General features: G+C 37.6%; 2 protein-coding genes, 1 long non-coding RNA gene and 1 pseudogene across 3 annotated transcripts; 2 read left to right on the forward strand and 2 right to left on the reverse strand.

Annotated features, from left to right (window-relative positions):
- Window positions 1-8,003: 8,003 nt before the first annotated feature.
- LOC149778318 (uncharacterized) lies at window positions 8,004-16,617 on the forward strand. Its single transcript, XM_089939130.1, has 4 exons — window positions 8,004-8,796; window positions 10,128-10,289; window positions 12,698-12,823; window positions 15,013-16,617. The coding sequence occupies exons 1-4, from the start codon at window positions 8,067-8,069 to the stop codon at window positions 15,186-15,188; spliced, it is 1,194 nt and encodes a 397-aa protein (XP_089795256.1). The 5' UTR covers window positions 8,004-8,066; the 3' UTR covers window positions 15,189-16,617.
- Window positions 16,618-24,356: 7,739 nt separating this feature from the next.
- LOC149778319 (uncharacterized) lies at window positions 24,357-106,029 on the reverse strand. The gene is made up of 15 exons (XM_089939126.1): window positions 105,945-106,029; window positions 96,910-97,585; window positions 91,563-91,801; window positions 90,249-90,396; window positions 88,341-88,427; window positions 79,026-79,193; window positions 73,925-74,047; window positions 73,252-73,405; window positions 67,338-67,413; window positions 59,294-59,408; window positions 49,365-49,445; window positions 42,253-42,366; window positions 35,541-35,771; window positions 32,315-32,415; window positions 24,357-28,539 (listed from the first exon to the last, which is right to left on the reverse strand). The coding sequence occupies exons 1-15, from the start codon at window positions 105,963-105,965 to the stop codon at window positions 28,417-28,419; spliced, it is 2,457 nt and encodes an 818-aa protein (XP_089795252.1). The 5' UTR covers window positions 105,966-106,029; the 3' UTR covers window positions 24,357-28,416.
- LOC149778320 (uncharacterized) lies at window positions 62,291-63,415 on the forward strand (annotated as a pseudogene).
- LOC149778321 (uncharacterized) lies at window positions 63,006-66,917 on the reverse strand. Its single transcript, XR_016415493.1, has 3 exons — window positions 65,951-66,917; window positions 65,406-65,509; window positions 63,006-64,478 (listed from the first exon to the last, which is right to left on the reverse strand). It is a non-coding gene; the product is annotated as an uncharacterized LOC149778321 (long non-coding RNA).
- Window positions 106,030-136,619: the final 30,590 nt, after the last annotated feature.

Here is a 136,619-nt window from a genome sequence, read left to right on the forward strand (position 1 = left end):
GGTGTTTGTACAAAATAAGGCTTCGAGTGGGTGCTTGAATACAGTAAGGTTTCGAGTGGGTGCTTGCACACAGTAAGGCTTCGAGTGGGTGCTTGCACACAGTAATGCTTCGAGTTAGTGCTTGCACACATCTGAGGCGTTAAGTAAGAGGAGCGATCAAGATATATCAGAAGACAATGACGCTTGCGATGGAATTGATGATCCCAAGCCAAGTCCTGAATGTAAGACTTTGGTCTGAACACTCAAATAAGGTCGAGCCTTATGGCTCAGGTCAGAACAATCGCTCTACTATTACTTTAGAAACAATCAGACAAGTATACCGGATTTACCCCTAAATGACGGCAGATTTTTGTTGTTGTAGGGTTTAACGCCATTTTTCAGCACACGATAGACTATACATGGCGGCCAGTATTAACGGTGGAGGAAGAACCAGGGAAAACCCCAGAAAGAACCAACCACCCACGATAAGCTACTGGCAAGCTTTCTCACATACTCACATTACCCGAATCCGAGACTCGAACCCACGCAGACAGAGATGATATGGCAGTGATCCGTAACAAAAAGCGCTTTAGACCACTCGGCCACTCGGGGCCTCCAAATGACGGCAGAGAAGAGGAGGAAGAAAGTAGTAACGACATAATGTAGACTTTGATCAAACTCTCTTTTTTAGCTTTATTATAACCAATATGAACTCAAAAGGGTTTAAAAAAAGAAATATGAGGTAATACTCTGGGACGTTTTTCATTTATAGGTATACAAGTCTGTAGAATCAGTCGGTATAATGCTGAACACACATCGAACACGCATCGATATACACGCAGATTGATATAAGGCTGAACAGTAAATTCATTTTCAATAGATTCATCTAAATGTTCTCTATCTATAGTTTATAGTTTTTTGTGGTCGGCTGGCAACAAGAAGCACGTACCTCCTCTTGTGAGATAAATTATCGTCATTTCCGGTTGGCATTCTCTACATGTGGGAAATCTTAGCTAAGGAGAAGTAACAGCGTTTCATACCTCTAGTTCGACTAATTAAAATTTTATTCATTATTTACACTGGACAATTTTTATATTGTCTTTGTGCGAATATAATTACGTTTAATTATATAAAACAAATCTGCAGGACCAAAGAGAGAGATCACGGACTCTGGGATAAGGAACACCCGAGCATCTCCTAATTCTTGTTCAAACAAAATGTTTCTTTTATAAAATTAAAAAGTGTTTTTCGGCCCGTGCCCCCTTACGGAATGTAGATTCCTAATTATCGACGAGTGCGTATCTCGATATCCTTCTATGTTATATGCTACATAACAAGGTGCTGTGGTTCGTCAGGTGCGTGGCTCCTTTACCAGCTGACGATTAATTAAGTTGTACAATTTGCTTACATTAATGTGACGGGTGGATGCAATAATTTGCATACCACAGGTTAAGAAAATAAGTAACTTGTTTTGCTAGCTGTAAACAGTCGTACATGCCAGAATGGGTGAACACAACTCTGATTCATATGAACGAACGAACCAAAAGTTGTGCCGTTCATCGTTGATCCTGTGTAAAAGATGAATGGCAGAACATTGCAATGTCACGAGTTAGATGTAAAGGATCAGTTTGACGGAGAGAGCAGAACATATGGGTCGGTGAATGAACTGGGAAGATACCATCAATAGGTTCTTAAAGTGGGAGATGATAGTTTCATCAGAGAGTTTATAGAAGAAGAAACATAAAACGTTAAAGAGGCCTTGACGGATAAAAAGATGGAAATGGAGCACCAGAAGAGAAAAAGGCAGTTCAAGCGCCTTAACCAAACTTTGATGATTGTGCAGGAGAAATGCGTCAGCTGGGCGATATATATTGGATGTCTGATGAGGAGGAGTAGAATACAGACTGTGGGAAGGAGGTAAACTAGCCCAGTGTTAGGGTTGTGGTCTCCACTAAACCATCTTGGCTTCGGTAATATGCAGCCTGCGGTGCCAGACATGGGAAGTGCAACCCCTAATGGGTAGATTGTGGCATAAAACTCAACGGCCACCCAGATCTAGAGATACTAATTATTTGCCAAGTAATATATGTTGTTTATATTTCTATGTTTTTGTCTATGTTTGTGATGACAACTAAGTTATAAACTCCTTACCCCACTGTTATAATATAGTATGTCTGTGTTTGTGTGTGGGGTATAGTGTGTAGTCTACATATGTAGTCATGCCGTTGTGTGATAGTACAGTACGTTTATTTTCAGTAATGTCGTCACATGTTAAACCCTTAGGAAAAATTTAACATCGGACTTCCCCTTGTTCCTAAAGTGCCCCATAATGCAAACATATAGGCTATTGTTAGTCCCCGTACATCCCGCAATCTCCCCATATATTTAATACCATATTGTTTTTATGGGCATGAGACCTACCACCTTCATTTCGCAGTAACATTAACTATTGTATGCCCCACCCCTCCAAGCTTTTCCTTTCAAACTTTTTTTAAAAAAATACGCAAGGTATTCAATAGGATTGCGAGTTGCCATACTTCATTATATGGACAATACGTTCCCCTTCAAAAACTGTGACAACACAGCCACTTGTTTCCGTTTTCAAACGGGTAAAGCATGTCAATTTGATTTGAATATATATTTAGCAATTTTGTCTTTGTCCAGTTTGTAGTATATGATAATATCTGGCATTCTCATGGGACTTAATGCCACCATTGGTTTTCTCATATTTCAACAGTAATCAGTGGCTCACGTATATATGTGACCGCTCCGTTGGCCTAGTGGTTAGAGCGTTTCGCGGGTTCAAACCCCGGCCGAGAAATACGAAATATTCGTCAAAATGTTTTTAACAGCTGCCTCGCTTGGTGCTCAGCATTAAGAGGTTAGTGTTAGGACTGGTATGCCTGGTGTCAGGATAATGTGACTGGGATGTCTACATGTCTGCGGAACGATGCAGTGTACTCGACATCGCTATAAACTGCCACCCTGCAGACATCGTAGCGATATGACAGAACATTTCTTAAAGCTACGTTATCAATCTAAATCACACACACACATACACACACATATACATACATGCATACATACATACATACATACATACATGTTGGCTTGCCTTCGCTTGCGAAGATTAGGATGGGGTATGTCCATGTCTATTGCACCCGCGCTGGTGGCTGACGAGCCCTATACGTGACAGGCACGTCCGTCCGCAGAGGCTGCAGGGGAATGTCGAGGTTGTGTTGGGTGCTGACGATGGTTCCCGGTTTTTTCTTCGCCATCGTTTTTCCTCCAAAATGGCCAGTCTGTTTTGTTCAAAAGTGTCAGCGGCCTGGTGTACGTCGCCAGCTTTCACGGTCAGCAGCTTGTGTCTTTATATCTCTTTCGAGGTGCCCCTCTATGACGGTGGCCAGTTGACAGCTCACCATACAGTGCGATCTTTCGCAAGCGATGATCCTCCATCCTGGACACGTGCTCTGCCAAGCGAAGGTGTATCTTCATGAGCGTGGCCTCAACGCTGGTGATCCCTGCTTGTTTGAGGACTTCAGTGTTGGTGACGACGTCACTCCAGTGGGTGTTGAGGATGGTGCGGAGGCAGCGCTGATGGAAGCGTTCAAGGAGGCGGAGGTGGCGGCTGTAGGTGACCCAGGATTCGGCTCCATATAGGATGGTCGTCAGTACGACAGCTGCGTAGACGCTGATCTTTGTATCTCTCTTGAGACTTGCGTTGTGCCAGACTCGTTTATAGAGTCTGCCGAAGCCGCTGTTTGCCTTAGCCTGTCTGTTGTCTATTTCTTTGTCAATCTTGACATCAGAGGATATCACACAGCCCAGGTAGGTGAACTGGTGGACTACGTTCATCTCTGTCTGATCAGTGAAGATGCTTGGTGGTCGATACTCTTCGTTGGGAGCAGGCTGGTGAAGTACCTCAGTTTTCTTTAGGTTGACCTCAAGACCAAAGAGATGGCAAGCTTCTGCAAAGCAGGATTTACGCGCTGTAAGGCAGCTTCCGTGTGGGCAGCAAGGGTGTCGTCGTCTGCGAGAGAAGTTCTCTAATCAGTTTTTCCAAGGTCTTGGTGTGGGCATGAAGTCGCCTTAAGTTGAAGAGGTTGCCATCAGTCTGAAATCGGATATAGATGACATTTTCGTCATCAAGATCTTCTGCTGATTTTTGGAGCATCATGCTGAAGAAGATCGAGAACCGTGTGAGGGCTAAAACGCAACCCTGTTTCATACCATTTGCAATGGGGAAGGTCTGTGACAGGTCGTTATTGTTTCTAACCTGACCAAGCAGGTCTTCATGTAATTGGATGACCATGGTAAGGAATTTTGGAGGACACCCGAGCTTTTCAAGGATTTTTCAAAGTCCAGTTCTGCTCACCGTATCAAATGCCTTCGTCATGTCCACAAATGTGATGTACAGTCCTTTGTTTTGTTCTCGGGCATTTTTCCTAGATTTGTCTCAGGACGAACACCATGTCAGTTGTGCCCCTATTGGCTCTGAAGCGACATTGACTCTCTGGAGCATGTTCTTCTGCGATGGTGGGCACCAGCCGGTTTAGCAACACTCTAGCAAGGATTTTGCCTGCAATGGAGAGCAGAGTTATCCCACGGTAGTTTGAGCAGTCAGACTTTTCCCCCTTGTTTTTGTACAAGGTGATGATGATTGCATCTCGGAAGTCTTGTGGAAGTTTCCCTCGCTCTGAGCAGCAAACGAAGAACTCGTGACGTTTGGTGTGCAACGCTAGGCCTCCTCTCTTCCATATCTCTGGTAGGATACCATCTTTTCCTGCAGCCTTTCCTGTCTTCAGTTGTTCTATGGCTTTTACAATCTCTTGCAGTGTGGGTGCCTCGTCAAGTTCCATCTTAGGTGGCTGTTGTGGGATGCGATCAATAGCTGCCTCCTTGACTGTACGGCTAGTGCTGAAGAGGGTGTGGAAGTGATCTGACCAGCGGTTCAGGGTAGATTCCCTGTCAGTGAATAGCTCTTGGCCATCTGCACTCCGTAGGGGGCTCTGTATTTGGAAGGAAGGACCATACACTGATTTCAGATCTTCATAGATCCCCTTGTAGTCACCAGTGTCAGCGTACAGCTGTGATCTTTCTTTCTGCAAGCTTTGTCCACCATTCATTTTGTATGTCTCGGAGACTGCACTGGAGGGAGCTGCATATAAGGCGGAAGGCTGCTTTCTTCTGTGGACAGGATGGTTGTGCGAGATGGTCTTGGTACGCTGATCTCTTTTTGGCAAGCAGTTTTTGGATTTCTTGGTTGTTTTCGTCAAACCAGTCTTTGTTTGTCTTAGTGGTGAATCCAAGGATTTCTTCTGAGGTTTGCAGAATGGCAGCCTTGATGTGATTCCACATCTCTTCCGGAGGTAGATCTGGCGGACAATTAAATTCTTAAAGCCTAGACTACAGGCTCTCTTGAAAATCTGTCTTGACGTCATCAGACAACAGGTTTTTGATCTGGAGCTTCCTTTTCGGGGTACCCCCTTGTTGTTTGGGCCTGGGCTTGAAGTGGAAGTCGAACTTGCATCGGACAAGACGATGGTCTGTGTGGCACTCTGCACTGGGCATCACTCTGGTATGAAGGACATCTTTTAAGTCCCTCTGACGTACTATGATGTAATCGATTAGGCGCCAGTCTTTTGATCTAGGATGCATCCAGGTAGTTTTCAGGCTGTCTTTCTGCTGACCAGTACAGGGTGTATCCAGCGCCGAGTACTCTCAAACTTCCCTCCTCTGAAAGGCGGACTTCGCTAAGTGCAGAAATGTCAACAGCAAGTCGAGAGAATTCGTGTACGATTAAGGCAGAGCGTCGTTCTGCTCTGTTGCTGTCGGTTGAGTCTAGAATTGTTCTGATGTTCCAACAAGCCAGTTTTAGTCTTTTGTCACGATGTGAATCAGGTGGGGCATGCCTTGTTTTTTTCTGTTAAGTTTCGACCGCGTTGGAAGATGCCCGTTGGCTGCGACAGGCCATTTTGGGGGGGGGAGGGGTAAGGAGACGAGCTTTGGTTAGGCCACCTTTTCTAGGCCCCTCACCATGCGGAGCAAGCAGTGCTGGCCCTAAAGAAGGCTGCTTGGTCACTCAGGCTGCTGCTGGGTGATGGTGTCGTCTCCGAATCAACACCAGACGACCAAAGGCCTGAGTCGCCTGCATGCAGGATTGGGACTGCGGTTTCCAGTGACATCTTTCACCTGTCGTTTTCGCTCCTTTCCCATCGCTGCAGGGCTTGATAGAGTCGAACGTAAACAGTAGACAGTTCCTTCGTGCCTGCGCATGGCCCAGCAAACCTGGACGGTGCCAGCGAGGTCCGCAGGCCGTAGGTTTTATATCGGAGTTTCCCTCTTCTAGGCAGATGGCCAACCATGACTGAAAAGATCTGCCTTCCCTGCTATTTCGAACCATAGCTGGCCGGCAACCGCCGCAATCCACTAATACATATGGTGCACCTTGGAACCGAACAACATACATACATACATATATACATACATACATACATACATACATACATACATACATACATACATACATACATACATACATACATGCATACATACATACATACATAGAGAGCTAATAGAGAAAGGGGGGAGGCAAGCAGCCAAATAAATAATTTTTACGCGTTACCTTGAAGAAATTCTTCGACTTGGTATGAAACCACTTACATTGTTAACATATTTCCAGTTGTCGGTATTTAAATGTAGATTTTCGCTTGGACAAACGAATACTTTCTTTGGTGATATTGTTCTGCTTTACTACAGTACACAACTAGTCCATTATTCAAAATTAATGAAATGTGTAGTCGAGATTGCAAGCCATTTCAATTAGGACAATGAGAAAGAAATTGAGAATTTAGATCGATATCTGCATTTCTAACCACACGGTGGATCTAGTGTAAGGATGTGACTTATTTCTTATTGTAACACAAAAAGGCCGTGTTCAGGTCTATTTGTACATAAAATATTGTTTTGTGTTCATACATAAGTATTATCAGAACTCCGTAGCTCAGATGCCGTTTTAGATTGGAAAGTTAAACAATGGGGCTGTCAATATGTGCAATACTTTCAGTGAGTAGGAAAATACCTGACCGATAAAAACATACATTAGGGTAAGACAGAGACTCTCTCTCTCTCTTTCTCTCTCTCTCTCTCTCTCTCGTTTAGGAAAGAAGTCTTGTTAACTCTTCGCATAATAAGAAGTGTTCCAAAAGAACAATTGTGTAATGCGATGTAGGTGATACGAGAAAAATATACTATGCATTAACAATTTTATGTTTAACAAAACAATATGCAGAATAGCTTAATACATGGATCACATACAGAAATTCAACAATATTATTAAAACACGTCTTTAATTAACAAAAATAAAACAGTACTAATTTTGACACTGTCGAATAGGTACTGTAGTCCAAGTCATATTGATAAAACAAACAGTTACACTGTCTTTCTATATATCTAGCTAAAAGAAAAAGTCAGAAGGAATAACAGTATATATATATATATATATATATATATATATATATATATATATATATATATATATATATACATACATATATATATATGCACTCATACATTCCTGCAAACAGTAGCGTACAAGCCGGGGAGTGGGGGGGGGGAGAGGGAAAGGTCGGTTGACCCCGGGCGCCAGAGGTCCTGGGGCGCCAAAGCCCCTTCGGCCTTCATCGTCGCCACTGACACTATTTACCCTTTGTACACCACTGCCTACACAGTGTGATTTCGCTACAGATAAGTCCGAATCGGCTATTTTGGTGTGTATTTCTAAGTGAAGCTCACATTTTCTTAGCATTATATAGTCAATAATGTATACATACAAACAAACAAACATACAAACATACATACATACATACATTCTTCAATTTTCAGCACATGTGAATAGCAATATCTATCCATCTATCCATCCAACTCTGTATCGATTTATCTATGATACAAGGTAATAACATATGTAACCTCATGTTTTATATTTGCAAGTGGTCTAGGGATTTACTGAACGAGATCTATGCGACTTTGTTAAAAGAAAATTTTCCAACTGAGCCGTTTTCTATCCAAGATGCTGTAATTACAGTATGCAGAGAAATACCCGCCCGTGTCGAGACAGGGAGAAGAAAGCGTTATCGTGGAGTCCTGTTCACTCCTCCTCTCTAAGAGCACAGAGGCAGCTAAAACGCATCAGTTCTTCCCTGGACCTTCTGCAAGATAATCTTCTTTCTGAACATATTAAAATCACACGAGATTTGGAGAAAAACGTGAATAGGGTCAACGACTCCGTTCAATGTGACATAAACGACGTGAAGGCAAGAGTTACTGCATTAGAAAAATGGATAATATTCAAGTGCAGAAAGAGTTATAATGCAACTAATTTCAATAACTTAATTCCTGATAATTTACGACTGGATAGAAAGGTCGGAACTCCATGGTCTGTGCCATCAAACTCAAATCAGTTCCGAAAAGCATCAAGCTTAGATGCGTTGGATGAACACCGGAAAAGTTCGCTGCATTTAGACTGGGATAACATGAATTCTGGTCAAAGTGATGTAAGACAACCAGGATTAAGTAAAAGAGGCAGATTAAAGAAAACTTCGGCGTCTGAAGAAGTGCTGCACTCCAAATGTGATCTGGCATTTTCACATCAATCAGTATCTGAGAACGAGTTGGACGCGCTGCTGAATTTACAATTGTTGTTGGGTGATTTAAACGACGACTGGAAAGCTGAGCTGAAACAATATATGACAAACGGTTGGTACCTTCCTGGGTCAGAGAAAGAGCAAGAGGAAAAATTTAAATCTAGAATCAGCAGTAAGTATATATATATACATCAGATATTTAACATTACATGCGCTTGTTTGTACGGAAATGAACTCTGTCAAGGAATCAAAAGTAATTTGTGTGGGAGGATAGGGTCTGACATGACTAAATGTTTTTGTGTTCAAAACCATTTTTTTTCTTACCAAGTTATTTCGCTTTAAAATGATAGACTCTTCTGCTTACGCAAACCCAAATATGGGTCTATAGCAGATTATAGCGCCTAATTTTGAAGTCGTCTGCATCCACTATTGGATACTTTCCTCAATATTGTTAAGTATCCGCACCGTTCCAACTTACGAAGAGTAATCTCATACCACAGTCCTAAGTTTAAGGCCGTTCCTACCAAATAATATCTATAAAAATACGATAATGAAGCTAAAATATTTTACACGTATATAAATCATTTGTATTTTATCAACTGGCTTTATTTTACAGAACGTTATACGGTAAACCATAAACACAACGTCATACTTTGAATTTGATACTTGGCTGATGCGTGCAATTTGGATTTTCAACGTAGCTTTAAAACAATTTTAGTCGTATCGCTACGATGTCAGCAGTATGACAGTTTTTAGTGATGTCTAGCGCAAGGGCATCATGCAGCATACATATAGCATCATCCCACCCAGTCACCAGGCCGACTTGTCCTAACACTAACTTTTAATGTTGAGCTACAAGCGAGGAAGCTGTTAGTACCATTTTTGTAATAATTTGGTATGACACGGCAGGGGTCCGAACCAGCGACCTCCCGCATCCGAGGTGGACGCTCTGACCACTAGGCCACCGGAGCAGTCTAATGCGGCTGATGCAGTGACTGAATGTTTGTGTGATACTATTAATACACAGATTACATTTCATTTTAAAGCTTTGTCTGTTGAGGAAAGCTCAAGACGTAACGTGTATCAAATTGTCAGCTGGTTTGGTACGCAGACAGGCAGGCAACACAGAGGTTCTTGTTCCCACTTTTTGTACGTTCTACTGCTAATATTTTGTATCGCAAAGTCTCTGGACTTTTGCACATGGAACCTCAAATTGTGCAAGAAGGTAGAAGTTTATGTTCACCTCGTGCAATTCAAATCAAATATGTAATAACAATATAGACTTACATTTTCTGATAACAGGAATAAACGCTCTAACTTTTTTAATGCTTTAAGGATCATTTTTGCGACGAAAAAATTAATATTACTAACATTGAGGAAAAACTTATCTTGAGGCCACGCATAACAATACCGCAAAAATCGCAGCAAAGTCTCTGCATACAAAAATCTGCGAAAAGTGAATGTAACATCTTGCATATGATAATTCGTCAATCACTTTTGCAGAATTTCAAGCATTCCGGCAAGAGGTCTTCCTTGCACACAACTGTTACAGAAGATTTCACAACTGCAAAGAACTCTTTCTAGCGGATGATCTTACAAGGCATGCGCAGGAATGGGCCAACGACCTCGCATGCAAAGGATACCCACTTTACAGCGAATTAACAGGTAATGATAGTACCTGCATATTATTCTTCCATGACTTGGTTAGGATCCTACTAGATGTCTTTCACAAGTAAAATAAAAAAATAAATAAACAAACAAAATATAAGACATATTTTGGTTTTTTAAAAATAAAATAGGTCAGTAATATTTTTTAAAATATATAACACTATCTTATGTTTCTGTTCAAACGTTTTGACTCCTGGACGAAAGTGTGCACATCAGATAAAGTATTATATGTAGACATTAAATTCTGTGTGAAATTGTGAACATCTGGGTGACATAACAAGAGCGTCGTGGAGGAACGCTCTTGCCATGCATGAAATAAGTCAACTTTGATTGTGAAATGGTTCCAGTTAAAGAGTATGTCAATGTGATCATGTATGCACATTTATTCAAGTTAAATTAAATATGACTTACTGATCAAAAACATAATACTAAAATAGTTTAACCAAAATCTGTTTAATCACGACTGTTGAATGCTCTGCACTTTAAATATCATCAAAAAAACTTTTAGACGAAAATTATTGATCGCTATTGAAGTAGACAATAGTAGCAATGTACTAAACTGGGTCAAGAATATATGACGTTGTGCCTATCATAACAAATAGCAAGGGAGTTCAAATTTGTTTTCAACACGCACCGCTTTCATTTTGACATCATAAGCGCAGGACATTCAATCCTGTTTGTACTGAGTCACACCTTTTGTTTGACCTGGTCCAAAAATGTCCAAGTAATTTAATATTGATTCTGCCGCATGTATATCTAGGATCGTGTAAATAATGACCTTCCAAAGGAATATGAATTATGAGGATCCAAATGAAGTGAATAATTACCATTTAAAGGTCTGTGTAATAAAGTTATTATGAACAACACTCTTTGCTGAAATAGTCAGTTCTGAACGCTTACATGACCTTATGATCTGTACTACAGTAAGGACAAAATAGCAAGGAGACTTTAATTTTCTGAAATAATTCAACATACTTAAATTAAAATAGTATCTGTCAGTATGAAAACATAGGAAAGAGAAAATATATGTTTGATTCAATATTTGCTTCACTCAGGATTATTGCAAATCGTTCACCTCAATACCTTTTAATATCACAAAATTAGTCTATGCAGTCATTTACAATATCAACTAGCTAAATGGTTGTTTGTTCTACAATAAACAATATGAATATATTGATTTTATGTTTTAAAAAGTGTTATTGTAAGCACTGCTATATTAGAGGCATTAAAGATGGAGAGTCAATGTACCGTATATACCCGCTTATAAGACGAGACCAACTGCAATATGCACAGATCCAGATAGCATAATGCGCCATCATGACTTGGTCTGTGTAATTTGTTCATAATAATAAGTATAATAAAACAGGACAGACCCTGATCTGCAGACGCATAATGCTACGACATACCAGGATCGTTGTTGTTTGCAGTTTGACTCTACTTAGAAGCGAGTACAGACTGTACATCTGAAATCCTGCTGAAAGTGAACGAACTGGGACCGCTATTTCTTGTTCAAGTAAGCAATCTTATTTTTGTATCATGAATATGGTGAATAATGATTCGATCTGTGAAAAGAGATTGTATATTATATTCATTTAACAGTTCCCTTGTATATGAGATACTGAATGCATAATCGTCCATCTTAAATTCTACAAGGTGTCTTGATTGTTTTCATCTAAAATAGTGGGATCACGAAGAAGTACGTTCAAACGGTTTCACAAAAGAACAATAAGAACTGTTTTAAATTTTACACTTGGCTGTATTATTTACGTCAAAGATTTCCACGTGTATATGTTTGAAGGCAATTGTTTTAACATGACAAAAATTCATTATATTTATACTGAGATGTTCTGCAAGATATGATATGCAAATGAACCCATTGTATGCTGATCTAATCTCAATTACGACTATTCCATTATGGGATGTTGATTCTCCGCTATTAAAAGGTCCGCACATATTCCATGATACACCGGGGTTCTCTCCAAATGTAAATATCAATGACAACAAAACATGGAATCATGCGGAAAAGAGAGAAGAACTCAGCACATGTCCCAAGTACCAAATTGAACTGTTTATGCACGTGTAGACATATAATTCAGCTAGAGCAAATGTGTGTGGTGCGAGACACAGATTATTTCCACGAAACAAAAATGTAATTATATCCTTAGTGGATTCTGGCTTACGTAATGTTTCATGCCAAGTCCTACGTTAAAAACAAACAAAACAAATATTTAAGAAAAATGGCTTATGCGATTTATGTGAGCTTATATTTTGCGTATTCGTATGAATATTAACTGTCAAGTTTAGAAGCTGTCCTAATTACATTTGGTCCAGTATTATTTGTCACAATAAACATGTTTGATAGATCTGCAATATCATCACAACTTGCAATGTCCAAATCATTGTAGACAGGGGAGAGAATGTGGTCACTATTCACATTCCAGACGAGACGAATTTATCCGGGTTTGAAGTCTGCAGTCAGTGGTACGAAGAGGGAAAGCGTTTCAACTTTAGCACTCCAAAATGGCAAAGAGGTGAGATTTTGAAAACGTATATGGTGTCTATTCTCAAACACGAATCCACGTGCCAACAAGGGCACGTTTAGAGTACGGACAATGTGCACACTGGGATGGCAGCAGTGCGAGTCCCCTGCTTAGAGATAATCACCTCAGCCAATCCAGGCTGGTCTGGAAGGGATTTGTAGTCTTTAGCCGCTGGTTGCAAGCCATAGTAACCATTTAATCCACCATGAATGCGGAGAAACATTATTTTAGTACTCAGTGAGATAGACCAGCATACAAAGTTTCATCAGTGTAAGATGACAATAAAGTTCGATTAGGCGATACGTAATAGGGCTAAACATCTGGGGGATGTAAGAAACATCTGGGGGATGTAAGAAAATACATAACTGAAAAAGTCAACAAAATCACTAAAGCATGAAAATAAGGATATACTGGCATTGCAGGTTTTGGTATAACGGTGTTAATCTCCTTGAGATGCCTCAACATGCCATCTTTTATGCAAGTATGTCAAATATGATATAAGATACTGGGGTAGGGACGAACTGCCCGTTGAAATTATAAACTTCATTCGTGCATGAAAATTATATCACTATGCCCTATTTTTTGTATCAATGAGTTCCTCTAACAAAAATTCATTCACGTATCAATGTCCATAAGTGTATGTCTAATTAAGCTCCCAGCTATTACATGAAGAATAAACAGATAGTTAAATATACAAACGTCAATAGAGTGTGAAATCAATATGAACTTGTTTCGATATGTTAGAGCTAGTGTCCTTGAGATATATTCAAACACGGATTTTGAGTGCTTGTGGAATAATTAATAAGATATTGAGGGTGTAATGAACAGGTAGCTCAAAATACAAAAGAAACTCATGACCCAAATGAGATGACCGTTATCTAGTTTTAGTATGGTTCAGTTATTTTTGTCCAGATGCCTCCGGATACCTTTGTAAAATTGTAAGTGAAATGGGTAAAAAAATTTAGGGCTTTCCTGTAACGAATTAAAAGCTGAAAATGCAAATTGTTCAAGCGCGTAAAGTTGGTCATGGTGACAATTTTGGTATGACTAAGTTACCATCCTTGCTATGCATTTACATGCCAATTGTCAAGAATGTAACTGAAATAGCGACCAAGCTACATGGGAGTTAACCAACAGATAGCTGAAAATATAAAGGTCTCTCAAGCCCGACAGTTAGATCCCAGTGACCTAATTATGTTAGGATCGACTTACCCTACTTCCGATGCATTCACATACGAATCTTGCACGATTCTTGCTGAAATAGGGTCCAACATATTGAGAGTATAATGAATGGATCGCTGAAAATTAAAAAGAGAATCACTTCAGAGAGTAAATTAGGCTAAAATAACTTTGTGTATGCTGAGTTTCTTTCTTTAAGATGCATTCATCTGCAACTTTTCTTGAGTATAGGTTATATATGGTACAAAATAATGACGATGTAATGAAGGAAAACACGATTATGAAAGAGTGTAAAAGGAAAATTCCTTTAATAGGTTTTTCTTTCATCTTAACTTAATCAGCTTTTCTTTCGTCGCCAACCCTCTCTAAAAGAATATATTTTCTAACTGCATACAAATAAGTTTAATTTTTCATGTCTTTGTGTATTTAAATTTCTCTGTGTTTCTGAACTTGCTCAATAAAACTGATTGTAAATATTTGTTTACGTCTAATCTCCTCCAGTTAAACCGCTCCGGTGGCCTAATTGATTAGACCGTCCGCCTCGGATGCAGTTAGTCTTGGGTTCGAACCCCGGCCGAGGCATACCAAAGGCTTATTTAAAAAATGGTACTTACAGTTACCTCGCTATGGGCTCAGCATTAAGAGGATGATGTTAGGACTAGTCGGCCTGGTGTCAGGATAATGTGACTGGGTGACATCATGCTACATGTCTGCGGCATGAGGCCTCAGTGCTATATCACTATAAACTGGCACACTGCAGACATAGTAGTGATATGACTGAAAAAATTGTTAAAGAAACGTTAAAAATCCAAATCACACACACACACACAAACACACACACACACACACACACACACACACACGCTCCTTCAGTTACAATATCACAATATATAAGGATTTCAGATTTCTGCATCTTTTCGAAGGTAGATACAGTACATTATTGACTTCGTTTGAATTGACAAATGATATAGTTAAAACTATTAGTGTGTGTTCATTTTCAGGCACCAGAAACTTCACACAAATGATCTGGAAGTCGTCCACCGAAATCGGGATTGGCATTGCAAAGGTCCAAGGTCAAAACCGATACATTCTTGTAGTTCATTATAAACCGCCCGGAAACGGAAATATGCCAGGAGAATTCTCACAGAACATTACACCCCCTTTGCCTCTGAAGTAGATTCTATAATTTGTTGGCAATTACCATATTCACAACCATACGAATGCAACATAAAGAACACACTATGGTTGTACAATATTTCAAAGGAAGCACATTCATGATACTTTGCTGGTACAGCAAGTGTCTCGAGTACAATATGGCTGCACAATAAATCTTGTGAGGCACGTTAAAGTGCCATAATCGGTATGTCGAGAACAACATTGTTATACAGTATCTCCAAGCAAGCGTACAAATATATACTGCCATGCAATCTGAATCATCGCCAGATGAACCCTTACAACATAGTTATACAACATATCCAAGAAGGGCCAGATTTAGACAAGGTGAGGCCCTAATCTATGGGAAGCTGTATAGGCCCTATTTGGTAATTGTTAACAGAATAAGGCGGCATAACAACTGAACTTGACATTGTTTTTTTGTGCTAATTATTACAATCTAAATTATATCATTTGTATAAAATATATTGCATAGATAACACTAATACACAATTATGCAAACAATCCCGGGATACATTATTACTTAAATATGAATTATAATAATACTATTAAAAAAATTAAATCTGAAATTTTGAGAGACCCCTTCAGACTGTGAGGCTCTAAGCTGTAGCTTGTTTAGCTTCTGCCTAAATCCAGCCCTGTCTCCATGGAAGCACATAAATACATACTGCCATACAATTTTAAACTTAACCAGAAGAAACGTTAATCACTGCCACAGTGACTCAGTGTATCGAGGACTCAAAAACTGGTTTCATTTAACAATGTATACATTCATCTGAAATAATTCAGGCGGGCAGATGTGCCACACTTACTGGAATGCTCATCATCGACCACTGTTTTCTCATGCTGACAGCAATAAATTAAATAATTGCCACACATAACAACAACAATGCATAAAGTGGTTTATTTAATTGAAACTGGGACAATTTGCATTAAGTGTGTGTGTGTGTGTGTGTGGGTGTGTGTGTGTGTGTGTGTGTGATACTTTCAGCAGCAGTCTAATAGCTGCTATTTTCACACCGACGACTAGGTCCCAGTCAGCCTGTGATCGCTCATTTGTGTTCTAGCTATATACATAAGTCAAAAGCTACAGCAGTAGGCAGACGAATATCAGTTAATATGACGCTTTTAAAAAAAAAAGTCTGAAAATATCCGGATGGCGGGCTGAGAAAAAGATATATAAAAGATTATTTAAGATTATTATATTAAAGATTATTTAATATATTCAGATATATCTGATAGCGGAGTGGCATCGTTGACATAAAATAAAAGCCCTTCGTACTTGTATACTTTGTGTCAAATTCGTTAAGATGTTTCTCCTATACTTGCATAAAGTCTCTTATAAATTTAGAAACAGAATCTAGTAAAAGTTGTTACAGTGCATTCTGTCAAATATGGTCAAACACTGACGTGCAGTTTGTGTGTGTGTGTGTGTGTGTGTGGTTTGGATTTTTAACGTAGCTTTTAACAATTTTTCAGTCATATCTCTACGATGCCTGCAGTGTGGCAGTTTATAGTGATGTCTAGCAGTGGGGCATCATACAACAGACATGTGGCATGATGTCCCACTCAGTCACATTATCCTGAAACCGGGCCGACCAGTCTTAACACTAACCTCTAAATGCTGTGCGCCAAGCGAGGCAGCTGTTAGTACCATTTTTGTAAGTCTTTGGTATGACTCGGCCGGGGATCGAACCCACGACCTCCCGCATCCGAGGCCGACGCTCTAACCACTAGGACGTGCAGTTTGTGACAAGTCATTTAATTTTTGTAATGCTGAATTAGAGTGGCAGCATTGAGTAGATCAGCTTTACTTGTTGAAATCTAAATAACCTCATCTTTTCCTTTTTCATTTTTGTTACTAAGAAATTTTCTTTTCTGTAAAAATACAACAAAAAAATTATAGTGACCATTATGGGTGGCGGAATGGCATCACACGATAAAAATTAAAAGGGTCTTTGCACAAGAACAAATTCTGTCAAATAACTGGACAGACTTGTTTTATTTACAAGAACTCGTTTATACGCGTTCTATTTTAGTACGAGTCACCATACTGAATATAATATTTGATATCGTCCATAAAACTGAATACAAAACGCCTTCATCCGAAAATGCTTTCAGTTAATTTCGCTAAATTGTGTTGTTGTTGTTGTTGTTATGGGGTTTAACGCCATTTTTCAGCACACGATAGGCTTGCATGGCGGCCAGTATTAATGGTGGAGGAAGAACCCGAGAAGAACCACCGACCCACGAGAAGCTACTGGCAAGCTTTCTCACATACCTACATTAACCGATTCTAACCCACGCAGATAGAGGTGAGATGGCAGTGATCCGTAACGGAAAGCGCTTTAGACCACTCGGCCACTCGGGGCCCTGCCTAAATTGTGTATGCGTTTCATTTTCTTGTTCTTCATTGTTTGTTCACAGGTCATGTAGAGATGTTTAAATAACGGTGGCAACAATTGCATATCTAACCATCTGTAATACGTTCGAAAGGATACTATAGAATATGTTCTGCTAAATGTGCTTAAATTTTGTTGAACGGGTTTTGAGAAATTATCGGTCAAAAGTTTGCGATTTTCAAAAATGGTGACCATATTTGACTACTCGATTTGCATTTTATTTGTAAAGGGCTTTTTTTTGCCGAACTTGAAAAAGATTAAATTGTTTTTCAGAAGCCGAAAATACAAATAAAAAATGCACGACGAAGACAGGGTCATGGAATAAACTTACGAGCAGCCGAACGTAAAATCTAAGTCGCTATAATCAGAAGATATATACTGGTATGGTAATCAGTGTGTGTGTATGTGTGTGTGTGTGTGTGTGTGTATATATATATATATATATATATATATATATATATATATATATATGAATGGCGCATCATGATAAATATAGTGCTGAAATAAAGAATTTCGGGATATACCCCCTTCCACATAAACGTAAACATACACATGTGCCATTTTAAAGATCAAGAGTTTATCAAAGTCACAAAAGTCAAATCCTTAAAAATTGCAATCGAAATGTGTTACATACGCATACACTTTTAGAAAATGTCAAGATTGTCACTGGTGATAGATGATCATTAAGTTTGATAATGGAGTTAACAAATAAAAAAGAAAAGAAAATTGTAACGCAGGGGTCTGGTTGGGGATCTCCCTTCAGGATGTATACATTGGCCAACTGTGATGTGGTTTTACGGCATAACAACAGAAATAGGTTATTTAGTGCCGAGGTATTCGAACCCACAACATTTTGTTCCCGAGTCCGGCACACTAACCACTGAGCCACCACAAATCATACTACCACTATTAAAAATGCGTTTTTCGGGTTCACGTCACAAAACGAAGACAACAAATACCATCTGTACCCGCTTATAAATCAATTCAAACAGCTACCCCCCTCCATAGATCATGATATGCCGTCACATAATGCGCCGGCATATCAGGATATGTGTTGTTTGTTCTAGTGATTCCTCATGATAAAGAACCAGTTTTAATCGTGTGTTATGCAATCGCAGATCTGGGTCTGTGCAGGTTTTAGTTAGACTCGACGTAGAAGCGAGTACACATGGTATATGTTCTCAAACCATTTATTTCACATGTACTTGTTAATACAGTTGTAATTATCTGTGACCGCGGACTCAGCTTTAATACAAGGTGGCCGAGTGGTCTATAGCACTCACCGTTACGGATCACTGCCATCTCACCTCTGTCTGCGTGGATTCAAGTCTCTGGTTCAGCCAATGTGGGTATGTGAGAAATCAATCAATGAAACACATTTTAAATTTAAAATGGGTCCAGACATACATTGAGAATAATACTGTTAATGCCAACAACATGTTGACCAATAAAGTGAGCCAGTTTTAAAAATAAGTCACCTATTATATGCCGAGTGGTCGAGTGGTCTAAAAGCGCTCTCTGTTACAGATCACTACCATCTCATCCCTGTCTGCGCCAGTTTGAGTCCTAGATTCAGCCAATGTGGGTAATGAGAAAGAAAGCTTGCCATTAGCTTCTCGTGGGTCGGTGGTTCTTTCCGGGGTTTTCCCAGGTTCTTCCTCCACCATTAATACTGGCCGCCATGTATAGTCTATCGTGTGCTGAAAAATGGCGTTAAAATCCCACAAAAATAATACATACTGAATGCATATCTTGCTGTATGCATGATTAAAACTTAATATATGGATTGAAAAATATGTCTTTATTGACTTAACACATGAAACCTAAACCATATGAACAAGAAGGTTTAGGAAAAACACTCATCCTCCCATCCTGACCAGGAGAAATCTGGCTCATTTGAGAAAATCCTTACTACTTACTTGTCCTTGCAGAACTGGACCTTGACAATAAATCTTTGTACACTTACTGCCATTTATATGCACAGATGTTTAACATCAGGTAGCAATTTGTATGCATCAATTACTTTTGCCTTCTTGGCAATCTAACACAAGTTGCAAATGAAGTGTCTAATGAAGTGTCTAAGTTGCAAAGGACAGTGTCTTTTCTTTATACACAGGTAAGCTTGATATTAAAATGCACAAACAACTAATACAAATATTATGTTTGGAATGGAGAGATCATGTCTAAAATCCTTTAATACATGGCCCTTTTGATAAATATATAATGAGACAAGGTGTGCATTTAACTAAACAAATTGCAGTTCTGTTGTTGTTGTTGTTGTGGGGTTTAACGCCATTTTTCATCACATGATAGGCTATACATGGCAGCCAGTATTAATGGTGGAGGAAGAACCCGGGAAAACCCCGGAAAGAATCACCAACCACGAGAAGCTAATGCAAGCTCTCACATACCCACATTTTGGCTCAATCTGAGACTCGAACCGGCGCAGTACAGTTCTGTATCTGGCCTTCAACTTCCTAATGATATTCTAGTTTGCAGTTAATTAAGTAATCAAGGCATCATTTTCATATGGCGAAAATTCCCTTTCAGTGAGTTATCACACATCTTACGTCAGACTCACGTGAAGTTAAGAACCAGATAACATGAGAATTGTAGCCAAAGTGGTCAGAGTGCCCGCATCGGATGCTCAGCATTAAGAGGTTAGTGTCTGGACTGGTCGGCCTGGTGTCAGGATAATGTGAATGGGTGAGACAAGATGCTGCACGTCTGTGGCATGATGCTCCAGTGCTAGACATAATTATCAACAGCCACATTGCAGACATTGTTACGATATAATTGTTGTTAAAGCTACATTAAAAATCCAAATAACACACACACACATATACACACTCAGATATATATAAGAACTGTGATTTCTGTCAGTTTTAGAGTGTTATGCTTTACCCATGTCACCACTATTTTTAAGACTGCATCTTTACCGACTCTTTTCAAGCCAAAGTGAAGGAACCTGCAGGTATCCATATAAGTAAGTAATTATTTTTCACAATAATGTTTTTCTAAAGTTACATTTGAAAGAATATTTTTGTTGTATTTTAATTGCCTCGACTGATTTCCACCAACTTTCAAACCATGCACACCATTCTGGCCTATGTAGAAACTCATATTGTCAAGACATCAGCCAATTCATTGAAATTTAATTTGGGTCATGATATAGAAACCAAACTATTCTTTGGCTAGTCAGCAAACGTTCCTGTAATGTGTGACTTTGAGTAGATCTTTAGAAATGAAGGTCTGACTAAATGGATTACTTAGAACGAAAGATGCTGGAAATTGCACCTTAAAGTGTAGGACTATATCTGACAGGGAGAGAGACAATTAACTGTTTTAACTCACTTGCCCCTGAGACAAGCGATTTGAAAATTCATTTCCTGAGTCCTGATGAGAAAATATAATTGCAAATTGAGTGTACCAATGAAGAAATAAGTTACACTTAATCAACATTGGTTGGAAAAGCATCAATTTAAAACAAAAAATGTTCCACATCTTTCATTGGATAGATCAATGCACATGAATTTTTGAAACATGATGAATCCCCAAACCATCATATAAATTATGCCAGTTACATACTGGGTATACATAACTTGCATGATATTGACAATCATGTACCATTTTTTTTATAATCAATAGATAACGTATCAGTATATCTCATAATGCATGTAATATTAACTGCAAAATGTTTCCAATTCTTTTGTTCTCTTTATCTGTTAATAGAAAATTGATATATATAAAAAACTAATAAAATATTTTGATAGAATATTTAAGTAGTTATCTTTGATCAGCATTTTCTACTGAAATAATCCTGTATTGTTTTAGTGCTACATAGAATCTGTAACTATACAAAGGGAGGTAGCCACTCCAATTAAACAGTTTCTTGCAGGCTTAGAATTTAAGTTATGTCCCTTTACTTATTTACTTGTCTTCACGGTCAAGAAAGCAAGAAATAGAAGAGGCCTTGTTCCAAGACACTCAAACTACTGTTAGTAACAGACTGCAGACAACATTCTACTGCATACATGTGACAAAATCAGACAAAAAAAGCAAGAGAATTTGTTCCTATAATATCTATTCACTTCATATTATAATAAAACAACGTTTGAACACAAGTTAGATTCTGATGTCAATGTTAGATTCTGATGTCAATGTTACAATAATAATTAATTAATGTGAATCTGGGTATTGTCAAATAAATGAAAACATACGAGTTGTATATCTCATAGTTCAAAGAATGATTTTTTTAATATATAAATCCACAAGTATTTTTAGTTTTCATCAACAAACTTTCTGCCTCGTGTCCACTGATGACATACATGTAATTCAGTTTTGTTCCCAGTAGTTTTCTGGTCCTGATTTCCCCAAATCAATGGTGTCTTGATAAAGCAATCTTCACTGAAAACTCAGGATGTTTGCTAGTTGCCTTTAAAACTCTGATTTCCATGTATTGTTGAACCTCTTGGATTATATTCTAACCAATGTTTTTATAGCATTCTAAAAAAGTGCATGTTTTGGAATTTTAAAATGATTTGACCAAAACAGATAAGTGTTTCCCTCAAATGATTCTCTTAAAACAGCTTGAAAAACACAAACAATTAAACAAGACAAAAAGAAAGTGCTTAAGCAAGTGTTTCTGCTAAATCATAAATTGTTTGGTCACAACTTTTTAACCCACCTCTGCCAAAAGATTGGCCATGTTTTAATAAAAACAAATTCGCATGGTGGACCACTTTTAGTCCCATTATTACTTATAACATCTAAATAAATATCAATGCTTTTTCCAAATTACAACAATAGGGTAATCAATTAACATCTTGTTTTGTATATGTCAGCCGTTGTATAACAATTCTCAGTACACATCATTGCACCAGTTGTCACACTGGAGGAACAGTTCCAGTCCTCAGAAGACTGGTTCTGACTGGTTTGTGTAATGCATTGATGGAATGCATATAAATACCATTTGTCTATTTTCAAAAGTTAAAAGAAAATCTTTTTATTTTTGAAAGCACTAGATTTAAGCTTTAAAATGTTATGTTCAGTAGCTGGTCTTTAAAAAAGTACTTTTGTCCTACCATAAATATAATCACATGTATACCATATGCTTTGAGGAATGAAATCCATTCAATTCAAAATATATTACATATATCATGATTCAAACTAACAGTGTGATCTATGTGTCTTGAGCAGTTTAAATCATAGCTTACTGTAAAGTAATACATGATTCAACTTTTTTTTTTAGCTTCCACTTATATCATAGAAAGAAACTATACATTGAAATTTTTGCAAACAGAAATTTCCTGTAGAAGCATATCAGATACATCTAATAAGATATGGTCAGTACAAGCTCTTTTGACCAGTATGTAATCAAACTACATTCAGTGTTGCTTCTAGGATTTTCCAAAATAGGGGCCCAACTCCCCAATCAATTTACCAGAGGAGGGCCAATTCTAAATTCAATAAATAAATTTGGTCTTGTAACTTGATAAAACAGGTGACACAGAAAAACATATCTTTAAGTGATTGCAGCATCATTAAAACAGGAAAAAAGCTATTGTATGATTTATTATCTATTAAGCATTTGTTTTTACCTTATAGACCCAGATCCATGTTTTTACAAGTATTTACCAATTGTAAATATGTTTATTTTTATAGTGTTCATGTATGTCATGTATGAGTGTAATAAAGTGTACAGGTAAGAATGACAAGTAAACTAAGACTCTTATGGGCTTCAGCAATATCAATACAAAATGAATGTGCAAAAGAACAAGATTCAGTCAGGCCCACAGTTACCCGGTTGAATTCCTTCTTCATGGTTTATTCCCATACAGCTGCCACATGATCTGCTGAATTTATCTGCCTGTGTATTGTACTAATCCTATTGGAAAATTGCTTGTTTTTCTGTTTCACACACAGTTTACACAGCTCATCCATCTCTGACTTTCCTAACTACAACCACTTCCTAGGCCAGTTTGATGGAAAGTTATGCTAATATTTGCTTTATTACTAGCACTTGCTGGGCCAGGTGTTATGTTGGAATGAACTGATTCTGTTTTAACAAGAGACTCTGTTATGCTGTGTCTTAGTTTAAAATAATGCAGCAAAATTCTTTTTGATATTCAACATGAAAATGTGCATTCCTCCTGACAGAGCACATGCAAAAGCAAATGTAAAAACATTCCCTTTTTCATTTTCACCCAGATAATGAGCTTCTAAGCATGCCCCCCAACCCCTCCCCCCAACAACAATTTGTATCTTTTGATGTCAGGCTTGAAAATAAAGTGAGAATGTGAGAACAGAATTCAGCTCAACATTAGAGACTCTAAAGGTCAAACTTGTCCAAGAAAAAAATATACAGGAATGAAATCTCTTTTTCACCATTCCAATAATACTGTGCATGTGATGGCAAGAAAAACGATAGTTTTATGTACATTTGTCAGTCTATATGAGCATAATATACCTTTGGAGAATGTATAAGTGGTTCAGGTTTGAAAGGATTGCAAAATATATATCTGAAAGGCCCCATCAAGCCACTTACCTTTTTTACCATGGGTGGGGGGAGGTTGTTGTTGAAAAAATTCACTACAATATATGAAAACAGAAATATAAATTTTGTACACATTCTACATTTAAATTCAGAGTTTGCATCAGTGTCAATTGACTATGTAGTACTTTTGGTTTGTTCAATTTGGGCCAACCTATCAAGAACCACAGGATTTCTGTAAACTTCACCCTATAAGCAACAACTGACAAACATCAAACCTGTTTCAGAAGTCAAATTTATTAAGGAATCATTCCTCTGAAGTCTTCCATTTAAGTGGTCCATGCAGCAAATTTTCTTAAGACAAAACAACAAAACAAATGAAACAAAAAGAGATGAGTGGCCAGACAAAGGAACCTGACAGAAACAGATATCTCTGGCTGACTCAAACGTTACAACGAAGAAGCACCCTAATTATTAGTTAGGGCTGAAAAGGTTTTGCTCTGTCTCTAGCCATGGCCAACACAAGGCAATATGGCACACTTTGTGAAACAGGAATTTCTCCTCATCATTAAAATATTTGCTGATTAGAAAGCAAGTAAAAGAAATTGGTGCAAGTTATGACCAAAAGGTTTTTCATATGAAGTAAACACAATTCTTTTTGGTTCATTTGTCCCTATTCTTCTCCGTTTTGGCACCTCTCTGAAAATGGCTCAATGTGCAAACACACTGCTCAAACATAGCATTTTCTGCCTCCAGCTAACAGACCAGATAGAGTATCTAGGATTATCTTTGATTGGCAGAGATATATTATAGTTTGGACATAACAAGTTAAATTCCAAAGCAACAATAATGTATCAATTTATTGGTAAAAGGTAACAAAAAGTTTCTCCAATTTTAAAAAAAATGAAACACTGCACTGAAACATATTAACAATAATTAATATTTATTTAATAATACAAATGAACAATTTAATGTATTTGTCTACACTGCCATTTTAGCATTTTGTATTGCTAATCAAGAAAATAAACAGAAATAAAAATCTGTAATCATTGGCTGTGAGTTTTTAAATCTCTTCAAAAGAGAACTTAAATAAGTGTCAATGCAAATACTGTAATCTCAACACAATTAGATGTTATTAGTAAAGGTGTCTTGTACTCAAACTCTGTGCTATCAATATTAATGATCTGAACAAGTATAGAGACAAAACGTTTACATTTATATTAATCAAATTCAGAAGAAAAAAACCTGATAAGATAAACAATATAATTTTTTTTCTCTCAAAGTTTTAAAAAAATTACTGTACATTTATCTTTCTTTAAGCTTTATAATAAGTTCTGCCTGGACAGCTGGCATAAAGTTTTACTTCCCTTCAAAGAAAAAACATTTCAGAACAATGTAGTAAATATAAATATTACCTGCATGTGAGTCAGATCCAACTGGTAACTGTAACAGCTGAGACTCGGATCTGCTGGCGCATAATACACTGCCATATCTGGGTCTATACTGTTTGTTTTAATGATTAGTCCAAACAAAACTACACAAACCCAAATCTGCCTTCACAATATTTGCTGGGAGATCTAGATTTATGCTGTTTGCAGTTTGAAAAAAAACGTATGTGATTATATATGGTAAACATGCCAAACTGTAAACACTGAAAACCCAGATCTTATTATGGAATGGCATATTGTGATCTGTGCTGTTCACAACTGTTGTGCATTAGATGCAGATACGTATGGTGTAGTACATATACTGAAAGCGAAGTGCCATAAAACATGTGTACCACTGATATTCTTACATGCAATCGTAGTGAGTACTTTTCAAAACAACCAACCAAGCAAGAGGTCCAAGTGGGCCTGATATCGCTCACCTTGTTAGCCAACATATGTCAGCATGGGAATGCAAATTCACACATGGACTGAAAATGTAGAGGGGAAAATTAAAGCTTGTAGCATCTAAATGCAGCATTGTCCATTAATGTTGGCAAAATTTATCTTTTTTCTAGACCATATATGTAGGCTCAGTCATTTATGAAACCAGCATAGTCCTCTGTATCTGTCCCTGCCCTGGGAGCTAGGATCTGATTCAAAACTTAAAAACTATTAAAAGCCCCACCCTTACAGTACATAAACATACTACGAATTATAAGGGGAGATAATCTGTGCAGCAAGCATGGATTACTGGCACTGGCCTTATCCATTGAGGCCACATAGAGGTTTTGGGCTCAGAACCAGAAGGTTGTAAGCTTTGATTTCCAGGATTTGATCATCCTGGATCATCTGAGTTCTTGATGACTTGAAGTTCATTACCACATCTGATTATCCTGGATCATCTGAGATCTTGATGACTTTAAGTTCTATACCACATTTGATCATCCTGAAACATCTGAGATCTTGATGACTTTAAGTTCTATACCACATTTGATCATCCTGGATCATCTGAGATCTTGATGACTTTAAGTTCAATACCACATCTAATCATCCTAGATCAACTGAGATCTTGATGACTTGAAGTTCATTACCACATCTGATCATCTGAGATCTTGGTGACTTTAAGTTCTATACCACATCTGATCATCCTGGATCATCTGAGATCTTGAAGATTTTAAGTTCTATACCACATTAGATCATCCTGGATCATCTGAGATCTTGAAGATTTTAAGTTCTATACCACATTAGATCATCCTGGATCATCTGAAATCTTGATGACTTTAAGTGCAATACCACATTTGATCATCCTGGATCAACTGAGATCTTGATGACTTTTCAGAACTATGATCCATATAGTATTTGCATGTCCAGATATCAGACGCAAGGTCACCTCATGTGCAAGACTATTATTCCCAATCAAATGCATCCAGGGTCTTCATAATATAAGTGTACATACCAAATCTGATCAGAAATGATGCTTCTAGAGTGTCAACAAGAAAGTGTTGATGGACAGAAGACAGGTGATAGATGACACACAATGGATGACAGACAAAGGGACATGCTTTAAGCTCTCTTGGCTTTTGCCCAGACTTAAAAAAAATAAATAAGAATACAAGTTTCCGAAACTGCTGACTTAAGTTTTCAATATTCATCGCTAAGGACATGTTACTTGACATATGCCTTGTGATCTTGACTTGCATTTTGCTTTATTTCAGTTATACCATACTCGTGTCCCACAAATGACAAATAAAAAATTCACCTACTTCAGCCCTAATATCAATCCTGTGTCTATCTAGACAAACTGACAACTGGAATTTACAATTTGATGGCCCAGGAGTTAGCATAAAAAACAAACTCGAGCTGCAAACAACTTTTACATATTTGTGCAATGTACATGTCAAACCAGATAATGTGCCTTTCTGTTACATAATTATCTCAATCACTTTTTCTTTCACTAAGCATGACACATGAAAAGGCAAAAATTATAAGAATGACCACCACAAAAAGAAAAATTGATAAATATGCATGGGAGAAATTTTAATACAATTTTAAAAACTACAAATTCAATCTTAATCATAAGGAAACAAATGTGAACTTCTTCAAGCAAAATACTTCTGAGGAAATTAAATTTTAATACTGTACTGATTCTTTCTACTTGTGCATACAATTTGAATTTGTAATGATTATAATACAAACAAGAAAGGGTGAGAAAACCCTATAAAGTCTTGCAGGTCATTCATCTTTTCATGCTTCCTCAAATTGTCTCATCATTAACTAATCTCAGGACAACAAATATTTTACTTGGAGCAGCCTGATTTGCAGAGTCAGCACAAAATCTAGGATGATTCAAACAATCTGATTTGGTACAAAACAATTCGACCCTGAGTAGTATAATTTTCTGAAAAGTTTTGATTTGAAAAATCAGCACAATCCAATTAGACTCAAGTAGTTTGGCTTGCAGTCAGCATCAGACAATTGGACTTAAAAGTAATCTGATTTGCTGTCAGTACAAAACAACTTGACTCAGGGTGGTTTCATTTGCAGAATCATCACAAACAGACTTGACTCATATAGTTTTGATTTGCAGAATCATCACAAACAGACTTGACTCATACAGTTTTCATTTGCAGAATCATCACAAAAAGACTTGACTCATATAGTTTTCATTTGCAGTATCATCACAAACAGACTTGACTCACATAGTTTTCATTTGCAGAATCATCACAAACAGACTTGACTCATATAGTTTTCATTTGCTTAATCAGCAGCAAACTCAGTTAGTTTGAACTGCAGAGTTAGAAGTTTTAAAAGCCTGCAATATGATGTACTCTACTACCTATTTTTGAGACCCTGATTTTTTATATTATAACAAAACAAAACCTGAGATAAGAGCGATAAAGTTTAAAATTTTCACAAGGAATGGTCAGATTTGGGACAGTTGGAAGTTTTTAGATGCTCCAGTTCTCTTCTTAATCTGCATATTTCTTCCTGGTAGTCAAATTCTGTATCTAGAACCACCAGATGCCTCAACTCCTGTAATGAGAAAATGATTATATCATTATTGGAAATCTGTAATATCATCATGAATCTTCAAAATTAAATATAATTTTAAAATCATACAGAAGATAATTATGGTCATATTTATAATCTGCTTTAAGCTTTTAATATTATTCTAAACCTAAAAAGCACTATATGAGTGTGCAACTGAAGAATGTGGCTTTTTCGTGATTCTGGAAGCATATGTCGAGGTATATAAATGAAATACTGGATTGATCTACAAAATATATTCCCATGTTTTATGCAACAGTCACTGCTGGAACATTTTTATAATTTTACAGAATAATAATATTAATTATAATTACAGTGTGACCCCGCTATAACACGGTAGTTGGGAGCCATAAAACCCAACTGCGTTATATACTGAACCATGTTATATGCAACCAAGTCAGTTAGCTGAAGAAAATGTACTCCCCCAAAAATTGTGGGGGGGGTAATAAATGTGGGTGGTAAAATACGTGCTTTGTCGGCATAGATACCATCTTAAATTGATGCATATTAAATGAGAAATACACCTGTAGTGAAAACAGAGAAGACATAATATAATGGTTTACTTTATTTAGAGAACCATGAATCCTGTTTATATATAAATGTCTAATGTATAGCATGAATAGAGTATCAAAACCATGTACTCACCTGCAAAACTCATCATAATCATTGAATCCACAATACAAGTGATTCCATCGAAAATATGCACACACACAGCTTTAAAATATTCATTAATTTTGTAACAAGTCATATTGGTCTGAATTCAGTGGAAAAACAATGCACAATCAGGTAAAGAATGACGAAGCACATTTACTTTAAAGTACATTCCAAGTTGGTAAAAGTTAGTTTGTGTTTTAAGCCACTGTTGGTAGCGTTCGTAAGCATAAACTTTTTCCCTACAAAAAGGAAATTTAACAGCACAGTTAACGTGTTCCAGTCATGCTGGAAAATGCAAAAATCCATCAGATTCCATCACTTTTATTTAAGTTTGGTACTGACTTCCTTTGAAGAAAAGTTCTTTGCTGTTATTGAAAGATTGTGGTTGGCTTTCTTTGATGAAGGGTGCATGCGCTATTGAAGTCACCACTAAAGGACAGCTTTGGAGAACCAAACAAATGCCCATTTCTTATTGTGGTGGCAACATCAAATAATTGCATTGCATCATTGAGAAAGGTACTTTTCCATTTGCTGAGTATGTTTTCATAACAGTCGGTGCTTCAAAAGTAATCTGTTTCCTTTGAAATTTCAGCAAACTATTTTATCTGGGTGCATTTTTAAAAAGAAATTGGCCGTTGTTTAGACTATTCTATGACTAATTTACCCAATAAGTAAGATGTATTTGTTTTTTGGTTTTTTTTTTTATAACATTTGTGGTAGCAGCATGATGCTGCCTTCCATGCATGCATCTGAAAATTAACAAAGGGTCAATGGACAATAGAGACACAGGTGTTCTGATGACAGGGATTATTACAGAAAATGTGAGTGTTCTGAAGGATTCAATTCTGAGTGAAAAGAAGAGGAATTTTACTTACCATCCACATAGAAATGTCAGTCTTTGTAAATACATTACTTACTAGCAAGCAGCCGAAAATGCGACAAAAGATAGATTATGAGATAATGCCTTGTCCAGTTGATCTCCGTTACCATAAATGTCAACAACAAAAAAGCAGATATTTCACAACATACAGAATTCTTGCAAGATGTCAAGATAAGCGGATTATGATATAACAATGCACTGTTTAGATGGTTTGTCAATATGGACAAAGAATTTGTTCATGTAACAATAGATAAATTTCAGTGCATTTTATATCCAGTTTGCCAACAAATAAAAAAGCCACATGGTATGTTTTGCAGCCAAGTTTGCGACAGTGGCGAAGACCTATGCGATCCCAGAATAAACTTTTATGCATTTTTTCTTCTTCTTACTTTTAAGAAGAAAAAAAAATACTTTTTCACGTACGAGAAAAATACATATAAAATTTCAGGTGCCAAGCCACAATCGTCTTGTATTATTCATACGTGATCTCTTCCCCAAAATGATAAGCAACCTTTTAAGTTTTTTCGTACTTTTCAGGACTTTTTTTTTGTGCATAAGAAAAATACATGTATATGAAATTCTGGGTGCCTCGCTATGACCGCGTTATATCTGAAATCGCGTTATAATGGAGCACACTATAGTGGGGTCACACTGTAACACATAAATTAAATCACAATGAAACACACAACATTTTAGTTCCTTTACAGGTATTTGTCTTCATCTACCCCTTCCACTTCACTATATCAGACACTTAGGCACAGACCAAAATTCTCAAACTGTATTGAACATATATTATGCATTTATATTCCTTCTGTGCTCTGAAGTTTCTTCATCAATAAACCTAAAAGTTACCATATATAAAAAAAAACATTCATGCACATATATGAACATCAAAATACAACTTCTCACATGAAACAAAAGAATATAAGAGAAAATTATAAAGAACTGAATCATTATAAAGAACTGAGTCAGAGATCTTTTGAAAACAATTTAATAAGCTTTTGTTTAAGTTCACAAGCAAAGAATTATATTGAAGTTCAAGCCTGGCTTGCTCCTCCACTGCATATTTAATTATTCATACACCAACATCCAGAACAACAAAAAGTCTCTGCAGCTGCTTTTCTTAATAGAATGTGGATACTAGTCATTAAAATGAATGCATTTAAATTATCCATTTCAGTAGCCCACAATCACTATAGTAAGGCCAGGGCCAGCATATCAAGTTCACAATCACTACCATAAAGTCAGGGCTAGCATGTTAAGCCCATAATTACTGTCATAAGGCCCTGGCCATCATGTCAAGCCCATAATTACAGTCATAAGGCCCTGGTCAGTGTGTCAAGTCCATAATTACTGTCATAAGGCCCTGGCCATCATGCCAAGCCCATAATTGCTGTCATAAGGTCCTGGCCATCATGCCAAGCCCATAATTACTGTCATAAGGCCCTAGCCATCATGCCAAGTCCATAATTACTGTCATAAGGCCCTGGTCAGTGTGTCAAGCCCATAATTACTGTCATAAGGCCCTGGCCATCATGCCAATCCCATAATTAATGTCATAAGGCCCTGGCCATCATGCCAATCCCATAATTACTGTCATAAGGCCCTGGCCATCATGTCAAGCCCATAATTACTGTCATAAGGCCCTGGTCAGTGTGTCAAGCTCACAATCACTGCAATAATACCAGGGCGAGAATGACAAGCCCACAATCACTATAAGAAAGGCAGGGATAACATGTCAAGTCCATAATCAAAAAAGAAGACCAAGCCCATCATGTCAGACCAAAACCAAAGATCAAAAAAAGTCAAGGCCAGTATGTCAAGCCCACAATCAAAATAAAAAGAACATTGTCAGCATGTTGACCTCCAAATCACAAAAAGACAAGAAGGCCAAGGCCAGCATGTCAAGGCTATGATAAAATACTTGAAGGTCTGGTCAGCAAAGAATGCTGGGGACAGCATATTGATCCCCTGATCAAAGCACTGCTTGAACAAACTTTACCACAAATTTAACAAACTAATGAGGATGCCATGGAAATGATGGAAAAGTGACAGCTATATCTTGCTATCCATTAAGTAAAATAGCTAATAAAAATGAATTTCATGACAATTTCCACATTCTACAAGAGGCAATGGTATACCAATTGTCTTTATATTGAGAGACCATTGAATCAGCTTTGCATTGCAAGCAAGACACAAATTTATGAACTGTAACCATGTGTTTACCTGTGGACTGATTGGTGCTGTGTTGGGTCCAAAGCGATAGTAACACTTCTGGTCAGCTGTCACTGTGTACATTACTCCCTTGCTTCCTCGCACAATTATCTCTGGAAAGTTTAATTTGATTAAAGATTTTGCACTTAATCTGTAAATTTCTTTTTCCTGTTAAGTTACCTATACAAATACAAAATAGTATGATTGTAAGATTTTGTATATCTAATCGTGCTGTGTGAGAATCCATTAAGTTAATTTGTTTAGGTACACTACATAAGTGGCATAATCCAATTCGTCTGAAGTTGGGTAAACCATTACATTTTTAATCAATTTTTCAGTTGGGAGTTTGGACACAGACCAATTAATCAATACTCAAAATCTTATTTAATCACAACAATGCAGTGCAAGCTGATGCTTTCAGTACTTATTTACATCCTTTATTGTAGATAACCTTGCCTTTCATTCAATGAATCATCACCTGATGACCAATGTCAGTAAGCTTTACAAGCAAGGTATAGTAGTGTCAGTGAATGGCATCATCTGCAAACGAATGTATTGCACAGTCTCAGAATAAATTTTTTAAAATACAATAACAATTTTAGAAATGTTTAAAGTTAATGAATAAATCTCCTGGAAATGGTTATATAAATGTAAGTATAATAAATCTTGCATAAATATTGTATGACCTGGAAATAAATACAATATGAATGCTGGTTGCAATGTTATATGACCATGAAGTATAATAGGAAAAATGTAATCTAGATTTATAGATTATTGCATTTGTGTGGGAAAATATGAATGAGTTTTTCAGATGGATATACTGCATGAGCTTGGGAGTGCAGTATAATCATCCGACAAAACGCAAAATGAGTCTGAGATAAATAGATTTTGGTATTTTTGTCAGCTCTGCTAAATTGCATGATTATGGACTGGATTTATTTGTCAGTTCTACATAAGTACATCTGATTTCAGCAGCAAGGAAGCAGTGTGTTGACATCTGCAATGTGTTTCTGTTCTGTCATTGAATATTTACAATCAAAATGTGGGGAAAATATGATGTCTTTCAATTGTAATTATCAAAAAGATGCTATGGAATATAATGTTCATTTCATTCTGAATGCAGTAAGGAGGATGTAATTGCACTTGTAATGTAGTAGAAATTACAGTACAATTTTGAAATGTGTAATAAAGCTTTAGAACCCATGACATGGCTCATGTAATTCGGATTTGCAGAACTAAGAAAGTACATTTTGAGGAAATTAGGATGCAAAACTCTAAGTATATTTTTTGCCATTCTTATTAACAGCTAAAGAAGACATGTTTATGCCTTGTCACTTGCATGTTATTTGTAAGGACACAGTAATTTTATGACCTGTCTGGCATTTGTTGCTAGCCTAAATCAAAAACATTGTATCATGAGTGTACATAACTTGTTTACAAAGTAGGTTCCTATTACACTATTGGGAATATATGTCATGCACGTGAATGCAACGTGAAGGCGTGCAATATTGTAAAATATTGCACGATTCTGATAATGTAAAGTTAACGGAGACAAAAATGAGCATATAATAAAAAATGTTATATGACCGTGAAGTAAAACGCAAGTATGACTGCTGGTTGCTGTGTTTCAATAACCTTGAAGTGTAATACAAATATGAATGCTGGTTGCAATGTTTGAATGATCCTGAAGTATTAAATAAATCTGGATGCTGGTTGCAATGTTGTATGACCCTTAAGTATAATACAAATATGAATGCTGGATGAATTGTTGTATGACCCTGAATTATAATACAAATATGAATGCTGGTTGCAATGTTGTATGACCCTTGAGTATAATACAAATACGAATGCTGGTTGAAGTGTTGTATGACCCTTTAGTATATTACAATTATGAATGCTGGTTGCAGTGTTGTATGACCCTCAAGTATATTACAATTATGAATGCTGCTTGCAGTGTTGTATGACCCTGAAGTATAATACAAATATGAATGCTTGATGAATTGTTGTATGACCTTGAAGTATAATACAAATATGAATGCTGGATGAATTGTTGTATGACCTTGAAGTATAATACAAATATGAATGCTGGATGAATTGTTGTATGACCCTGAAGTATAATACAAATATGAATGCTGGATGAATTGTTGTATGACCCTGAAGTATAACACAAATATGAATGCTGGTTGAAGTGTTTTATGACCCTGAAGTTATATACAAATATGAATGCTGGTTGCAGTGTTGCATGACCCTGAAGTATATTACAATTATGAATGCTGGTTGCAGTGTTGTATGACCCTGAAGTATAATACAAATATGAATACTGGTTGCAGTGTTCTATGACCCTGAAGTATTTATTATTATTATGAATGCTGGTTGCAGTGTTGTACGACCCTGAAGTATAATACAAACATAAATGCTGATTTACCTGGAATTATTACACTTCTTTATTTAAAGGGACATATAATCATTCTGTTAAAATTAGTTATTTTTGCAAAATTTATACCTGTAAACTATTGCCAGAGTATGTCCAATTGAATACAGACAGTTATACTAGTAATTTATGAATTTATTCTTTTCTTTGGCAAAATGATTATGAAAGTTCTGATTGTTCCAATTTATTCATTTTTGTCTTTCATAATTTGATGTTTTTTAAAAAAAAATTATTTGCCTCATTGATACAGAGTATTTACTCTCTCTCATCGTAAATACCTTTTCCTCACATACATTTTCTTTTTTTCACAATATTTTATGTCATGATAGATACAATCAATTACGCCTGTGAATTTGATTTGTTAAGTTAATCCATAAAATTTTTTACTCTCTCAGTGTAATCTAATATCTTTTTTTTACCTGGGATTGCATTTGATATCATTAATCAAAAGAGTATTTGATAACACCCATCCATGGAATACTAACTAAACTTACAGTAAGCTCAAGTTGTGAGGAACATATACCAGAATTGAGAACATGGGAAACACAAAAAGAGAAAACTGCTATCTTGCAATAAGCTGTAACTTTAAATTTTCAGGAAAATGACAACAGTTTATGATTCTACATTATAATTATGTAAAGTATTTTGACAAATATAATTCTTATCATATGAAAATGTATAGAATGGGAATATTATTAAATTACTTTTAGCATTTTACAACCTAGTTCAAATCTGAAGCTAACACAAACTGACTGTCTTCAGCAGAAAAAAGTTAGACTACTTAAAGTTCAAAGTTCGGTTACCTACCAATAACATAGTGATCTGGAATACATATCTTCTCTCCATTATTGTTTTTGCTGATCTTATCAACAGGGTAGTACATGACCTCATACTGGTTGTGGAGGAGACGAGGTGAAATTTTGTTTACCATCATCTGATCAACACCAAGTCGAAACTCATCTCGATTAGACCTTGAAAGTTCCACACCAAATACTTCCTGGTCCTTGTCAATTCCAAAAAAGATCGATCCACCCTTGCCTGAAGAAAAAAGAAAGATGATAATGATGATGATGACAAGGTAATGGTAAAATGGATGATGATACTGGTCATAATGATCATGATGATGGTGTTAGTGGTGGCAAAGGTGATCATGGTGATAACTGTTCTTAAGAAGATGATAGTGATGATAATGATGATGGTAATGTTGTTGGTGGCAAAGATGATGAAAATGGTCATGAAGATAATGGTCATGAAGATAATGGTGATGATGAAAAAGGCACTGATGATGATGAAGATGATAATGGTGGTGGTGAGGAAGAAAAAGTTGATTATGATGATGGTGTTGGTGGTGGTAGTGGTAATAATGTTCATCATAATGAGGAAGTGTCATGGCTGTCTATTTTTATCTTTATCTATCATGTCTCCTTCATCTAATCAAAAAACATATAAAAGTTTTAAAAACAAATCAAATATACATGTACCATTTCAAATGTCTCTGACCTACCTAGTGTATAACCATGACTGTCAGCTGATCTACTATAAAGCACACAATCTGAGTGACCATCAAATCTTTGCAAACCATGCATTTGTATTAGTATTGGATGGAAGTCATTATAATAATGGCAATGTCCTGTCATTAAATTGATTGTTCCGTAAATGAAACACTGAATAATTACCACAAACCCTTCCAAATAAATGTAAATATGAGAACTGAATAATTACCACAAACCCTTCCAAATAAATGTAAATATGAGTACTGAATAGTTACCACAAACCCTTCCAAATGAATGTAAATATGAGTACTGAATAATTACCATAAACCCTTCCAAATGAATGTAAATATGAGTACTGAATAATTACCACAAACCCTTCCAAATGAATGTAAATATGAGTACTGAATAATTACCATAAACCCTTCCAAATGAATGTAAATATGAGTACTGAATAATTACCACAAACCCTTCCAAATGAATGTAAATATGAGTACTGAATAATTACCACAAACCCTTCCAAATGAATGTAAATATGAGTACTGAATAATTACCACAAACCCTTCCAAATGAATGTAAATATGAGTACTGAATAATTACCACAAACCCTTCCAAATGAATGTAAATATGAGCACTCAATAATTACCACAAACCCTTCCAAATGAATGTAAATATGAGTACTGAATAATTACCACAAACCCTTCCAAATGAATGTAAATATGAGTACTGAATAATTACCACAAACCCTTCCAAATGAATGTAAATATGAGTACTGAATAATTACCACAAACCCTTCCAAATGAATGTAAATATGAGTACTGAATAATTACCACAAACCCTTCCAAATGAATGTAAATATGAGTACTGAATAATTACCATAAACCCTTCCAAATGAATGTAAATATGAGTACTGAATAATTACCACAAACCCTTCCAAATGAATGTAAATATGAGCACTCAATAATTACCACAAACCCTTCCAAATGAATGTAAATATGAGTACTGAATAATTACCATAAACCCTTCCAAATGAATGTAAATATGAGTACTGAATAATTACCACAAACCCTTCCAAATGAATGTAAATATGAGTACTGAATAATTACCATAAACCCTTCCAAATGAATGTAAATATGAGTACTGAATAATTACCACAAACCCTTCCAAATGAATGTAAATATGAGTACTGAATAATTACCATAAACCCTTCCAAATGAATGTAAATATGAGTACTGAATAATTACCACAAACCTTTCCAAATGAATGTAAATATGAGTACTGAATAATTACCACAAACCCTTCCAAATGAATGTAAATATGAGTACCACATGATCAAAGATAAACTGTAAAGATGTAAAAATTCTCTAAAATATATATCAAATAAAATAAGTAAATATATCAAATCCTTAATAAGATAGGTTTTAAATCTGTTATGTAAAACAGCATTCTATCTAAAATTGCAACATTTTCTCAGGTTACCAGCACATGATAATAATGTTACTTAACTGAGTTCAAATCATATATTTCTATCGATGCAGGCAACAAGAATGTGTTCCACTCTAAGTCAATATGCAAGATATGCACCTAGTCTAAGTCAAGAGTAATGCATGAGTCAGGTATGCATGTCCTATATGACTGGCACATCTTCCATTCCAAATAGTGACTACCGGGCTGCTTCAGCTGCCTTTCATTTTAGTTTGTACCAGTGTGACTTTGTGAGAATGCTATCATTCACTAAAATTGTACGCTTGCAAGAAGAAAATGACAAAGAGTGATATGCTCATTCTAATGGATAGTTCTGAACCTGGATTTCATATCCATCATAAAACTGCCCCAACAGTTGGTACAGTTCTAAGTATTCAGTAAGGTCTTAAAGTAAAAATCACCACAAAGACAACTTTCAGTTGCTGAATTACTATTGATGATAATGATCTTGGTGCAAACTTCCTAACAATAAGCAAAGATTTATCACCTTTCCATTATGATGACTTTAGAGATCAGAAGGGGAACTGGGGAAGATAAGCTTCAATACTTTTTTAAAAACTTTTATGGAGATCATTTGCAGCAAAAATGTGTTGGCATTGGGTAATGCAAGACTGGTCATCTTATCTTCTACATAGGAAATGATAGATAGGGAGCAAGTGAAAAATGATCAGTCCACCTGATGTGAGCACTTGTATTGACTAAGCAAATATGTTTAGGACAAACACCCAAATGATCCATACAGCAATTGTACCTCAACTGACTGAAGAGTTTAGTAACCTCTGAAGCTTTGGGTAGGAACTCTACAAAATTAACTCCTGATAATTTCAATTATGACTCAATTGACCATTTTTTCTGCCATCAACTTGATGGTGAAAATTCAAGATTTCTCCCCAAATTTGATCATCATTTGTAAAAGTAAAGGGTTTTATTAGACAGGAACAAAGTTATTCTTTCTTCTAACGTATTTTTGAATTTTCCAGTAGTGCTGGAACCCTGTGAGTGACCTGGGAATGTAGGCTGTTGTGCTGTTGACATAATTTCAATAAGGTTGAACTCTGCCCTTTAGGATTAAAGAAGCTGGAATATGTTTCTGGCCTCTGACCTATACACAAATGTTGTGATAGTGACAAATCATGTGATGTGTTATGCATATTTAACTTTTATTGTTTGTTAGATGCTTGGTATATTTTATGTAAAATTGTATCTTGTAGCTGACCTTGTCCCAAATCAAGTTTATTGTTTACCTGACAAAATCTTCAAATTTTTTTAAAATTCTGTAAACAACTAATATTGCTAATATTTTCTTCATGAATATGTGTTTAATATTAGGATCATTATCAACAGAAGAAAACATATTTATCTTGGTCTGAGTCAAGGACATTGTGCTTACTTCTATACGATTATAATTTTAGTAACAGATTTTATCTGGTAAACATCTGGAATCTTCTAGAATGAAATTTTCTATTAGGTAATATTTTTTGCAAGAAAATGCTAAACTGTGACCTAGGTCAGGTAGACGAGTATAAAATCATGTTTTGCTGAACAATTATTTATATCTGTGATAACATCTGGACAGTAATCCTTGTTGTCTACAGTATTTTGATTTAGAATCACTCAAATTATTCTTCTCTGGAAATACAAACTGCTTCATTATAATAACAAACAGACTTGGATTTATAGTGCAAATTCAAGTAAGGAAATACTCTAGATTATATAATTGTTATTCAATAAAAGACTGTTGGCGCATCGCCATGACACAGACCATCAAAGGCGCATCAACACCTTCACCATTGCATTTTGGAATACCACTCAAGTTTAATCAGAACTTTATTCACTAGGATTTGTGTTAGTAATTCTCAGATTATTTGGATTTAATTCACAATACCAGAAGTTCTATGCACCCTTTTCCACTTTGTATTCAACACAAATAAATTATCTGTGTAAAAAACTTGTTGTTTTTCACATTTTTCTGATACTTTGTTTAAGACAATAGAGTTGTAACAGATGACTGATACAGGTAAGAATTTAATATGATCTTGGGTTAGTTTCTTGTATGTTAAGCAGATAACCCACTGGAAAGAGGATAACAGAGCATGAGTAAAAATAATGTCTTGTCTGAATAGTAAAACCAGCTGACATCTACCTGTTCTGATCTGTTCAATCTGCTTCAAGTACCATTTCTGTCTGATTTCAAGACAAAATACTGATTTACATGAGCAGGCACCTGTTCTTAGCAATGAAAACATGGGCCATCATAAGAAAAGCTAGACCAATGTAGTAAAACTGCAGCTTTTTTGAGTCAACCAATAAGACATGAATTTTACTGGTTCTGTCTGCAGTAGCTCAAATTATTAGGAAGCAGGTCTTGCATGAATGGTGTGTCCCATAGGCTCTAAACAGTGGTTCAAAATGTACCTTATTTGACCACATCAGAACCCACCATAGATTATATCCAGGCAAGAGGCCTAGGCCTTCACTGGTGAAAAGTGACTAAAAATGAATATGAAACAGCGCCCTAGACTGTCAATGGAGCTAATTTCTTCTGCCTGAAAAGCCAAAAGATGAGGCTAGCTAAATGTGATATGTAGACTTTTAGCAGAGTGGTGTGTTTCATCTCTGACCACTGGGAGAAACTCTCCACTTTCCCTTATAGGTTATTAATTTGGTAAAATTTCTTGCCCAAGCAATTCTGTCCACCAGCTGTCTGAAAAAATGTTTCCTTTTGAGGGCTTGTTGTCTATGCACCAAGAATGCAGATTATGCAACTCTGGGTTTTGAATAAACTTGTATGCGCTGTTTAGTGGTGAGGAAAGAGCAGGTCTTCCCTTGGAATTGCTAATGCTTGATCAAGGACGTAGCAGATCTGATTTTCGCAGCTTGACAAGAGTCATCAGGATTAGTCAGCACATAGATCTTCCCAATATTTTTGCAAGACTTCTGGAACTTTGAGGGAGATTAAGAGGAAAGGCATGTTTACCTAGGTTATTCCAATTTATGGACAGGGCATAAGGTGCCCAAAATTTTAGATTTTGAAATTAGTGTTCCACATCATCACAAGATGGTCTGCAATTAGTCGACCCCAGTGCATAAAGGTCTCACTTATGACCATGCAGTGTCAATAATCTGATTCCATCATTGCAGTGAGTCCAAGAGGAACCTGACCCTGCCTTGGCAGTGGTGGACTTAAATGTGGCTTTTTTTGACAGGACACCACTTGCAAAAATAATCGAATGGGATGACAGAGGTAGGAGGACTTATTTCTCTACTGGTTTCTTAAGTGGCTGACAACAGTCAAAGTGATGGGAAGAAAAAAGGCACCCTTTCCAGATAACATCTCCTGCTGACATCCAAAATAAAAGTAAAAAATACTGCATTCTTGAAATATAGGGTCAAAAGTTGCTACATAAACCATGTTCCCTCAAAAACTTTATATTATTCCAATATATTTTGCCATGATAATATATTCTCACTGTAACATTGGGGATTATGGCAGAGCTGTACCAGTGTAAGAATCCCATGTTGGCAGAGATGGCTTAATTTTCATCTGAATGGGTAATGTTTCCACTGATTGAGATTACCAGTAGAGACATTAGAAGATTAGATACAGATGACAACCTAAAAGTATAGCTTAAGAAAAGTCACAGATGCATGAAATGTAGGTTACAATGATCTGGTCATTTAAATGATAATCTAGTACTCAGTATAATGGATCCATAGACAAAGCCATGTGGCTGTACACTCAAAGTTGTATTGTATGACACACTGACTATACACTAAAGGTAAAAGAAGCCAATGAAGTGAGAAATTACCTACTTTTGGCAATGCAGTTTAAGTGACCTACTTTTGGCATGTCTGTTCACCCCAAGTTAGATCCATGCACTAATTTTCAATAACATATAAGTGTGAGTGCAAGAAAAATTAACCTGAAGTAATGCCAAACTAAACCAGGTAATGATGGCAAGAATGGCAGACAAATAGATGTGATGATCCAGGCAGATGAGGTTAACACTAAATGCCCATTTCACATTTACTGTGGATATTTCACTATAAACTGCAAAACAAAATAAGCAAAAATTGTATTAAAAACTAGCAAAAACAGGTTGAAAAATGCTAATAAATATACAAAAGAGAAAATGAAATTCAGTTCCTGCATAGGGATATCAATAAAACCTTGACAATGAACTCTGACCTGATAGCTACATGTACAGATGCTGCCAGAATCATAGCATACATTGTCTTTAACGTTGTACAGGCAAGACAATAATCAGGATAGTGATGGTCATGCCTTTTTACTTGAATACAGTGATGAATCACTATACTGAAAGTTTGGTCAGTACCCGATTTCACAAACCTGACATGGAAGTGTTTCCATTCTTATTGGACATAGGTAAAAAATAAATTCCCAAAATACAAAAACAAATCTTTTAGTGATTAGAGAAGCTAGAAATTCATTATTAAAATTCTAAACTATTATTCAACAGAAATTATGCATTTCCAAACTTTACACCATAGACAAAAACAAAAAGGTCTTTTATTTAACTTACCATTATTCAGAAATCCACATACATGTTGGGCAACAGATATTGAGGAAACTTGCTTAATGGCTCCATCAGGTCGTAGTTCGTGGGTGGCATCATCTTGGAATTTTACATCAGTCTCTGGAAGGTAAAAAAAATGTATCTTATTTATATGTAAAATGCCATATTTATTCTAATAGAATCCCCCCTCCAATTCTAATAAACACACCCCTCCCCTTTTATCGACAAAAAGGTTGAAACTGTATCTTATCAAGGCTTATAGCTCTATATAGATCCATTATGGTACATCCAAATAATTCAAATGGTACATGAGTAATCCAATGTTTACAAATCAAAATAATTTAATTTAGGAACATTTTCAATCAAACTGTGATATAATGTATTCAACATACCCCCCATCTGGAAATTGTACTGCCCTCATGGAGTCTATTAGAATAACTATTGTACTCATAATGACATAAAGGCAGATCTGATACATATAGATGAAAAAATTGATGACGTGAGGAGAAATGGTAAGAAAGCAAAACAATTTTTTATTTGGTAAAAAACGTTCCAATTTCATGTTATTTCTGAAAGTAAATGAAGTCAAGAATGTATAAAAGCAATTAGTAGGTAATTATTTAAAGATGACAAAAAACTTAAATTAGGTGGTAAAGCAATATATGAAAAGGTAATTAATGGGTAAAGTACATTTATAGATGACAAAGCACTGAACTCAAATTAGGTGGTAATGTATTATGACAGGGATGTGATATGAATAAAATATTATGTGTCCAATAATTACATCTAGGACACATTTGCATAATCTGAATGAAAAGAATGGTTGTATGTATCTATTTATTACTATTCACAAATAATAATATGAAGATTAATTTTTTAAAAACAAAACAATTACAACAATGACCTTTCAAAATGCAAAACATCTTGTTTGTGGGACACTAACTCCAACTGCTGTACATTATAAGATATAAATTTGTTGTAATTGATGTTTGTCTTGATTACTGTGATGATGGAGCTTTTTTAGCCATTTTGTATGCACTATGATCACAGTATAAGGCCATGTGATGAAATATAGCTGTGATGAGAGATTTACCATCATTGATCTACACTGGAAAACACGATCTCTGATCTACATTTGATAACACCATCATACACACGTAGGAATATGATCTTTTTTTATCTTACCCTTATGGTAGATATGTTCATATGCTACAATTATGTCATTTATCTGATGTCACTGCTGTAAAAATTATACCATAGAGAATGTACACACATTATATCACACAGACTGTGCCTATATTATAGCACAGAGATTGTACACATATTATACTATATACTGTACATATATTATACCACAGGGACTACATATATTATACCACATACACTGTACATTTCATACCAGAGGCTGTACACAATATACCACACAGACTATACAATATTATACCACACAGATTTATATACATATTATACCACACAACCTGTACACATATTATACCACACAGATTGTACACATACTATACCACAGATTATATACATTTTATACCACACAAACTGTACACATATTGTACCACACAGATTGTACAAATATTATACCAAACACATTATATACATATTATACCACACAGATTGTATACATATTATACCACACAGATTACACCTCTCCCTCGATAACCCGCACACAATGGGGTCCACAAACATAGACTGCACCATAAGCGAGGGTACAAGTTATCAAGAGATCTCCAAAAACTAAAGAAATCTTCTTACACATCAAGAAAATAGAGAAGGGTGAGTATGGCTCTTTAATAACTGAATCCTCCTTTTACAATCACATTGATAGTAATCATTAATAACGTGCTTTTTCTAATGAAGTTGCTCATTATTCTGCATAAATAACATTTATTTTCAAAATTTCCAACATGTGAAAGATCGTTTTCAACAACCATCACCTGTACATGAAAACATCTGTATATTACGTCGCTGCTTTTTATTTTGTTGATTAATCTGGTCCTGAAGTGGTATTTAATAGTATACTGCCAAGTCGTGAGCCAAATTAGCTGGGAAATAGACTATCTGTTGAGATAGCATCAAACAAGATTCCTTTCTTTCAAAAACTAGTGATATTTATTTCATGATACAATTGCCTGTGTCAAAACTCAATTTTTTTATTGTTCAATTAGTACAATATTGATATTGTGATTTCACTGAAAGTAATAGTGAAACTTCTCATCATCCTTGAGGATATCTCTAAGTGACAGTTCAGGAATTCTCTGAAAATCACTTGCCCACAATGGGTCCGTATCTGTGAAACCAAGATCTATATTTTACGAAGTATTCGTTTTGCTTGGCTGCCTTGCTATCTTTGATAACAGTTATGAAGGAGTCTGTTAATTTAACGTAGTTTGTTACACACAAAAATAACACTTATAACAGTGTTCGATTGATCAACCGAAGTGAGGTCACCCAACATATTACTGGAGCCGCTAGATTTTAAGTATGTAGGATTTGCATGCCTATTAACTTTTTTTAATTTATTCCACCTCCTTTATTTGATTCAAAAGACATAATTAACATGATAATACAAAAGAGGCCAGCTTTTAATTTGGTGAAACAATACAACAAGTCAGTTATCAAAACATAGTCGGCACTTAATTAGGTTCACAGAGAAATGCTTGCAGATATAGCTGTTATGATAGATCGACACATTTTACGTTTAATTACACGTTGCATTTTTGATGATTACACTTAAGTGGAACTAAAAGATAGAATCAATACACAAATTTCATTTAATAAAAATTATTTAATTGGCATTTAAATATTAATGTACTGCCTACACTAGGCGTAAGTGACATTTTCAGTGATTGAAATTTCCTTGAATATCTTTAATTACAGTATACTAAGAATGTTGTTTGGAAAGAAAATGTCACCAATTATATGACAATTTATAAAAAGTTAATGATTTCAAAATGTTGATTACAATATCCTGGTCATATCTACCATTTTTTTACCATAAAACTAGTAATATATCAACGTTTCAGTTACCAATTTTGACTGTGAATTTTTTCATTTTTAAGAAATAGGGATAAATTTTTAGGGGTATTTTCTGGTTTTAAAAAATGGGATCCTCACCTGACCCCATGTTATAAGGAGGTTTGCGAGTTATCAGGGCACGAGTTATCGAGGGAGTAGTGTATATACATATTATAGCACACAGATTGTATACATATAGTACACAGATTGTACACAAAATTATTTGACAACACAGACTATACACATATTATAGCACACAGATTGTATACATATAGTACACAGATTGTACACAAAATTATTTGACAACACAGACTATACACATATTATAGCACACAGACTGTACACATATTATACCACACAGATTATACACCTACTGTCATACTCTGCAATGTTTTTGCCCCCCACAAATAATATGGTGTGCTAGTAAGCTAATCAGTCTCATGTGTATGGACAGAGGATGGAAATCTAATCCATGGGGGGGAAAAATTGTACCTAAGACTCAAAAAGGTTCAAGTCCCTGACATAAATTTTAACCACATGGGTTAGATGTCCCCTAACCTGTACACATAGATGGGGAAGATTCTAGTAATCTAACCCAGGAAGAATAGCAGGATCAATGTCCAGGGTGGGTGGGTGAAGGAGGAGAAAACGTACCATGTTGTTGATCAGAGCATCTGTATGCAATGGACTGTGATAATGTCTGTTACAAACATATACAGACATGAATACATAGTGAAAAAAAACAGTTGGGGAAGATTTGCCGATGAATATTAACTTCAGAATTTCCTCCCATCTTTCTTACCATGTAAATTTCTACCAATAATAAAATGCTTAACAGATACTCATGTGACAGTAATAGTTCACAATGCAACAAGTGATGGAACCTATTGTAAATATCCACTTTAGTTTGCTAATGTGACCTTCTGACCTTCTTTACACCTCCCACCACCAGCCTTAATGGGTTGCATCCAGGATTTGGAATCTTCCTTGTCATCCACATTTTTCATATGACACAGCATAAAACATTTAAAACCAATTTGTATATAATGAGTTCAGATTACAAGCACCATTCCATATTACACCAACCTCTCATACCTCCTTTTCAACCAGCATTCAAGATGCAAAAATTTATTGTCATCTACTCATCCTTGTAACAAAATATGATTAATCTCTCACTCACTAAAATGTAAACAGAGTTATTGGTACAAGGAAATCTGACATACAGACAGATGGACAGATATAACCAATTATACTATCTATTAAGTTGTAGATATAATCATACCTTCTGGTACCAGAAGACTTGTCTATTAACTAGAATCTATTACAGTGTGACCCCGCCACAATGCAACCTGCGATAACATGAATTTGGATATAATGCAGTCGTGGCGTGGCTCCAGAAATTCTGTATATTCATTAGCATATAAAAAATATTTTTTGGTCAAAGTACGTGAAATAGTGTATAAAAAATGTATTATCATTTTGGGGAAGAGATCGCGTATGAATTTGGATATAATACAATCGTGGCATGGTTCGTGAAATTTTAAATACATGTATGTGTATTTTTCTCATATCGGGATCTTTTTTTTAAAGTATGAGAAATAGTGTGTAAAATGTTTATTATCATTTTGGGGAAGAGTTCGCATATGAATTGATATACAATATGATCGTGGCATGGTTCCTGAAATTTTAAATACATGTACATGTATTTTTCTTATACCGGGAAACAATATTTTTTTAAGTACATGTGCAAGAAATAGTGTGTAAAATGTTTATTATCATTTTGGGGAAGAGTTAGCATATGAATTTTAATATGCTACAATCGTGAAATTTAACAATTTCGCCAGGTTTTCTAAGTGTTATGCCAAAATAATCGGAAATGTTACTTATTACTGATCCATGAGTAAAGCCAGTAAGTCATCTTTTGTGATTGTCTTCAATTAATTCTGTATACAATCATTGCTCAAACAATAGCTGACATGTGTTTCTTCTTTAACTGCATACAAAACCAAGCAGAAGACAATGTGGTGGTTGATAAAAGATTCTCACAATTTAATAAACATCAAAAACTTAAAAGCTGCTAAAATGTTTGCTGGGCTTGGCAATGTTATTTGACACAATCAGTTGACCAGTAAATAATGTCTGCTTTATTAGCTGAAAATTGAAAGGGTATGAAACTGTACATGCATTCAGCTTAAATTTTTGTATGAAAGCAACTTGTGACTATGGCAGGCCTAATGCACTTAGTTCTCTGGTTTTACATGGGTATGGTGTTTGTTTATGAACTTGTTATTAATTTCCTGTTTTTCATAAAAATATTTTACCATAATGGAAAAGCAAGTTCACAAACGCAAGTCCTTCTCTGCACTTTGCACAATGATATGTATAGTAGTTTTCACACGTTTCTTTCAATATTCACAAAATCTGAAGTAAAAGTTATCTGCACGCTGAAAGCATGTGTTGATTGTTAATTATTCTTGCTGTAGTCATTCAAACAAATAGGCATACAAGCATTAATTATTGGAAATTTGCAATGGATAAATGTACATGGAAATGCATATGAAATGTTTTTAGCAGTATGAAATTTGTACAGACACTGTTTATAGACCCTGGAACATAATGAACTGTACATGTGTTTCGTCTTTCTTAACCTAATTTTGCTGTTAATTTCCCCCACTGAATTCAGACACATAATGATGTGTGGCAAAATTATTGAATAGTTTAAATATTTATGCAATTTTTGCAATGGAATTACATGTATTAATGATTAATTGCAAGCCCCGACAGCACAATTTCAGATGGCAAGTAAATGGTGTTAATACTCTGTTCATGCTGTATATTAGATACTGAAATTAGATACACAATGATCTGGGACAAAATTATTGAATATTGTAAATCTGTGTGCAATTTTTAAATGGAATTACATGCATTATGGATGAAATGCATGCCAAGACGGCATGATAGTAAATGGTGTTGATACTCTATTCATTATATACAGTAGACATGAATACACATATATGTGCCAATGAGTTGTTCTCTGAAAAAAGTAAAATACTGTAAAATCCCGCATTAATGCAACCCCGATGTTAACTCGATCAAATTTTTTGGACCCCAATTATTGCGTTAAAGCGGGATTCTACTGTAATCTATTATGCTACTGACATTTTGGGCAAACTGTGATAATTAACATCATCTTATGATATTGACATTTTGGGCAAACTGTGATAATTAACATCCTCTTATGATATTGATATTTTGGGCAAACTGTGATAATTAACATCCTCTTATGATATTGACATTTTGGGCAAACTGTGATAATTAACATCCTCTTATGATATTGACATTTTGGGCAAACTGTGATAATTAACATCCTCTTATAATATTGACATTTTGGGCAAACTGTGATAATTAACATCCTCTTATGATATTGACATTTTGGGCAAACTGTTATAATTAACATCCTCTTATGATATTGACATTTTGGGCAAACTGTGATAATTAACATCCTCTTATGATATTGACATTGTGGGCAAACTGTTATAATTAACATCCTCTTATGATATTGACATTTTGGGCAAACTGTTATAATTAACATCCTCTTATGATATTGTCATTTTGGGCAAACTGTTATAATTAACATCCTCTTATGATATTGACATTTTGGGCAAACTGTTATAATTAACATCCTCTTATGATATTGACATTTTGGGCAAACTGTGATAATTAACATCCTCTTATGATATTGACATTTTGGGCAAACTGTTATAATTAACATCCTCTTATGATATTGACATTTTGGGCAAACAGGGACATGTACTAAGGATCTATTATAATGTTGCCATTTTGTGCAACAAGGGCTATTTATTAAGGATCTCTTATGCTGTTGACATTCTGGGTAAACGGAAATGTTTTAAATATCTCTTTTGCTGCTGACAGGTTGGACAAACAATGATATGTATTTAGGGGAATGTTACTCTGTTTAATTCAAATATATACCTGTGCAACAGAGTCGTGCAGCAATCTGGACATTTGTGATAAACTTAACACTGACATTACTAGGGACTCCAACAAAGAAATAATATACATTTACTTACTATGTATAAAGCTAATCTCTGCCTCTCTTGCTTTGTAAAGTTCCCCTGTATCAACGTACACTACCTGCTTCTTAAGATTACCTGTAATTAAAACACCTGAATGCATTAAATGACAACAAAAATGTATGATATGAAAGACACCACTGAGTACAACAGGACTAAGACCAGTCACTACTCTTCTTACTGAGGCAGCTGACATTGCAAGCTTTTGAACCACTTCATGTATCATTTGATAATGTAATACTGAGAAAAGTATTATGAGAAATCACACTAGAATAAAAATCAGAAAAATGAAAATTCAGACAAGCAAAAGCTTACCTACAATATTTGATGTAAACCAATAATATGTCAAGAATATGTTAAGATTTGTTATTCATTCAAAAGTGTACCCTCTTAAAAAAAAAAGGTTTCACTATATGAAAAAGACAAATCTTTATTTCATTTCTCCTGAATGAGGAAGATAGCCAAAACATAATTCACTAAAAAAGGAAATTTTGCTGGTTTTCTTTTAGATCCAATATTTAAAAAATATGAAAATTATATTCCTGAGTGCTTTGAACTTAATCTGGAATTATCTCTCATAAACACCTCTCTTTTGATATCTTGCATATCAGCAGAGTCCAAAAACATAGACTGCAAGTTGCCATGGGAACAGGGGCTTTAGTGGCTGAGTGGTCTAAAGCACTCTCCGTTAAGGATCACTGCCATCTCACCTCTGTCTGCGTGGGTTTGAGTCTCGGATTCAGCCAATGTGGGTATGTGAGAAAGCTTGCCAGTGGCTTCTCGTAGGTTGGTGGTTCTTTCTGGGGTTTTCCCGGGTTCTTCCTCCACCATTAATAACTGGCTGCCATGTAGAGCCTATCATGTGCTGAAAAATGGTGTTAAACCCTACAACAACAACAACAACAACAACCATGGGAACCAGAAGAATCAAGAAGGGGATGTCATCCCCACTGAACATAAAAAACAACAGGCAGGGTGCCAGGTTAATGGAGCTGTTTAATGGCTATTTGTTTTATAATTGCATTGGGAATAATTATCAGTAAAAGATTTTTCAAGTGAAGTTGTTTGCTTGTTCTGTATAAATAAAATTTATTTTCAAGATAACCATACCTCTGAAAAATCATTAACAATATTATTCCAACTTGTCCCAACAAAATTATGTGTATGTGTAAACAGTGTAATACGTCACTGCTTTTTGTTCTTCCCTATTCATACAAAATTGTGATTCCTTTTTTTTTATAGAAAAACTAGGGACACATATTCCATGAAATAACCCTAAATGTCATTTTTTTAATTGTTCCATTAGTAAAATATCAATGCCATTATCTTGTTGCAAGAAATAGTGAAACTTCCTCTCATCCTTGAGGAAATCTCTGAAGGCCAATTCAGGAAATTTAAGTTCACTATAAACTCTGGAACCCACTTCTCCATAATGAACTGTGAAACACAGCCTTTTATTCAACAAGTACTCATTTCATTTGGTAGCTGAGCTATCTTTGATCTCATTTGTGAATGAGCTAATTTAAAGTAGTTTAATTTAGTATTTATTTAGCATAAGAACATGTATAACAGTGTTCAATTGATTAATTGAAATAGACCTGACAACATGTATAAGTGTTCAACTGATTAATTGAAATAGACCTGACAACATGTATAATAGTGTTCAATTGATTAATTGAAATAGACCTGACAACATGTATAACAGTGTTCAACTGGATAATTGAAATAGACCTGACAACATGTATAACAGTGTTCAATTAATTAATTGAAATAGACCTGACATGTATAACAGTGTTCAATTGATTAACTGAAATAGACCTGACAAAATGTAGAACAGTGTTCAACTAATTAATTGAAATAGACCTGACAACATGTATAACAATGTTCAATTAATTGATTGAAATAGACCTGACAACATGTATAACAGTGTTCAATTGATTAACTGAAATAGACCTGACAACATGTATAACAGTGTTCAATTAATTAATTGAAATAGACCTGACATGTATGACAGTGTTCAATTGATTAACTGAAATAGACCTGACAACATGTATAAGTGTTCAATCAATTAATTGAAATAGACCTGACATGTATAACAGTGTTCAACTGATTGAAATAGACCTGACAAAAAGTATAACAGTGTTCAACTGATTAATTGAAATAGACCTGAAAACATGTATAACAGTGTTCAATTGATTAACTGAAATAGATCTGACAACATGTATAACAGTGTTCAATTGAATAATTGAAATAGACCTGACAACATGTATAACAGTGTTCAACTGATTAACTGAGATAGACCTGACAACATGTATAAGTGTTAATTGAAACAGACATAACAACATAAGTGTTCAACTGATTAACTGAAATAGACCTGACAAATGACAGTGACTGCTAGATCTTATGTAGGTGGGTTTGCATGTCTTTTAACTTTTCTTTTATTTCACCCCCTTTATTTGATTTGATGCAAAATATGTAATTAACATGATAATACAAAGCAGGTCTGGTTTTAACTGAGTGTAAAAATAAAACAAATATTTCCACAAGTTGAAGATCTAAACACGGTTGGCACTTAACTAGGTTCTCACAGAAATGCTAGTAGACATAACTGTGACAGTAAACTGAATTTTTTCAAGTTAGAATAAAAAGGGCATACTGCATTTATGATTATAATACAACCTGACAATAAAACCAATTTAAAAATCATATACAGTATATAAAACAACAATTTCACTAGTCAAATCTTATTTAATTAGAACTTACTAAAGTGTTGCCACCAGAAGTCATTAGTGACATTTTCATCAATCAAAATCTGTCAAATATTCTTATTTACAGTATACTGAGAATGCTGTCTGGAAAGAAAATATAACAAAATACACCTGTCCCTCAATTACTTGTGCAAAAATATAGACCACACTATAAGTGTGGTCCAATTTATCAAGGTACCTCAACAACAGTATGAAATGACACCATCCTGCTGGACATCGAGAAAACTGCATGGGAGGACAACTGGTCTGTTTAATGGCTGAATACTCTTTTAAAATTGCATTGGAAATAATTGTCACTAAAGACCTTTCTCTAAGTTATTATTTTTATGTAAAAATGACCTTTATTTCTTTTATGTCCAAGCACTGAGAGGTCATTATTATTTTTGTTCCAACAATCTTCACATGTATGGGAAAACATTGTGTATTACATCACTGCTTTATAATGTTGTTGAGTAGTCTGGATCCCTGATCCTTACTCTCCCTGCTTTGCTCTCAAGTCTTGTGAAATGCAACTCAGAGAGCATTCTAAGCAGGGAACCAGCCTAGTTATTGATTTAAATTCACAATCAAACAAAATTCTTTTGTTTAAAAAATGGAACATTTAGTTCATGAAAGAGGTATCGTTGTCAACAATCAATATTTTGCATTGTTCTATAATAAATTATTGATGCCATGATTTCATTGAAAGCAAGAGTGAAATTTTCCATGAGGAAATCTCTGAGTGCAAATTCAGGAATTACAAAATAACTACAAACTCTGAAACTAGTTTTTCATTAATAAAACGTATTTGTAAAACAGAATTTTATGTATCAAGTATTTGTTTTGCTTGGTTATCTTGCTACCATTGATCACATTTATGAATGAGTATGCTAATGTGAGATAGTTTAATTATATTACATTCTCCACAAAAATTATAACAGTGTTTGACTGATCATTTGAAAGCAAACTTTAAAGTAAACTATGTTTCTCAGAGGATACTTAGTACCCAATCATATTATATTAGGAATATTAGCCTGTTATCTCGTGAATCCAGCCCTACTAAATGACAAAAATCATCTTTATCCTGTCTATTGTTAGATATACAAAGGGCAGTAGCTCTTGCTCATTACCTCCCCTTGATACCACCATGGGTTGCCAGTTTTCAGCTGAGTGAGACATTAACATGGATGCTTGCATGGTGGGCTATTCTTGGAGAAACATAATTTACTTTAAAAATTTGCTTTCTCTTTTGAATATGTTCCCCGATCACATTACATTAGGAAAATAAGTAATGGGAGCAGGGGATGCTGAGCATCCAGCCTCACCTTGGGTATCCTTCTGGAGATAAGTGGCTGGATTCCCCATATGAAAGATAACCCATTCTCTTAATGACCTAAGCAATACAGCTCAAGATCCCTTGATCTGGGGACTCATATATGGCTGAAAAGATGAAATTGTGATTTTCTCATCCATCAAAATTTTCACTGGTGAATCCAGCAAAGCCAATGAGCTGTGCTGATTGGTCTAGTTGGGCCTGGTGGCCATCTGTGCTGCTGCCACTGGCCCTGCCAGATCCAACGTCTGTCTCTCTGATGCTAAATTTCTGAGGTAAAAACTCGAGAAGGTTGACTCTGCATGCCATCCAACAGCTTCTATAATGTCTTGGATTGAATACTGCATTCAGAAGCGAGGCTAGCAGAAATGGCTCTAAACTTGTGAGCTATAATCCTCAGGAGGTGACTCTGATCTTGAAAAATTTCAGAATACGCTGAGCATGTAACCCACTTCATCCATGAAGCAAAGGCTTGAGGGGGGATGCCTTGTTTACAGACCTTGACTGGGAGGAAGTGATATATGCATGTCACAACTTGTCTCTGTGTGTTTCAAGTAATGCCTAAGGGCACAGACATGAGGCTACTCTGACCTGGTGAGATGTCAGAGTACACAAAGCATATGACCCCCATCAGCCAGGAATAAAGAGCATAAAGCGTGATATCCTGTGTTCTGTCTCACAGAGATTGCTTGAAACTTCTGAGCAGTAAGCCACATGAGAAGAGTTGCTGCCCGTGCCATTGCTTGTCTCTGTATCTCAAGTAGTGCTTCAGGGTGCAGACAGGATCTTGTAAGGATGCCTCTCTAGACTTATCTATGGAAAAGAGAGGACGAATGACTCGTCGCTTACCTATGGATGGCAACTGATTCTTGGCAACTAGGCCTGGTTGTGTAAGGATGACTACTGAACGATCTGAATTGAACATAAGATAGTTCAGGTCAACTGAAAGGGCATGTAGCTCACTGACCCTGCATGCGAACGCTAAAACTATCAGAAAGCATGCCTTGCATAATAGGAACTTTAGCGAAACATGAGCAAGAGGTTCAAACTTGCTTGAGTTGAGCCAAGTTAGAACCTGAGACAAATTCCAGTTTGGAAACAACGTTATAGATTCTGGTTGCTAGAGATCAAAATTGTCAAATTAATCTGAGAGATCTTTATCATGCCCAATGCCACATCTGCCATGATGTTGGAATGTGTACATAGTCATGGATCCCTGAAAGCATGAACAGAATCTTGCTTGCATGGCTGCTGTTCTCAACCTGGCTGTGGAAGAAAGAAAACAGGGACACTGGTTGACTACCAACAGATGGTAATCTGTTCTGGGCTATGAAACCTGATGGTATCATGAGAACCACCAAACCCTCAAATCTGAACTGAAAGAGAATTCCAGTGAACAAAAAGGGGTTGTAACTCTCTAATCCTGCAAGCTGAAGCTAAAGCTATCTGTAAACATGGTCTGTATGATAGTGATTTTAGCAATGTGTAGGCTAGACATTCAAAGGGGTTCAAATCTAGCCACGTTAAAAAAAAAAACTCTGATTGGATCTCTTTGGAGACAAGTAAGGGATATTGGTCAAGAAGACCAATATTGTCTAAAAGATCCAACAGGTCTCTATACCACCCAAACATGTTGTCATGCCATAATGTGTCCAATATCATAGGGCAGTAGCCTTTGGTATTGACTGACTGTTTCTCCTCCAAGAACAGAGCTAGAATAAGTTGGTCAGTTGAGGGATAGAGGCATGCAGATGGCCGATATAGATGGTTACTCTCAAGATTCTCTCCGTAAATGAAAGGTCTGAATTGTCTGACCCCTGATAAAAGCTAAGCATTTAGAAGAAGGCAGTCAATTCAGGTTGGCCAGAATCTTCCTGGGTGTATTATTGTTGGGAAAAATATATCGGTGATACAGGGCTTGTGCCCTCAAAGAGGGACTATTGGAGTCATCTTGCTAATTTGACCCTGTAATTGTAGCACTGTAGGAGGGGTGGCAGAGGCCCAAAACCCTGACAGTACATCTCAAGGCCCGAGCTGCCAAGTCTGGAAATGGGGAGACAAAGGTGGGTAGCTGTTGATTCCACCTTGTCGTTAAGTGGTCGATCAACAGATGCCCTTGAAGTGTGTGAATCCAAGTGATGTCCAATTGATGGAGGGGCCATTCCAGGACATGACCCTTCTGGATTGATTCTCAGTGAAGACAATGATGCAGCCAGGAGGTGTCTGAATGGTATGTTACTATGGAGATTGTTGCATCCACATAGAAAATTCTAAATCAGAATATCTTACAAGTGGCCTGGTACCTTACAGTTTCAGGATATAGGTCACCAACACAGTGTTGTCGGATCAAAAGAGGACTGTTTTGCCTCAGGATCAGTCTTTACTGAAATGAAAGGTATTGATGAAGATCAGCAACAGATGGGTCGTCCCACCATGTGTACTGGCGGCAGTATTTTACATTATTTCCACCTGGGTTTATGCAGCAGGATTCCAATGGTCAGTCAGCCTGGATTGCCCCACTGACTTGGGAATGATCAAATTTCAGGTGTGATCATGACTTGTTGATTAAGAGGACATAAAACAGGGTGGCAATGTGCTGAGAAGGCCCACATAACAAGTGTTTGGTTAAATATGACATGAACGAGTCATGGACATGTTTTTCAATCAATTTTGTAAAGTTTTGGTTGTATTGAAATTGGCCGGTAGCTATCAGCTTCAGAACCAGATTTGCGAATAGGAGTTACTTTAGCAGTTTTCCATATTTTGGGGACAATGATGAGGTTGCAATACTTGATTATGAATGTTATGCTATCTAAAATAGCAGAGGCAGATCTGATCATGTCCTGTAGCTTTCTTGGTATCAAGTTCACTGAAACATTTATTTAACAAAGTTTTTTATACTGGTGGGATAGAGAAACAAACCTCCGTAGAGATTTTGCTGCTGCAGAACTTTTACAGTTTATTAAAGTTGTTTTTTACCACTGGTTCTTTTAACTTTGTGGTAATGCTGGTGAGAAAAAGTCATTGAAAACATTTGCAATGTTAGTATCATTAGTGACTATGCTGTCATTTGAATTGCCCACTGAACTTAGACACAAAGACAGAGTGATCACATTCAAGAGGGCTCTCAAAAGTCACTTATTTTGACTGCAAGAACAAACTTAAAGACCTAATAATGTTTCCTACCTTAAATATTCTCAGCATGTTTTTATAATGTTTTCTAATTTCATGGTGTTTGTTTCTGTAACCATATCAATTTATTTTTCTTATTTTATAGGTACTGTCTAATTTTGTAAAGCGCTTAGAGCTTCTAAAGATTAGGCGCTATACAAAGTCCTCATTATTATTATTATTATTATTTTTATTTACCAGAAGTGAATGAATTTTATTCGTCTTTGTGTCTTCCTCCAAGTGAGTTCAATGAAGACTTTCCAAACAAAGTTTGTGTTACTCTTTTTGTTTTCAAGCAAAGCAGTAGTCATGGTGGACTACCATGCTAAATTGAAACTGCACAGAGATCGATAACAAAAATACACTGTGGAAATGACACAAAGGACACATACCAAAGCTGAATCTAGTAAAGGGTTGAAATTACTAGGTTACAAAAACACTGCCATAAATAACAGACCCAAAAATGTGTCGTATCATAAACGTAGGTTCTATTTTAAGCTTAAGCACAATGCAATTGTTAATAGAGAAAGGACAATGTTCATATGCTATAAAGCAAAACAAAGTCACGGTAGGCTACCATGCTCTGATACAACAAACACACCTAAGCAGAAACTAGTAATATATGAAATAAGTAGGTCGCTGAAAAAAAACATTCATAACCACATGTTATAGAAGATGCATAACAGAAACCATGTATCCATAACATAACCAAAACAGGAGTCATAGTTAACTCTGAAGTGACCTGAAGAACATTTATTTGATATATGCTAAAACAACACAAGACACATAAACTTAAGCAGAAAACTAGTAATGTGTTGAAATTACTAGGTCGCTAAAAACAGTATCGTAGCTAACAGATCTGTGAAATGTCATATCAGAAACTTACAGCCATGTTTAAAACTTATACTGCATGCTTGGTTAATAATAATTCTATCAAAACAGCAAGAAGTACAAAAAATTAAGCATAATTATCAAGCAGCACTTCAGAATTTCACTATTAACAGCTCTGTAGTGAAAGGAGTAAGCAAATAAAGTCAAATGTATGCTAACCCTTAATGACCTTGTGTAAGGTCAACGATAGCATGGTGGGATGGTGGTCCTACAAGACAAAGTCCTGACAAGTGACAAATCTCTCAAAATATTGGCAGAAAAATGATCATAGACTCTGCAAAAGATCAAAAGATTAGCACTACAAATGCAAACTGAACACTGAATGGGCCCATAGGAACACAAAAAAGGGCTGGATTATCACAGGCTATCATACTACATACTTTGATCAAGAGCTACTGCCTTTTGTCTATCTAAAAATAGACAGGATAAGGTGATTTTCATCTTTTAGTAGAGCTGGATTTGTGAGGTATCAGGCTAATATTCCATATGTAATGTGATTGGGGAACGTATTTGAAGGAGAAATGAGGTGACCTGACATTAGACCAGGGCTGCTAGCTCTTATGCAGGTTGGATTTGCATGCATTTTAACTTTTCAATTAGTCCAACCCCTTTGTTTGATAAAAAAGATGAAATTAATGTGGTAATATAAGGTCAGTTTTTAATTCAATGTAACAATACAGAAAATACTTAAGTAAATTTGGTATCAAAACACCATCAGCACTTAACTAGGTTCTCAAAGAAATGCTCGCGGACACAGCTGTTATTGTAGATTTACATATTTCATGTTTAAATACAACAGGGCACATTGTATTTGTAATCATTACACTTAAGCTGATCTAAAAAGTATAACTAAACACATTTCATAATTATAAAATACTTATTTAATTGGTATTTATTATCAAAGTAGATGTTGGTAACAATTTCATTAATCAAAATTTCATTGTACATTGTATACTGTTACTTATGGTGTACCTAGAATGCTGTTGTTTGGAAAGAAATTTTAGAAACTACATGGTTTCTTATGAAAAGTTGACAATTTCATAATGTTGCTTCAAATTTCCAGGTCATATAAACCGTTCTTTACACAAAAAAGAAGGATATATCAAAGTTTGTTACCAATTTTAATCATGATTTTCTTCATGTTCAACAAAATGGGGTTAAATTTTGGGTTTGCATGTTATCAAGGCACAAGTTCTCAAGGGAGTGGTGCATATGACTTCTTATTAAAGCTGAGAATTTCATGATGTTGATTCAAATCTCTGGACACTCTATGCCATTTTCAAAGAGAAACGAATTATATATCAAGGTTTTATTTTTTATCACAATTTTCTTCACGTTCAACAAAGATAGGCCAATGTTTTATTTTTATTTCCTGGTTTAAAAAACAAATGTGATCTATGCCTGACCACACATTATAATCTGGTTCGCAATTTGTCTGGGTTCCAATTATCAAGTGAATGGTGTATATAATAATTTTCATTAGAATAAACATCCACTAACTTTATTTGTTTTCAGATTCTGAATAGTTTTTGTCTACAACTGAACCAGTATTTAGAGAGCTGTGACAATTCAGCTGGTAGAGCACCAGTCTCATAATCAAAATGTTACAGGTTTGATACCCATTCAGGCCAGCTCAGTTTGACTGCTTTGATGCATCTTTGGCAAAGCTAATTTCTCTGCATCATATATATATTAGTTGTGTTTAAAGTGTTATAGCAACAAAAAATACCAAAAAAATACAAATTGAAAGAGTATTTCGGTTTGCAACAAAGTAAAACCATTACCCTTCATCTTTTGTGACATAATCATTTCCCCATCTGTGCCATCCCCTAATGTATTCAGTACACACAAGATGCTTCTTGGTATGGCCACTGCTTCTACATCACTTATGCCAGTGTCCTGTACACAACATAAAATGTGAAGAAAGCAGTGTCAAATAATGATGGTTGCTTTCATATAACAATATGATAACAGTATTGTGAGACTAGTCACTGTGACATTACAGTGTGATAATAGTTTTGTTATACTGGTCAGTTGATATAACAACATGATAACATCACTATGAGACTGGTCACTTTGGTATAACAATATGGTAACAGTACTGTGAGACTGGTGAGTGTGATATTATAATATGATAACAATACTGTGAGACTGGTCACTGTGACTGTGTGTGTGTATGTGTGTGTGATTTGGATTTTTAATGTAGCTTTAACAATGTTTTAGTCATATCGCTACAATGTATGCAGTGTGACAGTTTATAGTGATGTCTAGCACTGGGGCATCATGCCACAGACATGTAGCATGATGTCCCACCCACTCACATTATCCTGACACCAGGCCGACCAGTCCTAACACTAACCTCTTAAAGCTGAGCGCCAAGCGAGGCAGCTGTTAGTACCATTTTTGTAAGTCTTTGGTATGACTCGGCCAGGGATCAAGCTCACAACCTACTGCATCCGAGGTGGATGCTCTAACCACTAGGCCACCAGAGCGGTCTGGTCACTGTGATATAACATTGTGATAACAGTATTGTGAAATGGGTAACTGTGGTATTACAGTATGATAATATTGTGAGTCTGTTCACTGTGATATAGTGATGTCTAGTACTGGGGCATCATGCTACAGATATGTATAACATTGTGATAACAGTATTGTGAAATGGGTAACTGTGGTATTATATTATGATAACATTGTGAGTCTGTCCACTGTGATATTATAATATGATAATATTGTGAGTCTGTCCACTGTGACATTATAATATGATAATATTGTGAGTCTGTCCACTGTGATATTATAATATGATAATATTGTGAGTCTGTCCACTGTAATATTATAATATGATAATATTGTGAGACTGGTCAGTGTGATATTATAATGCAATAACAGTATTGTGAGTCATAATACTGATAGTGGCCCAAATGTGCCTGAAACAAGTAACCTAGATTTTGAAGGCTAACATGTCATGAGAAATAATATTTCACTTAGTAATCTGAAAGATAAATTTGTTTAAAAATATCCTTGTACAGATACTCCATAACCCAAGCAAAGCAAAGGTGAAATAGCATAAACTGTCTCAATTATTTTGAGACTGTATGATTCAGACAGTGAACAGTAAGACTGGGATCATTTTTACCAAAATAAAAGTTAAAAGTAAAGCCACATTAGTTCAGCTGATACATTGTTAGACCTGTAATCCATGAGTTACGGGTCAATACCTGCCTATCTACTAAATCTGGTTAATATTTTGTTTTGGAGTGTTATTTTGTACACACTGATATGAGCAGAGCAACCTGGTTCAGAATTTAAGGTATACAAAGTTCAGTGTAAGCATCACATTGTGTATATTCCAGTGTTTTCTTTGTCCAAAAGCAATATGGCAGTGCATGCCAAATCTTATGGGTAAATGACATCATATTCTATTTTTAGCAATAAGGTGAATTCATGACCTCCAATTTGTCCTGCTATTAATGAACAGTAGTATGTAGTGTAATGATAACAAGCTGCTATCACACATCAATCAATTTTCCACTCACTAGTGCATGTGTGTGTGTGTGTGTGTGTGTGTGTGTGTGTGTGTGTGTGTGTGTGTGATTTGGTGTTTTAATGTAGCTTTTAAAAAAATTCAGTCATATCACTATGATGTCTCCAGTGTGACAGTTTATAGTAGTGTCTAGCACTGGGGCAATGGCTCAGACATTGCATGATGTTCAACCCAGTCACATTATCCTGACACCAGGCCAACCAGTCCTAATACTAACCTCTTAATGCTGAGCACCTATCGAGGCAGCTGTTAATACCATTTTACTATATTTTGAATATAATCCCATTTAATCCTAAAAGTTCTATCACAAGTCCAAAAGTATAGAATATTTCAGATGAACTCTAGCGGTGTCCCGAATGAACTCCAATCTTCAGTGTAACTGTACCTATAGCCTGGAATAGTGCTGATGTTCTAACAGTCTTGATGTATCACAACAATATAATCCAAAATGCCTCTAAATGAACTCTGACAATATTTCAAAAATAGTGATGATCTCAATCAATAACTGAAATAAATTAATCCTCTCAAATTTTAACTGAACACAGCTAAAATTGATTTCTCAAAAGATTGACATTAGGATAAATAATAAATTTATGTTTACCTCTCCCTTTGATAAAAACCTAAGTCACAGTATAAGGACCAGGATGAGGGCCAAATGTTCATTTCTAGAATATTCTAAGTTATCAAAATATCAGGTCTATTACTAAAACAGTACTTCAGTAATGAACATGGGATATGGAAGGAATACCAAGAATTCCCAAAGGGAAAACTAATGTCCTGAACTCAAATTCAGATAAACATGTTAAAAAACAAATAATAATAATCATAATATTCAACTACAATGATAGGCAAAAATTAGCTATGTAAAATGTTATTAACAAAAAACAAATATACATAACATATAATGAAGGACAAAAGCCAAGACACAATACAAACTGACCTTACGCCAGAACGTAGATCGTTCTGCCTACCGAACACGTGACTTGACAACCTCTTAACCTCCGACAAACATTCTGTGAAAATGGCAGGTGTGATAACACTAAGAGATATACCAGATGACATTGGTGAGCAATATTTGCCATATGAAACAACACTGAGATAGAGACAGAAAGCGAGAGCATTTAGTAAAGGCTCCTATGTTGATGATGTAAAACTTTTTTGCATCGGGAATGAAGAAATTCAAGTAAAATGCAGGATATTTTGGAGTCAGTGCAAGAGCGAAGAACCACATAAAACTATCATGGCAATCGATACTTCAAAGAAACGAGTGACTGAAGCTCTATGCAGCTGTAAATCAGGGTAAGTATCAGAACCCTTTTGATTGTATATTTTTTATAAGAAGGCTGCTTTTTAAACAGGAGTATCTAATGTACTCTGGTTTTGGTGATAATGTGTCTATATTATAGATCAGCTTATTCAGTGCTATATGCATGTATCTTGTGTACATGTACTCTAGTCTGTACAGACCTGTGTAGTATATAGAGTTGAAGATTTGTTTAGTATTTGGCAAATAAATGTTTCAATTTCACTGATACATATATTAAAATTTATTTTTACTATTGTTGAAGTGGTAAAATTACAAAAGGAGCATACATTAGACAGCAATAGACAATGTATATACAGTTCTTTTTATGTATAAAATGACCTTCATGTATGTGCCCCATTTTTAATCAGTGTACCTTAGATTTCATTATGTCAGTCTAGCAGATTCATTTTTTCTTTCTGTGACGTTTTCAGAATTTCTGGTCAGTGTGCCCATGTTCTTGCACTTTTAATGACCCTCAAAGACTGGATTTTGGAAGGGTTTAAAGATGTACCTGCACAACCATCATGCACAAGTTTGCCTCAGCAATAGGATAAACCGATAGGTGCAAAAATACAAGCTGAGCCAGTCTCAACTATGGTCACTGCCAAACCAGGAAACATAAACAGGAAGCGGAGCCACTTACTGCATTGTTTGAAGACAATAGGTAATAAAACATGTTTTTACATTTGTTGTTTGTTGGTGCATATAAAACTCATATAAGCAACAGAAATGAAAAAGGCTTGTAGATTTTTTATATATTTATTTCTTAATAATTATAAAAGGAGTAATCTTTCCTTCAGTCAAAAACATGACTGTGTCAATGCATTTAAACAATTATTTACAATGCTGAATATACATTTTTTGTGGTTTAATTATAGGAAGATACAACTGCAGGAAACAGACGTATAATTTCTACAAGGTCTAAAGGGTTGTCCACTGTCGTATCTTATGGCTTCTCCTGATCATACAATACAGACAGAACAGGGCCCACAGAATATAGGCAGCCCTCTGGGTTATCATATAAGTTCTTGTTCATTCTGCTTTATATCCATGTGTTAGTCTTGAATGAGTAATGGCATAAAGCCAGTCAAGAAACAGCAACAAAACCAAACCTGGTTCACACATGCAAATAAACACCAGTCTATTGTTGATAATTTTAAACTTGTTTGCCCTTGAGATTGCTCGTTCCACATGGACACAGTGTGTGGCAATTTTCTTAGTCAATGCTACATCTGCTGCTGACATCTGACCTCCAGCTGGTGCAAATGGGGGTATTATTAGTTTTAGCCCAAGTTCTTCAGTTTCATCTTGAATTAAAAAACCTTTATCTACCATCACCTCATCACCTCTTTTCAGTTTTCCACAGTCCAGCAACTGTTGCAATAATGGTAGCAAACCACACTGTGTAGTAATTTCTTTGTCTGAAATTGAGCCAGAAAACAACATAGATATAAACATTAAAGATCCCAACAAGGCCTTTAAGGGTTGTTGCTGACATATAGTCAGAATAACGCTGACTCTAACTTCTCAGGGCACTAGGCCTTTCCACTTTTAGTTCAGTACCATCTAAAATTACAAAGGTTGTTGAAAAGTCCTCCTTGAATTTCAGTGGCATTTGTTGCAACAACACTTCTCTGTCAGGCCAGAAAGGAACTGATCAAAACCTGTAAAACATGTAGCTGATCCATGCTCAGAAAATGGCACCATCATCCAAGTGTCAAACTTGGAACAAATTGGCTAAATGTTTGAAGTCAAAATTCAAGCGTAACTTAATTAGTGTCAGCAGCAGTTCATCTTCCAAAGGCATGTTCTGAATGCTGGTTATAGTCCCTGGGAAGCTAAGAGGTATTTCAAATTTATCTTGCACAAGGAATTTGAAAATGTTCATAAATTGTTCATAAATAAATCCGGTATTTAAAGTTATCTTTCACATGGCTATCCCTCACTGTTGCTACTGTACATTTATTCAATGTTTGCTCCCTAAAACAAGTTTTCTCTTGTTTTTTCTCCATTCTTGTACTGTCACGCCTCAGTTCTTCATTAATAAGTACTTGCTGAGCAAGTTTCTCTGGCAATGCTCTGTTCTCTGCAGCCAAAGCAAGGAGATCCAATGCTGATACACCTGAAAGTAGAAAGTTTACCTATTCAGATATTCTCTAATGTATAAGAAAATTTGTACAACCTAAAGTTTCAATTTGCTTAGTCAATTATGCCAGTTATCCAACTGTCCACTTTCAGATTTCATTAATAAAAGCTGTAGAAGTTCCAGGACAACAGCATACAGACTGCAGAGATCTGGACTTTCCCCAAAAAACAAATATTAAGATAACTTCTTTTGTGTTGGAAAACACTGACAAGTGGTCGGATCTAGCTTTGTCGGATGAAGAAGCCATATCAATAGAAAGGAACACAAGGTACCAGAATGTTTGTGACCAGTGGTACAAGGAGAGAGAAAACAGAATAGCTGCATCCAACTTTGGAAGATTTATGCTAAGAAAAGCATGTATGACAGAAAAATTCTTGAACAGTATTTTTAAGCCAAAGCCATCTAAATCAGCTGCCACAAGTTATGGTATTTCCAGTGAAAAAGTGGCAAAAACTATGTACATGAAGAAGACAAATAATCATGTACATGACTGTGGGTTCATTGTGAACCCATTATTTCCATTCTTGGGTGCACCACAAGATGGAAAAATATGTGATGGTGGGCAGTCTGGAGTTCTGGAAGTGAAGTGTCCGTTTTCTGTAGGGGACTGGACTATTGCTGATGCCTTAGAGTCATATGAGAAGAAGGACACACTATTTCTTGAAAACTACGGAAAAGAAATTGTACTGAAAAGGAATCATTCCCACTGGTTTCAAGTGCAAGGCCAGTTGCTAGTCTCTGGTGCAACTTTTTGTGATTTTGTCACATACACAAGACAGGCCTACACATACAGAGGATTTTGCCAGATATAAAGGTGATGGAGGGTATTTTGGAGAAGTTGTGTTCTGCATTCACTTTTCATGCGTTTAAGAATTTAAACAAAGATAAATAAATAAAATGTACCAAGATTCTAGTTTTCCTGTAAAGTGACATCTTTCTGCAGACTGACATCATTCTCTTGACTTGAATCAGCAACAGCCAGAAGTAGTTCTGCATTTTCTTCTGAACTAAAATAACAATGGCTTTGCTTTCATTGGATTTAAATAGAGTGCTTAAATTCTGATTGAATTCTTTATTGTAATAATATGAATAATGGCAATGATCTTACTTTTAAAAAAAGGTGACACAAAGTCCTGGACTAATCTACCTTGCAGGCCTCTTAAAAAGGAACACAGTTATAATAGTATGCATATAGACAAACCTGTATACACTCAGCAAAATGCATATAGTTCTATTCACTTTATTTCCTTCCTCTCTCCCACCCACTGACACTCCTCCAAACATATAAAGCCAACATATAGTCAACATATATAGTATGCAGTATTGATTACAATTACAATTTTTTCATCCTCACTGAAATGCTTCATGATCTTGAACTCTCTCATTTGAGTGGTTTCTCTTTGATATACTAAGCATCAATTTATTTTACATAATAATGTTCAACTTACACATTTACATTGGATAGAGTTTTCCACCTTTTTCTTGGTGGAGGTCTTGCAGGTGTGTATCGTGTTAGTATTGCATCCGCTGGTATTGGGTCAGGGTATCTATCTGTGGGCTCTCCATCAGGGAAGTGCTGAAAATATGTATGATGTGCTTTATTCGAGTAAATCAGTAAACATATTTATCTTCAAGGAAATTTATTTAAAGAGTATCTACTATACTCCCTGCCAACAGTTAGATGACTAAAAATACCAAGTTGCTGATGTGTCTAAAAGATCGAGACAATGATGCATTATTTATGGGACAAACCAACATTAAAATGTTAATGTTCAAACTTTAAAATGATGCACGATATAGTGCTTGCTCCACACATGATGATATTCTGGGTTTTTTAAAGGTTTTATTTTCAAAAATATTAAATTATATTAAATTATCGAAAGGACATGCTTTTCACATACCTTTGTGCAAACAAACATGTGGTAATTGCCATCAACTGTGCCAACGTTCAGCTGATCATGCGGCCAACCATACGCCTTTATCCACCGCTTGCACTTCATTAAGTTAAGTTTTGGTTTCGGGAAGGGAATAAACTTAACTCCTCCATTTTGACGATCTGGATAACGAGTATCAGAATTGCAAAGCCCCCACTGACACCTCTTCACCAATGTGAATCGAAAAATTGCCGAACCGTTGCAAAATTTGTAAATATATACAATAGCCAGGTCGATATTGACAGAAGCAGCTTGTTGGAGGAAAATGGCAGACGCAAACAGTGCCTGGAGGTGTGTATAATAGCGCCCGCTGATTGGTCAACTGAGCAGAATGATTGACAAGTGGCGATAGGTCAATTAAATATACATAACAGGTAACCATGGAAAAATAACAATACCACAATACAAATTAAATATACATAACATAATCATGGACAAAAGCCAACACAAAATACAAATCAAATATAAGTAACACATAACCATGGACAAAAGACAACAAACAATAAAAATTAAATATACATAACATAATCATGGACAAAAGTGAACATACAATACAAATTAAATATATGTAACAAGAGACACAGATAAAATTATGGAGAGACATAGACAGCAGTGCCAAGACACAGATAAAGCTGTGGAGAGACACTGATAAAACTGTGGAGAGACAATGAAAGATAAAGCTGTGGAGAGACAAATGTAGCTGTGAAGAGACACTATAAAGCTGTTGAGTGACAAAGAAAGATAAAGCTGTGGAAGACACAGAAAGATAAAGCTGTGGAGAGACAGAGACATATAAAGATGAGGAGAGACAGACAAAGATGAGAGACACCAATAAATTTGTGGATAGACAGAGACATAAAAAGCTGCATGCAGAGGTTGAAAGAGATGTTAACTTGATTACCACTCGTAAATGATTAGGATGTATTGATTCTTCCACTTCATTAGACTTTTTTGTGTACTCTGGAGATAATCTGGGACTGTAAATAAAAATATTTATTTTAAAAAATCTTTTTTCTTCATCTGCTCTTTTTTATTAGTTTAGATTTAGAAACTTAAATAACTTTGCATCAAAAATAAGAATCTTTAATGAATACAATGATAAAAAGCTGCAAAATATATCTATATTTTACAATCAGAGCAAACTAGCTACCTCATGTATTACAACTTGTCATACATATGTATAATGTTGATACAAAGAATGAACATGAATTCCAGCCTTTAGATAAACCAGAGGAATGGTTAGCAATTTACTCATGTAAATGTATGACCAAATCCCATGTAAATATACCCCCAACTCCCATGAAAATATACCCCAATTCCAGTGTAAATATACCCCCAACTCCTGTATAAATATACCCCTAATTCCAGTATAAATATACCCCCAACTCCTGTGTAAATATACCCCAATTCCAGTATAAATATACCCCAAACTCCTGTGTAAATATACGCCCAATTCCAGTGTAAATATACCCCCAAACTACCATATGTCCTACCGCTACCCCATGATGGACAGAAGTCAATTGTAAATGACCGTGAATAACCCTTTTGAAAGTATTACATCTAAAATTATTATCTTCTTATGACAATCATTATCTGTATTAAATTTCACAGCAATCCAATAACAAGAGCCCAAGTGGGCCTGATATTGCTCACCTGAGACATCGACATATGTCAGATTGTGAATGCAAATTTATACATGCATTGTTAAGTGGAAAGAAAAGCACTACACAGCCTATTAATGTTAAATTGTAATTTATCATCTTTTCTCAAACACACACACACACACACCATAACAATCTTGGCATAAAAAGTGCATTTCTCCCCTGGAACAATCCCTTTCCCCTGGAAACTAGGCCCCGATTCATAACATAGAAGGTATTCAGTGCACATTCTTAATGTACACATACTTACTTAATATTATTTGGGGAATTAATATGTGCAGTCAGTATGGATTACTGGGTTTGGTCATACTAAAAACTAGTGACAACTGGTGGTGGCAAGGGAAGGTAATGGGTAAGAGTTATTGACAGAAAAAGACAATTTTCTTTTTTAAGTAGGGCTGGATATGCATGACAGCAGGCTAATATTCCTATATAATGTGACTGGGGAATGTATTTAAAGGAGAAACAGGTGTGTTGAAATGTGAGCATATGCATACAAGCCATTCCAATCAATGCAAAAACTGCTGACTGCCCAAACTTTCAGATCCAGGGCTGGTGAGACAAAGGTTTGGAGTTTTGCAAACTTATCACCAACAGATCTAATAGTGGTCAATACCAGCAGGAACATATGCAAGTGAAAACCAAGGGATGAAGCAACCTTTCTGCTTGTTGATTCTCCTGGGTCAACGAGTATGCTGATGCCTATCGTCAGCCTGGAATACGATTACCTTATCCATGGATTGTTGTTGAGAAATTCCCAAAGAAAAACGCAAAGGTCTGGGGACATCATTTCCTTTGTCTTCTGAGATACTTCATCATAGAAGATTCGCTGGACAAAATGATATTGCCCTTTCCATGTAGATTCTTCTGCCACCAGTGAAATGCTTTGGTTTGGCTTTCATCTCTAGGAGACTGATATGCAATAGTCAATCCTGACTGGGCCACTGTCCACCTGGAATGATGTCCACCCAAGCCTGCATCCAAACTGTCAACTTGATGACTGTATCTGCCAGGGACAGCCCAATGCCAAGTTGAGATTCTCCCATTTTCAGAGAAAGGACCTCATGTGCATTGTTAGTTCCAAGGAGCAAAGTCCTGGCATCATTATCATTGTAACGGCCTCAACAAAAAGTGCCCTGGGACAGACATATACTTTCTCAATGAGTAAACCCCATATGTAAATGATTTCTTGTCTGAGAGACAGCTCTTTGTAAGAATTAAAGCTCCCACTGACACCATTGCAATGCCTGTTCATATGGGAGACATTATCTGTTCAGGAAGAACTGTCTGGCTGAAATACAATTCTTACAGGAATCAAAGCTAGGTAAGGAATGATCAACACATGAATACAGTAGCCATATGGGTCCAGTACTGAGTAGAGACCATGTGACTGCGATGCAGAAGCTCATGTTTTTGTGTCAGGTAGAGGTATACTGGACAATGAATACCTGTCAACTGTCCTCTTTGGCACAAGAAAAGGCTGCCTTCAGTAAGCAGATAGCCATACATGATCCCCATCAGATGGCAAAATTCAGTCTTGATGAAACAGTCATTGTTTATTTCTTTACGGCCAGGTTCATAGTACTTACTGGTAACTTGGTTATCAGCTGCCTTGGACTGTCATCAAAACTGGATACAAAAGTACTAACTGGCCATAGAATTGTATGGAACCAATGTGGTACTATACAGTATGTAGCTGAAAACTGAGTGTCTTTTCCCAGTGAGGGTCTGTGCACAAATGTGGAGACAAAATATGTGATATTAAATCATCATAAGCAGACCCCTAAGGCATATCTGATACCTAGACTGGGTTCCGAATTGACCATGTGCATCTGTGTCTCATAGCATGGAATGAAGCTGAGGTCAAATGATCCTTGGTATACACAGCTGGGGTTCTAAGCCACAACCTCCTGCATCCAGGGTGGACCAAGAGAGTGTTCCCTTTGAGAGACCATGGCATGAGAATGCAATGAACCCATATCCTGTATGTTCTGGGACACTAAACTGGGCACCAGGTGAACTGAGTGACCTGTGGCTGATCCATGTGAGTGCCTTATGGTGTGGAGTAGGCAAACTGAACAAAGACCTTCCGTACTTTGGTTAAAAAGGTAAGACTGACAGTGATAGTGACCTGTTATGATAACAGACATATGACTGAGTCCAGTTTTGATCGAAGAATGTCATTTTATCTTGCATGGCATTGTGCCATTATTTGTGTTAAGACTGGTTAAGGGATACTTGATTCACATAATTGGTCCATACTGTTGAGCAAGATAATATTTGTAGTATTTTAATCTTGCTCTCACTCCAATGTTGTCAATAAAGGCCTTCCATCTTGGCTTACAATGTATTATTAACTATGGTAGTGAAATATAGTCACTTGCCAAAGGTCAATAACAAAAGACTTCTGAGTGACAAAGGCTTCAGAATAAAGAGAAGCAACATTCCTTGGATATTGAGCACTATGCTAGGCATCGTTTGTAGTGAGTGCCTTGTGGCACTAAGCAGGTTAGAATTATCCATGAGACTGCCTGTATGATGTGGGTTCAGCAAACTACACAAAAATAGTTATTCTCGTGGCAGACAATGGACGATTGACTGTGGTACTGACCAGTTGTGATCAGAACCAGATGGCAGAGTCCATTCATGTCAGAACAGAACCATCATTTTTGGTATGATGTTGTCCACTTCATTAAGTTATGATGGAATAAAGGATATTTGATACATATAGCCAGTACATACATCTGAAGTGCAATACAATAACTAGGGCAGTTTGTTTTGATCTCAATCCTGCTTAATGGCAGGTGATAAAGTGATTGGATGTTGAGTTGAAGCAGTAAAGGATTGACTGGTTCTGCCAAGAAAGGTTTATTCTGATGCAGTGGTGAGTGAGAATTCAGAGCTGTCACTAAGCATGATAGTTTGGATTGACTCATGGAGTGTGAAGCCTATTGAGAAGCAAGTCATTCATTGCAGTGTCTTCATCACTCATAGTACACTTTTGTGCCTTCCCCTTTAGTACACTGTAGTACTGCAACCAACTGACTTTTGATCCATGATGTTCAAGTCTAACATGTATTCACAGACTGGCAACCAGACCAAGCTACACATGCAGAGTGGTTATCCATCCTGTGTTTCTAATGTTTATAAAGCATACACTTCATCTTGCACATAATTTAAATATGTAAGACAAAATAGAGTAGATAGTATATACACAGGTGTAGCATGGCATGAATTTTGCTTTAGAAACTCAGAGAGTGTAAGTGCAGAGCTACAAACTATGGCAATTTATCTATGGCAACCAATACAGGTACAGCATCACTATTATTACTTATGAAGTGAATGCTAAAATATTACTTCTAATAAAAAATTACATATGGAAAAGCCAATTGACTGCCTACACAGGTAAAATCACTGACACATTACTTATAGTAACCACCAAGTGGACTATATTATATATAGAAAACTTACCTGATTCCATCTGACCATGGTGGAAATTATACATCAGAGCACACACAATACGCACAACGCATTAAAGCGGTGTTACAAACACTTATGACATAGATACTATAATAACAATTTGTGAGTAAATATTATCTGTCAGAAAGGTCAATGATGATCTAAACAAGTAATATCTGTTAAGCATCATATAGAAGCTACAAAGTGGATGCAAGTATATGAAACTTACCTGTATGTATCTGACCTTATCATTTTCCATATCACACACTAGACCTGCGCATATTTAATTACAGCTAAAGAAATGTGAGGGATGCACTAGTGACCCTTGCATGTATATACAAATAGGGCCTAATTAATGTTACAAGTCTATGTTCTTAAAATAAGTCACAGAAAAGAGTGAAGACAACAAGCTTTGTAAAATTTAACAAGTAACTTATTTCCTTAGAATACAAAGTGAAAAATGAGAAAAAAGAACTTACAGTATTGCAAATTAAATCCAAAATTAATCCAAGAATTAAAGACACAAGTCCTGATAATGAAAAGTTCTGAATAAAGCTGAGTTCAAGTCCTGAAGAGATCCAAAATTGAAGGTAATGACGTGCATGTTATGGTCTATGAAGTGCTGATGTGTCAACAGTCTCTTGTTGAATCACAGAAATATTATTCCACGTTTGAATTCAGTATAAATTCCAATGAATGTCTTTATCCAAGAATTTTTGTCAGAGCATTTTTGTATTTCCAGAGAAAATAAAATTCAGCCCAAACTGGTGAAAACACAATACAACTTAAAGTGCTACATGTTAAAACATGACTGGTTAAATCCTCACAGTCACAATACAATATAGTTCTCTGCTTGACTTCAGGTCACATTAGCATTTTCTAAAAACAACCATTACCTAATGGAAAATAACCTTCTAGAATGATCTAATGAGCCTTGTTTATTTACAACACAACAGCCTATAAATTCACTTGGGAATCTCCAAAAACCTGAAACTTAACAACATATTTACCACTTCTTGTTTACCTGAATAATAATTTGGTTAATAAGCTTATAAACATAGAGAATAATGAAGCTTTTATTAGTTGTTTACATACATGAAAATTATAAAAAGTCAATCAGGTTAAGCAGAAATGAACTCAATTTTGGACAAGGTCAAGTCTAGCAAACAATGTTACATTATAATAACATGTAATGGAATAAAAAAATTAAACTAATAAACAAACAATTAAATTAAATATACGTAACATCATGTAGTGTTTGGCAATGTGACAATAGTAAAAAGACAGAACGTAGTCATCAAAGAAAGTAAGAAATGTTGAGAAATTTATAGATGGAGTATGCTTTCCTTTAAAGAGAACACTCCTCCAACCTAATTTATGCTCGAAGAGTTCCAGAATATTTGTATATGGATTGTAAGGCCTCTCTGTCTGTAGACAGCATACTAAACAGCATGAACAGAAGTAGTAATTGAAGTACTCACAAGATTTGGCACCAATCATTCTACCTAACTGCCACCTAGGTAGGCAGATAACTTTTAGCTTTTTAGCTAAATGTTTTAGCATGGGAGGGTTGGATTTGTTAGGCAGTAGTAGTCCTCCTTAGGTTTTATGATCTGGCAATGTATTTAAAAAAGAACTGACGTTACTATTAACTGGTTCCTTGCAACTGATATATTACAAAAGACAAACCTTTACCTATGTTTCCTGTTAGAAGGAGGCTGAGAAATGTTTTGGCCAGTATAATCCAGTACCTCACTTCCAAGGAAGTTATGCAATAGCTTAAGTGCACTTTTGTAAATGATGTCACATCTGCCACTGGTTGCAATTATCTTCAAAACAATGTCCATTCCTGCAAATAATAATAAAAATTAATAATAATAATAATAATAATAATAATAATAATAATAATAATAATAATAACAATAATAATAATAACAATAATTGTAATCAAAAGATAGACACTAAATTTTGTACAGCCTTTCATAAGCAAGACCAAAATAATCATTTACCCCAGCTGAGAAATGCCATATTTATTTGACCTTAACTGAAACTATGTGAGAGTGGACTGTTTTGAGTCAGTTAGAATTGGTATTATAAGGCATACACTTTATATTTACTTTTATTAACAAATTAAGATAAGGACACTGATGATGTCAATCAAAGAAACATGCAATGAAAATACACCTTACACACAGTGAATGAAAATACTTCTAATAAATCTTGAAATGCAGAAAGATAAATCTATTGTACCATCCTTCGTTTCTGAGTAAAACTGCAGTCCATATATTTTTTTAATGAGCTTGAATATACTACATGGGAGTAGACCAAATAGACTCCTGACTTAGAAAAAGGTGTTGCATTATATTACCTTTGCACCGGTAAAAACTGTAATGGTTTTTATTGTTATTGTAGAGAAAACTGGTCAAGCACATCAACCAGGCCTTCTTTACTTCCATATCCAAGGAATGTAGGTCCCTACCATTGAGGACATCTGCAACAGATATACAGGATGAAACAGGTAATTTTGTTAAGTCTTCAAAATGGAGGCATACATGTATTTGAAGTATTAACAATTCTGGAACCTTCAATTCTTTAATATTTTAAGGGATTCAAGTATTAACTGTTGATTTTCATAGATTTACTTTATTATTGCATCCAATATTTGAAGTAAATATGCTTCTTTGATAGTGCTTCCATGATCATAATAACTAGATTAAATCCACCAGCTCCCAAACCCTACTCTCCCAGGCTTGTTTTTAGAACCAAAAGGTGCGAAAGTCATCTGCTTACCTAGATTGGAGTCAGGTGAGTGGTCTCCTCTTGAGTTGAAGGATTGGTTCCAAATCCTGTCTGTACCTGAGTTACTACTGGAGTGGATGAGGGGATGTAATTGTGACAAGGCTAGAGAGGGGGTGGCCATATTATGATCTGAGAAGTATTATAAAAGAGACATTTTACTTCAAACACTGGTTTCTTCTTGTTATGTTAATGTCAAAATGAATAAACATGTTTCCAATCTGCTGAGGACAAGCTTACCACGAACTAATCCTTCCATGAATCCAGCTGGATTACTGATTCCAGTGCCGGTCATACAAGGCATGCAAGTTGGAGCCAGGTCTGGAATGGGCACTGCCAGATATCAATATTACCTTTGTCCTGAAGGGTATGAGGAGAATACATCAATGCTGCCAGTCATGGATGTGTTGCAGTTAGTGTGGTCCATAGCTGGCTGGTATCTGGTGATGAAATCCAGTAATGGCAATCCCAGGAAAGACGACCATTGCCAGTACCTAGGTGTGCATATATTACTGGTGTATCCACAATTGGTCTGGATGTGCCACTATACTAAACTGCTGCTGATATAGGCAGTGCCATGAAAATCTGTTCTGTTCGAGGTGATGAGGGTGATGGAACGGCTGGCACTGTGTAAGAAGCTCCTTTTGGCTTGGATCGCTGAATCTTCTTCACAATGTGTGGATTTAGATAAAAGAACAGACAGCATCTACATTCCTGAATGCCTGCATGTTAGCTCTCATGTGCCCAAGTGTGTTGATTACCATTGATAATCACCTATACATCGTCAAGCCTGCATTAGCACATTTAACATGTATGACCCAGATTGCATCCCATACAATTTATATGGTAGAGCTGACTTCAGCCAGCTTGAATCATCTCCTCTCCATGCATATAATCCTGTGTTGACACATATATATAAAGTGAACTGAACAATAATATACACTGGTCACATTCAACTAACTGTTATAAGTATGCATGTAGGAGGGTTTTAAGGCACCTCTGCATAAAAGTGCTTATTTACTGCCAACAAAAAGTGAAGCTAAAAAAATGTAAACAAACTTACTGTGAAGGGGAGCCTAAGATTTTGAAAAAAAGGGAAATTACACACTTCACCTTATAACATGAGGAGAACTATTTGACAGAACTTATAAAGAAGGGTGTGTATTGGATTGAACTGAAAGTACTCTAGACCATAGATCAATCAATCAGTGTGGTACTGACAAACAAGGTAGGAAATTAGTGTGGTTAACAGGCCAGGTTATCAGTATGGTACTGACAACCAGGGCAGTCAGCTATTGTGGTACTGACAACCAGGCCAGGCAATTAATGTGGTACTGACAAACAGGCCAGGTTATCAGTATGGTACTGATAACCAGGGTAGGCAATCAGTGTGGTACTGACAAACACGGCAGGCAGTCTGCAAGGTGCTGACAACCAGGGCAGGCAACGAGTGTGCCACTGACATCCATGTCAGTCAATCAATGTGGTATGACAATCAGGAGAGGCAATTAGTGTGGCACTGACAACCAGGGCAGGCAAATAGCATGGTACTGACAACCAGGGCAGGTTATCAGTATGGTACTGACAACCAGGGTAAGCAATCAATGTGGTACTAACAACCAGGCCAGGCAGTTAGTGTGGTAATGACAACCTGGAAAGGCAATCAGTGTGGTTGTTGTTGTTGTTGTTATTGTTGTAGGGTTTAATGCCATTTTTCAACACATGATAGGCTATACATGGCGGCCAGTATTAATGGTGGAGGAAGAACCCAGGAAAACCCAGGAAAGAACCATTGACCCACGAGAAGCTACTGGCAAGCTTTCTCACATACCCACATTGGCTGAATCCAAGACTCGAAACCACACAGACAGAGGTGAGATGGCAGTGATCCGTAACAGAGAGTGCTTTAGACCACATGGCCACTCGATGACCCCAATCAGTGTGGTACTGACAACCAGGAAAGTCTTTGTGTTACTGACAACCAGGGCAGGCAATCTGTGTGATACTGACAACCAGGGCAGCCAATTAGGGTGGTACCAACAACCAGGGAAGGCAATCAGTGTGGTTCTGACAACCAGGCCAGACAATTTGTGTTATTGAGAACCTGGGCAGGCAAATTGTGCAGTACTGTCAACCAGGGCTGGCAATTAGTGCAGTATTGTTAACCAGGGCAGGCAGTTAGTGTGGTACTGACAACTAGGCCAGGCAATTAGTGTGGTACTGACAACTAGGGCAGGAAAACAGTGTAGTTCTGACAACCACGGCAAACAATCAGTGTGATACTGAAAATCTTGCCAGACAATTAGTGTGGTAATGACAACCAGGGCAGGCAAATAGCCCATTTCACTTCATAATTTGCTCGGAATTTTGATCACGTGGCAGGAGGTCAGCTGACCATAATAGGCACTCGATAGGTGGTGGGCAAAATATGGCGGACGCTTCAGCATCAGCATCAACCTATGTAACTACTTCAACATCGTTTATTGAGTTGAAAAATGCATATTCAACAGCGATGCTGCCACAGATATTGATGAAATTTAATATTGGAACCATCCTGTCTTATTTTCTGGAAACCAGGGTGAATTTCAAACCCATACAAGAGAGTAACTTTGAGCTGTTTACATCTGGACATGTACATGTAAGTAAGGAAACGGTGTTGAAGTAAACAAATTTAATCCTGACAGGCAAAGAGCAAGTTGTTCAAACTATTTCTGTGCATCCAAAATGTCACTATAATGAAATGCATTTCATATGAGTTTATCAGACTTGTTTTTGAAAGTCTGTGGATAATTTACATATAAATTTCAATCATTTAATTAATTTTATTTCTGAAATATTTCTAAACAACAATGGACGCCATTTTGTTATGTACATGTGCCCACCAGCGTTTGATTGGCTGGAGTATAAAGTAACTCGGGAGGTGATTCGGATAATTATGGAGCAACTTGGTTAAATTTGGTATGAAATGGGCTATAGTGTGGTTCTGACAACCAGGGCTGGCAATTAGCATGGTATTATTAACTGGGGCAGGCAATTAGTGTGGTACTGACAACCAGGCCAGGCAATAAGTGTGGTACTTTTAACCAAGGCAAGCAAATAGTGTGGTACTGACAACCAGGTCAGGCAATTAGTGTGGTACTGACAACCACTGCAGCCAGTCTGCAGAGTGATGACAACCAGGCCAGGCAATCAGTGTGTCAGTGACAACCATGTCAGTCAATCAATGTGGTACTGACAACCAGGATAGACAATTTGTATGGCACTGACAACCAGGGCAGGCAAATAGCATGGTAGTGACAACCAGGTCAGACAATGAGTGTGGTATTGGCAACCAGGGCAGGCAAATAATGAGGTACTGACAACCAGGGCAGGTTATCAGTACAGTACTGACAACCAGGGTAGGCAATCAATGTGGTACTGACAACCAGGCCAGGCAATTAGTGTGGTAATGACAACCTGGAAAGACAATCAGTGTGGTTGTTGTTGTTGCTGTCATTGTTGTTGTTGGGTTTAATGCCATTTTTCAGCATATGATGGTGGCCAGTACTAATGGCAGAGGAAGAACCTGGGAAAATCCCGGAAAGAACCATCGACCCACAAGAAGCTACTGGCAAGCTTTCTCACACACCCACATTGGCCAAATCAGAGATTCGAACCCACACAGACAGAGGTAAGATGGCAGTGATCCATAATGGAGAGCGCTTAAGACCACTCGGCCACTCGGGGCCCCAGTATGGTATTGACAAACAGGGCTGGCAGTCAATATTGTACTGACAACTAAGGCAGGCAATTAGAGTGGTACTGACAACCAGGTCAGGCAATAAGTGTGGTACTGACAACCAGGACAGGCTAATAGTGAGGTATTGACAAACCAGAGCAGGCAAATAGTATGGTGTTGACAAACTGGGCTGGCAGTCAGTGTTGTACTGACAACTAAGGCAGGCAATTAGTGTGGTACTGACAAACAAGGCAGGCAATTAGTGTGGTACAAACAAACTTATTGCATATTGTAAACAAAGGATTGCAAAATATTCATCTATGTTGAAGATAAAGTGATAAATATACTGACGTACATGACCTATACTTCCTTTCTGCAAGAAAATTCCTAAGAATCACTCAACTGATCAACTGGCACAAGACTGAGTTAAATATTTGTGGGGGCTCAAGAAAGAACATTCTTCCAAGCATGAATAAAAGTAGTAACTGATGAATGACAGTATTTGGTCCTAATCCCTCAATCAAAGAAAAGATCACTCCCATCTGCATTTGACCTTAACAAGTGCATGACCTTTTAGCATTACTAAAGCATGCCCAAAGATATGGCCAACATCTGCTTTATTTTTAGTTTGGTAGGGTTACTGGATGTACTGCTAATAGATTATGACTGGGTAAAAAATCCAAAGACAAAATGTGTTTTGTGATACATATACCCACCAAACTGCATGACCTAAACATACAACTTAACAAGAAGGATAAACAGAAGAATGTAAGCATGGATGGATATAGCTAATGCTATATGCTACAGTCAAACCCTTGGTGAAGCATAAAATAAAAATCCTGAACAAAGTTGGCATATGGTGACAAGAAAATGAAAACTTAAATATGGAGGGAACCTAACATTTTGACTGCACCAGCAAAGAAAGAGTTAAAACATTAGCTGTATTTAAACTTACTGATGACAGTTTTAACAGTGCCTGAACTGGTCAGTTTTCTGGTCAATCTAGAATTGCAGGCCAGGTTATTAAGAAGGTAAAGAAGCTGAGTGGTCAGTTTGTCCCTTGGGCTGCAGGCTAGGACATGTAGAAGAAGCTCAACTCCTGATAAATCTGCTACAATCTCCCCTGAAAAGAAAGTAAACAAAATAATACAAGAAGCCCGAGTTGGCCTGAGACTGCTCACCTAGCTGGAATCTGCCTAATAGGCAGAAACAAGAAGTTGGCTATGAATTCAGCATTAGAGGATTTCTGTAGAAATCCCATTCCAAATGCTGTTGATTGCACATGTTATAAAAACTACTGCTTCAAAGCTTCTCTATTTATTGGTATCTTATGTGCTGGCATATCACCATCATTTAGCCAACATACAAAGGCCACAATGCCAAAATACTCTGTGTTGAAGCTGGTCAAATTGTGTAAAGTGGTTTTCTGCAATAAAGTTATTTATATCTGTTTCTATGTTTAGTAATGGTGGCTTCAAGATAGATTAGTTCTTAGCTAATTGTGTTACCCTCTTTAAATAATGTCATTATTACTATTATTATTATTACTATTATGTTTGATGGCAGACTGGCATCATTTGTATAATGTTAAAGGCTTCAAGTTTGGTCAAATTCAGTTAAGCAGTTTGTGATAAGAAGTCATTTCAAGGTTGTTGTATTTTAATAATGGTGTCTTTATTTGATTAGAGATGAACATCATCTGTTGATAAAAAAAGATGTAGCTTTTAGTAAATTATGTTACTCGAAAAATACTTATCTGATTACATTAACATTAGGAAGATGCTTCATTACCTTTCAAATCCATATATCACGCAAAAATGAAAAATTCATCTTTTCCATCAAAAGCTTGTGTAACAGGATGCTTGCACTGCAGAGAGACCACTCACTGGCCTTGTGGTTAGAGTGTCTGCCTCAGACGCCAGAGGTCACAGGTTCGAACCCCGGTAGAGTCATACCAAAGAGATAAAATGGTACTAACACCTACTCATTAGGTGCTCAGCATAGTGTTAGGACTGGTTAGCCTGGTGTCAGGATATAAATGTGACTGGGTGGGACATCATGCTACATGTTTGCGGCATGATGCCCAAGAGCAATACATCACTATAAACTGTCCCAATGCAGACATTGTAGCAATATGACTGAAAATTGTTAAAGCTACATTAAAATTCCAACACACACACACATGCACACACATTGTGTGGATCATGGGATGGTTTAAAAGTAATGTGATTGGGTAAAGATTCTAGAAGAAACATAATTTAGTATTTAAAAAACTTATTTCTCCTTTGAATTCATTCTCATTAATGTTAGAAGAATAGGTAATAGGTGTAGGGAATTTTGAGCATCTAACATATACCCCAAGTAACCTCTGAGGGGAGAATATTGGATTCCCCATATAAAGTTAACTCATTCACATAATTGTGAGCAGCATAACTGGAGATAACCTGGAAGGTGGAAAGTCCACATCTGCTGTTTGGAGACTTGTGGAAGGAAGAATGCTGCTGCCAAACTACCTCTGGAATTGAGCCTTTTGTTCCCACATGAAAAAGGACTGAGGATGAAATTGCTGCCTTCCAGTATTATTCAGCCTCTTACCCTTGTGCCACCGACCATGTCTATGCTCTGGCTGAAACTGATTCTGTCTGGAAACAGGAGCAAGGGTCACAGCAAGTTGAAGTGGCAGCTCTTGATATGCCTGCTTCCATGCTTCCTAATTTTCCCACCAAACCAAATAATTTAAGGAATGTTAATAGGTATAGAACACAGAGCAAAGGCATGATGTGGCTTTAGGGTAGGCATCAATTTCTTTTATCACTGTTATGTATGGCACTATTAATTACATTTGTAATGTGGGCCATGACTTCCCATGAATGATCAAAAACAAAGGCCAAGTTTAGTACTTAACAGGAAGTGATCATTTTTCTCACCAGCCTGGAGGTGGCATGTAGGCATTTTTATCCATGTTATAAAACAAAGGGTTGGTTATATTGACTGCCACAATGTTTTTATCCAGGGTCGTCAGCTCCCTGCTGAAGAACAGTAAACAAGTGCAATGCCAGTGTAGCAAGAATGATGCCTGAACTTGGCTTTCAGAAAAGAAAGTATTGGAATTGCCCAAGACCCACATTTGTTTGGGCTAGGTGGTCAAAAATCGCCATCTCTGACTGTGGAAGAAGATGCTCTTCTTTGTAATCCCTGAGGCCTTGGCTTTAATGGCTTGGCTTTGCAGTTGGTGGGGCTGGGCACTCAGAAGTCAACAGAACTCCATTCATTTCCATGATGGCTGCTTAATTTCTATATTTTGAATACTCCACTTGAGGATCAGTGTATGGTAAATCATCAAGAAAGGACAGAGATGATACAATGCCATTGTCCTTGTGTACTGGTTTTATATCCTCCCAAGACATAAGCTGTTATGATTTGTTCTGGTGGTTTTACAGCAAACTGACAAATCATGCAACAGTTTGTCTTGCCAATTTGAAATTCTGGTAATTATGATCATTGGTTGGTTCAGCTATCGGATGGATGGACACCCCACCTATTGGCTGGATGGACAGCCCAGATATTGGCTGGGTGGTGAGCACAGCTCTCAGCTAATTGGCTTGTACTGTATTCAGCTGGATGGTCAATTCAGTAAATGCCTGGTTGATTCATGTGGCAAACCAGACAGATTGGCTAACCAGATCCCCATATAGCTCATCACATCTATGTACAACTCCCTGGAATACAGCACTGATTGAGGAGTACAGCAGGCATGAATGCCAGACTGAATGGATAACAGTCTGGCAGGATTATCATGAGTGGACTGCTGGCCAATTCATATCTGGAAAATACCTAATTCCACAAGACTTAGTGGCATTAGGGTAAAGATCTAACATATGGGTGAGGCCAGCATATAAATGGGGGGACAGTCTCCCCTAAGTTCCAACTCATTATTGGAATTATAACAGAGGTGAAATGGAATAAACTTACCTAAGGCCAGCAAGTATGTCTTTTTATTTGTCACATCATCTTGATTCCAGCAACACCTGTTGTGATGATAAATATGCAACCATTTGCTCTTCCATTGGCTGCTGTACTGATGACATAATTGCTGTTGATATTGTATATTTCATCTCTTTAGAAGGGGAAGGTACTACCAATATGTCCCCCACCACAGTGATGACATCTTAATAAGGTAAAGTTTAACTTAAAATGTTGCTTTCCTTTTCCTTGGACTTACTCCATCTCTTCTTACTTCCAAGACCTCGTCTTAACACCATAGCCTATATGTTTTCCAATCATACTTTGCATTCATTGCATACAGTTGTGGACAAACACTTAGTACATGCAAGGAAAGTGTCATGTCTGTTTTCATTGGCCTTAAACACTTTACTTTAGTCCATTTCCTCAATTTGGTCAATTTTCAGAGAGACAAGAATGACAAAAAATGGTTGGAAAATAGCAACCTGAATTTTGTTACTTGCCCAAAGAAACAATGCTTACTAGAGTAAAACCTGTTATGAGCAACCTCTGCTATGAGCAACCACCTGTTATTTCCAACCACAATCATAATGCATGGATTGATTTTATTATATAAATGCTCTGTCATGAGTGACCACCTGCTGAACACAACCAGCGACCATAACATCTTGACAAAATATGCACTTCGACACTGCTCTGAGCGACCGCATCACAAAAATGGGGATAAACTCCACCAACTTGTATTTTATCGCAATAACAATGACCACTGGTCTATGTGTACAAACCTGCTATGAGAGACCACCTGTCTTGAGAGACCATTTTTTGTTGGCAGAAGTTGTGGTCTCTCATGTCAGGTTTTACTGTACTAAATAAGGAAATAAAGATCCACGGTGTATACTGAAACAGCCAACAATGGGAACCAACAATACCATGCTGGAATATGCAATCTGACAATCTGTATATAAAAACACACAGTCAAATAACAGTTTGATGTGTACACATTTTAGAATTCTTAAGCTGATTTCTCAGCCATACAATGCTGCACCAGTATAGCATTTCCAGTCCCCAGTAGACTGGTTCCCACACATTTCAGTAACGTTGGGATACAGCAGGGGTCTCAAACTCAAACCACCTTGAGGGACACATGAGTGCATTTTCGATGGACCAAGGGCTGCACCACCTTATTATCTCTCAGGACACCTTGTGATGCCAATCATTTTGCAGGCCACAGGATATGGCTTGGCAGGCTGCATGCGGCATGTGGCCAGCGTGTTTGAGATGCCTGGGTTAGAATGTGTATACCATTAATAAATCAGATAATTTTCAAAGGTAGTAGATTTCAAGAATAAAATGGTATGTGCAGTGGATGGCCTTTAAGATGGTACTGTCGTCCTATTGCCAATAGAATCATGTGTGGCATTCATTCTAGCTGGGAATTCATTAAAAGTTAACTGTGGCATTACAAAGGACTGTCATATGTAAATTCTGCTGCATGTCAGTTTGTGTTTGCTAAATTCTATGTTCAAATACAGATTGTTCTATCCAAACATCTTTAAAACTATTCAGATCTGGCTGAAAGCCTGAAGTGGCAGTAAAACTTTCAAATATGCATTGGCAAGTACACATCTTATTGTCATATTTCTGTGTTAGTAAACTATCTCTAAAAATTGGGTACTGGTTGGTTATATTACTGGAAAGGAAACACACATGCCAGAATGTTCTGTAAAAAGTAGGTACTGGTTATTTTACAAGGAAGGAAGCACACTGGTTTTATTATAGGGAAGGAAACATGTTAGTTATATTACAGTGATGGTAACACACTGGTTATATTACAAGGATGATGTTGTTGTTGTTGTTGTAGGGTTTAACGCCATTTTTCTGCACAATGTAGGCTAAACATGGCGGCCAGTATTAATGGTGGGGAAGAACCCGGGAACACCCTGGAAAGAACCACCAACCCACGAGAAGCTACTGGCAAGCTTTCTCACATACCCACATTGGCCAAATCCGAGACTCGAACACATGCAGACAGAGGTGAGATAGCAGTGAACTGAAACGGAGAGCACTTTAGACCACTCAGGGCCCATTATAGGGATGAAAATATATTGGTTATATTACAGGGATGGAAACACACTGGTTATATTACAGGAATGGAAACACTGGTTCTGTTTCTAAAAAGGAACTTCAAAATTGTATTTTGGAGATATTTTATTTAAGTTTAATGCTGTGGTGCCCATGATTTGCATCTAAGGGATGTACTTCATTCAATGAACGTTCAAACCTTCAGTGTACATCTGGTGGCACCATTATATAAATATGTTCACTAGCCTAAATGCAAGCATTGAAATTTAACCTATTGCTATTTATTGTTATACTGGGAAAACATTTTAATGAGTTAGGCATTTACAATTTCCTGGCAAAAAATAAAAATAATCATACCTGACAACCCTGAGAGAAGTATATGCAAAATTTTTTCAAATATAAGTTTGCCTATGTAAATGCATGTAGAACTTGCTGCGTGCATCTTGTGATGTCATCTCAGACTTGTGGAACAGCTTATACACAGGTTTTACAATTTTAATGTTTGAACCTATTCAGTTTGAGCAGGGCAGCCTATATGCGAGTATATATGGTATATTACAGTGAAGGAAGCACATTGGTGATGTTACAGGGACAGAAACACACTGGTGATGTTACAGGGACAGAAACACACTGGTGATGTTACAGGGACAGAAACACACTGGTGATGTTACAGGGACAGAAGCACACTGGTGATGTTACAGGGACAGAAACACACTGGTGATGTTACAGGGACAGAAACACACTGGTGATGTTACAGGGACAGAAACACACTGGTGATATACAGGGACAGAAACACACTGGTGATGTTACAGGGACAGAAACACACTGGTGATGTTACAGGGACAGAAACACACTGGTTATATAACTGTGAATGATATTCAAATACTGCAATGCTCTGTAAGAAGCACATAATGGTTATACAGGGAAGGAAACACACCTGCCGGTTCTGTTACAGGGAAGGAAGCATATACTCTGGTTATAATATAGGGAAGGAAACATTCCTGCTGATTATATTACACTGGGAAGGAAACACAAGGGTCATATTACATGGAAGGAAACACACTGGTTACATTACTGGGGTGGAGACATACTGACTACATTACAGGAAAGGAAACACCCTGATTACATGACAGGGAAGGAAATATTGGTTATATGACAGGAAAGGAATACACTGGTTATATCACAGGGAAGGAAACACACTTGTTATATCACAGAGACAGAAACACACTCTGGTTACATTACAGGGAAGAAAACATACTAATTATATTATAGGGAAGGAAACACACTGGTTATATTACAGGGAAGATAACATACTGGTTATGCTGCTGGAATGGAAACATACTGGTTTCATTATATTGAAGGAAACATACTGGTTGATTATATGACAGGGATGGAAACACACTGGTTATATTACAGGGATGTAAACACTGGTTATATTACAAGGAAGAAACACACTGGTTATATTGCAAGGAAGGAAAGATTGGTTACATGACAGGAAAGGAAAGACTGGTTACATGACAGGAAAGGAAACACTGGTTATGTCACAGGGAAGGAACACACTGGTTATAATACAGGGAAGGAAACATACTGTATCACATTCGTTATATGACAGGAAAGTAAACACTGGTTATATTACTGGGAAGGAAACACACTGATTATATTACTGGGAAGGAAACATACTGGTTGGTTATATTACAGGGAAGAAAACACTGGTTATATTACGGGAAGAAAACACAGGTTACATGACAGGGATGAAACACTGGTTAAATGACAGGAAAGGAAACACCGGTTATATCACAGGGAAGGAACACACTGGTTATATTAGAGGGAAGGAAACACTGGTTACATGACATTAAAGGAATTACACTGATTATATGACAGGAAAGCAAACACACTGGTTATATCACAGGAATGGAAACACAATGGTTATATTACAAGGAAGGAAACACACTGGCTATATTACAGGGAAGGAATCACATTGGTTGTATTACAAGGAAGGCATGGTTCCCACGCTTTTCTAAAGATAAATTTCCAAGTCATTTCCAGGGTTTTTCCAGGATGAAATGAATTTTTTCAAGGTTTACATATGACCATTACTGAATGGAATTAAAGAACATCTTTGATTGTAAAATATGCATTTTTTTAAATCTAAAGATTTTTCTCTTTCAAGACTCTCCAGAACATCTAGGTCAGAAAAGATGATCGTGTACAAAACCACAAAATGTATCACACGAAACAAGTTTGATTATATTCCTATAAATTGACATGTAAAGTCATTTCAATGTATAGAATAAAAATTCTAACTTTATTTTGCTGACCTGCATTATGTTGCTATGTGGAAACATCATAATGAATATAAATTGGTTTTGTTTCCTTTCAAACCTTTAATTATAAAGAAATATATATATATATATATATGTGTGTGTGTGTGTGTGTGTGTGTGTGTGTGTATCTTATAGAAAGTACACATTTCCTATTACAGTATATAAAAAAACAATTAACGCAAATAATTAAAATCTTGTCTTGTAATGAAAAGAGTTCAATTCTAAATTTATCTGTGCCAATAAAATCCCAAACTAGATTTTTCAAACAACATAATCTCCTAAAGACGATCTGGTTAAAAATCCATCATTTAAAAAACATTTTCAAATGGGATGATTTAAATTTTGACAAAAGACCTTCAAAATTCTAAACTGTTGTATAAACAAGGACTGAATATTCTGTAGAATCAACCTGTCTTATTGTAATTCATTAAACCAGTCCCCAAGCCTGTATTGATACGGGGGTTAATATAGTTTTTTAATATATAATACAAAGGACGACAATTTCTCATTTCAGCTCTGAGATTCAACAATCTGGACAACAAATTTGGCTTAAAACGAATAGCAGTCCATTTTCTAATCCAGGTTTCCTCCGAATATTCCCACCCCATTTTTCATATTTGGAAATTCAGGTTGGGGTGTGGGTCATGGCAATTGCATATCTGGAATTTGCCACCACCGTGCATAGCGACATATGGTAGTCACTTACCAGTGGGCCTAGCAAATTAAAACTTATGTTATATCAACTGATACCTACATCAAACTGTTAGAAAATTATTTATTCTCTCAGAAATGGCAAGTATCATAAACATTATGTCTTTAATCCTCTGACAGACTAGATGAAACTATGGCATAGATGAAACCCGACCCAGTACTCGCCATTTGCATTAGTAGTCACATGACTTCACAAATCTCAAACAATGACATCGGAAGTCCAATAATCATGTGATATCAACAAAAAACTCCTTTATAATGCTGTTGTACAGAAATTAAATTATATTGAATGAAAGTCAGATAATTTTTTTTAAAGACCAGCAATCTGCAGGCAGATAGCACATGTCAACGTGGTAATCACGTCATACAACAAAAATCCAGAAGGTGTTCTCGGAATATATAAATATGGAGAATTTTGTGTTCTTTTGTTTTTGTATTTTTATTACAACCAGCATACTACTTTAATATATTTTTGTTTTCTTCTCTACAACATTTGAAAATGTGGGTTGATAGATTTGTGTACTCATGCGATTAGCAATGCAAATCACAAGCACCAGATAACATTTCATCAACGCCATAGCTTTATCTTGTCTTTCAGCAGATTAAAGACATAACAATTTTAGTACTCACAATTTCTGAGAAAATAAGTAATTTTCATATCGATTTCATGCATGTATCACTCGATCTAACAACATTTAAGTTTGCTCGGCCATCCAGTAAACAGCTATGCTTTGCCATGACCACATTGGCCTCTTGTGATGCTAGACTGGTTTTCATACCTTCTATGTAACGAAAGATATGGATATCGAGCTGAGTTTGAAAATAAAAGTCTACTAGACGAATCTAATCCACTGGATTGACTCAGCATATACATATGTTTATTGCAAGCACCCAAATGATCCATGCTGCACCCTCATTATATTCTGGTTAAAACTCGACAAATTTAACTCAGTTACGACTCAATAAGGTCATTGTTTTGGGCGTCAAGAGATGGCAGAAAATTCCCAGGTTTTTCCTGACTTTCATCAACATTTGCGAAATTCAAGGTCTTTTCATGGTCGGGGAATTTTTTTTTATTTCTCCTGACTTTTTCCAGATTTCCCAGTAGCATGGGAACACTGTGAAGGAAACTCACTGGTTATATTAGGGGAAGGAAAAACACTGGTTTTATTATGGAGAAAGGAACATACCTGCTGGAATGCTCTGCTTACAAAGATTACACAGAATGGCAACTGCATCATGAACCAGGCTACTCTCTAATGGAGGAGGGCAGATACCTAAAAGACAATAAAATCTTCAATCAAATATTTACATTTTTGCTATTAAAATAAATCAATTAGTTCATGAAAATTGATATTCATTTGGTTACTTGTGCCATGAATACTGACAACATGAATGACTTGTATACATATAAATCATATGTTTTAACCTTATAATACATTTTGGTAGCCATGACAGCTCAGTTGGAAGAGTGCCCTACTTGTAATCCCAGGGTAAACGGTTCAATATATACCCAGGTCAGTCTGTCTTGGCAGCCTCTGTGTCCTTGGGGAAAAAATCTTGCATTGCCTTGGCATCATACATCCTATTAAGACATTCTTGAACCAGTGGTACCTCAGCTGGAAAATCTTCAGATTCCTAATCAAAGGGTTGCAGCTCAATACCTGCCAATGTCATCCTAAGTCTCTGCTCTGGCATTATCCTTGGGAATGATACTCAAGACCCATTTTCTTGGCATCATATAGCCAATGAATTTCATAACCCTCCTCCCCAAATTTTAATATATTAAAAAGGATGCCATCTAAAGAATGTTTGCATCCAAATGTATGTCAATATCATAAATACAATCATAAATACAAATCTTCTGTTATAAACAATGTTTGCTAATTTTTATTTAAAGGAATTTAACTTTCAAAATTATGTAGCTATATTTTTTCCCTTATATTTCTTGATGAAATTCACACATCTCTAAACTCCATAAATAGAGCTTTTCACAACATTTTGGTAATACCCATGCAACTGTGTTGATGCAGAGACTGGTTATTGCTAAAGAGACAAAGACTGCTAATCAGTGAAGCTATTGTCTCTTTCACAAAACCTTAATATTTTCATATATGTACATCACTATCAAAGTTTATCTGCAAAATAAAGCAAACATAATATAATCATAAAGAGGTGAAATCATTTCTTTACTGATACAAATACTTCAAGGCTGTTGCAAAGATAATTATGTTTTCATTTCTTTTTCACCTTTCAGTCTGGCAACTATTTGCACCTTTAGAAATCCATGGGTAGATGAGAAATCTCAAAATTCATTGTCAAATTCTGTTGTAATGAACTGACTGGAAATTTGTTTGTTAGTTAAAAATATTAATAAAAATTTGTGAAAGATTAGAACTAAACCATGTGAGTTACTTAAATTATTTTTTATGGAAGATTCTAGTCAGTCCTAAACTTACGAACTAAAATGACATTGCAGGTTTAATAAGAGATACCATCTTCTTCAATATAAGCCAATATAATAAGCAAGATTTGTTTTCCATTTTGTGTACAACACAGAAGAATAATAATCATTACAAGCTCAAACCACCTTTTCACTATTGTACTATTAAAACTGGGACCTTTGATGGATGAGTGGTCCAAAGCTCTGGGTGGTCAAGTTGTCTAAGGCACTCACCCTTACAGATCACCCTAAGGCTTACAGATCACCCTTACAGATCACCCTAAGGCTTACAGATCACCCTTACAGATCACACATACATCTCACTTCTGTCTGCATGGCTTTGAGAGTCTGCACAACCAATCTTGGTGTGTCAGAAAGCTTGCCAGTAGCTTCCTGTGAGTCAGTGGTTCTTCCTCCACCAAATATACTGGCGGCCATGTGCAGCCTCTCATATGCTGAAAAATTGCATTAAATCCCACAAAAACAAAAAAACAAACCTATTAAGATCAGTGTGATATAATTAATCAGTGACAAATGTTGAATTTTCATTAATTACTAATTTATCCAATTATGTCTGCAATGAAAACCTAAGAGGCATGTCATCTTAAATAGTAGTTTCCTTATTTTCTTTTATTCAATCAGTTTACCAACTTACCATCCAGACAGCAGAGTGATGCCTTTGGTGGGTTGGAGGTGAGATATAGTTCATGAGGAAGCTCAAACACATTGTCTCTTGAAACATTAATAGTGAAACCATAGTCGAAGGCAAACACCATTATCAACCCTTGTTCTTGTCCCAGGATCTGAAACATTACATATACAAGTACAGTTATGTATCACATGGGATGGATGGATGGACGGATGGATGGATGGATATGCACGTAACTTGATGTTAAATCATGATTGCCAAGATCCAATGGGAAATAATGATTTTTTTTCTGAAACAATTGATTTTAATCCACTGGATATTAAAATTTTGTTTGGAAATGGTGCAAGACCATAATAAGTGGAGAATCCTGCGAATCAGAAATTGGAATAAATGATGTTCTGCAGTAAAAAGTTGCATAAAGGTGTCAGTGAGAGATGCAATTAAGGAGAAAAGATTCAGAGCAATAATGACACAATTTAATTTTAAACATATCGGATTTTATCATTATCAAGTACAATAGCTAGTCAGAAATTAAAAATGATATATAAAATCAGCAGTTGAAAGTCCATGGCCCAACAGCCATGGACAAGAAACAAATAAATCCTGGCTCAGATTCAATGCCCATTTTGGCAATTGGCTTTCAATACTAAGGGTTAAAAATCACTAGTGACCTATGAACCTGGTTTTTTGCTGTATATCAATTGTCACTTTTGGGCAAATCTGTGTATCTTGTGAACAGATACAGACGTCTACACATTATTTTTACCTCTATACCTATCTTGATGCATATGCAAAAATGTAAATCCACTTGCAAGATATCAACACAATGGCAACAACTAGCATAGTATGTGACAAGAACTGGTCCTCAGTGATTACTGATTCTGATTCTGTAGCATATAAGTATGTTTGCTATGATAAAAATGGTATATTTATATACATGTGGTAACTTACCACTTCATTTTTATATAACTTGCAAACATTCTGATGGTAAATTCTGAATAACCAAGTATTTACTTCATTAACTGGAATGACCTTAAGAATTTTTAACTGGACAACAAATACACGCACGTTGTTAGTTTTTAAACACAATTTTTCAGTCTGGTTGTCCAGTAGGCAATCATGGTTTCAGAATTTGTTTCTAGCCCAAAAATATATCTAATAATATTAGATCCAACAAATACAAATCTCAAGGAAAATCAGTATGTGAAGGAAAGGTTCTCAACAGTTAAATGTGTAAGAGGATTCAAAAATGGAACTGATTTCGTGTATTTTTTCATTTCACATGCCTTATAAACCTAGGTCTCAAAGGATATTGCTTACATGTGCTCTAAGCAGGCAATTAATTCCAAGAACTTCCCCCATCACCACAACCGCCTGTCCGATTCTGATTGGACGTGGCATCAGCTGGTTCAATGCTTTCACATGACTAAGAATGTTCTGGATTTCACAAACTGCCTTGATGCTGTCCTCACCGATGTGTGCCCAAAAATAACCTCCCTCCAGTACTTCAGTCACAATGATATCAGTCCAATCCACACAGGATTTGTCAAATTCCTCCCCTTCAAATATTAAACAGAGCAATGATAATCATGAATCTGCATTGGTCCTCCATCTCTATTTTCAGTACTCCAGCCAAAAAGTGCTTACATTTTACTAAATGAAGGGGCTTTTCCAAAAAGAATGGGGCAATTTTTTCCAACCAGAGGACATAATGCCAGTGACAAAAGTTACAAATACAATCCAAAGTCATCTTTTTGGAAGAGAAATTTTTATAGAAAGTTTACCATTGTTAACAAATTAATTGAGCATAATAAAAACAGAGAAAAATGAAGATCTATCAGTGAGTAAGTACTTTTGGAATACCTTCTCTGAACATATGAAGTGTGAGTACTTATGGAATAGTTCCTAGATGATATGAAATGTGTGTGCTTTTGGAAAGAAGCGCTTAGAGAATACCCTCCCTGACCATGTAGAGTACATGTGATTATGGAATACCCTCTCAGATTATATAAAGTGTGAGTGCTTCAGGAGTACCATCCCTGATGATGTGAAGTGTGAGTGCTTAAGGAGTACCATCCCTGATGAAGTGAAATGTGAGTTCTTCAGGAGTACCATCCCTGATAATGTTAAGTGTGAGTGTTTAAGAAATACCATCCCTGATGATGTGAAGTGTGAGTGTTTCATAGTACCATCCCTGATGATGTGAAGTGTGAGTGTTTAAGAAATACTACCCCTGATAATGTTAAGTGTGAGTGTTTAAGAAATACCACCCCGGATAATGTTAAGTGTGAGTGTTTAAAGAATACCATCCTTGATGATGTGAAGTGTGAGTGTTTAAGAAATATCACCCCTGATGTGAAGTGTGAGTGTTTAAGGAATACCACCCCTGATAATGTTAAGTGTGAGTATTTAAGAAATACCATCCCTGATGATGTGAAGTGTGAATGTTTCATAGTACCATCCCTGATGATGTGAAGTGTGAGTGTTTAAGAAATACCACCCCTGATAATGTTAAGTGTGAGTGTTTAAGTTGTTATGTTGTTATAGGGTTTAACGCCATTTTTCAGCACAAGATAGGCTATACATGGCGGCCAGTATAAATGGTGGAGGAAGAACCCGGGAAAAGCCCGGAAAGAACCACCGACCCACGAGAAGCTACTGGCAAGCTTTCTCACATATCCACATTGGCCGAGCCCAAGACTCAAACCTACGCAGACAGAGGTGAGATGGCAGTGATCCGTGACGGAGAGCGCTTTAGACCACTCGGCCACTCTGGGCCCCCGAGTGTTTAAGAAATACCATCCCTGATGTGAAGTGTGAGTGTTTAAGAAATACCACCCCTGATAATGTTAAGTGTGAGTGTTTAAGAAATACCACCCCTGATAATGTGAAGTGTGAGTGTTTAAGAAATACCATCCCTGATGTGAAGTGTTAGTGCTTAAGAAATACCACCCCTGATGATGTGAAGTGTGAGTGTTTAAGAAATACCACCCCTGATAATGTTAAGTGTGAGTGTTTAAGGAATACCATCCCTGACGATGTGAAGTGTGAGTGTTTAAGAAATACCATCCCTGATGTGAAGTGTGAGTGTTTAAGAAATACCATCCCTGATGTGAAGTGTGAGTGTTTAAGAAATACCACCCCTGATAATGTTAAGTGTGAGTGTTTAAGAAATACCACCCCTGATAATGTGAAGTGTGAGTGTTTAAGAAATACCACCCCTGATAATGTGAAGTGTGAGTGTTTAAGAAATACCATCCCTGATGTGAAGTGTTAGTGCTTAAGAAATACCACCCCTGATGATGTGAAGTGTGAGTGTTTAAGAAATACCACCCCTGATAATGTTAAGTGTGAGTGTTTAAGGAATACCATCCCTGACGATGTGAAGTGTGAGTGTTTAAGAAATACCATCCCTGATGTGAAGTGTGAGTGTTTAAGAAATACCATCCCTGATGTGAAGTGTTAGTGCTTAAGAAATACCATCCCTGATGATGTGAAGTGTGAGTGTTTAAGAAATACCACCCCTGATATTGTTAAGTGTGAGTGTTTAAGGAATACCATCCCTGACGATGTGAAGTGTGAGTGTTTAAGAAATACCACCCCTGATGATGTGAAGTGTGAGTGTTTAAGAAATACCACCCCTGATAATGTTAAGTGTGAGTGTTTAAGGAATACCATCCCTGACGATGTGAAGTGTGAGTGTTTAAGAAATACCATCCCTGATGTGAAGTGTGAGTGTTTAAGAAATACCATCCCTGATGTGAAGTGTGAGTGTTTAAGAAATACCACCCCTGATAATGTTAAGTGTGAGTGTTTAAGAAATACCACCCCTGATAATGTTAAGTGTGAGTGTTTAAGGAATACCATCCCTGACGATGTGAAGTGTGAGTGTTTAAGGAATACCATCCCTGATGATGTGAAGTGTTAGTGCTTAAGGAATACCATCCCTGATGATGTGAAGTGTGAGTGGTATGGAATATCCTGACTGAAGATGTGGTAATTCAAGCCCCTCATCCCTGTTTAGTCTCTGATGTCATATTTCAATTACCTCCTTCACCTTCCTTTCCCATGTGTTGTCCTCTGATGTGATGACCTTGGTCTGAATGGGAATGATGGAATGTCCCTTTTTGCTATAATGTTGTTGTATCACAGAAGACTTTCAACTGTGTGCTCTTTATTGCTTGTTTCTAACACTCAGTCTGGTTCACCAATATAGCGGGCAATTGAAATATGACAGCAGAGGCCAACACTTTTAGAATACTGCTTTGATGGTCTTCATCAACAAGGCATCAGAAGAAAAGCCACATCCCTGTTTAATAAAGCCCTCATATTTAATTTTTTTTTAAATGCTCTATTTATCATGTATAATATTAAACAGCATTAATAACAAGTAAGAAGCTAATGCAATAAGTTTATTAAAAATTAGCATTACAATCTGGTTCTTTTGTATGGTGCAGACTTCAGATTAGCCTACTGTCAACCCTAATGTGTATTGGCACACTTGTCAACTAGTGTTTTAACACATTAACCCCTGGAGGTTTTTGTCTTTTTCACCTGAAATTCGAGTAGGAAACACATTTTGAAAGTTATTTCTAAATGCATCCTAATACATCAACTTCCAGGGATTTCCCAATAACCTAATGCCTAGTTATGTTAGAAACATAGTTTTTCATTGGCTATTTGGCTTGCACATGAGCAGAAGGGTAAAAGTTGGAGTTTTTTTTTTTTCTTTTTTTTTTTTGCTTAGGTGGCACTCTACAGTTTCATATTTTCCATAGGGTTAGGATTTTAAAGAAAAAGAATATCCCCGGCTTTCCTCACTCGTTATACTGGCTATTTAAAAAAGACCTTGTATATCTTAGGTATAATGCAAAGAACCTTTAATTCCCTTTATTTTGGTGTATGATTGATGGGTGTACTATGGGTTATAGAGTATACAGCTTGGCCTTACTTCAAATGTGCACCGTTCAAAAAAGTGCTAGCTCTACTTGGTCATTTTCACTTCCTGAACTTCAGAGGTAAACTGTATAAAAAAGAGCCGATAACTTTTTTTACATTTTATATATTTGGTAATTCATTCATTGCACTTTCAGAAGCTGGTATTGTCTAGTCTGGCAAAATTCATTTTCCCTATTTTAATAGCTGCTATGTATAGTGTACTTTAGACTAATTCAGACTGATTTTTTAACACAAGGGAGCAGTCATTTTAGTTAGCAGTGTGCTTAAATCATGTAAAATTTCCAAAAGTACAATATCCAAAAGAAATATCATCCACATTACATTAATGTAGCATAGAGGTATGCAAACATTCTCTCCACTGTGCATGTTTTAAATACGAACTACTTCACCTTACATACGTCACTCTCTCAAAAGTACATATTATCTGGTGAGCGCCACCTTAATGGTCCGTTATTTTTTTATCGAGACCACTCTTTATTCCAAATGTCAATCTTACCCTACTTTTTGCAAAGGTTCATCTGTCTGTTTGCAGTTCATACTGGTCTGCCTTAGATCTGAGACCAAAAAGTTCAAAATCCAGACACAAAATCGAATTCTGACCACGGGTGAATTTTGGGTGCAAAAAAAATAAGGTCCAAAAACTGAGTTTTTTTCCTCCATATTTTGTAGTGCAGCTAGAACTTCCAGATTATCTGGTATCATTGTAGAGCTACATCTGTCTACCTTTCTATAATACCACCCACTTTAGTGTATCATACATTACCTTGATGCCACAGAGCTCGGCAATAGGCTACTACCTCCTGCCACGTTAACTCGTAACCAGGGGTTAATGTGTCAACTTTGCATGCATTTGGGGCATTATTGTGGCTTTTGTCTCACAGATAAGCTTACTAATGTACTTGCTAACCATAACTAATATAATTGAAAGGTTGCTTCCTTGTACTGGATAATTTGTGATCATTAGTAATTTACCATACTCAAAGCAAAAATATCTTAAGAGTTCAAAATTTAAGGCAATATTACACTGCCTTCTTCAGCAAGTAATACTGACTACATTGGTGAAACAGGCAGTGTTAAAAACAAGGATTAAGTAGCACATCAGTAAAGAGTCATCTGTCACACATGAACATTGTAACAATATGGGACATTTCATCATTCCCAATCAGATCATCATAATCATATCTGGGGACCACATGGAAATGGATGGGGAAGGATGCAACTGAAATACAACAGAGGAGGTCAACACTAAACAGGGACAATGGACTTGAATTACCACCAATCCACACCAGTCTTCCAATATTACATGACCATTATAATGGCCATTACAAACCACATGTTCAACATAAGTCACTGGTGAAGGCAGTGTGATATTGCCCAAAATTTTTAACTTTTAAGATATTTATACTCTGAGTATGAGAAATTACTAATGATCATAACTATGTTCCAGCAGGTGTCAGGAGTTTAGGAGCTAAATTATATTCCAACTTTGAACTGACATTTGTTTTTATGGGGAAATTTGCTAGCATAAAATTGAAATTTGGGAATGAAATCTGTTCCAGTATTTGCAAGGTAGGTTTCTTTTTGCGTTATGGGGGGGGGGGGAATGATGATAGAAAAATTTGGGACTAATATAAATTTTTGGTTTTCAGGAGATTTCAGTATATTGAGACTAAAGTTTTGAGGAGTTTCAATGAATAAACAAACTTACCTGGCAAAACAAAACCCTCATCAATGAGGTGTTTTGACACACTGATCCCTTTATCAACTGATGTGTCATAAACTGAACATATGTTCACCGCATCAGGCAGTCTTCTTAAAGATTTTAGTTGTCCTTTTGTTTTTCTATGAACAGTGTCTATCAAGTCTGCTGTCATACAAAATGGCTTTACCTTTGCAATCAAGTGTTTGTTGACAAACATTCTGCGAAATTCACGTGGCATACTGCTATTGCACTTATAAAACTGTCCATTCACATTAAGAAACTGAACCAGTCTACCTATTACCATTTTGCTAATTAATGGCTGAATTTGTCCAATTGACAATTTTGACATCTGCCATAGCAACTCCATGGCAATGGTAATATACACTGTATCGCATGTGTCAATTTCACATGAAAGTGCAGAGTCAATGGCAATTAAAATAGAGTCAAGAAGCCCTTGTTTCATGCATGTGACCTTAGACGTGTTGTTTTGGTCCTCCTTAAACAGTTCATTGAGGATGGCAAATCCACTGAGTTTGGTCATACACCCAACATTAGACTGTGTCACATTAATCAAGTACTCCAATACTCCCTCAGTAATGTCAGACAACATAGCAGTGGAAATGTTATGGCTCTCTGCTGCTTCCTCTGCCTTCATTTCTTTTAATTCTCTACAAATTTCAATCTGAAATAAAAAGGTAGTGTTTTGAACAATAGGAAAAGAATCAGATTTTAAACATATAAATAATTTCATTTTCAAATGTAAAATGTATCAACAAAAAAATTTCTAATATTAGGAAAAAACAGTACAATCATGGATGACACGTAACAAGCTGCAGATGAATGATGATAAAACTGAGGCCATTCTGGTCACAACACAAAGACTTTCTCATTCACACTCTTTATATCAAACAATAAATATCAGCAACACCAACATTAAATTCACACAATCAGTATGAAACATAGGTGTTACTCTGGACAGTACTCTCACTGTAATGGGGGGAGAATTGTCCCTGGTGGGTGTCCCGCCAAATTTTTGGTTTTCATTATCTAGGGGTTGATCGCCCTCGATGTTATTGCCCGGTTCGAGTAAATATAAATATAAGTGGTGAAACTTATAGGTGAAATAGATAGAGATCTAAGCAGGTATATAGTACAAACCAACACGAGCCCCCATACACGTAAACAAACAATTTAATCAATCACATAAAAAGTACTGTGAAAATTCATTACATCAGGAATATACTCTGCTTTTAGAAATTTAAACTTTCACCGAAATACAAAGAAAACACAAACAGATTTAAATAAAATAGCCGATCTGTTTACTGATAGATTTAGTTCATCATAGGATCGAGTGAACAATCGAAGTCAACGTCTTGTACGATTGCATAACGTGTTCGTCCTCATTTGTTCTGCTGCCACTGTAGCTGTTCAGACGCTTGGATCTCAGGATGATACTTTCCACCCTCCGTCTCAGGATACTCTCAGAATACGTTTCAGAAATTAATACGTCACAGGATTGCGTCACAGGATCATACGTTTCACTGCACTTCTCTCTATACTTCTCAGTATACGTCTCAGAATAACATCACATCATATGTCCCAGAATAATACATCTCAGGATTATACATCTCAGGATTATACGTCTCAGGAGCTATTTTCTCCCTTTTAAATAAATATAAATAGAGACAACCTAAATTTCCCATTATTTATGAAACAGTTAATTCTTTATTATTCTCCCTCGTTATCAGATTTTACTATCAGTGCTCGACAGATGCTAAGGCTATCAATCGACTCCAATGTTCTATAATGACCCTAGTTAGTCAAATGGCTAATTCGTTATGCCTTGACCTTACACATTAACACATACGCGAGGCCTGTGGTTCTGAGCCAGCCTCAATTTACACAGCGAATAAATAGGATACATCACATCAATCAATTACTAGATCATTTCAGTCAATACACAATTATTCTTAATCATAACTGAAATCTTCTAAATTTGGCGAATTCACACGGATTCTCGTAATCAAATTAACTAATGTAATGTATTAAATTCTTAGAACATAATTCTTATGTAAACAAGACAACAAATTCAAAGAATTCGTCAAACTTATCTAAAGAAGATTAATGTACGACTTCCTATGCATAAACTCAACACAGTTATACTTCATATAGCAAATTATTACACGAATGTAGAAAAAAGATTCATGCAAATACAAGTAAATAACTTCAGCAAAGCATTATATATGGCATCAACAAATTACATGGAATTGTCACACTACCTTTGCTTTCAACATTCCTCCCTCTAATCGGCAAATTAGTTCGTCAGTTCTTTTCGACAATAGTCCCCTTTGGACAACAGTTCTTTTACGAGGAATTTCTTGCAAATCCCTGGAGTCCTACTCTGATTTCTCTCGTAGAAAAGCTTAGAATTATTAAAATTTCCGATGTGGCAATTTTAAAACCTAGAAGATTTTGTGTGGGAAACATGCCCCTTTCTTAATGTAACCAATCAGAATCAAATATTTCTGCTGACTTTTTCCAGAGGCGCCAATGTCAGGGTCAGCTCTACCTGGTAGTTTGAGTAACAGAGTTTCTGCGATCTCTCAATCGTGACAACTTTACCATGAAAATGAAGTTTTCCGTGTCCCTAATAGTCCGCCTGGCTGCTGTATAAACAAATGCTTAATTAGGAACAGAATTCTCCCTCTAAAGGACATTACCGTACATGGTAGTATGGCGATATGATACGCGCTTGTCTCCATAAATCTAATTAATGGTTCTCTGGTCTCAACTAATGTATTCTTGTTAGATCACCAGAAATTTGCCACTTCACATAGGCCCCTTCTTGAAGAGTAAAATCAGGGAGATCTAATCTTATTCAGTTACACGACCTCAGGTGAACCTTTCATCTCAGACGTCCCTAGTCTACTTAAGCAGTCAACTCCTACATTCTCGCTGCCTTTAATGTTTCGTACCAGGACTTGGTACTGCTGTAGAAATAATGACCATCTCATTAGTTGTCCATTTGTCAACTTAGCTTGAGCTAAATAGGCACGTGGTTGGTGGTCAGTTTCCAAAATAAATTTTCGTCCATACAGGTAACGTTGAAATTTAGTTATCCCAAAGATAATTGCCAAGCATTCTTTCTCTGAGACCGAATAATTGCGTTCTGCAGTCAACAATTTCCTGCTACTGTAAGCAACTGGGAATAAGCTTCCGTCTTGCTCTTGTAATAACACTGCCTCTAAACCTCTATCACAAGCATCAGTATGTAAGACAAAATCTCGGGTCACATCAGGCAATTTCACTACTGTGTCTGACATCAGTCTGTCCTTTAACGTCTGAAATGCTCGTTCACATGCGTCTGTCCATATAACTTTCGTAGGAGCTTTTTTTCGAGTTAAGTCAGTCAATATAACTCCCAGGTCTATCATAGATTGAATTTCATTTCAGACTGTTTCTAATTTCGCATAGGGTAGCGGATATGGCTTTAACTTCACTGGTTTCTCATCCAGTAATTTCAGGGTGAACTCCTCCAACTCCGTCTTGCCAGGTCGTTCTGTCAAGATGCTTGAATAATCTTGGAGTAACGACTCCACTTCCTTATGTTGCTCTGACGTTGACGTCCTATCAAGCACAATGTCAACGTAGGTTTCTTCCCTTGTCAAAGGACAACTAGGTAGTACTTCCGCTTCTCCTCCGTTGTCGTTGACTTCTTCCGTTACAACCGTAGCAACCATGAACTCTGTGGGTGTTTCTCTTTCACGGTAACGTTTCAGGAGATTTACGTGGTACAACTTCTCCTTGTCTTCTACCCGGATATGGTAGTTCTGTCCACCCTTTTTCTCCATTACCACGAATGGTCCTCTCCATGAGACTTGAAGTTTGTTGTGCTCTAACGGTAGCAACAACAACACCTGGTCACCCACCTTGAGGTGACGTTCCTTTGTCCTCTTGTTGTAATATTTGGCTTGACGCCCCCTTGCGTCACAGAGATTCTCCTGAGCCAATTTCGAAACCTCTTCCAGCTTGTTGCAGAGATCAACAACATACTGGTATGTTGTTCGCACTTCCTCCGATGCTTTCTCATCTGTCCATAATTGTTTTAACACAGCCATGGGTACCCTGACTGTCCTTCCATATACTAATTCAAAAGGTGAAAAACCCAAACTTGCCTGTGGTACTTCTCGATACGCAAACAGTATCGCAGGAAGGTATCGATCCCAATCCCTAGGTCGACCTTCACATAGCTTCTTCACAGCCTGTTTCAGTGTCCCATAGAAATGCTCCACCAAACCATTGCACTGTGGTTCTCTGGTCTCAACTAATGTATTCTTGTTAGATCACCAGAAATTTGCCACTTCACACTCACATTGCACCATGTCATGAACATATGCAAGGCTGCATAGCTTCAGCTGAGATGCACCAGCTCAATTCGCAAATATCTTTCAGATGTCACTAAAACACTTGTGTGTTCATTAGTACTTTCAAGACTGAACGATTGTAGCTCAGTTCTGTCTGGTTCATCTCAATATCTGCTCCAGAAACTTCAGAAAGTTCAAAACACTGCTGCTCGGATCATACTTAGAGTACAAACGGTCAGAGCACACCTCCCTGCTGCTCTGTACCTTACACTGGCTATTCATTCGATCCAAAATCAAACACAAAATTTGTTCTCTGTGCTACGTTTCACTGTCGGACTCTAGTCCAACATACCTATCCGACCTCACCCATGTGTACACACCAGCAAGATACTGACACTCCTCTTCTGACAATTGTATACTCATTATTCCCACTATGAAAACAAAGTCATATGGACAGCGTTCTTTTGCAAACCAGGGCCCAGCAATGTGGAATGAATTGCCCACTGAACTTAGACACAAAGACAGTAATCCCATTCAAGAGTGCTCTCAAGACTCACTTATTTCGACTGCAAGAACAAACTTAAAGACCTAATAATGTTTCCTACCTTAAATATTCTCAGCATGTTTTTTTATGTTTTCTAATTTCATGGTGTTCCTTTCTGTAATCATATCATTATATATTTTTTATCTTATAGGTGTTGTCTAATGTTGTAAAGCGCTTAGAGCTTCTAAAGATTAGGCGCTATACAAAGTCACCATTATTATTATTATTATTATTAAAAAAAGAAAAAATGAACCATGTACTTCATTCTAAGGCAGCTTGCTGTCTGGCAGAAAACCAGATGGCTTCCACAGAAATCATCATCTGTGTGTGTGTGTGTGTGTGTGTGTGTGTGTGTCTTGATTTCCTGTTGTAAAAAAAAGGATTTTAATATCAGGGTCACGTTTTTATATGAAAAATGTATTTTAATTTTAAAATAAAAGTACTGTCAATGACATATATGTCGACCTCTATGCAGATAACTTAAACTTTCTTGGGTATAAGCCATTTTTCTTCTTTTAATCACAATGACATTTACCTTTGACCCTTTTGACCCCAAGATAGATTGGATTGTTTTTTACCCTAATTGCAAACAATCCATTAAGTTTGGAACCCTGTCGGTGTCAAAATGAACCAATGATATTGTGCAGAAACCACTTTTTTCTTTCAGTTGATGTGACCTTGACCTTTCACATTTTGACCCTGTATTCAATAGGCTTCTTCCTTACCCCACATGCAAGCCAACCAAAAGGTCTGGCTTAGTATGTGATGCAGAAATGATATTATTGTACAGAAACCATTTTCATTCTTTCAAAGTGACCTTGGCCTTTGACTTTCTGACTTCAAAATCAACTGGGTTCTTCCTCACCCCTGTTATATACAAGCAACAACGTTTGTAGACTACAGATGATGGAGACACCAAGTTATCATGATGAAATCATTTTTTATTCTTTCAGTCACAGTGACCTTGAACTTTTTAACACAGAATGGATAGGATTTTTCATTACTCAACATGGAAGCCTTCAACAATGTTTCGTAACTGTGAATGTTGAAAACTCACACTATTACCTGAAAACCATTTTTATTTCATTAGTGACCTTGACCTTTGGAGCCACAAATCAAAAAAATTATTCCTTAGACCAAGTACAAGATATCCGCAAAGACTAATAACTGTTAAGTTCTGAGTTATTGTGCAAAAGCCATTTTCTTCTTTCAGTTGCAGTGACCATAACCTTCAAAGATTCTTCCTTAGCCTAGAGTGTGCAAGACATCCACAAAGACTGGTAAATGTAGATGGTGCACAACTCATACGTGTGTGTGTGTGTGTTTTAATCTAGCTTTAAGAATTTGAATCATATCGCTATGATGTCTGCAGTGTGACAGTTTATAGTGATGTCTAGCAATGGGGCATCATGCCACAGACATGTAGCATCATGTGCCACCCAGTAACATTATCCTGACACCAGGCCAATCAGTCATAACATTAACCTCTTAATGCTGAGCACTAAACGAGGCAGCTGCTAGTGCTATTTTTATACATCCTTGGAATAACTTGGCCAGTGTTTGAACCCATGACCTCCTGCATCTGAGGCAGATGCTCTAACCACTTAGGCCATGGTCACTGACAAGGTCACACAACTTATAAATTATTGTGGAAATCAACTTGTTAACAGATGGATAGTCATCATAACATAATATGTTCCACCTTATGGCAGGTATATATAAATCATTATTTAATAATAAAAGACCAAAGAAATTCTCTGATATTAGAATCAATGATATATTTAAAAATCCCTATCATCTTCTCTTACAACATTGTCATAATTTATTTTTTTTTAATACTTTAAAGTTAACAAATTTCAAGAAATCTGAATATATTAAATAATATTACACCTTAATAAGAGTTCATCTTTGTCAAAATCCACTCAAAAGTTTGGGGCAGGTATGAAGTGCCACAGTCAGACATCCAGATGGAGGGCATCAATATTCCTACTAAACCACTGACTAATGTCAATCATTTATATTAGAGAATGGTCTGCACACACTTGTCATCATCATGCCTTGTTTAAAGCAGGTCACACACATTGGGGTTGGCTCTGAAAGGTACGTTCTAAAAGACATGTTTGTTAAAATTTCCTTTCAGGACCATATGCATATTGACTATTAGCATTTTCAGCCCATATTAAAAACACAAAAAGGTAAATAAATATGACTGGTTACAGTCTGACCAAAATTTGAAGCAATGTCAAAAGTTGTATGGAAGATTCTAGAACTGTAAGCAAGCAACTAGTTTTGCAACAAGCCTTCTGTTGTAACCCTGGACATAAAATGGGTGTTTTAATTTATCTCTGTTATCTGGTTATGCAAATAGACAACCAAACTATGACTCCAGACATATCATAAAACTTATATTTAGGTCAAGTAAACTATTGGACATAACTTTTGAATGAACCAAAGGCACAATAGTGCAGAAAGTCTGTAATGTATGCATCATAAACATTACTACACTAATATAATGTATCAACTTATCAACAGAAACCATGCAAAAAAGCTGTAGTTTATCAAGATTAAGTCAATTAGCTGCTAAAATGCAAGAGAGTTTTTAATTGGGGTGGGGAAGAACCGTTAAATTTTGGATTCAGTAGGTCAAAGGTCAAGGTCACTTTGAAAGAATGAATATGGTTTCTACACATGAATAGTTCTAAATGAATTCATTTTCTTCAAAGAATACAGAACTATCAAAGAATACTGCACAATCAATGAATACTGAACAAAGAATAATGAACCATTATAGAAACTAATAAGATATAGTGACTTCGAATTTTCAGTTAAAATTGTGGTGCTTATACAAGTAAATAATTTGCTTTTCTTTTTGTGGGTTTTATGCAGGACATAATATGCTGTACATGGTGGCCAGCATATTTGGTTGAGAAAGATTTCAGAAAGAACCAGTGACCCACAAAAAGCTACTAGCAAGCTTTCTCACATACTCACAGTGGTTGAGCAGAAACTCTTACCGATCCAAACAAAGGTGATATGTGAGTACTAGTAATCTGTAATGGGGAGCACACCATAAACCACTTGGTCACCCAAAGCCCTTTTACCAGTAATAATGAAGACATTCACTGCACTGAAGATGAGTCTGTCCTTGTATGGGAGACAACAAATAGCAGCTCACAATGTCACAAAAAAGTATTACGAACAGCACATTACAAGCCCTCCCCATGTTTAAAACTTTTCTGTGTAGCACATGATTTACTGTCGATATTTTTGTCCAATGGGTCTCAGTTAACTGGACACTTGGTCAGTTGGTATGCAGTCAAGGTTTAAAGTTACTATGCTGAACTATGCTTATACCGTGTTTTAAACTATAGGTTCCTTTATTATACTAAATGCAGTTCTACTAAAATATAAACAATACAGCTATCTGTGATTGGTGAATTATGCACAAATTGTAGTTTTTGTCAGGCTTTTTTTAAAAACAGTGTCATTCATCTACATGTGAGATTAGGTTAATTAATATGCAGATTATGTTTTGTATTTTTCATGATTTTCTTAATGTGATACACATAAGAGCAAATGTATCTCTTGTGACAAGGTAACTTTTATCCTGTGTGGTTCGGACAGAGTTATCTCTCTTGAGTGTTGTACTAGGTTCTCGTCAAATTGTCAATCTAAACATCGCTTTATATGAGTGTGCTACGCGCATGCTGAAATAGAACATATGGTAATTTTTATATTTTTTTTTAGCATTGTGGTCTGGAAGATGGAAAGGCCGTGATACCTTCTTTCAGAAACCTTTGACCCACGGGCCACGAATAACGATTGCTTGTACGACATTGTGATGGCCTTGATTGACAGTTCTAAATTTTTTATTCATATTTTTGTAACATTAACATGTTTATTTTGCTTTGCTTTCAAATCACTTCATTATATCAGGCCAGCATGTACACCGTCGCCGTAGAAATTGTGTGATAATATCCATCGAATACTATCAACCTCTACAAATACGTCGATTCTGCATTGTTTTTCTCATTCATGTCTAAAATACAGTATTTTAAGTTGTTCACATGTTGTTTATTTGTTTTTTATTTTTGTTTGTTTGTTCTTTTACAGATATAAATATATTACTGTACTCGGTTATAGGCGAACAGCATATGTTCCGATGGCAAGAACAGAGGAGTTTTCCCCAAAGGATTTCCCTACTGCTTCCGGGGAAACTCCTTGCAAAAATTTCTTTTAAGAAAGATAAAATTCCGGTTATGGTGCCGTCCTAAAATTTGAAGGAAAAAAAAAAAAAAAAAAAAAAAGAAAAATAAAAAAGGTATGGGCCCGTAAAAAGTTCTCTTCACAACAGCGATTTAATTGTCCCCTTTTTTATCGTTTGATTTTCTTTTTTATACGTAAAAAGAATCGATACTTAAAAAAAGGAATTGCCAGATATTTTTTTTCTCGAATAAAGACAAACTGGTATGTCAATAGTGCCGTACATAAAAAGAATGCCGACGAACATCTAATAGGCAATACATATTACAAAGGCCCACCACCCCATCCCATCCCCAATAAGGATTTCTAGCAAGGTTTTTTAACCGTTATCTTTTATTTCTTTACTTTTTTCTACTTGTTGCACATTATCAACTTAGGCTTTTTGCATCAGGATTCTGATTTTTGTTGTTGTTGTTATTAGAGATGTTAAATCAAACATACTTCAGTAAACCTATACATAAATTCAGAGGTTTAATGGTGTCTAACTATTTGTTTAGATTTCCGCGTATGTTATTAAAATAAGTAAATAAGAAAAAAGACATATTTGCTATAGTTTTACTTAGAGTCGGCGCACGCGCATACGCGTGATCTTGTCTTTTTCAGCTAGTGGATGACGATAAAATCAACACAAGATTAATTAAGGTTTAGAATTTAAAAGCCTTTTTCTATATAAAAAAGTAAGTATAGATGAATCAAGCAAACTATATATATCTTTTTTTTTTGGGGGGGGGGGGGGCTTTGTTTCGGGGGTTTGTCTGTTTTGTTTAAATAACAGGCGTTGAGTAACCGAAAACTTCGCTATAATGTTATAATGTTTATCTAGCACGTAGCACCATTTGTTGTTTTTACACAAGCTCATTCTGGGCTGTATTAGGCGAAATTAGTATATGGGAGCGAATTAGCGACAATGGGGACTTAAATTTGTTAAATTTGGGTGTTTGCACTTTGGCGACAATGGGAAATTTAACATGCTGGGGTCTGTATTGCGACAAGGGGAATTTAACATGGTAGGAACACTTTGGGGACAAGGAGAATTTAACATAGGGATGTATAGCAACAAGGGAAAAAATGGAACAAGGTGGGACTGTTTAGCGACAAACCAAAATGTATAAGAAATGTCTAGCGACAAGGGAAATGTTTAGGGATTACAAGGGTGGTAGAGGGATACATACATTTGAGACATACACAGACAATGACACATATACAAAACAATACTACATCATACAAAGACAACAACAAATGACAAAGGAATAAATCTTTTCGGGCAATGGAGTGGCACTGAAAAGGGCCTTTGGGTTTCTTCTAATTTCTGTCATTCCTTCTTCTCCACCAACTTCTTATCTTCTCCAGGTCATTTTTCTTCTTCTTTTCTCTCAGCCTTCTATCTATTTTTAGCTACAAGTTGTGGAAACTCCTATGGAAACCCAGTATATATTTATAGCCTCAAACTTGTGTGACGACCCAATTTAAAAACCTTAGTATCTATTTATAGCCAAAACCTTTAGAAATTCCTATGGAAAAGCCCAAGTCTATATTTATAGCCTCAAAATGTCTAGCTTCAATAATGTCATGGTACTGGAGATTAGGGGAAATGGCAACAGTGTTGCAAGTGGCTGACCTGAATACGCGCTACTTTAGGTAGGTAGGTGAAATGAACTTGAGAGGGACAAAGAGAGTTTTATAGGGAGAAACAAAGGCCAATACACACACACACACACACACACACACACACACACACGCACACACACACACTCCAAACGTCATGTGTTAGCTTAGAATGTAAACGAGGAAGATGAAATTTCACAAAATAGACCTTCGCTTACACCACATAAAATGCTGATGGAGGAAGAGAGCATGATGGAGGGGAAGTCTTTACCAATAGAACAAGGGTCTGTCAATCTGATAGGCTTAAAGCCCTTAACGTCATCGACCCCCGTGTTATCTCTGAGGAAAAAGAGAAAGATGATGATATCCTTGTCAGTATCGTCGCATAGCGACATCACACCGACGGAGGACATACAAATAGTACAAGACAGGTAGGCTGAGGCCCCACAAAAAAGAGGGACAAAACCAATAAAGACCGACAGGATACAGATAGTGAAGAAGACAATGCAAACGAAAATGAAAATGAAGATGGCAACGACGGACATGATGACGAAGATGATGATAATGACGAAGACGAGTGGAAAAAAGAGATTGACCACACGGGAACGGACACTGAAATGGACACGGAACAAGAGACGGGAATATCGCTGACACTAGACAGAATTAAAACCACTGAAACCTATGATGACTCTGACAACGGAACCGATGGGGGAGTGGCTGGTGCCCCCTGCAACATAACTTAGCAATTCAACAATCTAACAATTGCAAAGAATCTAAAAAGAAAAGTTGCAATTAAATTAAAATAAAGAAAACATAAGCAAGAATGCGGCAACCTGATGGGAATCAAAAATGGAAGGAATAAACTTCCGGATAGCCTCAATTAATACAAACGGTATAGACAGGGAAAAAGTACTCAGATTAGTAGAACTAACTGATTACGATCTTATATGTATCCAAGAAACACATAATAATTTCTCGAATGATTTAATATCCATGATAGAAGATAAAATGGATGCTATAGTCATTTTAAATAACTACAAAAAAGATGAAATAAAGGGTGGGGTGGCGACTATCATTAAAAAAAGAAGGGGTATCAATTGGGAAAGGATAGGCGAAGGTAAATTAGTTACTGGAAGTATGATTCATGTAATTATAGAAAAAGTGCACATTATTAACGTTTATTTCCCAGCGACTAGGTATAAAAAAAGGAATTTATTATATATATATATATATATATATATATATATATATATATATATATATATATATACATACATACATACATACATACATACATACACAAGTATTTAAGCGATTTTACCATGGAAACACTAATAATGGGAGGGGATTTTAACTGGGTGGGGGACAACACAGATAGAGTAGGGGAGTTAACGCCAAATGATGTAAGTTCAAGAGGGGCAATGGAAAATGTACTAAAAAAACATAATTTGGTAGACATATATAGAGGACTAAATTTGATAAGAAAAAATACACTTACGAATATAAAAATGGAAAAGCAAGCAGGCTTGATAAATTTTACGTCACAAAATTTGAAGATAAAATATACAAAAATGCAGAAATAAAAGATTTTAAAATTTCTGATCACAGACTAATTAAAATAGAAATTAGTATAAAAAGTAAAAAGAAACGGGGGAAGGGTGTGTGGAAAATTATAATAATATTCTAGAGGAAGAAGAATTTTTTAGGAAAATAAGTAACCTTTTAATAGACTTCCAAAAACTTGGGACAGAATGACGTAATTGAAGAATGGGATGTTTTAAGAAAACAAAAGTAAGAAAAAAGCAGTCAAATACTCCAACAGAAGAAAGGAACTTCAAAAAATGGAAAAGGAAGAAATCAAAGCACAATTAAGCAAACCACTCTCAGAATTTTAAAAAATACAAAAGGATAGGTTAAACAAAATTCTAGAAGAAGAAGAAAAAGGTAGGGAAATAAGAGCTGGGAAATTTAATTACATATATAAACTAGCAGATGGATTAACTACATATATAAACTAGCAGATGGATTGTACAAAAGAGAGGTGATGAAAAGAGGAGGGAAGAAACATATTGGAAAACTAATCGAAAAACGGCAAGGAAACAGTAAGAAAAAAAGAAATAATGGAATGCTACTCAGACTTATACTCATCCCAAAACATAGATCAAAATACCATATTAGAATATTTTGAAGGGACCACGTGTGTGCAGATAACATCAGAACATAAAGTTTTATGTGATAACTTTACCTCCAGGGAAGACATTAAGAACACTATAAATCAGCTAAAGAAAGCTAAATCCCCAGGTAGAGATAGGCTCACTGCGGAATTCTACCGAAAATTCCAAAGTGAGTTAACGCCGATTCTTGAGGGTTTATATAATAACATTCTACTAAGAAATGACACAATGTCCAGTTCAGTGAGGGAGGGTTGGTTAACATGAATTTATAAAGGGAAGGGGAGAAGGGAAGATTAGAAAACTTGGAGGCCCATCTCCCTCCCTAACAGTGACTATAGAATTTTAAGTAGGATTTTAGCAAACAGGATTAAAAAGATATAAATGATATAACAAATACAGATCAAACAGGTGGGAGGAAAGTAAGGAATATCCAAAACAATATTTTAAACATAAGGAAAGTTATCGATTTTCTAAACGAAACAGGTCAGAAAGGTACTATGGTACTTTTCGACCAAGAGAAAGCTTTCGACAGATTAGAACACAACTACATACAGAAAGTTCTAGAAAAATTTGGTTTTGGAATACATTTCCAAAAATGGACCAAAATCCTGTACAATAAAATAACTGCACGAGTACAGGTTAATGCTGTTACGGAGAAATTCAACATACAAAGATCAGTGCGGCAGGGATGCCTACTATCCATGCTATTATACGTGATAGCACTTGAAATCTTAAGTACCAAACTAAGAAACAACAAGAAAATTGAGGAAATTAAAATCCCAAACCTAAAGGACTAATTTAAGATGCTTCAACATGCAGATGATTGTACGAACTTTATCAGAGACCCAAATTCCTACAAACATCTAGAAAAGGAATTTGAACCCTTGGAAAAGCATCGGGGTCTAAAATCAACCATGATAAAACGGAAATACTAAAAATAGAAAACTGGCGGGGTGATCATCCTGGATTTTCCACCCCCACCCCCAACGTTTTAAAAGATCCGGTCAAAGCTCTATGGAAAACTACAATAACATGGAGAAGAAAATAAAAGAAAATATCAATACCTGGGCACTCACGCCATTATGTATTATGGAGCGGGCAGAAGTGGCCAAAACGTACATGTACTCAAATATAAACTGTACTCTAGAATCCATAGACATAGGGAATAAACTTTTAGACAACATAGATAATGAGATAATAAATTACATTTGGAACTATAAAACGCATTACGTTAGGAAAGCCACCTTATATAGGGCAAACCTGAGAAGAGTGCTAGCTCTACCTAGCCCCTTGCTCATAAAATGTACCACCATAAATAAAAACGTTTAAAAGGCTTAACACAGAACCACAAACTCCTTGGGAGGCACTTTACATATACTGGTACGGTTTCACCATTAGAAATATGAACTGTATATACAAAAACAATAAGCTATCAAAAAATTGGACATTTTAGACCTATAAAGGAGTTGTTAGTCAAAATCTAGGGATAGGAAAGAACTATGGGAAATAGAAGAAAACAAAATATATGACTGGATAAGAGAGGAAGTTACAAAAATATCTAAGGAATAAAGTAGAGGGAGAAAATTATGGAGTTAACTGGGACAGCATGGAGGCACTAGGCCAACATTGGTTCCGTAAAAATACAAAGTGTGATGTTTAAATACAAGCACAATGTGTGGTTCACATGTGAAGTGGTCCTCAGAAGAAAAATGATTAGAATAATACCTAAATGCCCCATGTGTGGGATAGCAAACTTTACCAAATACCATGCTATAGCACAATATGAAAAGAGAAGACAGCATAGAATCAAACTAATAATAGAAATTTACACAAAAAAGAGAGGTACCGAAGGAACAGCATTCTCTTCTTGGATGGAAACTTTGATAACAAATTAATAATACAAATTACGGACTATGTAACCAAAACGATGATGGCTTGTGGTCAGGTGATCACCATAAAAAATAGTCTGAACATAGGCCATCAACCTGGAGAGGGGGGGGGGGAGATGCGGGAGCGGCTCCGGTTTGCTGCCCAATAGGGGCCTTTACCATTCAGTGCACGGGCTGGAGCTCCGCTTCCATCTCTCACCTCAGGGGAAATAACTAATATATAACAAATGTATCCGTGTCAAATAATTCCTTTTCATCTTTTTGAAAAATTAAATTAGTTTCTTCGGTACCTCGGAAGTAGTGAATGGGGTCACCCTAGCCTCAATGGGAATTAGCATTACAGAAGCCCCCTGGGTCACTCTAGCCTCAATGGAAATTTAACATGGGGAAAAATCATGGGTCACTCTAGCCTCAATGGGAATTTAACATGGGAAAGTCTTGGGTCACTCTAGCCTCAAGGGAAATTTAACATGGGGAATAGTCTTGGGTCACTCTAGCCTCAAGGGGAATTTAACATGGGAAAAAGTCTTGGGCCACTCTAGCCTCAATTTAACATGGGAATAGATTGTGGGTCTGTTGAGCGACAAAGAAAAATGGAACAGGGTCGGGACCCTATTTTAATAAGGTCCCGACCTGATGGGTCTATGGAAATGGAACATACGAAAATTGAAATAGGGAGGGGTCTCTATTTGTTTTTAAACAAAAAAATAAATAAATAAAAAATAGGGTAGGCAATTGAAAGTCTATCTCTTTTCGAGAAATGTGGGTGGCCCTGAAAAGGGCCTTTGGGTTTATGTTAATATGCCCTTAACATAACGGGCATCTGCAACATCTTCTTCTTAGGCTTCGTCTAATGGTAGGTCCATAAACTAAAACTCTTTTCAGGCATCCTTGCCTCTCCACGTAAATCCTACGTATCCATAGGCTCGTGTCGGTCCTATGGACAACTGTCCACTCGGATCGGACATACATCGGTATGTCCGTCCTGAACATCATCGTTGACACAAGCGTTGAAGAGTGCACGTCGGTCCACATGTTGAGGCGCCGAGAACAGGTGAATCAATGCAGTGAACTGCACTTATTTATAGGAAAAGGAAGGATTGAAACGGATTGAGTTCGTTGACCAATCCAAACACGCGTTACAAAATTCAGTCAGCCCACGTCCAATCCGAAGAGAGCAGTCTGTGACGTCACGTAGTCTATATAGATTCGCTAGTGCCTGTGTGCAGTCAATCTATGCGACAGTTTTTTCAACATGACGAAAACTCAATAAACGATAAATCGGGGTGCACCGACGGTGGAGACTACCCAAGGGAACCCGGACTTACTTTCAGAAGAGGTGAATTGGGATTTTGTGGATTTTCTTACCTCGCAAGAATTTGTTCCGGAATCTTCGTCACCTTCTTCATTACCGCACGTGGAGAATTTTAGACAGAGACAGAAAGAAGATTGGAGAAATTTATACAACAGCAAAAGGAAGCGGAACAAGCTCTTCTCCTACAGCAAGAAGAAGAGGTAAGAAAAAAAAACAACAACAAGAAGAAGTAGCAGCAAAGAAACAAGGGTCTGAAAATCAAACGGTCACGGTACTGTTAGACATTTTAGCGGAGTTAAGAAGTCTGAAACAAATGTATCAGACTTCTTTATCACGACCGAAGAGAATACGACCTTCCCGAGCTAAACACTCCAACCCTGTGACTAAGCCTACCGTGCCGCCCTTAGTGATTTCAACCAAATCATCATCATCAACAGTACGCAGTCCAGAAGTAGGCCTTGGCCGTGGCAAAGGCTTAAGGCAGTTAAAGTTGATTGCTTAAACTCACCCCTACACCAAAAAAGGCCCTTTTCAGGGCCACCCACATTTCACGAGAAGAGATAGACTTTCAATTGCCAATAACTAAAAAAACCCAACATTTTACCCCTATAGTACGTGTCTGTGTATGAGTGTGTGAGTGTACGTTCTTATTTTAAAATCAAAACCCAAAGACACTTACCTTTATATCTAATTTATTCTTTTATACATATTTACAATCCAATTCACAGTTCACAACAAATCACTTTAAAAAGCTCATAGACTTCTTCTGTCTCATTTTTCACTCTCTGTTTTTTTAAATTTCTTCACAGTCACAGCCTTTTCTTCTTCTTCCTCCTCACTTTCTTCCCTTCTTCTTTTCTTCTCCTGTTTCTTTTTCTTCACTGTATACTTTCCTTCTCTTCTTCTTCCTCTCCATAATCCGCTTCTTCTGTCTCCTCTTGTTTCTTAGGGCAATCTGGAGACCAATGTCCTTTTTCTTGACAATGATAACAGGTATCTTGACTTTTGTCTCTTTTAGCCCCTGTTTTGCTTTTTTGACGGTCTGGACACTCTGAAGACCAATGCCCTTTCTTCTGACAGATATAGCAAGTATCTTGACTTTTATCTCGCAAGGAAGGAGAGTAGTCCGATGGTTGGTCTGAAGAAAATTTTCTAATGACCCCTCGCAACGCTCTGATGAAACGTTCGATCTGGGTAGTCTCTTCCATCCTTGTGCTCAGTTTGAGAGTGAAATGAATAGTGAAAGGACAAGACACATACCCTTTATATACGCTGGTCTGCTATGATTATACATTAGCCCATGGTGTTTAAAATGTAGTCATTTGACGTTTTGCTATCAAGATGAAACGATCCAATTCATTCAAGAAGAAAGAAGAAGAAAGTAAGAGGCAGAAACGTGATCTATCGCCTCGTACCAGAGCTGAAGTCTTGGCACAAATTCATGCCAGTGATTTTGAAGAGGACATGAGTGAACCAGAATCCAAACCCTCTAAACAAAGTTCACCACCCTTAGTTAACCCTGAAAAATACTATTCCATTCGAGAGACAGAAAAGCGCTCCTCTAGAAAATTTAGAACCACGGCTTACAAATACACGGTGAAGTTTAAAGATTTCAAGTCCGAAGTACCGTTGGAGAAAACAGAAGGGTTCATCACCGGAGTGTGGGATTCTTTACTTACCACACTCAAGCGACAATGTCAACCCAAAGAAGACGATCGCTTGAGACTTTCCATACAACACGACGGTTTGAAATCCCCTGTTTGGATCGAGTTTAGCAGCCCTGCAGAATTGACCGCTTCCAAAGTCATGGACAAGATTCAACACGTACAACAATCCAATGACCAGTTTGACATCACCGATGGAAAAGCCACACTGGACATGACCCACGTCTCTCCTCCTCAAGGGTCTGGACGCAAAAAGATGTTATTGGTGGACGAGCTTCGCAACACCAAAACAAGTCTCGTCCGAATTAACAACCCTCAAGACCAGATGTGTTTAGCCAGGGCTATCGTGATGGGACGAACCTATGTCAACAAGAACGACAGGGCAGAATGGAAAAGGGCCTGGAAAACTATTCGACAATCGGACCGAGCCAAACAACGAAGTGAAGCAGAACTCCTGTTACAACAAGCCGGCCTGTCCAAAGACACACCCTGTGGCATTCCTGAAATGCAAACATTGCAAGATGTCCTAGCTCCACGCTATACCTTGAAAGTGCACCCTCAAGAAGTACGTGGGCCTCTGTTGTTTCGAGGGAAAGACTTTAATGATGGAAAATACATTCACCTTTATCATCACGATGAACATTTCGAAACCATTACCAGTATCACCGCATTCCTGGGATATGTTTATTATTGTGAGAAATGTGACTATGGCTATAACAATCGAGAGCAACACAAACATTGTGGATCGAAATGCTCAGCATGTTTGGCCTCTCCACCCTGTCTGAACTAAGGACAAGAACGAGTGCATTGTCTAGCTTGTCTGCGCACGTTTGTCAGCCCTGCCTGTTACCAACAACATCTGAAGACGCAAGGTTCACAGCAGAAATGTGCTTGTCAACTCCTGAGATTGTGCCCCGCGTGTGGCCAAGGCCTACGTACCAATAGTGCCAAGGCACACGTATGTCGAGGAAAGAAACAATGTCACATTTGTCACCGAATCGTGGACTTGGAACATCAATGCTACATGAAAAAATACCAATCCCAACCAGAGAAAGAGAATGGACACAAGAAGAAACGCAATTTCATCTTTTTCGATTTCGAATGCATGCAAGAGACCGGTATTCACATTCCTAATTTCTGCGTGGCTCATCGAGCGTGCGAGAAGTGCATTCAAGAACCTATCTTCAGACATTGCCCTCACTGCAGTAAGATTCCCGGAGGGCGTGAAAAAATCTTTCCAGGAACGAACACGCTAGCCGATTGATTTCGCCCGATGGGTCTTAGACCCCATCGACAAGACGTGGAGCCAAGAGGACATCGAACGTTACGGAGATTGTCATCGTCATGCCACGGTGATGGCTCACAGTTTCTCCGGATACGATGGACAGTTTCTTTTGAGATACTATACGGAACAAGGCACCGAGCGTCCTAAAGTCACTTTGAACGGAGCCAAAATCATTTTCATGCAAGTGGGACAAGTACAGTTTAAAGATTCGATGAGTTACTTCGCCATGCCTTTGAGCCGAATGCCTACAACGTTTGGAATGAAAGAAATGGCTAAAGGGTACTTTCCACACTTTTTCAATACGGAAGCCAATCAACATGCCGTTCTACCCCATTTACCTTAGGCTCACTATTACGACCCCGACAACATGCGTAGCGAACAACGAGAAGCTTTCTACGCTTGGCACCAGGCTCACGCCTCAGACCCTTTCGACTTTCAGGAAGAAATGTTAAAGTATTGTCGTTCCGACGTGGACACTTTACGGCGTTGCTGTGGAAAATTTCGAGAACTGTTCATGGAATACGGAGGGGTCGATCCTTTAAAAGAAGCTTGCACCATTGCCAAAGCGTGTTCCTTAGTGTATAGACAACGATTCATGCCCGAAAACACTGTGGCTGTCATCAGTCCTCAAACGACCAACTATGTCAAACGTCAATACTCGGTCAAAGCCCTACGCTGGTTACATTACTTGTGCGACAAGGAAGACAAGTGGATACAGCATGCCCGCAACGGAGGGGGCGAAAAGACCATCGGAACGCATTCGGTCGATGGCTGGGACTTAGAAAACCCCAAGTCGTGTACGAGTTTACCGTTTGCTTATTTTACAGATGTCCCGTCTGTTACCCTGACCGTGGCACTAAAAATCAGTTTTTACAACGAACCATGGAAGACTTGTACCAGGACACTTGCCAGCGACGCCTAAAGTTAGAACAGCAAGGATACCAAGTGGTGGAAATGTGGGAACACGAATACGATCACCGTTTGAAAACCGATCCCGAGTTTAAACGTGTCGTGGAAAGTTACCAGTGGGTGGACCCCCTGAACCCGAGGGATAGTTTGTACGGAGAAAGGACCAATGCCACCTGTTTGCTGTACCAAGCTGACGAAGAGAAAGGAGAAGAAATCAAATACTTGGACGTGTGTTCGCTGTATCCCTACGTGTGCAAATATTGTCGCTTTCCTGCAGGTCACCCACAATTGCTGACGGAACACATCGACCTGAAAAACATTCGACAATAAGAAGGCTTGATCAAGTGCAAAGTTTTGCCTCCCACGAACCTATAGCATCCCGTCTTACCTCACCATTGCCAAGGAAAACTGATGTTTCCTTTGTGCCGTACTTGTGCCGAAAGGTGCAACCAAGATCAACCTTGTCATCACACCCAGGAAGAACGGGTTTTGCGGGAACCTGGGTCAGCGTAGAATTGTTCAAAGCTCTGGACATGGGATACCAGCTGTTAGAAGTGTACGAAATTTGCCACTTTCCCAAGACAGAACAATACCACAAGGGTGACCCCACTCAGAAAGGCATTTTAGCAGACTACGTGGATGCCTTTTTGAAACTGAAGCAAGAAGCCAGTGGCTATCCTTCCTGGTGTCACACTCCCGAAGACCAAAGAAAATTCAAAGAGAAATACTGGGCACAAGAAGGCATTACTTTAGATCACATCGAGAAAAACGAAGGCAGGCGATCGTTTGCCAAAGTGATGTTAAATTGCTTGTGGGGAAAAATGGCACAACGACCGTGTTTACCCAAGACGGAATATTTGACCGAACTTTCCCGCTACTTCCAGATGATTCACGACAAAACCAAATTCATGAAACACGTGGACGTCGTTCGCGAGAATTTGATATTGGTCAATTACGAAGAAGATCTGGACTTTGTACAAGACGATCCGTTTGGAAATGTCATCATTGCGGCTTACGTGACAGCTCATGCTCGCTTAAAATTGTACGAAGCTTTAGAACTGTTAGGGGAACGTGTCCTCTACTTTGACACGGACAGATGCATTTACATCCATCACCCGTGTCAACATCACCCTAACATCGAAGGAGACCGTTAAGAGCCTGGACAGACGAGCATCCCGACGACAAGATTCTAAGTTTCGTCAGTGGCGGTCCAAAAAATTACGGCTACGAATACCGGGACAAACAAGGAGAAGTGCACACGAAGTGTAAAGTGAAAGGATTGACTCTGAATTATCGTACCAGTCGTGTGGCCAACTTTGGGGTATTGAATGAAGCCTTGCAATCTGGAGAGGATGGAAACTTTAAAGTGACCACTCACCAACCCAACAAGATTGTACGTTTACCCACTCACCACATCGTCAGTCGACCCTTGGAAAAAGTCTATCAAATCGTGTACCAGAAGCGGGTGCGACTTCCCAACCACTTTACTTTGCCGTATGGACATGTCGGTATAAAACATTGGTTGTAAGAGGATAGCCACCCACCAGAAGGATGACTTCGCGACAGCAAGAATCGTGTGAGAAACCCGATGAGAACTCCAAGTTCAAACCCTACCATTTTCCGGTTTTCTTGCCCGACTATTGTGATTGTGCCCGTCGATTGGACACGTTTAAAAAATGGCCTACGGATAGGAAAGGATTACCTACTTCGCATGTTTTAGCTAGAACAGGATTTGTCTACTTGGGACCTGAGTCAGGATTGGGATACGAAGTACAGTGTTTCGCTTGTGGACTGAAGTTACGAATGGATCTATGTATCTATAAAGATTCAGCTATACTGGAACACACTCGATGGTCTCCGCACTGCCCTTACCTTTCTATGGCCTTTCCACCCATTACATTACGGTACAATTATGACGGCACCTTAGAGACGGTACCTTCCAAAACTAAACATAAAAAAGGAATGATGTACTGCATTGCGACAAGTATAAAAAGGGGCTATGATCAAGATCGATAGTTCATTTGACTACCAAGAGCAAACGAACAAGATGAATACTTTCAGAGAAACACAAAACAAGTTCAAACAGGCACAATTCAAGTTTGGGGCTTCTGAAGTGAAATGCGACTGTGAGCCTTGCGATGGGAACGATGCTGTGCGTTGTGACCATATCGATGCCGTAAAGCATCATGGGAACTTTGTTCTCACTACCTCTATCATGGAAAGTGATGCTGTGCGTGTCAAACCTGAGGGATGCGAAAGCGATACCACTCGTCCTCTTGGACACTTTACTGGGTTTCGTTTTAAAGGTGAATGTCAACCTTCACGTCTACCTCCCTACGGATGTCATCCAGCCCTGAGCAAACTCCTGTCCATGTCACCCAACCCTCATCGAAACGAACCTGTGAAAGACGAATATTCGTTCCCTGTGCGTTTGTCGGAATACTGCGACTTTGAAAATCGTCTTCAGTCGTTCAAAGGAAAATGGCCTAAGTATCTGGGAGGACTAACCCCCGAAGAATTAGCCAGAGCCGGATTTTTCTACTTGGGCGAAGGGGATAAAGTCAAGTGCTTCAGTTGCGGTGTGTCACTTCACTACTGGGAACCACAAGATTCGGCCTACCTAGAACATGCTCGATGGTCACCGAATTGTCATTACTTACCCTTAGTGGGACCGAGACATTGAAGTAACTTACCATGTCGTTGACGAAGAAGAAACCAGATTGGCTAGGAGTCAAATGTTGGACATCACCGAATACCAGTATTTAAACTCCATTTCAAAAACGATATTGAATCATTACGCAAAGAACTGCAAGAGAAGATTTACAAGAAAGTTTGGCAGGGGCTTGCCAGAGTGAAATCTCAATGGGTGACTGTAGAACTTTTGTGCCGAGAAATTCACAAGAGGAAAGTGAAAAAAGTCAATCAATGTGTTAGATTTATCTGGGTCAAGGCTGCATTCATCCTATTATATTACTCTAAACCGTTTACATCAAAAGAGTTCAATGAGATTCTTGAACGTTACCCTGAATGGCAGTGGTCAGAAATTACTCACTATGTGGATTACTTTTGCTCTTGGAGAAGATTGTGAATTGTACGGACTGACCTATTCATGGATACTTTACAAGAGAACATTCGTGCTTTGCCTGTGGAGTTGATAGAACGCATTTACCGAGAGCTGGTCAAAATACAAGTCAAACGTAAAGAACAGTTGCATCCGTCACATCACCAGATGTTTAACCACTGGTACCTGAATGGTATAAGAGAACTGATTCGTCAGAAATTGTTTCAATGGTCAGACCTTGTTCAATACTTCCAAGCCACCGATGATCCACGTGTTGATAATTTTGGTTACTTTGAGATTCACCTAGTGCAACGCATTGAGGAGGACAAGTTAAAGGATTACCAACATATTTTACGTGGAATCTACTTAGCGGAAGAGGAAACTTCTAATCGAAGTTTGAAGTTTAGGTTACAGTTTGGAGCATTTAGATTCCCCACTGGAGAACGAAGATCTCTGGGTAGAAAGTACGTGTATTCTTTCCGAAACAAAGAGAGTATAAAAATAGGCTGCCATGCCACGACTTTTATCACATGTGATTGAACAGATTCCATGGAAGGAACTCAATGACCATATTCAAACCGTGGATCATTACCATCAATTATTACAAGAACTGTATCCATTCAATTTGGGTCGACAAGTGGTGTGTGTCTTAGTGACTTGTTTTCTGTAATTTCGTTTGCCAGCCGATTCCTTGTGGACTCTTTACGAACAGTACTTACCACCCAGATGGCCTTAAATGGCTACGAAAGACTCCTTTTGCTCAAAGCCTTGCGTTTTCATCTGGATACTTCTCGACCTCAACGGGAAAAAAAGATTCGTCAACTTTTAGCTACCGAAGACGTGTATGACGATGTGTGTGTAGCTTGTGACTTACACCCCCATTGGACAGATGTCCGTGACTGGAAAAATGGGGGTTTTGAGGCTTGGACCCAAGAAGTGGCCCAGTATGCACGAGAGTTGTTCAAGGAAAAAAGTTACTTTTGAACCTGTGTTAGTGACGGTGCCAGAAGAAGAACCCGTCACCCAGGACAGGACTGTCGTGGACAGGCCTGAAAGACCCTTTCGGGAGGACACTTGTGTGACCTTACCCCCTATAGAACTGGTCAGAACATTACCCAAAACATGTTGTACAGACACTTGTGTTTATTCCACGTTGATGGGTATCATGTGCCTTTTATCGTTGTACTTAAGTCTTTGGCTTTTATGTATTTTTGTCTTTCGTGTTCTTGTTTAAAACATTCAATAAACGTGTCCTGAAAAAGTATATAAACTCTTGTCTTGTCTGTTTTCGTGTCACAAGTGACATTCCTAACACTATGGCTACTTCTGCTGTCTCTGCTCCCTCTTCCTCCACTGTCAAAGTCATCGACGAACACTTAGATCGTGCCAGTTGGGAGGCTTTGTATCTTCGCCATCCCTTTAACATGCTCATTGCTGGACCTAGCGGTTCAGGCAAAACCGAATTCGTCAAACGTTTGATCGAACATCATTTGATCGATCGTCCACCTCAACGCATCGTGTGGTGTTACAAGGAGTGGCAATCGGCGTACAGCCTCTTGCGAGAAAGTCAAGGCGATTCCATCGTGTTTGTGGAAGCCATTCCTAAAGAAGACGACAGCATCGTCTCTGACTCCCGTCAAACCCATTTGGTCATTTTTGACGACATGTTAGGAGAAGACGAAGAAGAAATTAAACTGTGGTTCACGCGCAAAGGGCATCACCGTAATGCCAGTGTCGTTTACATCACCCAAAATTTGTTTCAACAAAGTAAAGCCCATCGCACCATCAGTCTCAATGCGCATTACGTGGTCTTGTTTAAAAGCCCTAGAGATAAATCGCAAGTGCAAGTCTTAGCTAAACAGTTAGGAACGCCTTGGCTGACTCAGGCGTACGACGATGCCACTCAAACTCCACACGCCTATTTACTCGTCGATTTGAAACCTAAGACCCCCGATGATTTGCGATTTCGTACCCAATTGTTTCACCACTGGTGCCAAGACGGAGGGCCTGTCCTGTACACGTCTCCGTCCTCGACTTAATTTCACTCAACAAAAAAATCTATAAAAACCTCAGACACTTTTCGTCTGTCTCACACAGTTTGAACATGACGTCCCTTCAGTCGCATCTTCCCGTCAAACTGATTCGTGCCTTGTATGGCATCAGTCGAGAAAAAAATCCACAAATACGGGCTGGTGTCTTAGAAGCTAGTCTCAAAGAAGTCTTACGATGGTTCACGGTGACAGCACGTCAATTACTACAAGGGATCATTCAGATTCCTCATCAAACCAAACGCTTTTTTGATCGAAACAAAGTCGCTTTGACCCAACTGGCCGATCCTCGCATCGACACTCAAACCAAAAAGCAAATCATTTTGATACCTGGAGGGAGCGGTACTCTAGGAGGGGTCATCATTCGCTCTCTCTTAAGATGGGATCCTAATGCTCCCAAACTTCTCCCCAAGAAAAAAGTCAAGCGAAGCTCCAAGAAGAAAAAGAGCCACGGTGAAAAGACCAAGTCCCCAAGGAGACCTGTGTCTCCAAGAACTTCTCCAGTGGCGGGACCCTCCTCTTACCAGACACCACCCCGGAAAAAGAAAAGCCCCCAGAAAAAGAAACAGAGAAATGTCCCCAGAAAAAGAAAAGTCCACAGAAGAAAACTAGTCGCAAGAGAGGCACTTCAGCCAGGACGCAACCTTACACTCGCAAACCACGACCTGCCGCGGCGGTGACCGCGTCTCCGGTAGCCTCAGGTTCATTCACTTCTCCGTTGATGACACCAAGAACTCAAGAGTACTTGGAGACGTTGATCACACCAAGAACTTCTCCGTTGATAACCCCAAGAACTTCCCCAGTGGCAGGACCCTCCAATTTAGTGGCAGTGGCTGCTGCTCACAAAGTACCTTCTCCCAAAATCAAAGTCCAAGAGAGATCGGGCATGTTACAAAGTTTACTAGATTTGTCCAAGCAAGAACTGGCTCGATTTAGTCCGTTGCGTACCCCTGCACGACGTGTCATGCCTGTCCTGAAGTTGATACGACGTAAAGACAATCAGTGGCGACGCGTTCCAGTATAAAAAAGGCCTGTGACCAAGTAGGGATATGAGTATTTTTTGGTGCTGAAGACTCAAAGATGTCACCCTCAAAAAAACATCCCCCTTCTAAAACCCAAGGAAAGAAAAGGAAAGGACTGCCTCCCCGTTTAGTCAAACATGGGGACATGTTATCTGTCCTGTCCAAAGCTTCTCTACCCCTACGAAAAAAACTCATTCAATCAGCCTCCAAAGAGGTCATCGATATCGTGTGCGAATGTTGTTTGAACGTGTTGAAAGGCACGATCCCTTTGTCCAAACACCAGAAACAATGCTTAGGGAAACATTGTCACGTTCTTCGCAAATGGTTCAAAAGAAAATCCCCATTCGTCAAAAGAAGAAGATGTTGGTCCAACGTGGAGGAATTTTACCCCTCTTTTTATGCCCATTGCTGAATGGAGTCTTCGGAACCATGTTGGGAGGACTGGTGGGAGCAAGATAAAAGGGACCTCTGAAGTCCGAAGATCTCAGAATCGACCCCTGACAACCCCATGGAAGGACGAAAACTAGCTTTAGTGTCTTACAAACGATGGATGGAATACCATCGTTGGCAAGAACAACGCACCCCTCATTTACCTCCCAATCCCAATTTGAGCGAGACGTCCCAGATACAACACGAATTGCAGTCCTTGATGGATCGCCAAGATTTGTCCGAAACAGAAAAATCGCAAAAGTACGGTCAACTCTTGCAACAACTGCAACTCTTTCACCAGAATGCCTCAGACGAAACAGCTCTTCCTACTCTGAAAGATTTTAAGACCTTGATGAAAAGTCCAGCACCATCACCTCTACAACCACCACCAGTAACCAAGACAGAAAAAGGAGAAGAAGAAGGGTTTCAAACTCCTCCAGAAAAAGTACGCAAGTTAACAACACCACCTACCTCCAGAATTGGATGGATTAAAAAGATGATGACCACTCCTTCTTCATCAGAAGAGAAAAAGAAGGTGAAGACAGAAGTGAAACAAGAACCGATATCCCCTGTTCAGACATCCTCCTCCTCGACACTTATTACCGGTCGCACACGCAAAGCATTGCCATCCAAGAAAATACCCCAAGAGAAAAAGAGTAGCATCATCCAAAAGTGGGTGTCTTATTAACACACAAACAAACAAACAAAAAATGGAAAAAGTGTTAGCCAGCATTTACTACGATCCCTCCCATCCTGCATGTTACGGAGGAGTTCAAAAATTGTATCGTGCTGCCAAAACGCGACTGAAAAGTCTCCGTTTACCTCAAGTTCAACGATGGTTACAAGAACAAGCTACCTATACTTTACACAAACCCATTCGACGCAAGTTTTCCAGAAGTCGCACCCGAGTGGAAGGCATCGATCATCAATGGCAAGCCGATTTAGCCGATGTCTCTCATTTGGCCAGCTACAATCGCGGCTACAAATATTTGTTTTGTGTCATTAACGTCTTTTCCAAATTTGCCTGGGTCGTACCTTTGACTTCCAAATCGAGCAGTGAGTTAGTGCGAGCCCTGCAACGAGTGTTGAAACAAAGCGGTCGTCACCCTCTTCGATGGCAAACGGACAAAGGCACCAAATTTCTGAACCAAGCTTTCCAAAAAGAATTTAAGAAACGTGACATTCATTTTCTTACCACCGAGAATCCCGAAACCAAAGCCAGCATCGTGGAACGTTTTCAACGCACTTTGAAAGAACGCATGTGGAAATATTTTACGCATCACCACACTCTGAAGTACATCGACATCTTACCGCACATGGTGCAAGCGTACAACCAATCTTACCATCGAAGCAATGGACGTGCCCCGCAAGAAGTGACTCTCGACAACGAAGTGTTGGTGTTTGAGCGCCTGTTTGGTACGTCCCCGACGAGGGCTGCCCCCAAGAAAAGTGGAGTGTTGGCCGTAGGAGATTGGGTACGCATTGCCAAAACCAAACGCACTTTTGACAAAGGTTACTTACCTAACTGGACTACCGAATTGTTTCGTGTCACTGGACGAGTGCATGGCCGTCATCCTGCCGTCTATAAATTGGAAGACATGAACGGAGAAGTGCTCAAAGAAACGTTTTGTTTGCCCGAGTTACAACGTGTCACCAAAAAAGAAGACGACGTGTACGACATCGAAAGCATTCTCGAACGCAGAACCCGTAAAGTGGGCAAACGACGTGTCAAAGAAGTCAAAGTACGTTGGAAAGGATATCCACACAGTTTTGATTCTTGGATCGACGCTTCGCAAGTCATCGACTATAAAAAGAAGTGACCATCATGCCTTTTCACACAGACGCAGCTACTACTGCTACCACTCCTTCACCCAGTTCTTCTCTGCAAGATTTACAAAAACAACCCTTGTGGGTGTGGTGTGGAGAACGTGTGCCTAAAACACAAATCGCCTTTTTCTGCCAAATCTTCGTGGTGTATTGTGTCATCGGGGCAGCCATCGCCAATTTGAGTTTGCAACAAGGAGACAAACAATTGTGGACCATTTTATTGAGCAGTTGCATCGGTTACCTGCTTCCCAATCCCTCCCTGAAATTCTCCTCGAACGGGAACAACGGGAACCTTGTGTCCAGTGCCAGTGTCAGTCACTGCTCCAACAACAACAACAACCCCATTTTGGACGGAGACACGCCTCTGACGTCCAGTAACCCCTCGGACAGCCACAGAACTCTGGAATTATGAACAATAACAACCAATTTTACTTAACCTTACCCAGTTACAGTTCTATGGAGGTGTTTCCAAAGAACACGTTGTGCTGTTACACGGCCAAATTACCTCAGGCCATCCAATTAGATCACGAAGCCCATTGGGAAGTGTCTTTAGTAGAAAATCATTCACCCAACCCAAGTCCTCAATGTCCTTCCCAATCAAAATTTTTTTGATGTGGAAGTTCATGACGAACCATTGCAACAGTACCTGGATACCTATGGCAAATATAACATAAAAACCTCTGGCACAAAAAATCAAAAGTACACCACCTATCATTTGTCCATTCCCGCAGGCTATTATTTTAGTGGTCAACATTTGGTGAGCACCATAGCCTCCAGGTTTAATGTCGTGTTTATGAAAGCTTTGAAGAGTGTCAAAAAAAGTGTCACCATGGAATACCACAAAGTAGCTCGTCGCTTCTTGATGAAATTTCCTGAGGGGGGTAAAATCATGTCCATTTTATTTTGTCCTGAATTGTTTGACATGTTGGGCGGAGACATGGACATGAGGATGGCCATGCTCAAGAAAAACGAATTGCCAGTCATTTTTGACATCGATTCTTTTGCCAAGCTATTTCGTTCCCCAGTAGAACTGAACCAAGGACTGAATTTGATCACGAACGCTGACGAGGAAGGTGGAAACACTTACCACGTTCACCGCGAATTTGTACATCCTCACTATTTGCCTGTCAGTAAGTCTTATTTGGACACGGTCAACATTGCTATAAAAGGAGATCTGGGACAAAATATTTCATTCACCAAAGGAAAAGTCACGGTGAAACTCCATTTTCGAAAATGGTTCTCTCACGACTCGTAAGTCATGTATCCAGTGTACCGAGGGGTTGCTCGACAGCGAGGACACGGTTTAGGAGATATGTTAAAATCGGCCTTTCGTTCGGTGGCTCCGATGTTGAAACCAATGGTGACACGCGGATTGCACGCCTTGAAAGATGCGGCACTGACGCAAGGCAAAGAATTTCTCCAAAATGTCATCATCGACAAACAAAACCCCAAAGAAGCCTTCTTGAGGGCAGGCAAAAATGTTTTGCTGCAAACGGGTAAAGACCTTCTGGGCTGACGAGAAACACCTATAAATGCCCTGCACGCTACCGAGTCAGGCATTCAGCAAGGACAAGGCAGAAAGAGACGACGAAGAAAACACCCTTTCACCAGACTTCATACGTCTAAAGCTAGAAAGACAAAGAAAAGAAGAACCGTTCGAGACTTAGACGTTTTCGATTATTGAAAAACAGAAAAAAATGATGCACCGAAAGTCTTGCACCTGTTCCAAGTCGGAACTGGATCTGTTTGCCATGCCCCCCACCAAGATGACCATTGAAGAATCCCAGTGGGTGGAATTTCATCCCGTCTCCTCTTTGACGGATTCCGCTCCCATCGAGTTTGAAATCAAAGGACAGCCCGAAGATTACATCGATCTGAATAGCAGTTACTTTTACTTGAAAGTGAAAGTGATCGAACCACCCAACGCTAACATAGACAGTGATGATGTAGTAGTTCCCGTCAATAATTTCATGCATTCCTTGTTTAGCGAAGTGGACTTGTACTTGAATAACAGACTGGTCAGCAGCAGCATGGATACTTACCCTTACCGAGCGTACCTGGAAAATCTCTTGACGTACGGAAAAGAAGCCAAGAACACTCATCTGGATGCTTGCGTGGTATGGAAACCTGACAAAGCGACTAAGTTCAACAGCATTACAGTTGCTGGGAATGCTCAAAATACAACGGGATTTGTAGAACGACGAAGGAAAATTCATCTAAGTCGTAGTTTAGAACTGATGAATCGCTTGCATCTAGACATGTGGTTACAAGAAAAGTATTTGCTGAACGGGGTGGATATCCGCTTGAGACTGAATCCCAGCAGTGCCGCTTTCCATTTGATGGCTGCTGATGGTTCCACTTACAAAACCAAAATCGAAGAAGCCAGACTCTACGTGCTTCGTGTGGAAGTGTTACCTAAAGTGGGAAACGATGTCAGTCAGATGTTGAGCAGAACGACCGCCAAGTATCCGATACGAAGAGTGGAAGTGAAAACGTTCACCATTCCTGCTGGACAGCGATCCATGATCGAAGATGATCTGTTCCAGGGACAGTTACCCAAACGTTTAATCCTTGGTATCGTCAAGAATTCAGCCTTCAACGGAGCCTACCATGAAAATCCTTTTGAGTTTCAACATTACAATGTGTCCAAGATTGAAGTCAGTCGCGATGGCAAGACCTTGTGTACCCGACCCTTTGAGCCTAACTTTGGTGCCGCGAAGAGTTATTTGAGATCGTACTTGTCCCTGTACGAATCTACCGGACAGTTAGGAACCAACACCAGTCATGGCATTACGTACGACGATTACGCAGGAGGCTACGCTTTGTGGGCTTTCGATTTCACTCCAGACCAAGGCAGCGACGAGGGACATTTCCACTCTATAAAATCCGGCCAGATTCGTGTGGAAATTCAGTTTGCGAGTGCACTGCCCCCAGAGAACACAGTGAACGTCATCCTGTATGCAGAATTTGACAATACCATAGAAATCAACAGTTTGAGAGAAGTCATTCTAGATTATTAGAAGCTATGGAAGACTGTTATCCCTCTTTACCTAGTGGAGAAACTTTGAAGATGGAATGTGAGGAGACCGTGGAAGAAGAAGAAGAATCCCAAGACGAAGAAGTTATCATGATGAAGTCGAGATGGCCAGAACAAGAAGCCCATTTAGTCTCCTGTTTTGCTACAGTCCTGGCAGATATAATGAAAGAATTGATCAAGGAAGAGTGCTATGGATGTCACAACGATCATCCCAGTCAAATTCAACACGACAAATGTCTGATGCTGAGTCAAGAAGAAAAATTGGACGAATATCTGGACAAAGCTTGGGATCACATCGAGATAGAATTCGTGTTGAACGAGTGGTATAAAGGCCTGGATAAACATTCTTCTCCTCCATTAACGTCTCTGGAGTGGCGTCGCATCGAATCTCTCTTGGACCAGAGTAAGAAGTCGGAGCTAAACGCTTTTACTTGTCAGACATTTTCAAGCAAAGAGTCAGGATCAAATTGATCACTTATCATTACCTGTGAAGAAAAAAACCACACAAATAAATGTATACCTGGGAACTTTATTACCTTTTGAACCACAGCTCGTACACGGCTTCTTGGAATCCTGTCGTCTGTGCAAAAGATGAACTCCCTCATCGTAAACCTCAAGACCATCAAGCTTATGTGATCAACACGGACGACAGTCATCTCCCAGGAACCCACTGGGTAGCCGTCTACTTTCCTCAAGAAGGATGTGTGGAATATTTCGATTCGTGTGGATTGCCTCCTTTGGAAGACGATATCATCGACTTTATGAGAAGAAATGCTCAGACCACCCGATTCAATAATGTGAAATTACAGATTCCTTGGTGTGTGGACAATATTGTGTGTATTTTCTGCATCATCGCAGCCTGGGCTATTCCTTAGAACATTTAGTGACTCATTTTGATCCTCGTTCTTCTTCTAGAAACGATGTGAAAGTAGATCAATGGTTTTGTGACCATTATGCTTATCTTTTGTCTCAAGCTAGGAAACGTAGTGTTCATCAATGGCCTAATGACTTCCAACAATGGAAATCACAATTTCATTCACAACGTTGTCAACCCTGTCCAAAATAATGTGTTAGTTGAAAAAAATGTTTGTGATTTGAGAAAAATGTTTAATGTTATATTGTTTGATTATTGTTAGTGTTAAGTGATTCTGAATAAAAATGCTGTGTTTTGAAGAAAAAAAAAATGCCTTTGTGGTTTGTTTGGCTATAGGAATCTTGATTCATGCTCTTTGATTTCTTACTATCCCTCTCATGACACTCATTGAACGTTCCGGCTCGAAAACCGTGTAAGGATGTTTTCCTTCACGTCCGCGCTTTGACTTTAAAAAACCGGGGTAGCCTCCAGTCTAACCATCCATTGTTGACTCATCCTCCTACGAAGATGTGCTCCAAACTAGCTAAGCTAAACGAAGCCTACATGAATTTGCATAGGGTCAGACACAGTCTGATACCGAAGCCAGAAGAAATAGAGAATGTGAGAATGTTAAAAGTCACTGAAGACCTGATAGAAGAGCTCTTCAGAGAAGAAATTAACAGGGAGAAAGAAGAATGGACAGAGAAGTACAGACTTCAGAAACAACAGAGAGAGCAGCAACAGCAACAACAGCAGCAGCAGCAACCTGAACCTGACAGAGGCTTTGTCGATTGTCGTATCGACACCAAAGAGTTCTTCTTCTCTTTCCGAAGAAGCAGACCTATCGTCAGAAAGTCTATCTCAGAGGACGTCGCATTCTTAGAAACTAAAAGATTGCCATACCTCTAGAAAAGAAATAACAATCGATTTGCCAATGTGTGTATGTAGAGTAGTGTGAATATAAACACTCACTCTTTTCTGGTGTGATTGTATATATTTATGTGTGTGTGTGATTGTAAGCGCTCAAGTAAGTTTGTGTGAATAGTAGATTATGATCATGTTTTTTGCTGTTTGACGTGCGTGGAGAGTAGATTTGGGGTTTGATTTGACTGCTTTGCGTATGTGGATAGTATATTATTTGTTTAATGAAATTTTTTTAGAATAGTGATAGGTAGTATAAAAAAGTCAGTGAGTGTTTCTTTTAGGTCCGCGCGTTGTTTGGTCATGATCTAGGTAATATAAATTTTGTTTTAAGGGGATGTTTTCCTTCACGTCCGCGCTTTTAGTATAAATTGAAAACTAATCGTCAGTTGGGCTACCCATCATCGACCTGTTAACAGCAAGACAATGAATACAAGAACTGTAAAGCTTCTAGAACTCCAGATGCACCTGGAATATGCCAGGCGTATAGTGAATGAGCTGGCTGCAGAGGCCATAGTAGAAGAGGCAAGGATAAAGAAAGAAGAGGAGGAGAGAAGACAGAGAGAAGAGGAGGAAAAGAAAATAGGAGAGAGGATATTGTATAAAATTCCAGAGACAGAGGATTGGGGTGCTGAAGCCAATCATCCTCCCTCTGCGCTCCCAGTCAAAAGAAGAGTGAAAGGAGATTGGAGTAGAAGATGTGTGTGTGGTGCCAGGCCTGGAAGGTGCCATCATTAACCAGGTGCCCTGGAGTTCAAAACAAACAGCCCTTTTCAGGGCTACCCAAACCTTTAGAAAAGAAATAGTAATCCATTTGCCAATGTGTGTATGTAGAGTAGTGTGAATATAAACACTGACTCTTTTTTCCTAGTGTGAGTGTATGTGTTTATGTTTGTAAGCGCTCACGTACGTTTGTGTGGATGGTAGATTATTGGATTTTGTAAGCGCTTAAGTTGGTTTGTGTGGATAGTAGATTTGGGTTTCATTTTAATGCTTTGCGTGTGTGATAGTAGATTTGGGGTTTGTTTATTGCTGATTCGCGTATATGGATATTAGATAATATGAGATGAGAAAAGTAGGGAATGTTTTCCTTCACGTCCGCGCGTTGTTTGGTCATGATCTAGGTAATATAAATTTTGTGTCTTAGGGGGATGTTTTCCTTCACGTCCGCACTTTAACTATAAGAACCCACAAAGTTCGTCATTCACACCATTCTACAAAGAATAAAAAGGAAGATGGCTTCGAACCACCTTGATAAAATGAAAAACTTGCAAGACGTCCTGGACAATTTGGGCATGATGGAGCAAATGTTAGTTAGGCTAAACGAGGATCACTATTCTTATAGTCCCCATCGAGTGAAGATGGAGATTAACAACTTATGAAAACTAAAGGAAATCATCAGTGATCTGTTGAAAGAAAAAAAGGAGGAGAAGGAAGATGAAGAGGAAAGGATAAGGATGAGAGCATGGAACGAAAAAATTGAAAAAGAAGAAGAAAATGAGAAGAGGAAGAAAGAAGAGGTGGAGAAGCAGAAAGAAGAGAAAAAGAAGAAAAAGGAGGAGGAAAAGAAAGAAAAGAAGAGAAAAAGTGTAGGACAGAAAATAAGAAGCTGGTGGAGAAATAGAAGAAACTAGAAGAAGAAAACCAAAGGCCCTTTTCAGGGCCACCCACATTTCTCGAAAAGAGATAGACTTTCAATTGCCTACCCCTTTATTATTTTTTTTTTGTTTAAAAAAAAAATAGAGACCCCTCCCTGTTTCAATTTTCGTATGTTCCATTTCCATAGACCCATCAGGTCGGGACCTTATTAAAATTGGGTCCCGACCCTGTTCCATTTTCCCTTGTCGCTCAACAGACTCACAATCTATTCCCATGTTAAATTCCCCTTGAGGCTAGAGTGACCCAAAACTTTTCCCCATGTTAAATTTCCCTTGAGGCTAGAGTGACCCAAGACTTTCCCATGTTAAATTCACCTTGAGGCTAGAGTGACCCATGATTTTTCCCCATGTTAAATTTCCATTGAGGCTAGAGTGACCCAGGGGGTTCTGTAATGCTAATTCCCATTGAGGCTAGGGTGACCCCATTCACTACTCTCGGACTAGTGATAATAAAACAATGGGGGTGGATTAAATGGGGGCAGGGATTCGGTTTACCTCCCGTGTAGGGGAGAGTACCGTCAGTGCATGGTCTGGATCCCTGACTTCATCTTTCACCTCATGTAAATATTACATAACTAACAGACTAGACGATCGAAAAACCGGGGGGTGGGGGGGAATTCGGTTTACCTCCCGCGTAGGTGAGAGTACCGTCAATGCAAGGGCTGGATCCCTGACTTCGCCTCTCACCTCCATGGGAACAATCATATCCAAATTTTAAATTAATCTCCTACTATGTCTCAAAAAAACAAAAAAATTAAAATAAAAATCAATTAACCAACAAGCTAACCGATAATAGACAAAATGGAGAACCAGCAAGCAAATTAACAAATTAACAAAACAATATTTTTCCCAATCACTTTTGAATCCATAAAGGGACAGGGAATCTGCATACTGGTGAAGTATGAGACACAGAAGCTGCAGGGCTATGTCACAATGGGCTACGCAAAGTGAACAGGCCTGCAGCAGAGCCTCAGAAAAATCAATATGTAGGACATGGACAGACAACACATGTACACGGGGAACAGGACATAAAAATTACAGGGATACAAACTAATCATAGGGAAACTAACCCAGATTTTTTTATTTATCTTTTCTCACTTTAGGCCCTTTCGGAACAATTTTTCTTTTTGCTGCTACCCAAAATGGCAAACGAAGGCTGAGTCCGCAAGTTAAGGGATGCATTGTGAATACATAATAAAAGAAAATTCGGTTCCTTAAACAGGGCACGGCCTTACCAATCCCAATTTATTCCGAGAGGAAATGAGAATCGACACACCATAAAACAAATGCATAAAGCACTATGCATTCTTTTTGCTTTTGTGACTTTTAAGGCACCGATTCGCCTTTCATCTCTGGTATATACAATCAAAATTGAGAAATTCTGAAACAAAGGACAGTTTGAAAAGCCCCAACAACATACCCCCTCCCTTTTCTTTTCAAATTTAAAAAAAGAAGAAAAAAAAAAGTCAGTACACATGAGGGGAATTTGAGATTTGAGATCCTAACACACATATCTATAGTTTGCACACACTATAGCAAATCTACACATAGCATACACAGGTTGTAGGGGACCCTTGGCAAAGGTCACTAAAAAAACAAAAAGGAAGAGAATTCGACTAGGAAATTGAAGCCTAGATCGGTGAACAACCCTTTGAATTCACTAGGAAAAAATACACTAATCAAAACTTTGACTCTAAATAAATTTTTGATCCAAATTCTTTTTCTAAAGGAAACAAACAACACACCTTCAGGGGAAACAATAACACATAAATACACTTATTTTGAATTTTTTGGAAAGTGGTGGGGTGGTTTGTCTGCTAAATGGACTGATAAATAAACAATTTTCTAGTGCCGGTCCGTATTTACGCAAACAGATTTCACTCAAATGCACTTGTAATGGGGCTACGCTCTTATATATAGTAATAATTAATAATTTCGATGTTAAATTTACAAAGTATCCTTTTTAGGTCAATTGCCACCACCGTTTTCGGCTGATGTACAATGTGCATCACGCTATTGGTTAGTTGGCATTACATACTAAGGGAGGCAACACATGAAATCCAACAGATGTCGCTTGGACAAAGCACCAATATCCGCCAGGGTGTAGATAAGGTTAAAGGAACCTTGGCTGGCGAAGATGTTCCAGGTAATGCAGGTGTGTTCTTTAAAAGTCAGAAAATAGCGTTTCTAATTTTCTCTAGCATTCAATTATTTTCTTCATGTTTCTGTTAATTATCTTTTTTATGTTGTATACGGAAAGTGTAAAAATGTAAAACGCTTAATTTAATAAAGCAACAACAAAACAACAGCGACAACAACAACATAAAAAAAAAACGTTTCTCTTGCTTAAACAAATGGAAAAGGAAACAAAATTTTGTTTTCAAGAGGAGGATTGAGTTGTTAATTTGCCGACGTAGATCAATGTTCTAGATTTTAGATTTTTATATCAGTATCATTACACTGTGTGAAAAACAAATTTTTTTTTTGTTCCTGAGTAGAAAGTGTTATTTCCTAATTACTTATGCCTCAGAGGTATAGAAAATGGCTATTATCCCCCATAAACTTTGCTTTTGTGACTAGGACAGGGTGATAGTTTGACATTTATCTATTTTCCAGAATATTCCAGATAGATTCAGTGCTAAGTAAACTTGGAGTAAGTTCTAGAACTTTCCTGTAATACAAATAGTATTATAAATACAGGGGCCTTAAGCCCACCCAGAGGAGTAGCTGTGGGGGGGGGGGGGGGGGCAGGGGGGTACATATGTCCCCGGGCGCCAAGGTACAGGGGCGCCAAAATGAGGCTTACAACGTTACATTATAATAAGTAAACAAGGGTAATATTCAAAAATGTGATTAAACGGGGAGGGGGCTGGGGCGCCAATTTTATAGTTCGTCCCCGGGCGCAAAATATCATAGCTACGGCTATGAGCCCACCAGTTCAGTATAGTTCCGGCTGCCTAAGATGTGTGAGGCCTACGAAGTTCGCTATCCCAAGAATTTGGCGAGAACCCACTGACCACAGCAGCCGTCCTTAGACTGGTGAACTCCCGGAAGGTGCTGATGCCACAACTGCATCTATTTTATACAATTTGTTTACAACTTACCTTGTGTAAATTGGATGGTAGTTTTCTTAATAATAGGAAAGAAGGAGCAAGTATGAAGATTATAAAAGGGGTAGAAATTTTAACTTTATTATTGGGATCAGAAGGGAGCATAGAAAAGTTATTTTTGTTGATAAGGTTTTTAACTTCTGTGTAACAGGATATTGTCTGACTGCGTGAGAAACCCGCCCAAAATTTGGCTATCTTAGTTCTGATTAGATACAAGTAGTCTCTTTGAAAACTGTCTAGGGTAGTGGCACTGATATATTATAATATCGGGGGTTTAGGTCTCTAAGCAAAAGCCGACCGGTGATAGCAATGGCTGATGGCAAAACAAAAAGAGTTTCTCACCATCTCGGCAAGGTTCTCTTTGAATTAACCGCGAACTTGACTCAATGGCTAAGTCACGGACAGGTAGTTTATTTGTTTCAGAATCGGTCTAAAGTCGTCATATTATATAACACGTATTGACATTACCCAAAGTACTTTGAATTACGAATTCTATCAGAAGACGCGTATAAACATGAGGCAGGAATTGTTAACAAATTTTCTCACACAACGTGACATTCTATTTATCTTTTTATTTAATATAAATACTTTTAAATCCTATCCTGTGTTTAAAATAGGAGAATGGGGAGGGTAGAGGCATAATTGATGGAAGTACACACTCTCTCTCTGTCTCAACATTTTTAGGTTTTGTAAGGATTATATGGATGGTAGCTTTCTTTTAAAAAGGAAGGTTGGTGGGGGACAATTTAAAAGGAGGTAGAAGTTTTATCTGTATAAGGGAGATCGTAGGGTGGTAAGGGGTAGTTATTGTCGTATTAATGTATGCCGTTATATTTATAAAGCAAAACAAAATGCGGTTTTCATTTAGTGTGAGGACAACTGTTTTTTTTTCTCTCACTTAACCTCTTTGATGTGCTAGTGTCACTATATGTATCAAGATAAAAACTAAAATGTGGCATCTTATTTAGAGGTCAGACATAGCCGCATTTTCCCCGCCTAAATAAAATCGACAGACCGACTCAACGTGTGAAACGTGTGACGTAATATGGTATTACAGTTCTAGATCAGACCGTCGCATCATGCTGCAATGTTGAAAATGACGTTTCAAAATGGTAGACTAATGTTACTTTCTATTATGCCCGTGCATTTTTGACCTTGTTTAACATGGGACTCCCTTCTTATGCCTCTCTTATTCCCTAAAGTGTCCCACTACACTGCTAGTGACCAATTCCCAGGTATATATTATCCAACACACTCACTATACCATCAACACGCTGCTGGAGTCGCCAACACTTAGTTATATACTGAAACAACACACACCACATATTATGAACACACCCTCTGGCTGCAATACATGACATAACATTTATCTTTTAACTTTTGGTTGGATAGATCATAAATTTCCTGTGTCGAATTAATTTTTCTCGATGAACATCTTACTGAAAATCATATTTCTGTCATTGAACTTTTCAAAATCAGAGAAAGGAATTGTATCAAAAACAAACAACGTCGGCATAAGGTTTGCTGTACGTTTTACCAAATTAGGGGTTTCCATTATTATTATTTTTATATGGCAAAAACTAAGCTAAATCGAAGTTATACGTCGTACATGGTGTGTTTTGCACTTGTTAATAAAGATTTGTTCTCTCTGCCTGTAAACATTCCTATTATATATAAGCAAGGATAGGATTGTTTGTTCTTCAAAACTAGGACCACCTGACCTGATACAAGTTTGTTC

This window comes from Sinohyriopsis cumingii, chromosome 17 (assembly GCF_028554795.1).
Source record: "Sinohyriopsis cumingii isolate HCF-2022 chromosome 17, ASM2855479v2, whole genome shotgun sequence".
In the NCBI taxonomy this organism is placed as follows: domain Eukaryota; kingdom Metazoa; phylum Mollusca; class Bivalvia; order Unionida; family Unionidae; genus Sinohyriopsis; species Sinohyriopsis cumingii.

Excerpts from the sequence above, each read along its gene's own strand:
- LOC149778318 (XM_089939130.1), top strand. The coding sequence starts at position 8,067 with ATGCAGAGAAATACCCGCCCGTGTCGAGACAGGGAGAAGAAAGCGTTA. Across the intron at positions 8,797-10,127 it reads ATTTAAATCTAGAATCAGCA|AATTTCAAGCATTCCGGCAA; the intron begins GTAAGTATATAT and ends TCACTTTTGCAG. Across the intron at positions 10,290-12,697 it reads ACTTTACAGCGAATTAACAG|ACAGGGGAGAGAATGTGGTC; the intron begins GTAATGATAGTA and ends AAATCATTGTAG.
- LOC149778319 (XM_089939126.1), bottom strand. The coding sequence starts at position 105,965 with ATGCTGTTCGCCTATAACCGA. Across the intron at positions 97,586-105,944 it reads TGCTGTTCGCCTATAACCGA|ATTGAAATTTGTAGAGAATT; the intron begins GTACAGTAATAT and ends TTTTTATTTCAG. Across the intron at positions 73,406-73,924 it reads CAGTTTTTACCGGTGCAAAG|GAATGGACATTGTTTTGAAG; the intron begins GTAATATAATGC and ends TATTATTTGCAG.